The 144,179-nt window shown below is 43.1% G+C and overlaps 1 protein-coding gene across 1 annotated transcript; it reads right to left on the reverse strand.

Moving 5' to 3' along the window:
- Positions 1-5,418: 5,418 nt before the first annotated feature.
- On the reverse strand, positions 5,419-113,260 carry MBOAT2 (membrane bound O-acyltransferase domain containing 2). Its single transcript, XM_070379079.1, has 13 exons — positions 112,931-113,260; positions 65,147-65,292; positions 60,463-60,540; positions 33,343-33,438; positions 22,871-22,926; positions 22,161-22,215; positions 18,526-18,709; positions 15,024-15,216; positions 14,351-14,454; positions 13,355-13,419; positions 11,764-11,896; positions 10,031-10,182; positions 5,419-7,197 (listed from the first exon to the last, which is right to left on the reverse strand). Exons 1-13 carry the CDS (start codon positions 113,021-113,023, stop codon positions 6,972-6,974), a joined length of 1,581 nt encoding a protein of 526 aa, XP_070235180.1. The 5' UTR covers positions 113,024-113,260; the 3' UTR covers positions 5,419-6,971.
- Positions 113,261-144,179: the final 30,919 nt, after the last annotated feature.

The following is a 144,179-nucleotide window of genomic DNA, read 5'->3' on the forward strand; positions in this document are numbered from 1 at the left end:
GGACAAGCTGATGGAGGTACTGTGTTGGCGGGCAATTCCTAGTCATGGCTCAATTTCACGAACTTCCATGTGGGGTCATTCAAACCTGCCGTCACTGCCTTCCAACAAGAAAGGACTGAAACTGGACTTACTCATAGGTATTCATCTAGCATCTCTGTACAAAAGTACAATGTAATATGTTTTCCCCACAGCTGTCCAAGACCGCATCTGCAAGAACCGGAAGTGCACTCCAAAATTCCCTTAAGTTTGTAATCACGGTACAGAGACCGAGTGGCTGTCCCAACACTCTGCTTTACAAAAGCAAAAACCAGATCCAGATACAAGTGCAGTGGACATGCCAACAGCAGGACTGGGAAAGTCAACTCTTTTTCTTTGTAATTGAGGACAGGCAGCATCTTCCTCACTTTGCTGTTTGTTCTTTTAGAACATAAAGTCGCTGAGTCATGTCCAACTCTTGACTCCATGAACTGAAGCATGCCAGGCTCCTCTGTCCTCCGCTATCTCCTGGAATTTGCTCAAGATCATGTCCATTGAGTCAGTGATGCCATTGAACTATCTCATCCTCTGCTGCTATATACTACTAACCTAAGGTTGTTCTGTCTCCCCAAGTGTTTATAACTGACAATAGTTTCTTTTTAATCTTTTTTAAACCAGTTAAAAAGTCAATGACTCCTGGGAGTATTACCACCCAACTGAAGAATCCTTCAATGAAACAGACCATTACTTCTCATGACCATTACTTCTCGGATAGTCAGCTCTAGAGACTGAATTTAAAGGCTCTGCAATTAGCAAACACACACATATATATTTTAAACTACTGTTTAATCATTTTTAAAGACACACAAATTAGAAAAAAAAAAAACAATTAGATGTTCAGTTAAAAACATCTTTGAAACCCAGCAATAAGCTACCAGGGCAGCTCTTGGGACACAGACTAGAAACGTGTGGTTATGAAACATCACGTCACAGTGTAACGGACACAGTGGTAGTTTTCATTTACCAGACAACAGGAACTATTTCATGGATCTGTCAAAAAATAACACTTCTTTAAAAAAATATTTTGGAATCATAAAAACATAAAGCACAGAACACCACGATCTATTTGTTCTCCCCCAGGGACGGCAAGCGAAGGGCTTTGAATACCAGCTGCTGGAGCTCGGAGCCCCTCATGTTGGGGTGAAAATGTTCAACTACTCCTATGCAGACATCAAGATGCAACCTTTAAAGGAAGGCAGGAATGAAATCACACATTTCCACACTCTATGGAGGAGGGTTTCTCTTGTTTCGCCACAATTATTTTTATTTTCATTCCTATTGCTTTCCATCATGCTCCTGCAGGTCTGGGGAGACAGCTGTGTACAGGTGACTGGAGATGGAGCAAGTGTGTGCTAGACACTTGATTCCTCTGTCCTGTAATAAAAAGTCAGGAGCAAATGTACTTTGATGACAAACCTGTAGATACAGAACCAGAAATACTTAATATCATAAAAGAAGCATATCTGGAATTCTTTACATGTGTTTGCCCTTGAGTAAGAAAAAACAAAGAGGAATATTAACAGATCAAGTTCTCAAAGTAACTCCAGCACAGAGACTGGGCAGGATACAGTCATTTATGACTCCAGTAAAAGGCAGCCAGTCACTTTTTCCATTTCAAATGTGTTATGAAGAAAATGGTTAGTTATTCCACTGATGGTGCTCCCTAACTTTTGGTTTTCCATTATTATTTCCATTTCTTTTTATAGTAGCAAAATCTGATAAAATGTGACTGGGGGGATGGTTATGCATCACCGAGTAAGCTTTAGCTAGTCATTTTGCATGGATCTTTATACTCTCATTCATAGAACATAAAGCCTCAGGGTTTTTTATTTCTTTGCTTTATAAAAGATGTACTGAAAGAAGGCAGTTATAATGTTTTAAAGGCAAGACAAATTAGTTGGCATAAAAATGTGTCTTTAGGCTCCATTTCAGAAAGCCTTCTCAATCAATGACCTGTAGAGTCAGTTCTTTACTGGGGTTTGCATAATGTTAAAAACCTCTTAAAATAAATATTATTTGAAAATATATAAAAACATTATTAAGCAGCCCACCAAGTAAAATGTAATTGGCTGCACGCTCTGTACAAGAGCCTGAAAAAGCAGCTTAGTCATTGATTCTAAGAGCAGTCCTACAAAATGCCAATGTGGAAAATTTCATTTAAAATTTTCTTCTGTAATAAATTACTATAAATAGATTTGTCTACGTGGTGCTGAAGAAAAACACCATAGAGACCCTCTGCATCCTAGTCTTGCAAATCCACATTTCAGAGTGGCATCTCTTTAATGCCAATCTTCCTCTTCCCGATAAGGAGTGTGCCCTGTTACACTAGCACTTTTACAAGGAAGGGCTACAGAAAGCAGAACTTCAGCATCTAACTTAAGTGTATAAACAAGCAGGTGTTTGTTAAATGTACACCGGGTTAAGTGTAGCTTTATTAGGTCCTTGAGGGCAGTTAGGATTACATTTCACAGTGTTATTTAGAAATAATTCTGCACCTCCGTCAAATTTGGTATATTCAACTTCAGCCAGGATGGACTATTAGTGGCTGAATAAAACTCCACAAAATACTGGTTTATATCTAAAACTTGGGACAAATGCTTCGCTGACACAGTAATAAGAGGCACCATTCTGAAACAATTATTCTCTCAAGTAATTTTTTTCTTTCAACTAAAATGCAGAACTCTTCAAATCAATAAACTAGTAATTTAGGACAACTTAAAATAAGGAAACAAAAAAAGCAAAAATGGCCAGAGGTGGTCATGAATTTACAAATGAAATTTACAAGGTATACATTTTAAACAGGAAAGATTCTTGTCCTATATGTCATCTAGTCCTTGAATAAAAGTATACATTTTAGGATTATTTTAATGGCAACATTTTAAAGTAATTATTTTCTGTAGTTTAGAATAAGGTATAACTAAGTTTTCTTTAAATGAAATAATATTCGAGAAGTTGATAAACCCTGTCCAATAAAACTGTCAATTCATTAAAGTATTTTTTAGCACGTATCTTCTTCAATTGTACATAGCACAGACAGAAACCAAAAAAGCAGAGAAAGCAAAAAGAGAAAATACTTTCTTCAGTGGACATTATTTCATTATGAAAGCTTCATTTTAAGGGCTGTATTCAGTAGAAATGGAATGCTGCCATGCCTTCTGAGTTAATGGATTGTAAGGTTTTCCTCTGTTGCCTCAAAAACCTTTTGAAAAGTCAGGGCTTTGAGCTCAAGTTGTCAAAGTAAATGACCATGAAGATAATCCTGATGGTAACTCTTACAGATGCTGCAAATGGTTTCCAATCGTTACAAACACAACTGCTTATAAACTTTGGGAACTCACCCTCTGGGCTTCCTTCTTAAGGAAATTTCCTCTGGAGGGCAGGTCACATGTCCAAGTCACAAAGCTCCCTAATGACAGTGTCTCATGAATGCCCAGGTCTCCTCCCAGGACAATCAGTGCTTTGGTGTGGGTTACCTGCATTTTTGATTTATATATGTATATGTACATATATATATATATATATACACACACACACACACATATATATAAAAGTTTAACTTCTCTATTTTATTTTTGGCCATGCCACACAGCTGCAGGATCTTTAGTTCTCCAACCAGGGATCAGACCCGTGCCCCCTGCATTGGAAGCTTGGCATCCTAACCACTGGACCACCAGGGAAATCCCTTACCTTCATATTTAAAAACCATTCTTTAATACTGTGATTTTTTCCCCTCAAACCTGGTATCTGTGGAATTTCACATAGTGGGAATCAATTAACAAAAATACTTTTTTAACCAAAAGTATGGTGGAGGCATAAGTGGTGGCTGGACATTTTGGAAGCCAAATAAACCTTCTCTATTATACTGGGTATTTTAGAAGCTAAACAAATTTCTTCAATTACCCTGAGCTCCGATTAAAAATGTTTATTTTAAAAACTAAGAAAAAGCCATTTGTAAAATGGTGACAGGTGAGATACATCAAAATAAATTAACTGCCATGGTTTCAAAAACTAAAACTGTGGCAAAAAGAATTATTTTGTTCATTTTCTCCCTGAGTAGTAAAATAATAACCAAAAATATAACTGGAGTGGTTTCATGATAATTGAAGAATAAAGAAATAATATAAATATGAACTGAATCCTGTTGATTAAAAAAGCAATCATATATTACAATGAATCCCTTTAACACAGAGATATACCAGTTTTCAATTCTTCTACCATAATTAGAAGTAAAGTATTAACCCTTACAACACTTCAAGTAGATATATTCAATTTATAGAGCAGGAAAAGTCTCTTCTTGAGGAGGAAGGTCAAGCTGAGAATCAGAATTCTTTAGTTTGTCTTCTAGATTGCATACTTACAAATTCTCCAAAATTTTTGATTCTCCAAAAATCAAAAACCCATGTCATACAGAAACAAAAATCTAGATAATCCAGGGGGATGGAAATCAGTAGAACTGTATATATGTATATGATGTAGTATTTTCAAAGTAATTGGAAAATTCATCAACTGCCTTGCTTTCTAGATGGTAGTGCTATGATAACATTCACTGAGCAAAAAAATAGCTAAGAGTGATAATAGGTTTCAGTTCAGTTCAGTCGCTCAGTCGTGTCCGACTCTTTGCGACCCCATGAATCACAGCATACCAGGCCACCCTGTCCATCACCAAGGTTTACAGGCTGAGAAATTAAATATAATCAGATAATAGAACTAAATCATGATTATTTGTTAATGGCTAGGCAGGCTGAACAAAAAAAGCTTTTATTACACTTTCTTGTTTTCATTTATGACATGCCTGCTGCTGCTGCTAAGTTGCTTCAGTTGTGTCCAACTCTGTGCGACCCCATAGATGGCAGCCCACCAGGCTCCGCCGTCCCTGGGATTCTCCAGGCAAAAACATGCCTAGACCTGTCTTTTACTCTCTCTGTGTTTTTTAAATAGTGATCAGATTCTCTGCAGCATTAAATGGAGGAGGCATGGTATGGGGTTGGGGCGGGGGGAGCAGATACTTTCCATGATTACTCTTTTCTAGCCTCTCAAATTCCACAGCTCACTTAAATTCAAGTGTGTGGGAAAACAGAGAAATTTATTTAGCCATCCATCCTTTCCTAGGAGGTAACAGGGCATGGCTAACTAACCTCATCAGGTGTGGGGAAAAAATTACCTTTAGAAAAGTAAAAACATTTCATATCAACAAAGACAAGGTTATTGCTAAAGTTCTGGGAAGGTATTTTTGCTGATTAGACCTCAGAAATTCCAAGCACATTTCCTTTTCCTTTAGTCTTGAAATGAAATACTACACAGCTTAAGCCAAAGAGTTGTTTTGTCATTAACTTTCATTTGCAAATTTATTAATGACAAGGGAAGAAAAAAAAAAGACTCATCATAGATAGACAATTTGCATTTCATTTAAAAATTTAAGGCAAAAAAGAAAATAAATTCCACAAAAGAAGGGTCACAGAAAACTGAAGTCAGAAGACCCTGCCCATCCTTCTCCCTGTCGGCCCATCATTCATCACCCTGGGCCACCGGAACCCTGATACCAAGCTGGCACCACAACCCTCTCCTCTGCTTTCATTGCTGAAGCATCATAAGACTGTGGGATCAAAGGAGGAACCCAGCCACTGAAGGCAAAATGAATTATGGTGAAAATGGCCTGTAAGATAAAAAGCACATTTTCTGCTTTAAGAATCTGAAACTCGTTAACGAGAGTTAACGGTAAAACTTTCACGAGAGAAGTTAAACGAGTTTAGAAATTAATTTATATTGTTCTCTACAAAGGTGGCTCAGATCCAATGGCTTTGAAGTTTCTGTTTTCCTAAAACGTAACCAAATACGAATTCAACTGTTCAAGGGTTAAAAAAGTGATTCGCTAGACAGTAATTTCACTCAATGATGTCTCTTTCAAAGCCTTTAAGCAATCTCCCGCTATTACTTTCATTATCCTTTTATAATTCTATATAATTTATGTTTGATACATCTCTTAAAAATCCAACGTGATTATAAAGTTATTAAACTTTTATGTCTTACAGGATCACACAGAACTCAGGTAAATCGGGGTGAAGAGCACTTCCACTGAGCCTCGGACCCGTGCCATGTGCAGGCGTGTGTACAAACACAGGTGCCACGGGCCAGGTGCAGCGCTTCATTCACGCCTTCCTTCTTTCATTTGTCATCTTCTCTCTTTTTTGAAGAAGAAGAATAAGCTTAAAATATCACATCACCAACCTTTTATTATGTTTAAGGAATCCTTCCTTGAGGGTTCTCTCACTGACACAGGGTGATCAAATTCTCCAGGAAAATAAACTACCTACAATTTGGCATCCACCACTGCTTACAGTTCTGCTACATACTGTAGTCATCTGAGAAACTTTAGGAAAACCCTTCAAATACTGCGATGTTCATTGCATTTTAAAGTATCCACAATCTTAAGTAATTCTATTCAAATTCTTCTGGAATTCCTGTGCAGCACACAACAGCAAATAGTGAAAGAGCGTTCACACAATGCCACACTTGAAAAGACCATTTAGGAAACAACAGTTTAGGAAATAGAGGGTTTAAGGCAAGACATTCATTTGGAGAAGTTAATTTTTCTCAGTCATCCAGAGTGACACGATTATTTTTCCCTCTCTCAGTGCCTTGGGACACACAGCGTACATTCAGCAACAGGGCACACATACGACCCTACGGACATATGCTGAGGTCCTGAGTGCCCACTGAAATAATGGAAATATTTTTCGATAAGGCGTGGCCCACCAGACATGGCATGGGAGGGGTATTTCGCCCCATTTCCAAGCTGGTATACAGGGAATTGCCTACCTAAAACCGGCCGATTTCCCCCCATGTGATCCCTTCCCCAACAGACACAGACCCCTTGAAAGGTGCTAAGATTGGTTCCCCTTAACATACAGAAAATAGCCATCAGAGTGCTTTCCTCATCATTGCTTTAATGATGAATGTCTAGAAGTTATTTCTTGATTCTGATTGCAAATACTGTTTGTTGTGAAAAAACTATTCTGTCCCAAAGAATTGTCTTTTTCATCAAACTTTTTGGATCGTGACAGCTGAACGTTTTCATGTGTACTCTTTCCTTTCTGAGTTTTTTTCACCGGCAACAACAATAATACTAAGATACAAGCAAAGTGAAGGCTGTAATACCAGGAGCTAAAAGAAAAAAAGGAAAAGTTTACTTTATTAGATTCCGATAATTAACAAGACCTGATTTGACATCTGTCACAACTGTCCCAAGCCCCTTAGGATGTGTATATTTATTACATTATTCTAGAAGAACAATCCCCCTTGGATGAAACTCAAATCATGTATGCCTATGGGTATTTATAAAGCACTGTACAAACCTAGGCCAATTACAAGCATGATACTAGACATCATATTACATTCCTTTGTAAGGGTCCTAAGGCCAGAACTAAATAAAACAAAAATAAAAATTTACTTATTAATAGCTGCATAGATCTGAAAATATCTCTCAAATCTACAGAGTCAAATATTGAGTAAAGAATACAGGTGGTAAAGACACAGTAAAACCCTTGCTTACTACATACTGTCCCTAATTAAATAGTCACACATATTCCAGTGATGTCATGTTGTCGTTGTGAAAGTCGTCAGTCGTGTCAGGCTCTTTGTGACCCCATGACTATACAGTCCACGGAATTCTCCAGGCCAGAATACTGGAGTGGGTAGCCTTTCCTTCTCTAGGGGATCTTCCCAACCCAGGGATTGAACCCAGGTCTCCCGCATTGCAGGCGGAATCTTTACCAGCTGAGCCACAAGGGAAGCCCAAGAATACTGGAGTGGGTAGCCTTCTCCAGAGGATCTTCCCAACCCAGGAATCAAACCAGGGTCTCCTGCACTGCACGCAGATTCTTTACCAACTGAGCTATCACAGAAGCCCAGTGATGTAACAGATAAGCAATATAGCTTCTTGATGGTTACTGTCACAAAATAAAGATCACATTATTAAAAATACTATTAGAAGTATCATGCCTCAAATTAAATATAAACCAATGTGACCTACTGCTTCTATAGCTGTAAATCTCAATGTTCCTGAGACAGAATATCCAATCAATAGCTCAATCACATTTAAACATATGTAATAATTCTGTGAAAATGGAAATTTTTAGCAGGAGTTACTTATGTCTTCCCATATGACTCTTATCATATTCAATTCAATAATTCTGTGACCATATACTCTTGCTGTCATTCTAAATGCTAGGGTAATAGAGAATTTATGAAAGAATAAAGCTTTTGATCTCAGATCACTATCTAATACAGGGGAGGGGAATTTGGTGGGTGAGGGAGAGAAGACAAATAGGTAAAATATGGAATTCAAAATAATAATTTCTATCATGTAGAGATGACAATAATTCCTCTAGAGAAGGAAATGGCAACCCACTCCATTATTCTTGCCTGGGAAATCCCATGAACAGAGAAGTCTGATGGGCTACAGCCCATGGGATCACAGAGTCAGGCATGACTGACCGACTAACAACAACAAGAGCTGACAATGTACCAGTGAACCGTAAGAGTGAAAAGGGAACCACAGAGAAATTTAAGCAACTGATTATCTTTTGATTGAAGAAATTAAGAGAATTAATAATTTGTTATAAAGAACAAGCTATACTTTTTTATAGGTTTTCCTTTTCTTTTGAAGTTAGCAGTCTGATAGCCTAAACTCTTGGTCCATGGACTTTATTAATAGCTTCTGGTGACTATCAGAGGATATACTGCCTTGGCAAAAAAAGTCCATTTGAAAAACCTGAATGAACTTTTTGGCCAGCCTAGTATTTACTTCCGCCCCTAAAATATCTCCAGTGACTCATAAGCATCTGCTGTAACATACAAACAAACCCCCAAACCTTGGCTCTCGAGCAGGGGGCTCTCACCAGCCTTGGCTCTCGAGCAGGGGTGAGCAACCTCGGCCCGTGGGCCAAAGCTATCCTGGTGCCTCTCTCTCTGTCGCTGCTGATGCTAAGTGACTTCAGTCGTGTCCGACTCTGTGTGACCCCATAGATGGCAGCCCATTAGGCTCCCCCGTCCCTGGGATTCTCCAGGCAAGAACACTGGAGTGGGTTGCCATTTCCTTCTCCAATGCATGAAAGTGAAAATTGAAAGTGAAGTCGCTCAGTGGTATCCGACCCTCAGCGACCCCATGGACTGCAGCCTTCCAGGCTCCTCCGTCCATGGGATTTTCCAGGCAAGAGTACTGGAGTGGGGTGCCATTGCCTTCTCCACTCTCTCTCGGTTAAATTGAGAAACAACCGACAAGTAACACTATTAGCTTCAGGTGTGCAACACAGTGATTCGATCTGTTATATGTCATGAAATGATCGCCACAACCATGCAGTTCATGACCAGGTGTAGAAAGAAGAGCTCCACTTTCCAGTGACACTTTGAAGAGATCTGAAGCAGTGGGTACCCAGGTGATAGCCCTCTAAGTCTGAACGGTGTTAATCATTCCATAAATAAACTTAAGACTGCTAGGTTTAAGATGTAAAAGTAACTGACGATGCACTTAACTGAAGGAAATATGTTGGGTTCTATTTTTCTATTCTACCTAAAAGCAAGAAGCCTTCCTAAATTTCAAAATGTGATACAAATGAACTTATTGATATTTACAAAACAGGAATCAACTCACAAACACAGAAAGCAAACCTATGGTTGGTTACCTAAGGGAAAAGGGCACAGGGGAGAAATAAATTAGGAGGCTGGAATGAAAATATACCCACTGCTATGTATAAAACAGATAACTAATAGGGACCTCCTATACAGCACAGGGAACTATACTCAATATCTTGCAATAACCTATAATGGAAAACAATCTTAAAAAGTATATATATATGTATATATACATACACACAAATATATACATGAAAACCTTTGGTATACATCTGAAACTAACACAAATTGTAAATCAACTATATTTCAATAAAAATTTTTTTACAAATTTCCTATGCCACATTTGTTAAGAGTTAACACTTACCTGTAAAACATGAGTGAAGCTTTTACAGAAAGAAGTACAAATGGCACAACTGTGTAACTTATTGCTATCTGAGTTGCTATCCATGTTATAACATCATACAAAAATTTCAGCTGGGGAGGTTCGATGAAATAATGTCTAAAGTTATTTCTCACCTGAAATAAACAGAAATATTCATCTTTAACAATGCTTATGGAATCACACCGACTCCATCAACTGTTTCAAGGATGTGGAATACATGAAACTCTCATACACTGCTGCTGGGCATCCAAAATGGTACTGTTACTATGGGCAAAGCTGGTTCCAAGAAAACTAATACACCTATAAATAGGTATAAAAACTATGGAAAAAGCATGGTGACGCATGGGGGCAAAATGTGTGAATCTGGGTGAAGAGCACAGAGGAGCTTCTTTATAACTTTTCTGTGGACTTGAAATTGTATCAAAATTAAAAGCTTCTCCCCCAAAGTTAACAATTGCTTCAGTCAGTTCAGTTCAGTTCAATCGCTCAGTCGTGTCCGATTCTTTGCGACCCCATGAATCGCAGCACACCAGGCCTCCTTGTCCATCACCGACTCCCAGCGTTCACCCAAACTCATGTCCATCGAGTTGGTGATGCCAACCAGCCATCTCATCCTCTGTTGTCCCCTTCTCCTCCTGCCCCCAATCCCTCCCAACATCAGAGTCTTTTCCAATGAGTCAACTCTTCACATGAGGTGGCCGAAGTACTGGAGTTTCAGCTTCAGCATCAGTCCTTCCAAAGAACACCCAGGATTGATCTCCTTTAGGATGGACTGGTTGGATCTCTTTGCAGTCCAAGGGACTCTCAAGAGTCTTCTCCAACACCATGGTTCAAAAGCATCAATTCTTCGGTGCTTAGCCTTCTTCACAGTCCAACTCTCACATCCATACATGATCACTGGAAAAACCATAGCCTTGACTAGATGGCTCTTTGTTGGCCAAGTAATGTCTCTGCTTTTCAATATGCTATCTAGGTTGGTCATAACTTTCCTTCCAAGGAGTAAGTGTCTTTTAATTTCATGGCTGCAATCACCATCTGCAGTGATTTTGGAGCCCCAAAAATAAAGTATGACACTGTTTCCCCATCTATTTGCCATGAAGTGATGGGACCAGATGCCATGATCTTAGTTTTCTGAATGCTGAGCTTTAAGCCAACTTTTTCACTCTCCTCTTTCACTTTCATCAAGAGGCTCTTTAGTTCTTCTTCACTTTCTGCCATAAAGGTGCTGTCATCTGCATATCTGAGGTGATTGATATTTCTCCCGGCAATCTTGATTCCAGTTTGTGCTTCCTCCAGAGCAGCTTTTCTCATGATGTACTCTGCATATAAGTTAAATAAGCAGGGTGACAATATACAGCCTTGACATACTCCTTTTCCTGTTTGGAACCAGTCTGTTGTTCCATGTCCAGTTCTAACTGTTGCTTCCTGACCTGCATAAAGGTTTCTCAAGAGGCAGGTCAGGTGGTCTGGTATTCCCATCTCTTTCAGAACTGGCACACCTGGCTTTCCCGTGCTTCACTTTACTCTGCCTTCCTCTCAGATGAACCGAGTGTGGGTGGGGCCTGCCTGCCTCACTCAACACACGCACCAGGCATACCAATCGGAGCTCAGGGCTGGCCCAGTGAAAGCAGTGAGACTGCTCAGTGGGCAGGCAGCCTCCGCCCCCAGTCCATGTGACTGGCCCCGCAGGATGAGAAGGCGTCCCCCATACTCACAGCTCGCGCCACCAGCGTCATCAGCATTCCGGTGAGAAAGGTCAGGTAATAGCCCGGGTACACCCCGTGCCAGATGGCAGAGAGGAAGAAGGTCTGGGTGGTGGGACTCAAGGAGGCACGTTCATAACACACCCTGGAAACCACGACACACGTGAGTTGTAAGAAGCCTGTCACTCCCACAACCATCATTCTTTCAGTCCCAGTCAGGATTTAGGAAAACAACCACACCTTAGCTTGGCCATTAGCCTCAGGGAGGTTATGGCTCCTATGAGGTTTATAAAAAGATTTTTTACTTCTGTCTTCTTACTGGTATCACCAAAATGGTCATTTCTAGTATGTGGGGAGTCTGTACTATGTACAGAAAAACTTTAATAAATATAAAAGTTATTCTTATCTTACATTGTTTTATTATTTTCTTCACTAACATTTAGGACTTTCAATTGATCTAACTGTACTCTACTGGGAAGCAGGCTGTGCTTAAAAGTCTTCCTGTCATAGGTGGAGAACTTACATGAAAATGAGATTTTCCTAAGGTATGAAATTTAAAATATAACAACAAAAATAACATAACAATTAGCTCAGAAAATGTGCAGCCACTGGGGAGACTTCAAGGCACCATGAAGTGACGAGAATATATTTTGGGTGTTTCAAGAAGTAAAGGTCATTATTTGTCATAAATAAAGGGCATTACTGGGATGACCCAGAGGGATGATATGCGGAGGGAGGTGGGAGGGGGGTTCAGGATTGGGAACCCATCTACACCCATGGTGGATTCATGTTGATGTATGGCAAAACCAATACAATATTGTAAAGTAATTAGCCTCTAATTAAAATAAATTTAAATTTAAAAAAATAAATAAAGGGCATTACAGAGAATGGTGCTTAGAGTCCCCCTATCACAAGAGCAGTGTTTTATGAAATAAACTCAAAACCTGGCAGTATCCCATCGGGAACAAGGAGACAGGACCCCTGGGAGTTTCTGTGCACTGTCCTAAATTTGCCTCCTGTAATCAGTCCTCTGTCTTCCCCCTGTGCCCGTGACAACCTCCTCTTTATGATTCTTAACTCCAGTGCCTCTTCTTCCCCCACCCCCCGTGCCTGCACGCCTCCTGCCCTCTCATCATCATCATCCTTACTACAAGGATCAGCATATGGAGACTACTCTGCAAGACCTTGAATTCCAACTGCAGAGGTTCAGTCTTCAGATCCTGCACCCAACATATAAAGGTCTATTCTACTGGAATATTTTAACTATTGTGGAAAATCTAATGCATGCGTATGGTGGTTATGTAGCCACTTTTGTTTGGTCAAATCTCCCATGAATGAGGGACGTACTGGTGATTTCAGACCTTGGTGGGCACCTTTAAAGGCAAATGCAGAGGTCTGTGGTAGCTGCATTTAGGACTCAAGGCTAAACAGTTCTCAGGCTTGGTACCACCCTGCTTTGGAGGACAGTAAGTGTGTTTCCTGGTTAACACAAAGTCACAGCATTCATTTAATTTAATCTAATCAAGAATGTAAACCCAGTGAAGCTCAGTCTCAAGACCCAGAGGCCAAAGCATAGCTGAAGACGGTTCTGGAAGGAGCTTACCTTTTGAGCCAGAGAGCTGTCTGAATATTCCAATTATCGAGAAACATCTTGAAACTTGTTGACATCTGAAAAACAAAGGAACTTTTTTCTTTGGCAGACAAAATAATGAAGCTGTAAAGGTAAGCCACATTTTACTGGGCTGAGAGTATACACGTGACAGTGACAGTCAGGTGCGGTCTTTTCCCTAAACACTGCTTTCTAACAGAGTAACATCATTCTACAGAAGGGGTTTACTGTGGGGAACACCCGTAAGGCGTTATAAATGGACTTCTCGCTGTTTTCTCCAGTGCGTTAATAACACTTACAGGGGCCATCGTGGAATCATCCCAAGACGCTCCTGCAGAGCACGTGAATGAACAGCAGTGGCCAGTCACTGGGCACAGCCTGGATGCCCCGCTACTGGCACAGCCCCCCTGTGCCCTCACCTCCTTCAGCCCCTCCCCTACCCCACTTTGGGGAGTCTCAGGCCCTCTGGACCTGCTCCCCGGGAGGAGTGGTCTGCACATCTTCCTACCTTCCCAGCCCCTCACTCAAGCCTGTAAGACTGTGCTCAGCAGGGCCTCTATTCCTCCACCTTCACCTGTCAGTATCGCTAGGTAACAACAAGGACCACAACCCTGCCCCCCGCCTCGGGCTGCCACCCTCGACTGGAGCACCTGGCTGCCTCCTACTAAGAACTCAGCCTACAGCATCATTTCCTCCAGGACGCGTTCCCTGGGCCACTAGTCCAAGCTGGACCGCTCTGCCTCTCTGATCACAGCCAGTCTTTCTGTATCTCTGTAACCAGAATTGGATTCAAGCCCAGAAGGGCCTTATTTACCAGATCCCCACGGCCTGGGGCACACAGCTGATGACCGACAAATACTGGCTGAGTGAAAGAGTGAGATTATTACAAATCTTTCAGTACCATTCTTGGAACATCATGTTGTAATCTATGAAACCAAGTTATGCCACTTAAGAATCCTACGGTGACTGACTGCTTGATGATGCACTAACCTCTATTTGCTTGATCCTCAGATTGGAAATTAGGTCCCAACGGGCAGCTCCGTTTTTGTCATACCCTCTGAATCCAAAGCCTGCTGCATTGTTGATGGCGTCGGCTGCGGGACACAATGGAAAAGGAAGTGTTACGAACCTGTGTGACAAACTGCCATGCTGCCCCAGAAGACGTATGTTATCACAGACTATGCCCTTGAACTCTATTAAAGTGGATTTATTCTCATTTTATCTGATATTATACTAAAGTGGGCCTTGATCCAGCTTTTAGAATCTAACAGTTTTTAGGGCCTCCCTGGTGGCTCAGACAGTAAAGAATCTCCCGGCAATGCGGGAGACCTGGGTTCTGATCCTTGGGTTGGGAAGATCCCCTGGAGAAGGGAATAGCTACCCACTCCCGTATTCTTGCCTGGGAAATCTCATGGACAGAGAAGCCTGGTGGGGCTACAGTCCATGGGGTTGCCAAGAGTCAGACACAACTGAGTGACCAATACTTTTCAACAGTTTTCAGGATCAGTCCTTATACACAGGACATGAACTGTGAGATTTGTTTCTCCTGCACAGATGACCCTAGTTTTTCTCATCGGTCCTGAACTACACATCCTCAAGAGGGCACCCTCCTGGCTATTGACACGTCCAATGCTAATGCAAAGCCTATTCACATGTTACTTACCTAATGTCCATGCAAAATAGTACTTGGGTCTGGCGGCCAAAAGAGAGACGTAGAGATAGATCACCTTGGTCGGCCATGAAGCTGTGGCCTGAAAATGCTCATCAATGTTGTACTCCACAGGTAACATCTTAGAGATGATCAAGTGGAACAGTAAGGAAAGTCCACAGACTAAGAGTTTCTGAATAACTGCAACCTGAAAGCAAGACAAGTTGTCATAAACCTAATCCGTACTCCTTTTACTTCCTTCCAGGTATTATCACCAGATTCACTCTGAATATAGTTATTAAGCCTGTATAACTCGGTCAAAAGTCCTGAACTCTGTCATGCTCAGCATTTAAAGCCTTCACTGTCTCACAGTTTGAATATGCGAAGCCTTATGTCTACCTCTGGGTCATGGCTCAAATCACACCAGAAATCCCAATTTGTATTCGCAGGACTTTCAGTAATTAAAAAAATTATAATCTAAAAGAAAACACAGGTATATAGGATGACTATGTAAAAATGTTACCATTAATAAGTTTGGGTAGAGATTTTATATGATCACACTCACACACACGGTTTATTATTTTCCACTGTGCCTTTTCCCTGGTTTCCAAGTTCTAGGTACTTCATGGAAATTATTTTTACAATAAACAACTTTTAAATTTCTTTAAACCTATAAGTTCTTTTATGCAATTTTGTTCAAGATGATAGTACTAAAAAAGCAATACAAGCAAGAAAACAAAAGATCTATACAAAAGATTCTGATGGAAAGAAAAGGCAGACCTTTACTTTTTTCTGGTAAGGTTAAATTACCTCAAGAGAACCCAACTCATGGCGTTTTTGTGTTTTCAGGAGGCCAGAATATTTCAATCTGATTCTACATAAAGAAGATTCTATAGGCTATGGAGGGAAAAAAAGAAGTAGACAAAAGAAGAGGCTGGATCCAGATGAAAGAATGAAACAAAATACTTGGATTAGTGTCCCATACAGGAATCAAATAATATTCCAATTAACTGCAGTAATTTGCAGATAAACACTTATTTAACACTTTCTGTAATGGGGCCAAAAGCAAGGCTCAAAGGCAAGAGTGAGAGCACGTGCCAGATTCCTGCACTTTATTTCTGCACAAAAAAAGCTTTATTCATTCTTGGGCTGCTTGTCAGGAGACGCTGGACAGTAAAGGGCTCTTTGCTGCAACTGTTCTTATTCTCATTTTCCTGCTCATCTTTCAAAGCTTTCTCTAGGAAAGTAATGCTACCTTTCCTTCACCCTCCACCTCCAAAATACCTAAGCTACACATCTGAATAGAAAGAGATTTGCAGCAGGTAATTAGAGAAAAACTACAATTATAAATGAAGTGAGATGAACCAAATGACCTCACACATGAACCTAAATATTGGCTGTATCCTTTTAGTAACACAGTGAGAAATACCATGGCCCTTAAGTCTAAACTACACACAGTTTCTAGGTCTCAGTTTAAAACAGTTAACGTAACAGAAGCTGTTGCGTGCTCGTGCTCAGTCTTGTCTGACTCTTTGCGACCCCATGGACAGTAGCCCACTGGGCTCCTCTGTCCACGGGATTTTCCAGCAGGAGTACTGGAGTGGGTTGCCACTTCCTCCTTCAGGGGATCTTCCTGACCCAGGGATTGCACCCACGTCACCTGCACTGGCAGGCGCATTCTCTACCACTGAGCCACCTGGGAAACCCTAAAATAACATACCTGACTTCAAACACCAGCTGGCACACACACCCAGGACACCCCCTTAAACAGCTGAGCCAGTGTGGCATTAGGAACTTGGAAAGGCAGGGGGTGAGGGGGCCTAAAGCTGGGAAGGCAGATGTAACCCCCAGTTCCCACGGCCTCCCGCTGAGCAGATGGACAACCCCTCCCCGATGCTGGCAGGAGGTCAGAAGTTAACCCTCAGGGAAGCCTAACTAGAGAAGGACCAGGTTTAGGGATGCAGGTCTACACCAGGGCTGGAATGAATGTGGAGACATGGGTGATGTGTCCTGAAACGTGATACCCTTCAGCGCCCACCCCCCCCACCCCTGTTCACTCAGTGTCCAGCTCCGGGGACCAGCAGTCAAGTCTGGACACGCAGGGCAGAAGACAGGAGAAGTCTTCACTCAAGAACCCAAACAGCCCCAGAGAAAACTCCTACAGACATCACAGGAGAGATTGACAGGGGTTCCCTGGAGCCATCCTCTGCTTCTTACACAGTGAAGGATTTTCTGTTTGGACATGCTGAAGTCACATGTCATAGTCTTCTCTGCAGCTAAGTGTAGCTATGTGGTCACGAGTAACATGGTAACTTCTGTGGCGAGCATCTTAGACCATGGAGATGAGGGAAACACCCTACGGATGGCAAACCTGGGAGCATCTGGAGCTCCAGCCCATGGAGCTGCCCTGTTATCCATGGATAACCGCTGACACATGAGCTGTCGAGTGAGAGAAGAACACAACTCCCACCTTGTTTAAACCACGGTCATTTTGGTCCTTGGTTCAGCAGCCAAACCTGTACCTTAACGCAGCTGAAGACAACTGGGAGGCCCCCAGCGAACGGGCCACCAGGGTCCTGACTGACCTACCTGGCATTCAAGGAGTTTCCACACCCCACTCGTAACACAAAGAGTTTCTTACTGCCTTTGAGTGATCTGTAAATAACTCCTACTGTTTGACTGTGTGAACTATGTACATATGGAATTTAAATTTATCATTGCTGCTGCTGCTGCTAAGTCATTTCAGTCGTGTCCGACTCTGTGCAACCCCATAGACGGCAGCCTACCAGGCTCCCCCGTCCCTGGGATTCTCCAGGTAAGAACACTGGAGTGGGTTGCCATTTCCTTCTCCAATGCATGAAAGTGAAAAGTGAAAGTGAAGTCGCTCAGTCGTGCCCGGCTCTTAGCGACCCCATGGACTGCAGCCTACCAGCCTCCTCCATCCATGGGATTTTCCAGGCAAGAGTACTGGAGTGGGGTGCCATTGCCTTCTCCGAAATTTACTGTTAGACACATTTATTTGGTTTTGCTTCTTTGGCTGGACCCACGTGGCTTGCAGGACCTTAGTTCCCTGACCAGGGATTGAACCTGGGCCATTGGCAGCAAAAGTGAAGAGTCCCAACCACTGGCCCACCAGGGAATTCCCTTGGAATTTTAATTTCAAATATATTCAAACTGCGATATATGCTGTTGTCAACAACCTCTTATTTATGGTGTTCAGAACCTAAGGAGGAGAGTGACCTTTCATAAGGGTTTTCCTATAAAATACTCCATGACTATAGTGTATTTCCTCACTTCGTAGGTACCTTACTTTTGTTCTTTAATCATGGTTGTACTTCTACACGGCATCACCACTAGGTACTATGTGAAGAGTCATTTACCTTGAAAAATGTTTTTAAAGAAAAAGATGGGTATCTTTTTTTTTTTTAAAGAAAAAGATGACAACACTGGTCTCCTGAAATAAACAAGGCTAATCAATACATGCTAGAAATGCTGCAGACGAATCTCCAGGTCTTACATTTGGTGATGGCTCTGTCCTTTCGTACTGTATCTCTTCTTTCCCATCTTCACCTGACTGCGTCATATGGTACGATCTGCCTTCGATGAAAGTGATGTAGTCTTTGTAAGAGCAGAGCGGGCCTGCCAGGATACCCATGAAGTTACAGTTGTAACTTAAATACTCCAGAAGGCTGGGCATGCGCCTGCAACAAAGAGACACGCTATGTGTAAGACAGACGTTTGCTTTGTGAAAAAGCGACGGGAGTGATCAGCTCCAACCTCGACTCCTCCTACCATTTCCAAAATAAAGCAAGCTGTGATTTTCATCTGCCTCCAAACAATAAGAATCTAAAGTTTCAGGATGAAGGAATGCTCAGTGGTGTTTCTGGATAAAAGAGTTTCCACCCGGGTCTCTATGAGCCATGACAAAGGGTTTCTATCTGATTTCCTCATGATGAAACAAAGTCAAGGTGGACAAGATAGGGCAGAAGATTCATCTCTTACTAGTCACTCACTCACTCACTTTACAAATCTATGTGTGCCCATGCTCCTGGGTCTAGAGACACAGCAGTAAATACCGCAGGGGGATTCTGCATTCAGAGAACTTATACAACAGCTGCAGAAAATCAAGAATAAAAAACAGACAGCTAAGTGCTACAAGGGGGAGGGGGCATTTCATTAACAAGCCAGGAAGGCTTCTCTGATCATGAGACGAGTAAGGGAGTCATGTGAATGTCCAGGACCAGGACTCCAGGGACAGGGAGCAAAGAGCTGGGGCAGGTCCAGCCACAGGGAGGCCAATGCAGTTGGAGGGGCTGAGCTGGGGAGGCAGGTGGGAGGGGCGTCAGTATGCCAAGGTGGGGAACACAGGGCCTGCCTTATAAGCCATGGTGGAAGCTTCAGATTTTATTCAGAATGTGCTGAAAAACCACAGTGGTGGTGGTGGTGTAGGGGCTCAGTCATTTTGTGACTCTTCAGGGACTGTAGCCCACCAGGCTCCTCTGTCCATGGGATTTCTCAAGTAAGACTACTGGAGTGGGTTGCCATTCTTTTCTTTACTACAGTAGGGTTTTCAATACCTATGTTTTCAAAAGAACCCCTCGAGCCCCTGTGTGTGGATAGAGGAGGGTGGAGGAGGGACCACCAGGCAGGAGGATGTGGGATCCACGGGGAGGTGATGGGGCTGGATCCATGCAGGGGACAGCGTCTGAGTCCAGCCTGGCAGCACAGCCCTGGGGTCTGCTGATGGATTGGGGTGGGGAGTGAGGGAGAAAGGAGTCAAGGATGTCTCCCAGCATTTTTAATTCAGTTGCTCTCTGGTCTGTCCAAATGGCACATGGTATCTAAAGTTTACCAAGCATTCCACTTATCGATGCAGGAAACCTAGAGAAAACCAGTAACACAGGACACTATGAAAATGCATCAGAAGTGTGAATTTTTTATACCTTAAAACCACCTCTGGGACTTCCCTGGTGGTCAAGAGGTTAAGAATCTGCCTTGCAATGCAGGGGATGAGGGTTCAGTCCCTGGCCAGGGATTGAACTAAGATCCCACATGCCATGGAGCAACTAAGTCCCTGGACCACAACTAGAGATCCCACATGCTGCAATGAAGACCTGCCACACCCCCAAAAAAAATATATATATATATATATATATATATAAAACAGCTCCATCTGTCAAGTCTTCCATCCACTGACAACTATAAACCACCACAAATAAAAGAGCAGCTACAGCTGGGGATGATAAGGAGGCTCATAAACGTGTTATAGCCCCATCTGCCTCTCTAAGATGACACGTGATCTAAAAAAAAACATCCAAACGCTCTCTGTGGCCAAGAGGAGTCAACAGAACCTCCTCATAAGTATTTTTATAAACATAAAACCAAGAGAAAACAGTGCTCTGCTCCACCTGACACTCAGGTAGGTCACCACTTACTCAAAATGCCTTCTAAATTTTTCTACATTTTGTTGTTGTTGTTTAGTCGCTCAGTCATGTACAACTCTTTTGTGACCCGTGGACTATGCTCCAGGCTCCTCTGTCCATGGGATTTCCCAGGCAAGAACACTGGAGTGGGTTGCCACTTCCTTCTCTAAGGGATCTTCCCAATCCAGGTTATCGAACCCACATCTCTTGCTTGGCAGGCGGATTCTTTACCACTGAGCCACCTTTCTACATTTCAAAGTGCTTAGAACCTTAAGTACTTTTTCCTGAGGACTCAGAAATGATGGGAGCAAGGTGTTTCTGGCAGATTTTGCCTGGTAGTTCTTCCCATGTTGGGCTGAGATAGAGACTTTATCACCACCTCACACACAGCACAAGTGCCCGTCGTCACAAAGCTGCAAAGAGCCCGTTATGCTCCAGCAACGGAGCCTCATTTTCAACACTGCTTATTTCAACACCAGAACAACACCAGGTTATTTAAGCCGCAGCTCATCTTACCATATCCAACAATGTATCACAATTCGGAAGGATGGGAGATAATTCTGATCTATGAAACTTGCTGAAGTCATTTCTGGCTCAACTGTCATATCAAATGACAAGTCATGTTAGGAAAGAAGCCAGTAACTGTAATACATGCAATTAAAATTCGAACTGAGCATTAACTGTAATACTCTAATTATGGTATCAATGGAAGACTCATTCTTCATTCCATAAACATTGATATCAACTGTGCATGGAAATGCGAGAGAACTGTGGGCGACAATGAGCTCTGTGCTTTTACGTTTGGGTAGCAAATCTGAAAGGAGTCCTCTCTGCCTCCTTCCACTGTTCAGACAAGCAGAGCTGAATTTAACCAGCTCTGGGGTCTTGCCAGGAGGCCACCTGGGAGGAGTGTCTATTAACGAGCAGTTCCTGGGATGGACAAGGACTCACAAGGATCACAGAGCCCAGAACAAGCTAACCTCTCACCAAACAAATAAATTCAAGTGCATATTTACTGATCTATAAAGGTTGGCTGTAGTGAACATCAAAAGAGAGTCATTTTAAAGATGGGATCAAAGGTGAGCACTTCGGGCAGGGCCTCCTACTGCACAATCTCCTTCTTTTGACAGCCATGCATATATTAGTCCCAGATTTATAGCAAACAAGGTGCTTGCAGGATGCTTTTCAAGTAAAATGAGTACCTTATCTCTAATTACATTAGATTAAGGCAGGCCCTGCCAAGAAATTAAGCTAGTCCTTAGAAGAATCCATAGGGGACCACAATAAATGACATACCAGCCCACCGCAGAAGGAATTCCTCAAACAGCAAGGTGAATATCCTGCTGGTTCCTCATTACTTCAAAACACAGCATCTTTGTGCTATATTAACATATCGCAGCCCAGGACCTGCTATCAAGTCATTGATCTACAAACGGTAGCTGCAATTATTACTCATAATTACTACATGAAGACCATGCAGTCTCCCTGTCTTCCGGGAACTCAGAGCCCATTGGGAGTCAGGATATGTACACAGGAGGTACGATGATAGTACTCAGTGGGTGCCTATGAAGGCAGGCCTAGTCCAGCCAGACTTGCTGCAGACGGAGGGAGGTTTGGTTCTCATGAACTAAGAGCCTTGAGGAGGACAAGTCAGACTTGGCCTTGAGGACACGGGTGTCCTGGCAGAGACAGCAGGAACCTCAGTGGGAGACGATTTATAGGCACATACCTGACCGCTAATCCCCTCTGTGACGGAGTCAGCTCTTCATCCTTCCGAAACATCCCTGAGAAATAAAAACAATTTATCAGTTACGCTTTCTCCCAAGAAAAGAAGCGTACTTCTTCCCATTCACACTTGCATCACTTTCCTCATTTGAAATTCATGCCATAATCCCAATTTTGGTATAACTGGTCCCTTTCTTTCTCATTACAGCACAGACTCTGTCATTGAACTGAATGTAAAATTAAGAATACACAGTGAAGGAAAATGAACACACTTTAGAAACCTTAGTGTTAGTCACTCGGTCGTGTCCGACTCTTTGTGACCCCATGGACCCTATGGAAGGAAAATGAGCACATTTTAGAAACCTAGTGTTAGTCACTCAGTCGTGTCTGACTTTTTGTGACCCCATGGACTGTAGCCTACCAGGCTCCTCTGTCCATGGGATTCTCTAGGTAAAAGTACTGAGTGCGTAGTCATTCCCTTCTCGGTGGGATCTTCCCAACCCAGCAATCGAACCCACATCTCCTGCATTACAGGCAGATTCTTTACCATCTGAACCACCAGGGAAGCCAAAGCAGAATTCAGTATTTTTCCTATCTTCCCTTCCTCCGTTTCCTTCCTCTAACAAACAACAGAAAGTTATGGTAATCTCTCAAACAAAAGGTGGTTAGAATATGACTTTTTCAGTGATGAAAGATTAATTTCCAAAATCTTACCATCATGAATTTCATAAGCCAAACTAGTGATCTTCTGGGTAATTATCATCATTGGGCTGTGGGGGAAAAAAAAAAAACAAAAAATAGATATTTTAAAAGCAGAAATTTAAAATTATACTTATGATATATGAAAGAGTTTATTCTGCTTATATGACTACAAAATCCTGAAACTTTTTTAACATAAAAAAAGACCCCAAGGGATTCTAAAGAAAGAACTGCAGGGCTGCTGAGTCTGGGGAAGGGACCGAAGACAGGGAATATGGGCTTTCTGCTTTGCTTTAAGAAGAGGCTCGTCCTTTACAGGAGACCGTGAGGATAGGATTTCAACATATCTTTTAAGAGGGCATCATCTAACCCATAATGCTGAACCTGAAGCTCCAATACTTTGGCCACCTGATGCCAAGAGCCAGCTTATTGGAAAAGACCCTGATGCTGGGAAACACTGAGGGCAGGAGGAGCAGGGGACAACAGAGGATGAGATGGTCGGATGGTATCACCAACTCAATGGACATGAGTTTGAACAAGTTCCAGGAGATGCTGGAGGACAGAGGAGCGGCGGGGGGCATGCTGCAGCCCAAGGGGTCGCAAAGAGTCGGACACGACTTAGCAACTGAACCACCACTGGCACGAGATATACAGAGCTCGGCCCGAAGAACTTGCAGGTCAGTCCCCGTTACCTAACAGACAAGATCTCATAGAGACCCCGTCACATGACGACTGCTCTTAAACGCAAAGTACTAGCGAGAGAAACTTCTTCGGTTCCCTTCAAAGTCCATTCCGAGGTGAATACCACTCTCTCTCAGGAGATTATTCCTCAGCCAAATGCTCCCCCAGGTTGCCTTCAACAGCCAGCTGCCGTTTTAACCTTGGAAGATAGTTTACATGCCTTTGAGGATTACAAAAAATTCCTTGAAAGTTCGATTTCTCCAGGGGAAAAGGATCATTTTTCTCACCTGCCTAAATTCATTTCATAGTTTAGCTCAAAAAGGAATAAGAAAATACCCTTCGCTCTGGATTTTAATTCTCACATCACCTTAAAACATCATAAAAACAACCAATAAAATAATAAATTTATTTTTCAACTCAGTGACATACTAAATTGCTCAGTTCATGTGTATCGGATGTCCCCCAAAGGCAAATATTTATATGTGCTTTTTGAATGCATGGTCTCATTGTGCCCATTGTCACCTGGGAGACCCGGGCGTGCAGAGTGCAGGCTCTCATGAAAGTGAGCTGAGCTGGGGGACTGGGTGCTGCGAGGCTGTACTGCTGTGTCTAAGAACTATGCTCCCTCACGGGGGCGGAAAGAACGCAGGAGCAGGGTTTCCCCAGTTTGGCTCAGTGGTAAAGAATCTGCCTGCCGTGCAGGAGACACAGGTTTGATCCCTGGCCCGGGGAAGATCCCACCTGCCACAGGGCAATGAAGCCTGTGTGCCATGACTGCTAAGCCTGTGATCTGCAACTAGAGAAGTCCTCGCAATGAGAAGCTCGTGCTCCACAACGAGAGAGTAGGCTCTGCTTGACGCAACTAGAGAACAGCCCGCGAAGCAATGCAGACCCACCATGGCCAAACATACACAAATAAGTAAGTATTAAAAAAGGAGGAGAAGAAAAAGAAGGCGGAACACATACAAATACTCCATTCTCCCCAAATGCTGGCCTCCGCCCAGACCACACTCCCTGGAGCTGCTCTGCAAGGGCGACCTGTGTCCTGCTTCAAGTCTCAGCTTAACAGTCACTTTGCACAAGAGGCCTGTGGGCAGCTGTACCGCCCAGGAAGCCACCTCTGCCCAAATGGGACACACACCTTTCACTTCATCTTAGCTTCCTGTTTGCTTTCTTCAAAGAATTTCTCACACTCACGGATGCTTCATTTACCCAGTTATGGAGGGGCTTTAAAAGCTGTCTGCACTCTAGAAGGTTCATGCGACAGGGAACGAATGGTCTTTTTCACCACCGACCCTCCAGCGCCGAGCACAGTGCCTGGCCCAGGATATGTGCTGGGTGAATATTTCTAAACTGCCACGTAAACCCAACCTTCTGAGTGCCCACTCAAGACCCATCACTCCTTATGTAAGTTGATTAGACTCCCTCCCTCATGTCTGCTCTCCTCTGTGCTTGAAAACAGTCACCAGACTGTTCTGTAATTATTGGCTTATTTTTCGGTCACCACGAAACCCATGGACTACTTAACAGCAGGAACCCTGCCCTATTCACCTCTGCACCTTCGGTACCTGCTGTGTGTGTTTGTGTGTGCATGCATGCACACATTCAGTCACTGAGCTATGTCCGACTTCTGTGGACCACATGAACTGTAGCCCATCACGCTCCTCTGTCCATGGGACTCTCCAGGCAAGAATACTGGAGTGGGTTGCCATTTCCTTCTCCAGGGGATCTTCCTGACCCAGGGATCAAACTGATGTCTCCTGCACTGGCGGGGGGATTCTTTACCACTGTGCCACCTGGAAAGCTCTACCTGCCAAGTAACTGGGCTCAAGGTTCTGACTGGTTTGCAAAAACGTCTCACATCACCTACTGTTTCCTTAACAGATAATCATTAAGCCTGAACATTTCCTTTGGTTTTAAAGCGGTGGTCATTCCACAGCCTCTGGTCCAACTTGTCACGGGCTGGGGTCAGGGAGTGGTGAATGTGAGAATAAAATGACAGAAGACAAAATTATTGCGAAGTGACTCTGAAGGAGTATTTGATAAATGAAAGTAAAAAAAGTTTGGCACAGGATAAACAAACTCATGAGAGCTCAGGAGAGTCAAGCAGAGGGGAAGGTGGCCAGATGAGTCCAGCACAAGCACAGGACAGAGACCAGGAGACAGAGTGGACTGAAAGGAGAGGAGGACTGGCCTCACCCATCACACACAACCTCCTCTGCAGAGAAGATGGTTCTAAATGAAAACACTCTCACGGTTTACAAAGAGACCAACTGGGGTGGTTTTCCTAACAGTGCATTGTGCTCGAGAATACCTGAATGGGGACAATAGGAGTGACTCACAGTTTTCACTTAACACCTTTATTAACATTTTAACTACCTGTTTGCTTCGCATTCACTATTTAATCGCCTTCCAGGTCCTAAAAAGTTTGAGCCAGCCCTTTGTGAACCAGACTCTCCTGTTTCCCTGGGGTGGAGGCTGCAAGGCGGATGGGAGAGGGCAAGCAATTGGCTTCGGTGCCTTCACCCAGCAAAGGGGGGCCTGGATGGAGCCACCTGTACCTTCTGCAGAGCAACATCGCTAGACTGAGGTGGAGTTACAGACACTTTCTCCCCTGGCACTCTACTTGGAACTGGAAAAATATGGAATCTAGCTATTCAAAATAAATACTCAACTGATAAAACAGCTTCAGGTAATATAAAAAAATATATACCCATCAGACGTAAAGAACTAAAGAGACTCTAGACTTCTTATCATTTTTTAAAAAGATGCAAATTAACTTTCTTAGTCAACTAAAACCTTTACACACCATCTTTTTTCTCTACAATGAGAGTTACAGGATTTAGTTCTGCCACGCGGTCAAACTCAAACTCTAGGTAAACATCACTAGAGAATGAATGCTGAAAAAGAACAATCTCTTTCTGAATCGTTCTGTCATCTCCAGGAGACTGCTAAACTCTAAGGATACTGCTACAAAGCAACTACGAGCACCTACAAGCGGGGAAGGAAACGGCACCCCTCCAGGACTCTTGCCTGGAAAATCCCATGGATGGAGGAGCCTGGTGGGCTGCAGTCCATGGGGTCGCAAAGAGTCGGACACGACTGAGAGACTTCACTTTCTTTCTTTCTATAGTTACTTTTGGAGAAGGAAACGGCAACCCACTCCTGTGTTCTTGCCTGGAGAATGCCATGGATGGCGAGGCCTCATGGGCTGCCATCTATGGGGTTGCAAAGAGTTGGACACGACTGAGCAACAAGCACGCACACACACACACACACACACACGATACAAGGTCAGTATGCCACCAGGTTACAGGGGCCTGACAACAGAGCAAACTGACCTGTCCACTTTCAGGCATGTCTAAAGTACTCAGGGGCTCGTGTGCAAACAGCAAAACCCATTGAAACCAACAAACCCCTCGGACCTAAAGCCAAAAGAATGCATCTTGAGAGGGGAGGAAAAGGCTTCCGAGAGCCATCCATCCATCCATCCAGGCCCTTCACCCGCTCATTTTGAAAACAAGCGTCTCATGAGCGCCTACAAGGCACCAGGTGCTGGAGACACAGCTGTGAATGAGACAGGGTTCTCATTTGTGTACAGGGGAGGAATGGATAACAACCGAACTCAGAGGTAAATACACGGTGTGCCAGCTGCTGCTGTGTGCTGAGAAGAAGAACAAAACAGGGTGGGGAGAGGAGTGCCAGGAGGCCGGTGGGGACTGGCCTCACCCAGGGTGATGCTTCACAGAGAAGCTGAGTCAGGGACCAAGCCCTGCAGAGGTGGGCTCACCAGCACCCCTGCCCAGGTGAGGCTGACCTGGCCTGCTGGGAGGCTAGTGAGGACGGGGATGTGGCTGGAGCCGGTGAGTAAAGACAGGACAGATGCTGAAGACAGACGTGTCGGGACAGAGTTAGGAGGCTCCTGCAGGGACTGTGAGGACAGGGCTGAGACCCAAGAGAGACTGGGGACCGTGGAGGCCAACAGGCAGGGCACTCACTAGCTTTTAATAGGTATATTCTCCCCTGGGTAGAGAGGGCTGTGGGGTGCTGGGGGGTAAGAGGAGGAAAGGACAGCATCTCAGAGCAGGATGACAGCACAGACCCGGCGTAGTGCATCCCAGTCGTCTTCTGATGGCAAAGACAGCGGGACCTGACGACTGTTCGACAGTGGATCAGAATCAGGGCTTGAGACCTGAGGCCACCAAAGGTTCTGACCAGAGGAAAGAAAAAGGACGACAGAGCTGGCTGGGAAGAAATGCAGGAAGAACAGGACAGGGGCATTGGGAAGTCCGGGTCAGGCAAGTTCAGTGCGAGATGCTGACTGGACAACTGGGCAGAGAGGTGTGGACAGGCAGCTGGACACGTGAGCCAGAAAACGTCCTGACTCCACTACTCATCAACTGTGGACACGGGGGAGCTGTTTAACTCCCCAGCCTCCAAATTCTTATCTATAAAATGGGGATAATAAAGCCACTGTGTGGATTAAATAAAACAGCAACAGGACAAAGGCCATGAACAGTATCCGAGGCACAGCAGATATTTGATAAAACCCTCGTTCAATAGATACCGGAACCACTGCTCAGCAGAAGGTACTGGATGGCTGCAATAATTAACTGCTAAGCACTGCCCCTGAAGGAACCTGCTCACTGAAGTAGGAGCTCAACAGGTACACGAGTAGCTACATGAAAAGTGTTAAGGGCCAAGCATTTGAAGACACGTGCAAAGAAACTAAGCAAGTTTATGGGGAAACACCTGGAACAGGAGCCACTTCATCTGAGCCTCTAGGAGCCAGGAGGTTGGACACGCGGGCAGGTTGGGAAGGGTGTTTCAGGCAGGGAGAAGCCTATGGGCAGTAGAAGAAGCATGAGAACATGGAAGCAGTTATGCGGCTGCAGCATCAGACGAGGCAGGCAGAGAGGCGAGGCCTGGCACACACGGCGTGGACTTTGAGGGCCAGTGATCAGCTTTTTGAGATCCAACCAGTCCATCCTAAAGGAAATCAGTCCTGAATATTCACTGGAAGGACTGATGTTGAAGCTGAAACTCCAATACTGTGGTCACCTGATGCAAAGAGCTGACTCATTGGAAAAGACTCTGATGCTGGGAGGGGTTGGGGGCAGGAGGAGAAGGGGACGACAGATGAGATGGCTGGATGGCATCACCGACTCAATGGATGTGAGTTTGAGTAAACTCCGGGAGTTGGTGATGGACAGGGAGGCCTGGCGTGCTGCAGTGCATGGGGTCGCAAAGAGTCAGATACGACTGAGCAACTGAACTGATCAAATTTTTAGAGTCATAAGGGAACACTGCAGATCTCTCTGATAAATATCATTATACCACACTGCTTTGTGAACAAACATAAAGTCAGGGGAAAATGTTGATGTATGGCAGAAACCAACACAATACTGTAAAGGAATTATCCTTCAATTAAAAATAAATAAATTGGAAAAAACAATCAGGGGGAAAGGTTCAGGTAGGGAGGGGAACAGACCGAGCAAACCTCGTAAGAGACCGTGCCTGTTTTCTCCCAGGAACTTGAACTACATGAGTAGCAGCTGGGCGGAACGCACTCCCTAACCAAATGCAGGTCAAGGTGTCAGAAGACAGCCCCCCACCGGCTGAAACAGGATACGCAGAACACTATGGATGGTTTATCAGCTGAATAATTTATGCCAACACTATTTACAACATAGTTACTGGGCATGGCAGAGAGCACCAGGGGCCCTTCCAGGACTCAGCTCAATGAGCACAGAGAGCCAGAATGAAGCTTTTAGAACAAACAGTCCCTCCCTTCTTCTACTGACAGGACAGTCACCTACAGAGTACTCAGCCCCCAGCAAAACGTACCGCGCCGATGCAAAAAAATGGTAACTGCACGAACACACGGGGCAGCCAGTAATAAGATACCGACTGAGTATCTGATGCTCTGTGCTTAGCTCTAAAATGTATTCTTGATTTCAATGGAAAATATATATCTTTTATATATATTTATATGTATCTTTTAAAATAGATATCACATATACCTTTTTTTAGTGGATGCATTAACCAACACTTCAGCTCCACAAAGATCAACATATTCCAATCAGAATTCATTTCCTTCCTGTCACCCAAAATCTGTTCCTGCTTCCATCTACAAGAAGGCAAGCATTCACCTTTCTTTTTCTGAGTAACCGAGAGGGGTGCTCCTCATTGACGCATAGTCCCAGCATTGTCATTCTGTACATTTATATTCCAGATCCAGAGATCTGTTTCTCTACGCAGGCTTCTTGGATTTGGCTATTCCTATGTCAGTCCTACAATATTCAAATGATATCTGCTTGACAAGCAGTATATGTTTTTATACTGAATCTGCTCCTCTCAAACACTTCCAGGGAAACTTCTCAATTTGCCTAATTTCCCTCAAAACCTCCACCGCATTACAGGTTAACTAGAGAAAAAGGTCTGTTTTTACAACATTGAATGTTACTCTCTGAATAAACAAGATGCTTCGTCAGTCTTTTTTATGTCCTATAGTAAAGCTTCATAGTTTACTACCAAAAGGTCTACACAAAGGTTCCTCCATTTCTTTTTACATGTTATCTTAAACATTTCATTGTTTTTATTGCTTCTGAAACTCCGATCCTTTATCTATGACATTTTCTAACCAGTTATTGCTGATATAAAGGAAAGCTATTTAATTGTTTTATACTTCTCTTGTATCTATTTCCTGAGGCCAACATGTCAGCTGACAACCTAGCCTTTCAACCTTTCTGGAAAAAGAAGCTTTTATTAAGAGGCAAGTCCCTTTTATCTATTCAGCATTTTAAATGTATCTTGAGCCTATCTCTCTATCTACACACACACACACAATATCAGCATTCCACACCTTTGCAAGTTACACTGGCTGGTACAGAAGAGCTCCCACGTGATTCCTCAGCAAGAGCCTGGCTTCATTCCCTGTGTGTCTAACTTCAGGGCACTGGAGAGCTTAGCACAAAGAATGGGTCGGTAGATTCAGCTCTACCTTCCTCAGACTGCCAACACCACTTTGGATGGCTCCCGTATCTACCCTAATTAGGAGCAAGTCAGGATCTCTTGTGCTCATGTGTTGTAACACTCAAGGCTTACTAAATGCTTCTTTTCTCTTCTGTGCACATTAAAATAAAAGGGAGCACTCTAAATTAGTTCGGCCACAATGGTCTCCTTGAGCTGATTTATCTCTTTGTACCAGTTCACTGATGATGCTCAGATGTTTTCTCCTAGTGGATAAAAATTAAATATTAAACTGGGAGTTTTACATCAGGTTGTCCATCTGTAAAATGCTATGTTGTATTTCTTCAACATACTTAAATATTTTAAATTATATTTAAGTGAAAAATTTTTATTTTAGTGAAATACTTAAGATCCTATCACATGCATATTTTTAGTAATGTACACTATCCTCTAAATTGTGGAGTTATGTAACTAGTTTTTTCCAACAGAATGGGAGAGAAAGTGGAGGGCAGGCATGCTCTCTCTGGGCTCAGCTCACTACGGGATATGCCATTCCCTCGATTTAATCAAGAGGATTCTAGAGACCCTGAAGGACGTGGGGCCACAAGAAAGAAGCCTCGTTCCCTGAATGGTTGTGGGGAGCAGAGGCCCCCTTCTCAGTGGGCTGGGTGTGAATGAGAAATAAACTTGCTTTATGTAAAGTCAACGGAGTAATGTGCTTTGATAGTGGGTAGCCCACCCCTAGAGCTAGAGAGTGATGAAAGTTTAGAATAGCAGATAAGGGAAATAAAAAAGGTAATGACTAAGATAAAAATGAAGACGGGGTTATGAAGCTCCAGTGAACCTTGGATCACATGAATTTGTACTTCTACCAATTCTTATTAATAAACTGAAATCTGCTACGTTAAACTACTTAGTAAATGTGGCAGTTTAAAAATATACGTAGCTAGTTCCTATTTTCATTACACTAAGATAACAACACGTGACCTAGGCTACCTCTCCAAGTTCATCAAGATTCAAGGTGGCCCAACACACCTACTGATTCTGCTAATAGCTTTTTGCTTTAAGAATTCCTGAAGTTTATAAGTTGATAGTGAAAGTGAAGTCACTCAGACATGTCTGACTCTTTGTGACCCCATGAACTGTAGCCTACCAGGTTCCTCTGTCCATGGAATTTTCCAGGCAAGAATACCGGAATGGGTTGCCATTTCCTTCTCCAGGAGATCTTCCCGACCCAGGGATTGAACCCAGGTCCCCCGCATTGGAGGCAGACGCTTTACCATCTGAGCCACCAGGGAAGTCCTTTATAAGTTGATAGCCAACATCTATTCTTCTTCTTCTGTATGTCAGGTTATTTCTCAATTCTATTCAATATATTGCTAATTTGACTATCTAGTTTTTTAGTGTATTTAATAAATTTTGTTTTGTCTTGGTTTTATTTGTTCTTTGAGATATAGTCTTTTATCCAAGTCTGATTTTAAAATCTGTTTAACAAAAGTAAAATCCACTTTGATATCATTAAGGAGAAAAAGATAATTCATCTTCTGAAATTCTTCTGTTTTACAACACTGACTTTTCTTTAAGCTCACACAACGTTGGCTCTTTTCTAGTATTCAACAATTTATTCATAGATGCCATGATTTGTTTCATTTACTTTTTTCCACTTACTTATCCTTCCACTGAATTTACTGGTCATTATTTATCCTGTACAGATAACTCAAGGCCTACTTAAAAGCAGGTCTTACGTGTCTTTTTCAGCAGAGAAAACTGCCAGGCTTGATATATACACCGTAGAGTTCTATCTTCAACTTCCCCACCCAGTACGCAGATGTTAGCAGGTGTCCCTTTATAAAGACAGTGAACAAGTTCATTTTTAAGGACTTGGACTGCATTTATCTCATAAGAGACGTTCAATCAGTTCTGTTACAGGCAAAAGACCCTTCCAGAACCAAGGAAGGACTAAATTTCCTCTGAAGAAAAAAAAGCCTGAAGTTATTTCTACCACTCACTAGAATATTGAGTATGAGAATGTAAAACATTTCATAGATGTGAAATGCATGAAAGAAAAATACATGTTCAAGTGCATCCTCATGCAAATTCAGACTGACAAAGCTAGTCCAAGGACTTGCGTCCAGAGACAGTCCCACAGTGTGTTAAGAAGCACGAACAAGCAATCAGATGTTACAGAGCAGCTGGGGAAACACTGTACAAACGGGATTCCAAGAAGGGAGGGAGGGAGGGAGGCAGGGCGGGAGGGAGAAGAAGAAAAGAAGGGCAGCAAGGAAGCAGGCTCAAAGGGGCTGATTTTCAATAGTTATTAAGTGACTCCAAAAATTTCTAACAGAATTAGAACCAGTGAGGTTGCTCAGTCGTGTCTGACTCTTTGCGACCCCATGGACTGTAGCCTGCCAGGCTCCTCCATCCACGGGATTCTCCAGGCAAGAATACTAGAGTGGGTTGCCATTTCCTTCTCCAGGGGATCTTCCTGTCCCAGGGATCGAACCCAGGTTTTCTGCATTACAAGCAGACGCTTTACCATCTGATCTACCAGGGAAGCCCAGAATTAGAAAATGCTTTCAATATCGGCATATAATACAACAAATTTTATTCTCATATATTCAGAAATTTTACAAAAGTCAATTTAAAAAAAAGGTTATTTTTGTGACTTACACATCACTATAAAAGACCACTTTCCAAGAAGAAAAATGTTAAATTTACAAAAAGAATTTTAAACGAGTTTTTCATTTGAACTACTAAATGGAACTATATTTTGTCTTTCAACCAACATGTTCGGATTAGATAAACAGACTTCTGAATCAAAGTTTTCATCTTACCCTGAAAAATCAGCAGAATACTGTCCATAATCAAAGATATAGACTCTAGTGATTTGGCATACTGTGAGGTATCCCAAAGCAAACACGAAACAGTATCTGGAAAACAAAAACAAGCTAGATTAGCGAAATAAAAAGATTCATTTTGTTAAAGAATACATTTTAAACTAACATATCAACTATATGAGATGGTTCAAAAATTGTAAACATCATGAGATCTACGCCGCAAATGGCTTTCTTTGATAAATTGTAAAAACTCTTTACTAGTGTCTGCTTCAGTTTCCTTGAATTTTGTACCATTTTCAACGGCAAACACATTTAGTTCCTACTTTTATTCATTTTTTCCTTCTGAAAAACCTCCATATAACAGATTATGTATCTGAAAGTCATGCTCACAACATAAAACTGAATATGGTAAGTACTGGTATCTATTTTTCTTTCTTTTTAGAAAACAAAATCTAGTATGAAAATATTTGGCTGAAACACACATCAAACAAGTTCTTAAAAGTATTTTTAAAACTTGTCCTCGATCATCTAAAATCATAAACAGTGTGTGGTATTTACTCACATTTTATAAACATAAATGTTTAATAATTTTCAGTCTTAAGATGTATGGGAGAGCACTACAATACTTAAAAACATCAGGATTTCCCTGGTGGTCCAGTGGTTAAGAATCCGCCCATCAATGCAAGGGACACCACATCCTGCGGGGCAACTAAACCCACGTGTTGAAACTAGTGAACCCGCGCTCTAGAGCCTGGGCTCTGCAACGAGAGAGGCTGCCACACTGAGAAGCTCGGGACCACAACTAGAGAGTGGGCCCCCCACCCTCGCTGCAACTAGAGAAAGCCCGCGCATAACAACAAAGACCCAGCATGCCATGATTACTTATTTTTTTATTTTATTTTTAAACTTTACAATATTGTATTGGTTTTGCCAAATATTGAAATGAATCCACCACAGGTATACATGTGTTCCCCATCCTGAACCCTCCTCCCTCCTCCCGCCCCATACCATCCCTCTGGGTCGTCCCAGTGCACCAGCCCCAAGCATCCAGTATCGTGCATTGAACCTGGACTGGCGACTCGTTTCATACATGATATTATACATGTTTCAATGTCATTCTCCCAAATCTTCCCACCCTCTCCCTCTCCCTCTCCCAGAGTCCATAAGACTGTTCTATACATCATTGTCTCTTTTGCTGTCTCATATACAGGGTTATTGTTACCATCTTTCTAAATTCCATATATATGCATTAATATACTGTATTGGTGTTTTTCTTTCTGGCTTACTTCACTCTGTATAATAGGCTCCAGTTTCATCCACCTCATTAGAACTGATTCAAATGTATTCTTTTTAATGGCTGAGTAATACTCCATTGTGTACATAATTAATTATTTTTAAAAAAGAACTTAAAACATCATCTGGGGGAATAATTTACATATCAATAGAACAAAAATTCACAAACAGACTCTAGAATATATACTACTGTGTAAAATGAAGGCTGCAATGCATATTAGCAGGAATGAATGGATTATCGCCTAATGAGTTAAACAATTTGGGTGGGTGAATGGAGCTATACCTTCATTGAAACAATCCTAGATGGATAAAATAATTAAATATACAGTATAAAACTAAAACACATATAAGCTATGGATAAATATTCAAATGTCCTCAAATTAGTGAAGGACTTTCTAAACATATATAATATAGAAGAAATCAACAGAAAAACATAAAAACCCAATGTATTTTCAAATAGACCATTCAGGAGGTTTTAGGAAAGGGTCCTTTCAAACTTCAGACAAATAGGTAATTCTGATCTACCTGGATTATTCCTGAGCAAAGAAGTCTGCACTAGATAACTGAAAGAATGTTTAATAAGAGTTTAGCACACTAAAACTAATTGTAATTTAAAATAAGATACCTTGACCAAGCAGGGTTTATTGGATAAATGCAAAAATGATTCAATATAGGAAGCCAAATTTAGTGGTGTAAAAGTATTTACACTTTGAAAATTGGCAAACACTATAGATTATTCAATGAACATGAATCTGAGCAAACTCCAGGAGATACTGAAGGACAGGGAAGCCTCGAGTGCTGCCATCCATGGGGTCACAAAAGAGTCAGACAAGACTTACCGACTGAACAAACAGATTATTCAAACCAGAAATAATCAAACCAAAGCCTGTAGGATAAATCTCGCTCCCTGCTTTGCTTCTGTCCATCAAATTTTGTTTGATCACACTCATGGCCATTTACATGTATATTGTTTATGGCTGCTTTTGCCTCAGAACACCTGAGCTGAATAGTTGCAGCAGCATCTACAAGGCCCTCGAAGCCTAAAGTATTTACTATCTGGCTCTTTATGAAAGAAGTTTGCTGACCCGAATCAGAAGCAATGAAGAGAATGCTAATAATACAGGTTAAACTTTTAAAAGTATGTCATGACCTGCAGCTGTAACACTGTGACTACCCTCCATCCCCAACAAAACCCAGAAAATCTTATTCTTCTAGCATTCAAAAACTATTCCTCAATTCAGCAAAAAAGTTGCTCTTACTCACATTATGGACAAAAAGAGAGAAGTGTCAAGATACAGAAGTTTCTGTATCTTTAGTGTTTCACTTTCAACTTACTCATTAACATAAACAAAAATATCAATCAACATTCATTAACTGAACCACATTTGTTTGCCCATGATGTGAGCAACTTCTTCACTGAACCAGAAAAATCTGTGGTCTAATTCTGTCAACTCATGATTGAATTGCGATCATGGATTAGTTATGAGTTTGTCAAAAATCAATGAAAGCATTCTGTAGAATCAAAGAAAAAAGAGGGGATACAAGTAGCTGGTGTGGTGTGAATTCCTTCTGCCCAGAAAAAGGATCTGATGGCTGTAGCAGCAATCACCTTGCATTCCTGAAGTGGTGAGCTAACAGGCGAAGGACAGAACTGCAAAACAAGAAAGAAACCTGCCTCTTTAATAAACACTGTTGAGCAGCTACACTGGCTCTGAATAACCTAAGTCCAGAAAAAATCTGAGGTGCTGAGTTTTTTCCTATTATCCAGAACTGAAATGCATTCCTAAGCGATACCAAAGAGTACCACATTTTCACTGTTATCTTTTGAGTTAGGCTGCAGGGAAAGGTGACAGGGAAAGCCTCTGATCTGTCAAGTTCAGCATCAGCAGAAGAAAACAGGCATACAGGCCAATACATACATGCATGGTATTCTCATCAGTGCTGTGGTCAGGGCATATGTTTCACTGAATGTCTTCAAACAGAAAAACATACATGCACATAAAATCCAAGCAGACCTGACTGAGATTTAAATAATGGCCCCATCAACTTTTTACTCTTCCTATCTGTGTGATCTTGAGAAAGTGACATTACTTCTGAACCCTCATTCTCTCCCTTAGAAAAGGCAGATACACAGGGAGGGAGACTGACTGACTAACTCAGTCACTGTGGTCTCGTACTCCCTGCAACTGACAGTTTACAGGTGGGCATGAAACTTAAGTATAGTCAGTGAAACATGACACGGAGCTTTTGGAATGGCTTTCTCCTTAAATAGCAAGTAGGACACTTGCTGAGGAGGGCATGTCAACCCACTCCAGTATTCTTATCTGGAGAATCCCCTTGGACAAAGAAGCCTGGTGGGCTACAGTCCCTGGTGTTGCAAAGAGTCGGACACAGGTAAGCAACTAGGCAAAACACAACACGGGACCCTTGCTACTGTGATGTCGACCAAGCCCAGCTAGCCTACAGACAATCTGGTGAGATGGTGAAGCAGAAAAGCTAAATAAAACAAAATACAGGACTTTCTGATGCCCTCATAAAAACAGAGTTGCTGAGTTAATCAACAAGAACTGCCTCGCCTCATGACTTCTCACTGGAAAGGGGAATCTCTCTGCACCGGTTACCATTATACCACTATGAGCTGGGATTTCTGCTCTGTGCAGTTTTAAAAGCTTTCTGATATTATCATCCTTTATAACAAAATGAAATCAACAAGATTTGAAGAGTTCCAGAGAGAACATTTTATTATTCATTCAAATATAAGTGTTGAATTACAGCCCCATTTTAAAAAGAGAAACCACATCTAAAATACCCATTCTCTAGATATTAGATATGAAGTGGAAATTGTTCAGGGAAAAACAAAGTGCTCAGGGACTATGGGAATTAATGAGCTTGAAATGTCGAGAACTGAAAAAGAATTCTTCCCATATGAGGAAAACAGGCAACATCACCAAAAGGTTCAAAATCTTGATGGAGAGAAAGACAAAAACTTATAAGTGAGCCGTTGTTTTAATGTGCTGAAGTCAAATGAAACTCATCACTTTCAGGGTGCTCAAGTTCAGGGGGCTTTGGGTGCGGCCCCAATTCAGCAAAGGCCAACACATCTGAGGGCTAACTGTGGTGTGTGCTTAGTTGCTTGGTCGCGTCCAACTCTTGGGACCCCACGGTCGTAGCCCACCAGGCTCCTCTGTCCATGGGATTTCCACCTGGGAAGCCCTACTTACTATACAGTTCGATTTACATGAAATTCTAAAACAGACGAACTGATCAAAGGTGGTAAAAAGCAGACAGCGAGCAGGTTGCAGGGGGCTGGGCTGTATAGATTACAAAGGGAATGTGGGAACCTTGGGGGATGAATGAAGTGTCCTGTGTCTGGATTTGGGGGGTAGTTACACAGGTCTGGACATTTGTTAAAACTCACTGAACCGGTGGTCCTACTTTGTTTAAGGTAATTTTTACCTAAAGAAAGTTGATTTTAAAATTATTTGGAAACAAATTTTATAATCTCCTTTGCAGATTCCTTCTCAACCTGGGACTCCAGGGTTCAGTCCTCTTCTCCGTTTATACCCATCTCCAAAAGGATTTTATTCAATCCCATGCCTTTAAATACAAACACACAGTCATGTGCATACGAACACAACTATTAGGCATAACAGTTGGGACCTGCAGGTGAATGAAGTAAAACAAAAGATGAGTGTTCTATTTCTGGGTATATTTCAAAATAGGACCTTAAGTCTGATAAAGTCAGCAGGGACCTGGAAAGACTGACTGCTTATAAACTGTTCAAGTTTCCTATTTAAAAATTTATGATTAATCAAGTCTGTTCGTTTATAGTTAGTGGCTGTCATGCGCGCGGCAACCTGAAGAATTCATTTTCTACGGGGTGGCATACCTGAGAATGAGGCCATTATTCTAAAACCAGCAACCCAGAGTGAGTTTGGCCCTTCTTTCATCTCACTCTACTTTTACGAAAGTAACACAGGCATAGTTTCAAAGGGTCCAGCACGGATCGCCAGGACCAAGCCATCCGCAGCTGCACAGCCTGCACACAGGCTCTGCTCCCCAGACGCCACTTTCCACCCACCCTGGACCTGTCAGGAGAGACTGGCCCATCCTCGATAGCACCAGCTTTGCCAGCACTTAGGTTCCAGCTTCAGCCTCTTTGAGTTTCAGATCAACGTGTGTGTTGAATCTACTACAATTACTGGAAGCTTCAAAATTTAGTTTTATAACCATCATTAAAACATCAGTTTCTAAAATCTTTTTGATAGTACTTGCATCTTATTCTAAAAGTCCAGTTATCAATTTAATGGAATTTTAGTAAATGCAATCCTTAACATTTCTTGCTGTTTTTACTTTGTACACAATAACACATTCTAAGATACTTTGTTTCTGCTAAGGTATTAGGACCAAAGGTTAAGTTTATCCTCAGGTAACCAATCAGTGAGTATCAACTATCTAACTAGGTGATCTCTAAGCCAAGAAAAAGGTTCCTTCCACTACTGCTTTTAGCTGCCAAGTCATGTCTGACATTTGGGGACCGCTTGGACTACAGCCCGGGATTCCCTGGTGGCTCAGACAGCAAAGAGTCTGCTTGAAATGTGGGACACCCAGGTTCGACCCTTGGGTCGAGAAAATCCTCTGGAGAAGGAAATGGCAAGCCACCCCAGTATACCTGCCTGGAAAATCCCACTGACAGAGAAGCCTGGCAGGCCGCAGCCCATGGGGTCACCATAATTAATTATTTTTAAAAAGAACTTAAAACATCATCTGGGGGAATAATTTACATATCAATAGAACAGAAATTCACAAACAGACTCTAGAATATATACTACTGTGTAAAATGAAGGCTGCAATGCATATTAGCAGGAATGAATGGATTATCGCCTAATGAGTTAAACAATTTGGGTGGGTGAATGGAGCTATACCTTCATTGAAACAATCCTAGATGGATAAAATAATTAAATATACAGTATAAAACTAAAACACATATAAGCTATGGATAAATATTCAAATGTCCTCAAATTAGTGAAGGACTTTCTAAACATATATAATATAGAAGAAATCAACAGAAAAACATAAAAAACCAATGTATTTTCAAATAGACCATTCAGGAGGTTTTAGGAAAGGGTCCTTTCAAACTTCAGACAAATAGGTAATTCTGATCTACCTGGATTATTCCTGAGCAAAGAAGTCTGCACTAGATAACTGAAAGAATGTTTAATAAGAGTTTAGCACACTAAAACTAATTGTAATTTAAAATAAGATACCTTGACCAAGCAGGGTTTATTGGATAAATGCAAAAATGATTCAATATAGGAAGCCAAATTTAGTGGTGTAAAAGTATTTACACTTTGAAAATTGGCAAACACTATAGATTATTCAATGAACATGAATCTGAGCAAACTCCAGGAGATACTGAAGGACAGGGAAGCCTCGAGTGCTGCCATCCATGGGGTCACAAAAGAGTCAGACAAGACTTACCGACTGAACAAACAGATTATTCAAACCAGAAATAATCAAACCAAAGCCTGTAGGATAAATCTCGCTCCCTGCTTTGCTTCTGTCCATCAAATTTTGTTTGATCACACTCATGGCCATTTACATGTATATTGTTTATGGCTGCTTTTGCCTCAGAACACCTGAGCTGAATAGTTGCAGCAGCATCTACAAGGCCCTCAAGCCCTAAAGTATTTACTATCTGGCTCTTTATGAAAGAAGTTTGCTGACCAATCAGAAGCAATGAAGAGAATGCTAATAATACAGGTTAAACTTTTAAAAGTATGTCATGACCTGCAGCTGTAACACTGTGACTACCCTCCATCCCCAACAAAACCCAGAAAATCTTATTCTTCTAGCATTCAAAACTATTCCTCAATTCAGCAAAAAAGTTGCTCTTACTCACATTATGGACAAAAAGAGAGAAGTGTCAAGATACAGAAGTTTCTGTATCTTTAGTGTTTCACTTTCAACTTACTCATTAACATAAACAAAAATATCAATCAACATTCATTAACTGAACCACATTTGTTTGCCCATGATGTGAGCAACTTCTTCACTGAACCAGAAAAAATCTGTGGTCTAATTCTGTCAACTCATGATTGAATTGCGATCATGGATTAGTTATGAGTTTGTCAAAAAATCAATGAAAGCATTCTGTAGAATCAAAGAAAAAGAGGGGATACAAGTAGCTGGTGTGGTGTGAATTCCTTCTGCCCAGAAAAAGGATCTGATGGCTGTAGCAGCAATCACCTTGCATTCCTGAAGTGGTGAGCTAACAGGCGAAGGACAGAACTGCAAAACAAGAAAGAAACCTGCCTCTTTAATAAACACTGTTGAGCAGCTACACTGGCTCTGAATAACCTAAGTCCAGAAAAAATCTGAGGTGCTGAGTTTTTCCTATTATCCAGAACTGAAATGCATTCCTAAAAGCGATACCAAAGAGTACCACATTTTCACTGTTATCTTTTGAGTTAGGCTGCAGGGAAAGGTGACAGGGAAAGCCTCTGATCTGTCAAGTTCAGCATCAGCAGAAGAAAACAGGCATACAGGCCAATACATACATGCATGGTATTCTCATCAGTGCTGTGGTCAGGGCATATGTTTCACTGAATGTCTTCAAACAGAAAAACATACATGCACATAAAATCCAAGCAGACCTGACTGAGATTTAAATAATGGCCCCATCAACTTTTTACTCTTCCTATCTGTGTGATCTTGAGAAAGTGACATTACTTCTGAACCCTCATTCTCTCCCTTAGAAAAGGCAGATACACAGGGAGGGAGACTGACTGACTAACTCAGTCACTGTGGTCTCGTACTCCCTGCAACTGACAGTTTACAGGTGGGCATGAAACTTAAGTATAGTCAGTGAAACATGACACGGAGCTTTTGGAATGGCTTTCTCCTTAAATAGCAAGTAGGACACTTGCTGAGGAGGGCATGTCAACCCACTCCAGTATTCTTATCTGGAGAATCCCCTTGGACAAAGAAGCCTGGTGGGCTACAGTCCCTGGTGTTGCAAAGAGTCGGACACAGGTAAGCAACTAGGCAAAACACAACACGGGACCCTTGCTACTGTGATGTCGACCAAGCCCAGCTAGCCTACAGACAATCTGGTGAGATGGTGAAGCAGAAAAGCTAAATAAAACAAAATACAGGACTTTCTGATGCCCTCATAAAAACAGAGTTGCTGAGTTAATCAACAAGAACTGCCTCGCCTCATGACTTCTCACTGGAAAGGGGAATCTCTCTGCACCGGTTACCATTATACCACTATGAGCTGGGATTTCTGCTCTGTGCAGTTTTAAAAGCTTTCTGATATTATCATCCTTTATAACAAAATGAAATCAACAAGATTTGAAGAGTTCCAGAGAGAACATTTTATTATTCATTCAAATATAAGTGTTGAATTACAGCCCCATTTTAAAAAGAGAAACCACATCTAAAATACCCATTCTCTAGATATTAGATATGAAGTGGAAATTGTTCAGGGAAAAACAAAGTGCTCAGGGACTATGGGAATTAATGAGCTTGAAATGTCGAGAACTGAAAAAGAATTCTTCCCATATGAGGAAAACAGGCAACATCACCAAAAGGTTCAAAATCTTGATGGAGAGAAAGACAAAAACTTATAAGTGAGCCGTTGTTTTAATGTGCTGAAGTCAAATGAAACTCATCACTTTCAGGGTGCTCAAGTTCAGGGGGCTTTGGGTGCGGCCCCAATTCAGCAAAGGCCAACACATCTGAGGGCTAACTGTGGTGTGTGCTTAGTTGCTTGGTCGCGTCCAACTCTTGGGACCCCACGGTCGTAGCCCACCAGGCTCCTCTGTCCATGGGATTTCCACCTGGGAAGCCCTACTTACTATACAGTTCGATTTACATGAAATTCTAAAACAGACGAACTGATCAAAGGTGGTAAAAAGCAGACAGCGAGCAGGTTGCAGGGGCTGGGCTGTATAGATTACAAAGGGAATGTGGAACCTTGGGGATGAATGAAGTGTCCTGTGTCTGGATTTGGGGTAGTTACACAGGTCTGGACATTTGTTAAAACTCACTGAACCGTGGTCCTACTTTGTTTAAGGTAATTTTTACCTAAAGAAAGTTGATTTTAAAATTATTTGAAACAAATTTTATAATCTCCTTTGCAGATTCCTTCTCAACCTGGGACTCCAGGGTTCAGTCCTCTTCTCCGTTTATACCCATCTCCAAAAGGATTTTATTCAATCCCATGCCTTTAAATACAAACACACAGTCATGTGCATACGAACACAACTATTAGGCATAACAGTTGGGACCTGCAGGTGAATGAAGTAAAACAAAAGATGAGTGTTCTATTTCTGGGTATATTTCAAAATAGGACCTTAAGTCTGATAAAGTCAGCAGGGACCTGGAAAGACTGACTGCTTATAAACTGTTCAAGTTTCCTATTTAAAAATTTATGATTAATCAAGTCTGTTCGTTTATAGTTAGTGGCTGTCATGCGCTGCGGCAACCTGAAGAATTCATTTTCTACGGGTGGCATACCTGAGAATGAGGCCATTATTCTAAAACCAGCAACCCAGAGTGAGTTTGGCCCTTCTTTCATCTCACTCTACTTTTACGAAAGTAACACAGGCATAGTTTCAAAGGGTCCAGCACGGATCGCCAGGACCAAGCCATCCGCAGCTGCACAGCCTGCACACAGGCTCTGCTCCCCAGACGCCACTTTCCACCCACCCTGGACCTGTCAGGAGACTGGCCCATCCTCGATAGCACCAGCTTTGCCAGCACTTAGGTTCCAGCTTCAGCCTCTTTGAGTTTCAGATCAACGTGTGTGTTGAATCTACTACAATTACTGGAAGCTTCAAAATTTAGTTTTATAACCATCATTAAAACATCAGTTTCTAAAATCTTTTTGATAGTACTTGCATCTTATTCTAAAAGTCCAGTTATCAATTTAATGGAATTTTAGTAAATGCAATCCTTAACATTTCTTGCTGTTTTTACTTTGTACACAATAACACATTCTAAGATACTTTGTTTCTGCTAAGGTATTAGGACCAAAGGTTAAGTTTATCCTCAGGTAACCAATCAGTGAGTATCAACTATCTAACTAGGTGATCTCTTAAGCCAAGTTGAAAGGCTCCTTCCACTACTGCTTTTTAGCTGCCAAGTCATGTCTGACATTTGGGGACCGCTTGGACTACAGCCCGGGATTCCCTGGTGGCTCAGACAGCAAAGAGTCTGCTTGAAATGTGGGACACCCAGGTTCGACCCTTGGGTCGAGAAAATCCTCTGGAGAAGGAAATGGCAAGCCACCCCAGTATACCTGCCTGGAAAATCCCATGGACAGAGAAGCCTGGCAGGCCGCAGCCCATGGGGTCACAAAGACTCACATACAACTGAGCGACTTCACTTTCACCTGGACTACAGCCCACCAGGCTCCTCTGTCCATGGGATTTTCCCAGCAAGAACACTGGTGTGGGTTGCCATTTCCTGCTCCAGGGGATCTTCCCAACCTAGGAATCAAACCTGTGTCTCCTGCATTGGCAGGTGGATTCTTTACCACTGAGCCACAAAAGAAGCCCTCTCCATTATTATCACATTTATAAACACATTCTCATAAAGATATACAGTAGCCACTCTTTACATTTTGAAATCACATGCCTTATCTCTTCGGAGAGTTTTGTCTGTTACAGATCTCACTTTAACTCAACACACTTGCCTTTTATAGAAGGAACAAAAAGAACAGTGAGATACGACTTCTCCGTTGCAGGAACCTGACATCAAGCCAGGGAGCACAGCCGCAGCGTCTGACAGCCAATGGTGAGTGACAGTGCTGGGTTTTCCAGGATTAGCTATTGAGATGCCAGTCACCCCTGTCTCACCATGTCTATTTAGAGCATCTTTATCACATCTTGTGAAAACTGTTCTCTTAGATGTTGTACCCTTCCCTAGATGGCACTCCTTGAAGATTTCAGACGTCTGAGTCTATGAGAGCCCGGCACTGAGCTTGACAAAGAGAAGGCATTCCGTAAAGTGGCAGAGCAGAACGGAAGCAGTGTGAAAAGATGTTCATTGCAGGCCAGGGAAGTAACTGAGGGCTCCTCCCGGAACAACGCTGATGTGGATGTAGCCACAAATATTGAACAGGAGCGACACAGAGGAGATGATGCCTCCCTGTGAGGCTAAATGCCCAGACCCAGGAGTGGCCAGCCTGACATGTACCAGTGAAAACTGGGAGAAACTACAGGAAATAAGTTAGTGCATAAAATAGGGTTCAGGGTATTCGGAAGGGTCATGAGTGTCTTGAGTATTTCTGGCTATTCTCTTGCAGGCGTTCAAAGATTTTTGAGCAAAGAGTGATCTAGTGAAATAGTTTTTAGGCAAGTAACAGAGACTAACCCATTCACAGGATGGATGGTAAGAGATAAGGCTGGGAGTCAGAGGAGCAGTTATGTAGCAGGAAGAAACAAGTTCTGAGTTAAGATGGGGATGTGACAGCAAGTGCTGAGGGTTTCCAAGGAGAAACTAAAAAATACCTCATACTCTATCGGCTGCAGAAACTAAGGAGAAAAAGTCAGGTTTATAAATTAGAGCGTATTAAGAAACACAGAAGTCGACTCTGGAGTTCAAACTGGCTTGGGCTGGAAAGTTGGCTTGGTCTCTTCCTAGCTGGTGACTCCAGACCAGTTGGTAAATGAAGCCTCAGTCCTCTTCTCTTTTCCAGGCACATTTCTTTCTGAATATCATTGCATTGAAGGCTTGAAACCCTCTACCTTGACCACCACACTTGTCTGACTGCTGTTCCCACATGAATATTTAATGAAGCCTCTCAAATGTAACATGCAAAGAAAGCCCCCCCTACCCAGTAAGCTGCCTCTCCCCAGCCACCCCATTTCCTACATGACATAGTCCACCTGGCCGCTCAGGCCAGAAACCTAGTTCAGATCAACACTGACTTAATTCTAATAAAACAGCAAGCTTGTTCCAATACAGCTCCATTTTCTTCTGTGTCCTTTGCGCTACTATTACCATATGTAAAAGTTTGCTCAAATTCATGTTCATTGAGTCAGTGATGCCAACGACCCATCTCATCCTCTGTTGTCCCCTTTTCCTTTTGCCTTCAATCTTGCCCAGCATCAGAGTTTTTTCCAATGAGTCAGCTCTTCACATCAGGTGGCCAAATGGAGTTTCAGCTTCAGCATCAGTCCTTCCAGTGAATATTCAGGGTTGATTTCCTTTAGGATTGACTGGTTTGATTTCCTTGCAGTCCAAGGGACTCTGAAGAGCATTCTCCAGCACCACAATTTGAAAGCATCAATTCTTCGGTGCTCAGCTTTCTTCATGGTCCAATTCTCACATCTGTCCATGACTTCTGGAAAAACCATAGCTTTGACTAGATGGACCTTTGTTGGCAAAGTAATGTCTCTGCTTTTTAATATACTGTCTAGGTCTGTCATGGGCTTCCCTGGTGGCTCAGATGGTAAAGAATCTGCCTGCAATGAGGAGACCCAGGTTCAATTCCTGAGTCGGGAAAATCCCCTGGAGAAGGGAATGGCCACCCACTCCAGTATTCCTGCCTAGAGAATCCCATGGACAGAATAGCCTGGCAGGTTACAGTCCATGGGGACTGCCAAAATGGGACATGACTGAGCGATTAAGCACACAGTAGGTCTGTCACAGTTTTCCTTCCAAGGAGCAAGTGTCTTTTAATTTCATGGCTGCGGTCACTGTTTGCAGTGATTTTGGAGTGTGCTGTTTCTGTTGCATCTCTCTTACCCATGGTACACAGCGGCTGACATCTCCCCTCCGATTTTTAAATTCACGGTTTTATTTTTCAGCCTTACTCTACGAGTCTCCCCTGTGTCTGTAATCTCAGTGGTCAGTCAATGGCTAGTCAGGGCTTGTGCTTAAAAATCTGCTACCAGTAAGCCTTCTGCTGAGGGTTCCAGGTGTGGGTCTGAGAGCTCGTCCAACAGTCCATCAGGTTTCAAGCCCGCCCTGGCCGTCTCTGTCCTTCAGGCCCTCCAGAATCCCCTGACATGGAGGCAGTCTCCAGGCAGCCATGGTTGTATCGGTATCTTCTCTAGTTTCTCCATGGCTCTCTTGCTGCCAAGAATCTCTCTGCTAAACGTTAGACCAAATCCTCAGGAGGGGAGAGCTAGAGACATCCTCTGTGAGCCACTGCCCGGGTTTTCTGCCTTCCACCCCGAACCGAGTCAACCAAAGCTGTGGTCTTTGCGGCCGTCTCTGCCCCAGGAGAACTCTCTGCCAGGGAATGAGGGGTGGAGGGGAGCCCAGGCAGGAACACCACCGTTCCCACTGTTTTCACTCAAAGGTCAACAGTTTTCTTTTAAATAAAAGCTTCTCGAATTGCTGTTTGAGTAAATTTTCAGAGCCCAACAATGGTTTTGACCAGTTTTATTGCTACTTTGGGGTGAGAAAATTTGTGGATTTTAGTTAATTAAAGTAGGATTTGGTAGGCTTGTATGGAAATATGATTTCTGGGTGGGGGGGGGGGTGTAAATTCAAGTTCTAAAAATTGAAAATATATCCACACCTAGAAAAGCCCCCGGGGTGGAACAAGCCTGCCAGCCCTCACTCAGAGCATGAGCTGAGCTCTGTGGCTGGAAACCAGCTCTGTTAGTCTGTGACTTTAAGAGAAGAATTTTAAAACACTTTTACAAAACCAGCTGCTTTACCAGCAAAAACCAGCCACCACATCATCTTCATACAAGACTCAGAGGCCCCTGTTCTGTTCCCAGTCGCTACTGTGCCGCTGTCCTCTTGGGGTGAAGGGACCTTCTCCCCAAGGTCCCCACTTGGGCTTCTCCCTGGATGGAGAGACTCCAGATTCTCTCTTCCTGTCTTCCTAGAGACGTGCAGGTCATCTACATTCCCTGATAAAACTGCTGATCCTCGGAAGACAGGGCCTACCGGGTTCCCCGCCGAGGAGCCCTCTCACCTGGAACGACAAGGTCTCCACGAGCTACAAACACAATACAAGTCGTGAGGGGCTGTGTTTGTTCTTTTACAAAGCCTTATTCATGACACAAGAAAGGAGCTCAGCTGTATTCATTAGACCAGCCACAAACCGAGACACGGATACATGAGGGCACTGGGTCCTTTTCTTTCTCACTTTGTTTACAGATGACAGAAAGGACCCAAACCACGTGGTGACTAATCAGCTCTTTTATAAAATCTAACTCTGCTCCCACATCTGTCTCTGTAACATAACGAAGTCACTTACTGGTGTTTTATAAAGAAAATTTCCAAAGTTGACTCAAAGATAGAAATAAAATTGGGTATTGGCTCTTGGTATCAAGCACGATGATTTTATTGCTCAAAATGCAAAGACTTCTACAGAAATTCCCTGGTGGTCCAACGGTTAGGATTCGGTGCTTTTCCTGCCGAGGGAATGGGTTAAATCCCTGGTCAGAGAACTAAGATCCCACACGCTTTGCACTTGGCCAAAAGGAAAGAGAAAAGGGGAAAAAAAGGCATAGACTTCTATAGTTTACATCAAGATTTCAGACGTCTGGATTGTAGTTAAAAATATCATCTGATTAGATAGTCCTTAAATCAATAAATACACAGAAATGAAGTTTTAAAGGTTTTAAAAACATCAAAAACTGTTCTAGAAGTCAGTGTAATGACAGAATCTTAAATTGAGAAAGACAATTACCCACAAAAATGCATCCAAATTTCAGTCTATTCTAATTGCTACTAAAACCAGAACCGTGAAAACTAAAGTCTATAAAAGGCTTCATGTTTTCCTGTGCTGTGCTGCGCTTAGTCGATCAGTTGTGTCCGACTCTGTGTGACCCCAGGGACGACCACCCTCCAAGTCAGAGACCCGGTGCCCCTCCCAACGGGAAGACCAGGAACCTATCAGTCTTGGCTCTTCAGGGGCTGCTTGTTGTAAGAAAGGGTGCTGAGCTCCCTTCCCACCTGCACAGACAATCACTCACCTTTCTTCCATTACCCTTCGGGGTGAAAACCACATAGGTGGAAAAGCAGAAAAGGAAAAAGGTGATTCAGTTCATTCTGTGAAGATCTTCAAAGCAAGGGCAGCAAGGAAGACGATGTGTGCGGCGATCTAAGGAAGCTGGAGCTACAGAGCAACGGCGGGCTGGAGGGGTTGGAGGGGTCGGGAGGAGCACAAGGACAGCAGGGCATCCCCACCACCCACTGAGAGCTGACCGCGCCAGGGGCGGTCTCAAATGCCTTTCAGGTGTCCACGCCTCACACAACCCGAGAGGAGACTGATGAAGCAAGGTGCTGGCGAATGCAGGCGGCGGTGGGGCGGGGGGAGATGAAGGAAGAAGTGAGGATTTATCCCACTGGCTTCACTGCTCAGCTGCCAAGTCTGGATAAATTAACAAACTAACCCAAGAAGTACAACTAAAGAACGTTAGCTTCCCAATTCAGCTTTCAAACTAAGATTAATTTATATTACTTGCACACACACCAATTATCAATGAAGGAAAACAACCCTGAAATAAAATGGACAGGACACTGCCTGATTCCCATGGAAAATCCGCATGTTGTGAAGGTCAGTGGGGAGCTGAGTTTAGCAGCTGGCTGCATGGGGCTTTGGTGCTGAACAGACTGGGTTTCAAATTCTGAGCCTGCTGGGGACCAGCTGTATAAACCTGGGGAAAGCATCTAGGTCTCTGAATCTCTGTTTTCTTCAACAATAAAGCTGAGATACAGTATTACAGCACAGGTGGCTGTAAGGACTGCATGGGAAAGCACCTTAGCGTTTGTTTTTAATAAATATCACTGGCAGTTTAGCTATTAAGAGTAATTTACTTGTAATTAAAGTTGTCCATTGTCCTTTGGGGTTCCATCCTACTCATTTCTTAACTTTTATCATTTTCTTTGTTGGATTTTATTTTCAATAAAGTCTGTTCTCTGAACACTTTCTAAAGCTCTCGTGTCTAAGGAAAAAAGTTTATTCTATTATCTTGTACTATTATCTATTATCTTGTACTATGCTAAATAACAGCGCTCTAATAATTCATGTTTTTGAAATGAAGCTATGCTCCAACAAAATGAGTTCTATATGAGACTTCTTGAAACTTTGAAAGGCAAATCGTGCCAACCCCATCCTGAAACTGTTACCTTCTTCCCAAGGCAAGTCCTGCTAAGGCACATAGTCTATCATACCAACTAAGATTAATTTCCAGGCCAGGAAAAGATGAGCAATCCCATCTCTTCTCTGGGCTTCACTAAGTGTAAGCAAAAGCTCACACTTTTGAGAGAAATAGGTGCCCAGGCTCACCTGCCTATAACACCCTTTCAGCAAAATGCCCTACCGTTTTTCAGGTCATCAAATATTTTGCCCTTTTATCTTCTGATTCTCTCTCCATACCTACTCTAAATAAGAACTGTTTAATAAGCCAGCAGCAGCAAGCAGGATGGGATCACTGTCTTTTCCCTACACAAATTTATGTATCAGAAAGTACTTAAAAGTCTTTTCTTAGTCAAGTGACATTAAAGTAGCACTTTAAAGTCTATACTTATGTAATTAAGTAAGTATCAGCCTCAAGCATGGAACCTGCAAAAGACTGAACAATTTTAAATTAAGGTAGATTATTGAGAGAATAAAATCACTTTTATTCAAATATTTCTCTGGGAGGTAAAGCCTTTTAAAAAGACCCCAACACTGCGTTCTAATGATGACGAAGACAAACCCAGTCACTACGTCTCCAACACACTTGCTATTCTTTCAAAAAATAACCCAGGCTGTTTATGCTATCTGGTAAGAAGGTGAGAATCTCTTTTCCTCTAATTAAAAAGAAAACTTTAAAAGAATCTCCATAAATCAGCAATAACCACAGAAATTAATTTCACAAACGTCCAGGACTGATCATTAGTGGTTTTGCTACTGGTCTGAGTGACCTCACCTCTTGGAACTACGGTCTCCTTCTCTGTACAGTGAATAATGACCTGGTGTCTCAGACAGTAAAGAGTCTGTCTGCAATGCAGGAGACCTGGGTTTGATCCCTGGATGGGGAAGATACCCTAGAGAAGGGAATGGCAACCCACTCCAGTATTCTTACCTGGAGAATTCCATGGACAGAGGAGCCTGGTGGGCTACAGTCCATGGGGTCGCAGAGAGTCAGACATGCCTGAATGACTACCACCACCACGACTGTAGGGACAGTTAAGTGGAATATTTGTAGAGAGCACTCAACAAAGTGACTGAACACAGAAGTCATTCCACCATTCAAGTTCCAAAGTTCAAGTCCAAACACTCTATTACATCGTACTGTTTCTAACACAGAGAAGACAACCTGCCCATATCAAGCCTAGGTATTTACTATAACAATACACCACAGGCAGACTCAGCATTCAGCAAGCCCTAATTTACCCAAACAACTTTCTCATTTCTTACCTAAAAGTAAAGAAAAAGAAATACACCATTCATGCAACTCTTTTCTCTCACAAAATTTCACCGTGAACCACATATTTTATATAAATAGCATGGTGTTTGAAAGCATCAATTCTTCAGCGCTCAGCCTTCTTTATGGTACAGCCCCATTACCTGAGTCCACCTGTGCAAATTCCTTTTTATTCTAACACATTCACATGTAACAGCAAAACCCAAAGTAACAGCATTATTTTCCAAGGGATGTGTGTTTGTATTGTCTTCATCTCCACATTAATATATTCTTCCTACTTCAGACAGAAACCCTTGACCCAAGGGAAAGAAACCTCCCTTCCTTGCTCAAGGATGACTGGGTCCTTAACAGAGATTCAGCTTACAACTGGAAACACAACTTAGAATTCAAAATCTCCAAAAGGGATACTACAGTGACTAGACAGTATAATGGAATCTGAATCAGGTCCTTTCCCAAGCACAGGGTTTGAGGATATGATGTGTGTGCATTTGTGTTCAGTCGCTTAGTCATGTCTGATGCTTTGTGACCCCATGGACTGCAGCCTGCCAGGCTCCTCTGTCCATGGGATTTTCCAGGCAAGAATACTGGAGTGGGTTACCATGCCCTTCTCAAGGGGATCTTCCTGACCCAGGGATCGAAGCCAGGTCTCCTGCATTGCAGGTGGATTCTTTACCACTGAGCCACCAGGGATGCCCAAGAGGGTATGATGCTATGTTCTAAAGATTCTTCAGAATCCAACAAGGCCTGGACATCCTACTGCCTCTCACCAAGTAACAGGTTTTCCTTTCTATGAGAATTGAGAATATTTAAAAACCTCAGATCCTAAGCATAATATGCCTAAAGGCCATTGCATCTTTTTGGATAAAAACTATCTGTATCTTTGTGCTAAGGAGGAGCAACCAACACATACAAGTCCCTCACTGTGCTCAGGACCCTGCTGGCTCCAATTACCTCTCCTCGATCAATTCCGGGTACTTCTTTTTAACGACACATTCTCATATCATAAAGCTGAATGCTTAAGCAATAAAGTGCAGAAACAAAAAGCCTGGGCGCTGGGTGTGATCAGACACACCCAGTTCTCATCCCAGGTTCCCCTCTTACTAACCTGCTACTGGAGAAGCAGATCCCCTGGTGCGCCCACCTCCAGGGCTGCTGCTAGGGTTAGTGCAATCCAAGCACCCTGTGCAGCAATGGATACACAATGATTGCTGCAACAGTAACTGCTATCAGGATAAGATCATGTAAAAAAACATTTTAGAATCACTTATGGTTTTCTGGTTGAAATACAGCTTCTAGCTCAGGACAGCACAGCAACACCCAAAGGGCCTGCACCTTCACTCCAAGCCACTGAAAGGCTTTCAAGTACCGTCCACAGAGAGCGGAAAAGAAAAACTTTTATTAGAGTCCAGGTTCCTTCCTGCCACGTTTTATTCCCTCTCATGGGATCGCGGGTTGTCCTCAGGGACGTTAGTACTTTCCCCTGCAGAGTTTCCGCTGAGCCATTAACCACTGCTCATTACCTTCGTGAGGACAGATCTCCAGATCTCAAGTCACTGACTTGAGGCTTCTGCCTGCCAGATGGCATTTCCAAAATCCTCATTCCTCCCCAGTGGAGTCAAGAGTTCCTCATGATATCTCTATTAAGGAATCCACACTGCAGGAGTCCTGTGAGTACCTGCGGTGACAGGAGACGATGGACCCCGTCCCACCTGCTCCTCAGGGGCATGGAACACTGAGCTAAAAGCACATCAGCTAAAACTGCCTGGTCCTTCCCTGATCTCAGCCCCAGCCCCAGGGCCGCAGCTCCACAACCAGCCTCAGGGGCAGATAAGCAGGGAGGGAGGAAGGAAACACCAAAGACCGCTGGTCAACCCACCAAGCATGCCATTCAAGGCCCTCCGCACAGATGGATATCCTCTGCTCAGAAATACCCCACCAAAAAGAGATGCCAGGGATTTCCCTGGGGGTCCAGTGGCTGAGACTTCACCTTCCAATGCAGACGGTGTGGGTTTGATCCCTGGTCAGGCTTCCCTCATAGCTCAGTTGGTAAAGGATCTGCCTGCAATGCAGGAGAACCGGGTTCAATCCCTGGGTCGGGAAGATCCCCTGGAGAAGGAAATGGCAACCCACTCCAGTGTTCTTGCCTTGAGAATACCATGGACAGAGGAGCCTGGTGGGCTGCAGTCCATGGGGTTGCAAAGAGTCCGGCACAACTGAGCAACTAACACTTCACATGCTAAGTGAAGCTTAGCCTTGACCTCACATGCCTTGCAGATCAAAACAAACAAACAAACAAAAACATAAAGCAGAGCAATATTGTAACAAATTAATAAAGACTTTTAAAATGCTCCACATTAAAAAAAAACTTTAAAAAAAAGAGAGATGCAAAAAAAAAGCCCACAAACATGCCCTCAACAGAGCAGAGAATCTCTTCTTCTGAGCTTCTATCATCCATATGCTCAACACCGGGATTATAAAAAGTGGAAGGTACCCCCTACCCCCACAAGCAGTTCATAGTCTGGTAGGAGAAAAGGTGAATTAAAGCAAGTTCACGAACCCTAACAACAGCTCTGATGTGACATCAGTGGGAAGAGAAAAACCCAGCAAAGCACTTGGTGCCCAGGAATGACCTCAGAAAGCAGCTCTCCCAGCATGGGAACCCTCTTCTTGGGAGCGTAGCCCTGGATGCAGGGAAAAGCACACCTAGGCGCCCAGGTGAGTCAGCTGGTTTTAATGCAGTTTAGACTCAGAAAGGTAAAGGGGATGTGACTCAGGTCCCAGAGCTAATGAAATTTAGCAGACCCTGAATCAGACCCATAAACATCTGCCCCCAACCCAGTGCTTTTCCAATGAGTCATTACGGCCACCTGGGGAGAAGGTGGAGTTTAAACTTGATCGCTGCTCCCGTCCAAGGCCCGCTGCTCAATTTTATCATCACTTCAAGGGGATTCTGAGGAACACATGTTTTAGTATCTCCCAATATTTAAAAATATATTTCAGCATAAGTTCTACTTCACATCGAATATCTGTGCTCTGTTTTCAACTGTTTCATTCTGCTGAACACACAGTAAATGGCTGATGAAGATTTTTTTTTACTACTCTCCAAGCTGGTAGCTCCTTTTGCTCCCTTAGCCCTGAATGCACCCTCATCTGTAATAACAATTACCGTGTGATCACCAGTTTGACAGTTTAAGTGTCCTGCAGAGACTGAGCCCATCCTTTTATCCATCAGTGGGTCCCAGCATAATGTAACAAAAGCTTGCTGCATGGCTGACGCTGTGCAACACCTCCAACTCAAGGGTGCCTTTCAGAGGGTAAGGACCACATCTCCACTGTCTCTGGTTTGTACAAAGGGGTGGGTAGCTAAGCCCATGTGACTGTGGGTTGAAGATCACTTTCCTACAGCTTTTACGACGTAATCCCATACAAAGCTTGGCAAACCCATGAGGCAGGTGCAGTTTTACTGGATGTGTCTATATCTTTTATATGTTTCCTGTAGGTCATTTGCTCTGTTGAAAACTACCTGCCAAGTTATCAAGAAAAGACTTCAGTTTAATCTCCCAAGGCTAACAGGCTCTTCCCCGTGTTAACCATCTCACGGGGCTGCTGTTTACACACAAATAAGGGCAGGTTCTTTTCCATCCCCATGGAAAAGAAACGCAAAAAAGCAAAATGACTGTCTGGGGAGGCCTTACAAATAGCTGTGAAAAGAAGAGAAGCGAAAAGCAAAGGAGAAAAGGAAAGATAAGCATCTGAATGCAGAGTTCCAAAGAATAGCCAGGAGAGATAAGAAAACCTTCCTCAGGTGATCAATGCAAAGAAATAGAGGAAAACAACAGAATGGGAAAGACTAGAGATCTCTTCAAGAAAATTAGAGATACCAAGGGAACATTTCATGCAAAGACGGGCTCAATAAAGGACAGAGATGGTATGGACCTAACAGGAGCAGAAAATATTAAGAAGTGGCAAGAATACACAGAAGAACTGTACAACTTCACGACCAAGATAATCACAATGGTGTGATCACTGACCTAAAGCCAGACATCCTGGAATGTGAAGTCAAGTGGGCCTTAGAAAGCATCACTACGAACAAAGCTAGTGGAGGTAATGGAATTCCAGTTGAGTTATCTCAAATCCTGAAAGATGATGCTGTGAAAGTGCTGCACTCAATATGCCAGCAAATTTGGAAAACTCAGCAGTGGCCACAGGACTGGAAAAGGGCAGTTTTCATTCCAATCCCAAAGAAAGGCAATGCCAAAGAATGCTCAAACCACCGCACAATTGCACTCATCTCACACGCTAGTAAAGTCATGCTCAAAATTCTCCAAGCCAGGCTTCAGTAGTACGTGAACCGTGAACTTCCATATGTTCAAGCTGGTTTTAGAAAAGGCAGAGGAACCAGAGATCAAATTGCCAATATCCGCTGGATCATGGAAAAAGCAAGAGAGTTCCAGAAAAACATCTATTTCTGCTTTATTGACTATGTCAAAGCCTTTGTTGTGTGGATCACAATAAACTGTGGAAAGTTCTGAAAGAGATGGGAAATACCAGACCACCTGACCTGCCTCTTGAGAAACCTATATGCACATCAGGAAGCAACAGTTAAACTGGACATGGAACAACAGACTGGTTCCAAATAGGAAAAGGAGTACATCAAGGCTGTATATTGTCATCCTGCTTATTTAACTTATATACAGAGCACATCATGAGAAACGCTGGGCTGGAAGAAGCACAAGCTGGAATCAAGATTGCCAGGAGAAATATCAATCAACCTCAGATATGCAGATGACACCACCCTTATGGCAGAAAGTGAAGAGCAACTAAAAAGCCTCTTGATGAAAGTGAAAGAGGAGAGTGAAAAAGTTGGCTTACAGCTCAACATTCAGAAAACGAAGATCATGGCATCTGGTCCCATTACTTCATGGGAAATAGATGGGGAAACAGTGGAAACAGTGTCAGACTTTATTTTTTTGGGCTCCAAAATCACTGCAGATGGTGACTGCAGCCATGAAATCAAAAGATGCTTACTCCTTGGAAGGAAAGTTATGACCAACCTAGATAGCATATTCAAAGGCAGAGACATCACTTTGCCAACAAAGGTCCGTCTAGTCAAGGCTATGGTTTTCCCAGTGGTCATGTATGGATGTGAGTGTTGGACTGTAAAGAAAGCTGAGTGCTGAAGAATTGATGCTTTTGAACTGTGGTGTTGGAGAAGACTCTTGAGAGTCCCTTGGACTTCAAGGAGATCCAACCAGTCCATCCTAAAAGAGATCAGTCCTGGGTGTTCTTTGGAAGGACTGATGCTAAAGCTGAAACTCCAGTACTTTGACCACCTCATGCGAAGAGTTGACTCATTGGAAAAGACTCTGATGCTGGGAGGGATTGGGGGCAGGAGGAGAAGGGGACGACAGAGGATGAAACGGCTGGATGGCATCATCAACTCGATGGACGTGAGTTTGAGTGAACTCCGGGAGTTGGTGATGGACAGGGAGGCCTGGCATGCTGCAATTCATGGGGATGCAAAGAGTCGGACACGACTGAGCGACTGAACTGAACAGAACTGAAGGGCAGGTCCCTGTGCTGTGTTCCAAAATCTGAGGGTGTTCTTTGGAACTCAGAACAAGTCTTCCCATAGGAAAGTTAAAAAACACAAAACTAACATGAAGGGCACTTAGGTTCCCATGCCCGTCCACAAAAGCTTTTTGAGTCCATTGGTACACCACAGGCCCCAGCCACGCTGTGCTACCTTCTGCAGGGAAAAGGCCTCCCACTTCACAGCCGGTGGACCGAAAACACGGCTCTACCCTCCTGCCTCTTCTAACCAGCTTTTTTAGAAACCATCTGCTTCATCACAATAATTCACAGCAAATCAGTAATAAAGTTCATTATTCCATCATTTGTGCTATCACAAGTTTAAAATTACCATTTGGCAAGCTTCATTTTGGAAACCAAGAGGAAGAGCATGTGTCCGCTTGCCTCTGTCTTTTCATGTCCCTGGAGCAGGAGTGCATTGAGTACTTGGGGTTGGCCAAATACAGGCCACCTGCTTTTTGATTTTTTTTCTCTCATCCTTTTTATTGGCAAGAAGACACATTAAGTTCTGTGATGATAATGTAAACATTGCAAGCATCCTTTAACAACCAAAATTTAGTCATTTCCTTCGTAGTTTAGATAGTTGGGCAATTATCTCACAGTCATGTGAAAATGAGAATATTTCAATTACAGAAGCTAAATTCCCACTACAAGAGGGATCAACATTCAACATCTTTTGGCTGTAAGAAACACTACTTTTTGTGCCTATAGGAGTCCCTGGATCACAAATATTTATTTTAAAATACATTTTTTTTTTTTTTTTGGTAAATGAGGTCTGATGGACTCATGGTCAAGTTCATGTTCACATACTGTCCCGTGTACAACAAGAGGACTGAAAAAAGCTATGACAAGACTGTGTATCCTATACAGTCTAAAATATTTGCTCTCTGGCCCTTCACACAGTCTGCCAACCCCCGATCTTAGAAATGACGGGCAAACTTGTGAAAGTTAATTTCTCCCCAAACTAATTAAGGAGAATCAATATCCCAATATATAGGACCTTCTATTCCTAAATCCTCTTTCTTCTTTTTGCCTCTATCACTTAAGGTTTTTAAATTTTTCCTCAAAAATTTCAAAGCTTATATGAAAATGTAGACTAGAAAAAGCACTGAATTCTAGAATAAATTTTAAAGGTAAATTATCTCATTACAGATCAGAATAAAATAGCATACATGTAAGTGTTAAAGGAAGCTACAAAAATAAAGCTTATACTATATTAAAATATTTTAATTTACAAATGGACTTGTTACAGAGATTGCAAAAACTACACTATGAATAGCTTACAAAATGTACAAAAAAAAGAGATCCAAGAATTTTTAAACTGTTAAATACTCAGGGAGTCCAAATCCTTCACTTAAAAAAATTTAAACCCTCGATGTTCAAAGAAACATATTATACATATCATGTAAAACTAGAGTCAAAGAAATAAACAGAAGTGTATTATATTTACATAAACAATAACTTTAAACAACAGAGGAATGCTGTAAGTCCCACAGAGCATAATTGAATTAAATTCTTAAGTTGGAACTCATTGAACATTTAAAATTAATGTGAAAGTCTGAGTGAAAAAAAAGGGATTAAAAGAAAGAAAAAGAAGGAAAAAGGCAAAATCAAACAGAAAAACATATCAGTATAAAGTGAAATGGAAGGGGTTAAAAGAGATGAAAAGACACACTTTCTAAATTAATTATTTCCTCTTTATTGCCAACACTTGCAACTATTGTGGCAAACTCATTTACCCTCACCCGCTCCACTGATGGTGTCAAATTCTAAACACTGGCAGTACATGCGGGCACAGAACATACTGTAAAGAGTAACGAAACGAACGGTCTCCGCCTGCAGGTCCGCAGCCACAGCACCATGCAGAGCTTTCTACCACCATAGAAATGTTCTCTGTGTGCTGCTGAATACACAGGCCACTGGCCACCTGTGGGGGTCAAGCACGTGTCATGTGGCCAGTGTGGCTGAACAACTGGGCTTTAGACGTTGATTCACTTAAATCTACAGGCTGCACGTGGCTAAGGGCTCCAAACCAGACAGGGGGCTGAAGCGCTACAAGGCAGCTTAACCGATTGCCACTGCCTTTCAGAAAAATAAACCGCTTCCTTTGACTGAATATGAATTCACTAACCTTCCTACTTGGGGGCTTCTCAGGTGGCGCCAGGGGTAAAGAACCTACCTGCCAATGTAGGAGAGGTAAGAAATAAATCGCATGTTTGATTCCTGGAGTGGGAAAATCCCCTGGAGGAGGGCATGATAACCCACCCCAGTATTCCTGTCTGGAGAATTCTGTGGACAGAGGAGCCTGGTGGGCTATGGTCCAGAGTGTCACAAAGAGTCGGACACAACTAAGCAACTTAGTGCACACGCGCACACCACACACACGCACTCCCTACTTAGAAGCATGTTATGACTTCCGTTCACACAGGTATATACAGGTCCTCCGTTTTCAGTAACCCCATCAGATGTTCCTTCTTTTTCCAGATTTACAACATGAAGCTCCTTTTCTCAGATATTAAGTACAGTATCACTTTGAACCTGTCATCTGTGTGAGATTTCATAAGCAGAGTTGCGATGGTGTAAAAACTGCTTCACATGATACATAATCAAAATATTTTACCCCTCCTCTTAAAAAAATTAGAGTCAAAACACCAAGAACCTGGAGTGCTGGCACACAGCAGGGAGAAGGATCCAGGAAGACAGGGGGCACTGCTGGAAACTGAGGGAAGACATGGCATCAAAGCAGATGGGGCGACCCATGAATCACCGAAGATACAGAACAGAATGAGATTTGGGGGAAAAAAAAAAACTATTAAATTGGCTACAGGCCCATCATTCCTTGTATGAAAACTCCTGAAGCCACACATATGTCAGGACTCAGAGACTCAGTGCACCACAGGTAACACAGAACACTCCCAAGGATCTGCCACCACGGTCTGTGGGTACCTTGGCCCCTGGGTGTTCAACCACATCTATTTCCAGTGTCCAGTGTCCATCTCTGGCCCAGACCTCCACACCAGCTCCCAGCATCGATTAACTGTCTCACAGACACTCTATAAAGTCCACAGGCACCTATTCGGCAAATACTCAGAGTGTTTACTATGTACCAAGCCCTGTTTTAGGTGAATATCTTGCCTGGAGAATTCCATGGACGGAGGAACCTGGCAGGATGCAGTCCATGGGGTTGCAAAGAGTCGGACAAGACTGAGCGACTAACACCCACACACACACATTGTTTGAAATGCTTATCCCCTAGACATGCTCCCCACCCCCAGGCTTCCCTATGCTCAGAAATTCTGCTACCATTTACCTTACTGTTCACACCAGGAACCTGGCGTCACCCTGACACCTTTCTTTCCCATCAATCACCAAGTCCTTCCACACGTGCCTTTTAAATCTTTCTCTAATCTATTTGCTTACTCCATCTCTGCACTGCTGTCACCCAAGACTAAGCCAGTGGTCCTTACCCAGAAGTGATCTGGCCCCGCAAGAGACATGTGAAACTGTCTGGAAACAACCATGGTTGTCACAGCCTGGAGAGGAGAGGCTGCCAGCATCAAGTGGGCAGGAGCGATGGATGGTGCTTAGCATCTTATACGGCGTACAACAGTCCCGCCCACCAAAGAATGATCCAGTCTCAGCCATCAACAGCACTGAGGCTGAGAAGCCCTGCTCTGAGTACATGAAAGAGTGATGCATACCGAGGATTTTGCTTTTATATCAATTATAGCCTTGAAAAAATGATCATAATTCAGAATAATTTTTAACGTGGTAGAATTCTATTGGGCCCGATTCAATTATGTTGGAACCTGTTTTGTACGTGAATAAAGTGAGCACTTACTTGTGCATGTTCTCCACTCCTATTATGACCATGATACAGTAGGAAATTCCACTTTGTACAAGAAAATGTAAGGCATACCTGTAAAAAGTAAGAGCACTGTTAGAAGGGTTAGAAGGGCCTACACACAAACATCGAGTTGAAATGATTTAGGATAAAAAGGGCTTATGCATAACTCAGAACATTCCCAGAAAAAAAAACAAGGAAGCAAAACCTCCAAAGCCTAACACTCTGTGGATACCTTAGAGGAGTCTCATCTTACAAGCCCCACAAGGGCTGGAAAACTAAGAACTCCAGAAAGCCACACTTAGGGGCTGAGCATCCCACATTTCCCAGCTACACGAAAGCTCCATGGGGTCCCATTACCGCTTTTCCATTACTAAGGCGCAAGTATGAAAAGGAGCGAGAAACTGGGACTTCAGAATCGTCCTGACGGACGTCACTTTATTGTTTACCTGACTGACTGTGCCAATACAGCTGTGGATCTGTGGTAGTCTTTGCAAGTGTTACTTACAAAAGAGCCCAAAATACCAAATATTAGAATTCATTTAAAAGCGGGTTCACCCAAATTGATCTATTCTGAAAACACAATGGCTCGAGTCAAATAAGTGTCCTTATACAAATCTAGTCAATTCTTAATTTGCAGTAATCCATCTATGGAACACTCTCACGGAAATAATATAGTGTTTTCTAATGTTCTTATGTAGAATTGGAGAAGGCAATGGCACCCCACTCCAGTACTCTTGCCTGGAAAATCCCATGGACGAAGGAGCCTGGTAGGCTGCAGTCCATGGGGTCACTAAGAGTCAGACACGACCAAGCGACTTCACTTTCACTTTTCACTTTCATGCATTGGAGCAAGAACCCGCTCCAGTGTTCTTGCCTGGAGACTCCCAGGCTCGGGGGAGCCTGGTGGGCTGCCATCTATGGGGTCGCACAGAGTCGGACACGACTGACGTGACTTAGCAGCAGCAGCAGCAATGTAGAAATATACCATTAAATGAGAGAACTAATTTAGCCATCCATTTCACAAAAGTCAGGCAAAACATGATTTAGATCTCTGGTTTTAAAATCCATCCCGGGGACTCCCTGGGTGGTCCAGTGGTTAATACTCTGCCTTCTAATGCAGGGAATGTGGGTTCAGTCCCTGACTGAGGAACTAATATCCTTCATGCTACGCAGCTAGCTACTGAGCCTTCGTACCATGACTAAGATCCAAGCAGCCAAATAAATAAATACTTTAAAAAAAAAAAAAATCCCTCCAAACTATCCCTAAGATTGCGCACATGCACGCATGTGCAAGCACACACACACATGCAAAATTTCTATTTTCTTTCCCCTCTGACAGCATGAATAATGTATGAAAAAAATGTTGAAATCATTGTATACAATTTAAAGTATTAATAAAGATCTTAAACTATGATTAAAATTACTTTCTAACCTAAGCATCATAGAATAACAGGCACCTCCATTGTGAAAAGCTACTTAATTACTTTTAACTTTCCACAGAAATGTTACAAATAAGAAGTAGGCTCCAAGACAGGTACAGAAGAGACTTATCTTACCCATTATAGAGAGTTCATCTGCCTGTCTCTGCCTCTGCCTCTGCCTAACACACACACCCACACACAAAGAAACACACACACACGGAAACAATGTTGGCCTGGAATGCTACTATATAACCAGAAAGCCACCAATCAGAAAAACATGTGTGTCCATAAACTGAAACAAAAAGGAACTAGCTACTGTGCTAAGCTCCCTTCTGCCTATTATGTCTTTCAGACCTGACCACCATCACTGGTTCCATTTTACAGGAGAGAAAAGTGATGCTAACCAGGCTGAATAACGTGTCCAGTCACAGCGCTGCCAGGCTGAGGCACCCACCGTGGAATCCAGGTCTGTCTGGATTCAGTCTAAGCTCCAGTCCACTACCCTGCACTGCTGTCAAACAGCTAAACAAGTAATTAAAAGTATAAACTAATTCTCAGTTAAAAGAAATTTATAGATGATGGTTCAAAAAAAAAAAGCTGAGGCCAAATACAAGTAGGTAAGAGTCAATTATATTTAGGTAACCACTAACACAGTCTTCCAAAAGACAACTTGTCAAAATCAATAGGAGATAGGATTGCCTTTGAGGCTAACAAAACAAAGTGCTAAAATGCAATCCAGAAGGACACTCTACTTCCCCACTTATATCAAGTAGCAGAGAATTATCTTTTACCTGGTGCAGAGGCATAAACAATCTTTTCCCAAAGAAAGGAACATAAGAAGTTTCTCCTTCAAGGAAAGAATAGAGTACGCTTTTTTAAAATCCTAGTTATCACATATAAATTGACATACTTATGACCACTTGACCTCACGGTGAGCTCCTCGGGACACTGGGATAGAGTATCTGAGAAGATATCACAGCAAGAAAGCACCCTCCCCCATCAGTAAACACCTCTCCCTCCAGCAGGACTCCCAGTCACACGGGCCCAGGAAACACGGATGACATCTCGGTCTTCTCTGTGTCCACAGACCACAAAATGAAGGGTGTCTGGAGCTGGTCACTTTGGACAAGCCTTCCCCACCCCTTACAACATGCTGCTGAAAGTGGAAATGCAGACATAGAGAAAAGACTTTTGGACATAGTTGGGGAGAGAGAAGGTGGGATATTAGAGAGAATAGCATGTAACCATATACATTACCATGTATAAAAGGGACAGCCAGTGGAAATTTGCTATATGATTCAGGGAGCTCAAGTCAGGTGTTCTGTGACAACCTAGAGGGGAGGGATGGGGAGAAAGGAGGGAGGGAGGTTTAAGAGGGACAGGACATATGTATACCTGTGGCTGATTCATGTTGATGTATGGCAGAAAACAACACAATATTGTAATTATCCTCCAATTAAAAACAAAATAAAATAAATTTTTAATGAAAAAAAAATGCCGACAAAATACACGTTGAACACTGACGTATGTATGGGTAAAATGTGTAAAGTGGAATATGCTTGAAAATATTGCAGAAAAATAAGTTGAGGAAAGAATGAAATAGGAATGATGGAATTTTAACAATTGTTGAAGCTGGATAATGTGCCTTTGAGGGTTCATTCTATTATTTTCTGTTCTTTTTGCATTTGAAAAGCTCTGTGATACAAAGTTAAACACACACACATACACACCCATGGCATGATTTAAGATAAGTTTAAATAGAAATCCCCTGAGAAACTGAACAAAACTTTGATGTTATCAAGGAAGGGGAGAAACCATGCCTAGATCTGATTTAAGAAATCACACAGAAACCCAGGGACTCCACACACGCCTACCACTGGCAGGGCCTATCAGAGGACTGGTCACAGGGCAGCAAGGCCGAGAAGGAATAAATAATCCCTAATTGAATTTTCATGAGTTTCTAGGACACATGTACGGTTGCCAAAGGGAAAAACTAGATTAAGAAATACCAGTATATTTCAGCCCTGCTGCTGCTGCTAAGTCGCTTCAGTCGTGTCTGACTTTGTGCGACCGCATAGATGGCAGCCCACCAGGCTCCCCCGTCCCTGGGATTCTCCAGGCAAGAATACTGGAGTGGGTTGCCATTTCCTTCTCCAATGCATGAAAGTGAAAAGTGAAAGTGAAGCTGCTCAGTTGTGTCTGACTCTTCGCGACCCCATCGACTGCAGCCCATCAGGCTCCTCCATCCATGGGATTTTCCAGGCAAGAGTACTGGAGTGGGGTAAGAATCAAAAACAACCTCCCAGAACAAACACGGAGTCATCGTCAAAATCTACAAGTCTACAACCCCACAACAGGAACTACCCTAAACATCCATCAAGCAGCTGCACTGGCATTCTCTCAGGGAATCTACATCTCAAACAACAATCTGCCAAAGAGCAAACATAGCCAGTGAGCCAGCAGCATAAGCTCTCAGTTAAGAAGGAGATGGTGAAGGACAGGGAAGCCTGGCATGCTGCAGTCTGCAGGGTCACAAAGAGTCAGACACAACTGAGCAACTGAACAACAAGAAGAAGGAAAATTCAGGAGGAATCACCAAGAATCCTTCTACTGAGTATCTCTGCTGTTTAGCCAAGACACTGTGCTTTCCTCCTACAACCACCGTCATCTGAGACAAAGAGGAACTATGGTGTGTCTGTATTTATTACAAGAATAGTCCTGATAGTGAAGAAAGGAGCAAAGTGGAAGAAACACAGACACATGGAGCATCTGAAGGGCCATAAATAAAAGCTTTCCATTCATAAATAATTCTTCCCCACCAAAACCAACCCAACCAAAAACCTCATTCAGCTAATGGTAGAATATAAAAAATGATAACAGAGTTCTATTGATGGGCTTTACCAGCCTCTTACGCCACTTGCACAGAAAGGAACAAGTTATTTTAAATGGTTCATTTGTTCCTGGCATAAAAGATCTCAAAATAGGTAGAAGAGCTACTCATGACAGAATAAAATGTCTTAATGTCTTTTTTCTTCATCTGTCCTTTTTCATAAGTTATAAACAGTAAACTGTCCTCTGAGCCCAAATTGAAGAGAGAGAGCCCACTTTCCACTCTTTATCTTTTCTATTAAAAATAAAAAATGTAAAACGTTATAGGTAAATATAAGGGCAAAACTCTACATAGTGTATTTTTCTACACACTCAATTCACAAAGACATCCAAAATCTTCATTAAATATGATCAAAATAATTACTTACCATCCAAAGCAAAAAAGTGCAAGATAAAGGCCCAAAAGGGTAGCAACGACATGTCTTATAAAAGAGCTAGTTTTGCTTGAATGTAGGTAAGTTCGAAACCAAATGGCTGCTAGCAAGGCAAAGAGTTGGCACACTACAAAGTTGACCTGCAAAGAAAAATTAAAATTTTGTATTAGCAACACAGACTCGAATTTTTCATTTGATGTTACATTAAAATTCTCATGACAAAAACACCAAAGTTACTTAAAATTAAGATCTTCCAGTTTGCTAAAGAAACGAAAACAAAAACCAGGGCGTCTTTCCCAGGATGACAGCCTCAAGTTCAAAGGGAAGGGCTGATGCACACGTCAGTGCTACACGCAACAGGGACACTGGTGCCCAGCGTGGGAGAGGCTGCGAGGGGCCCGGGAAGAATCTGGAAGACACGGGGATGCAGACGCAGAAATGGAAAGCACAGAGTACCACATGGTTAGAGGGAAAGATAAACTTATTTTAATGACTTGGGCGACTCTGTAACTGGTCGACAAGAAGGGTTCTGAGCTTCTAAACTCCTCTGGGTTAAGATCCAGTCAAGATCCTTGAGAGTATGTGGGATGTACCCTCTGCCGTTAGGAGTTTGGTGGCATCCCTGCCAGAGGAGTCAAGGGGATGCTGCTGGTCTAAAGCCAGCGCTGAGAGGAACTACGTGTCTCAGCTCCAGGGGCCTCAGGGACTGGTCCAGGAGGTCAGCAGGTGAACAAGAGGAAGGAGCCCCCGGAAAGCCATGAGAGAAAGCGACCACCGCTGGGCCCATCAAGGCCAGTCCTTAAACATCCTCATAACAATAGGGACAACATCGCCCTCGATTTACAGGAATGATTTACAAGCTGGTTAACAGGACTGCAGCTCCTTTTTCTCCCTTCTTAACATTTCTTTTGCCCTCATAAAATGATTTTTTTTAAAAAGACTACAAACAAGCCTCTCCTGTGGTATTAAAGACTCGAGAAAAACCTCCTTTTCTGTCTCTTACGAGTAGGTTCTCCTAGAACACGAAGAAACATAGGTCTTAAAATCTACAAATAAAAGAAAAATCCATTTGACATTAGGAACCTGTAAGAAACACACAACAACAACAAAACCACTGTTTCAGAAAGCTAAATTAGGAATAAATCACCCGGCCGTACGTCAGTGCCGCCACAGATCCACAGAGATATCTCTGCCCAGAGACACAGAGAGCTATGTGCTTTTTCTTGCATTACAAGGAGAAAAACAGTTGGACATTGTTGTACATTGCCTGAGAGACAATTGTTCTTTGAAACAGTTAAACTCAGTACAACCAAAATGTCATTCCAACAGGTTCTAATAAGCACTTTTTTTTCTCCTAAAGGGTTCCAAGAACACTTTTTTAATTAAGCGAAAAGTAGATATACCAGAAAAATGAATACAGACATTAAGAATTATTCACATCTACAAAGCATCCTACAGTTTAAAAACTTTCTTTCAAATATGTTGTAACGAAACAAAAATGCATGGAGCATCTATTCTGGGCAGAGCATAGGAGTCATAAATTGCATAAGTCTCACTGCCCGCCCTGGATGGATTCAGAATCTAATGAAAAAAGGAAGCACGTACACATGGAAGGAACGTCAACTCAGTTATTAAAGGCTGGGCAGAAAGCACTTTGAGAACACCCTAAAGGAGCGCGCGTGAAGGAGTGGCTCACCGAGCAGGTGACATGAGCACAACGACAGCGGGGCGCAGGAGGCACCGAGGCCGCGCGCCCTCCCTCTCTTTTCGCACTTGTCTAACCTAAGACAAACCGTGAGTTACTATAGAAGCATTCCAGAACCACCGCACGCAGAATTCTGTTACCTCTATAACCATTCGTTTCAACACACTCATGTTACAGGTAAAGAGAATGAGATCAGACCTCACACTCCAGACACTGAACAGGTATCTTTGGGGACAGGCGCCAAAGTTGACAACTCAAAAAGAAGAACACAGGTCCCAGTCATCCTCCAGGGGTGAGAACCACGGTGGTGTCAGAAACAAAAACCAAAGAACCCAAGGTGAAGGAAGCACTGGGTGGTGCGGAGGGAGGAGGGAAGGGTGAGGGGTCAGAATGCGGGAGCTGGTGCGGGAGCTGGTGGAGGGGGCGGGGTTCAGGATGCGGGGACGGGGGAGGGGGGGAGGGAGTCAGGATGGGTGGGGGGCGGGGGGGGGAGGGGGTCCGGAATGCGGCAGGAGGCGGGGGGCTCTGTTCGGAGACGGTGAGGCTCTGCATGCCACGAGGAGGCACTCAGGGTTGAGGCCATGCATGATGCAGAAACACAGGTGATTTAATGAGTGAGTGATGGAACCCAAGCTCTGTGCCCGCCGACTGGAGACAGAGCGAGGGGTGCACGGAACAGGCTAGAGGCCGTGGCTGGTCCGGCCTCCTTGAGCCAGGAGGGCTGAGCGGGTTCAGAGAAGGCTCAGGCCGTTGGGGCACTGACCGGGGCCTGAGACGCCAAGAGAGGCTGCCAGTACCAGGGGATGGAGACATGAGCCCATGCGGGGCGCAAGGGTCCAGGGGAGAATGAACCCCCCTCGCCTGCGCTCAGTCCCAGAGCATGGGGCGGGAGTTGGGGCGGGGGAAGGCCAATGCATACACTTGGGGAGCATGTCTAGGCCCTCAGAGCAGATGGGCGTCTGAAAGTGATGCACGCAGCAGAAGAGATGGGGGACCCAGGGCAGAACCCCACAGCCTGCAAGCCATGGCCCGGCAAGGTCAGGGCTGCAAGGACAGCGTGCTGTGTGGAGCAGGGCAAGAGGAGGCTCATGAGGCACCGTCAGGCCACAGGGAGCAAGAGCTGAGACCAGCCGCCTGAGTTGGCAACTGCAGCTTCCCCAGGGAGCCTGGTGACAGCACGTCCAGGGCAGAAGGCCACAGATGAGCAAGCGAGGTCTCTGGATTTAGATAACCCGGCGGTGAATAATTCAGACCTGATCCACGAGGGGCCAGGACCACTGTGCAGGGGACAGACACCTAGATGCGTAAAGCGGGCTCCTGCTCCAAAAGCACAGAGAACTAGGGTTCAGCTCGAGTGCCCGGGAGTGAACCCCGGGAGCAGGTGCCGTCGATCACCCTGATGGGAGGAGCCCGAGGCACACCTGGTACCCAGGCCTTGGAGAGCCGGGCTGCAAAGGAGACGGATTCAGCCCATCAGATGATGGTGGGAGCTCCAGGAGGAGGGACTAGCACAATTGATATCAAGCAAAAAACCTCTAGGACAGGCAGGTGGGAATATCCAGACTGTTCCTTTATACAGAAGGAAAGGGTACACACCCAGATGTCCAAATAGCACTTGTGAATTGAAACCATGTCTTAGTCATTGTTTCATGTGTGGGGTAGGTCAGGGGAGGCAACGCATGCTGGAGAGGAGAGAGAACAAGAAGGAAGGGACCTACAAGGCCGGGATGGAGACCCAACGTGTGCGGGCACTCTCCCCTGCTTCTATCCTTTGATCCGTGAAACGTGGGGCTGCTTCCCCAGTTCACTCCACCAGCTCAAGGACACCTACAGTAACAGTGAGCACCCCAGGCTCCAACCCACGTCTGTGTCTAGACTGCTCCCCGGCTGCCTCTCTACTTCTACAGAACGTTCAAAGGTCCAACTTGATGGCTAAGGGCAGGACCACAGGAATCTGTGATCTGCAAAATACGTCCATTCTGGTTAACAAAATGCCAACACCTAATACACACAATAACACACACACAAGCCTGTGTACACTTGTTCCCGCTGTTATGGGTCAATCCTTCGCACAAGTTTTCTTCCAAATGGAAAGAAATTTAGACTGAAACAACTTTATGTTCCTTTTTTTCAACACCATTTTTCTGAAAATATACCTACACAAATGACCTGATGTGCCTTCAAAGAAACTGCCCCCAAGAAGTTTGGGAGTGAGGGGGGTGAGAGGGGAAGCAGGGCACAGGACAGAGAAAGAAGCAAGGGTGAAAACTCTAGCTCATTTAAGACTCCTCTGTAACACTTCCCATTTTATACAAAAGAAGCCTTTAGTGAAAAGTTGCACACAGAAGTACCTAATAAAACAGCTGTTGTAGGCACACTGGAAGATGCCTTCTAAGGAGCGTGCTTCACATGAGGGGGTGAGAGAAGAATTTTCTTTGACATGAAATGATATGGTTCAATCTCACAATTAAGGCAGTGTCCATGCACACAGGCTTAAAGCCTGCTCCTCGGTAAATTTATGCCACTCCAAAGAAATAGCAGGGCTTCCCTGGTGGTGCAATGGTAAAGAACCCGCCTGCCAATGCAGGAGATGAGGGTTGGATCCCTGGTCCAGGAAGATACCCTGGAGAAGAAAATGGCAACCCACACCAGTATCCTTGCCTGGAGAATCCCATGGACGAGGAGCCTGGTGGGCTGCAGTCCATGGGGTCAAAAAAGAGTCGGACACGACTGAATGACGGAACAACAACAAAAGAACTAACAGTAAGAGTCACTTATTTTTAAGGTTATTCGAAGAAATTATTAATAATGCTCTAAAATAAATTTATAAAAGCATTTAGGGAAGGAAGGGTCCAAGATAGTGACATCAGAGGAGGACCTCCTCCCACGGACACACCAAACCAACAGCTACACCTCGTATGAAAAAATGTGTAAACTGCCACCCATGCCATACAAGTTAATTAGCTCCACGTCAGAGCTCGGCATTCCATAATGAGCCAACAACTGACTTACATGAAGAAAAACCTTAAATTTCAAGGCAGCTCAACATGAAGGGCAACACTAGAAAGACAAGTACCACCTGATGTCACGTACATGTGGAATCTAAAATATGAAGCAAATGAATCTATCTACCAACAAAGGTCCATCTAGTTAAAGCTATTTTTCCCCAATAGTCAGGTGTGGATGTGAAAGTTGGACCATAAAGAAAGCTGAGCACCGAAGAATTGATGCTTTTGAACTGTGGTGTTGGAGAAGACTCTTCAGAGTCCCTTGGACTGCAAGGAGATCCAACCAGTCCATCCTAAAGGAGATCAACCATGAATACTCATTGGAAGGACTGATGCTGAAGCTGAAACACCAATACTCTGGCCACCTGATGTGAAGAACTGACTCACTGGAAAAGACTCTGATGCTGGGAAAGACTGAAGGTGGGAGGAGAAGGGTTTAACAGAGGATGAGATGATTGGATGGCATCACTAACTCGATGAACATGAGTTTGAGTAAACTCTGGGAGTTGGTGATGGACAGGGAAGCCTGGCGTGCTGCAGGTCGTGAAAAATCGGACACGACTGAACTGAACTGAAGTGACGAAACAGAAACAGGCTCACAGACATAGGGAGGGAACAGACTTGTGGCTGCTGAGGGGGAGGGTGTGGGGGAGGGAGGGATTGAGGGTTTGGGATAGGCAGATGCAAACTACTATATACAGAATGGATAAACAAAAAGGTCCTACTGTATAGCACAGGGAACTATACTCAGTATCTTGTGATAAATATGCATATATGTATAACTGAATCGCTGTGCTGTACAGAAATTCACACAACATGGTAAATCAACTCTACTTCAATAAAACTTTTTAAAACGATGTGCAATACTCAACAAATAACAGAAGTACCCCCCAAATCAGCTACTGCCTCTGTATCTCTATCAGTGGAAGACAAATTATATCTAACGGTACTTTTATATCAGTATAAAAGGCTTTTGGATAGCACACTTACATCCTCAGCCACTGGCTCACAAGGCAAACAGGCTGTCTTGGGGAGACCCTATAGGGGCAGAGCTGGGGAAACGAGGCACAGAGCCCGTGGACAAGGATCAGAGGGGTCCTCGAGGCCCCACAGACACAACCTGTAGCATCCTCAGCACTGTGCTTGTATCCAGGTAAGTGTAAGTCCAGCTGTTCAGTAACCAGCTACACCGCTGACTAGAACTAGATTCTTGAATACTTGCTCCAGAATTTTTATTCCCCTAGTCTGAAAGTGAAAGTGAAGTGAAGTCGCTCAGTCGTGTCTGACTCTTCGCAACCCGTGGACTGCAGCCTACCAGGCTCCTCTGTCCATGGGATTTTCCAGGCAAGAGTACTGGAGTGGGTTGCCATTGCCTTCTCCACAGCAAGTATATACTGAGGTTTTAACTATGTTCTGGCACCCTGTTCCAGAGCAGTGGTTCTCAAGAGTTTATTATAATAGGGTGGCATCACCTGGAGGGTTTCTTTAAAGACTCCTGGGCTTCCCAGGTGGTGTGAGTGATAAAGAACTTGCCTGCCAAATGCAGGAGACATAAGAGACGTGGGTTCCATACCTGTTGGTAAGATCCCCTGGAGGAGGAAATGGCAAAACACTCCAGTATTCTTATCTGGAGAACCATGGACAGAGGAGCCTGGTGGGCTATGGCCCATAGGGTCACAAAGAGTAGAAGATGGCTGACAAGACTAAGCACACACACAGCCCATCTGCCAGAGCTTCTGATTCAGCAGGGCTGGGATGGGACTCACAAATTTACATTTCCAACAAATGTCCAGGTGAAGCTGAAGTTGCTGATGGGTCACGTTCTGAGAACCACTAAGGAGCATGATCTGACAACTGTATGCTGCATGAAATTCAGACGACAATCCAACAATTACACAAGAAAAAACTACCAAGAGTGAAAAATGTTGCTCTGAGAGAAAAAAACATGGTGCCCAAACAGTGGAGAGCAGGGGTAGCGGGATATATGGGTAGACAGGGTCCTGCTTTCAGAGGAAGGCAGGTCTGAACTGGAAATAGACTAGGGGCTTGGCTGGGGCGGGGGAGTGGCCCTCCGCAGAGGGACACATAGCGGCCGAGAACGAGGAGACGCCACGCACCTTCAAATCAGTCAGCGTGGATAAGGGGATCAGGGCCAAGCCTTCAGGCAGGGGCGCGAGTGGTAGGGTGGGTAGAAGCATCGCCATGGCCCAACTAGGCTCCGCCCGGCGGCCGGATCACGTGGAGGCTCCAAGCGTTGGAAAGTCAGTTAACTTGGGCCGCTGGCCCCCAACCCAGGCCACCCCACGGTTCACGAGACGCCCCCAGCCCACATCCCACCAAGCCCGCACCTGGTCTGAAACAGAACTTCAAATTCATTTTTTTTTAATTCCCCAGGCAAAGCTGGTATGCTTTATGTTTCAGAAATGTGTCCTCATCAACCAACCTCAAAGTCAAGTAGATATGATGGAGCCCAAATGCAATGCAAAAACCATTCTTTAAATCTCTAGGAAATAATATAAATTAAATCCACATAAGATACCATTATATACCAGATTGCCAAATGTTTCGAAGTCTGACAATACAGGTGTGGAGTGATGGGGTCTCTCACACACGCTGACCCAAACACTTGAGGGCACAGCTAAGCGTCTTCTTACAGGACTATAGCTACTCACTCCCTGTGACTCAGCCAGGCCACTATGTAGGGCCTGGAGACATGATCAAGAATGTTCGGAACTGTGCTGTTCCTAATAGCCAAGTGCCAGAAAAAACCCAACGCCCATTACCACCAGCAAAATGGCTAAATATACTGTGGTACAGTCATACAATAGGTAACCACACAGACAATGAAAGTGAAAAATTACAGCTTCTTACAGCATAGGGACTAAACACATGCTCTATATGAAAGAAGCATACATCTCTTGAATTTAACTCAGAGGAACACATACAACACATAAACATATATTTATAAAACGTTCCCACAAACAAGCAATCAACCATATTGTGTGGGGATGCCCATGTGAGTGGTAAAACTACTTTTTTTTTTTGTTCAGCTGCTAAGTCGTGTCTGACTCTTTGCAACCCCACTGACTGTAGCCCACCAGGCTCCTCTGTCCATGGAATTTTCCAGGCAAGAATACTGGAGTATGCTGCCATTTCCGCTTCCAGGGGATCTTCCCGACCCAGTGATCAAACCCACACCTCCTGTGTTTCCTGCATCACCAGGTGGATTCTCTGCCACTAGTGCCACCTGGGAAGCCCACTGGCACTCAAACTGTAACAGCTCGTATTTCACCTTCTTTCTTAGAGACCTGACGCATTCTACTGAACATTCTGTAGACAATTACTGTTTAGGCAGAAGAAACAACACAGACAAGGCAGATTCCGCACTCAGAAAATGGAGAGGTGCCAAGAAGACACACACCAACGCGAACAATGATGGCCACGGAGGGGCTGGGAGAAAGGGGACTGGCATCAGGCAGGCCTCTGGGACTCCATCCTGGCTCCCAGATTATACAGCAACTGTCTGTCCTAATCCCACAAAAGCAAAACACACCGGGTTCAGCCAGCAAAGACCCACGACCACCAGGACAGGCCTGTCCCTTAAGTGTTCTCCTCTCATCCTCCCCAGACAACAGCATGGAGAGCTGCAAGGTGAAAGCCCAGACATCCCCTAGCCTCCTACTCCAAGCTAAATTCAACATCGTTAAAAACAGCCAGACTCCCGGGGGTTCATTAACTGACAGATTCTGAAGCGTATTCTCAGATCATCTGCAGAAACCAAAAAAGCAGTCAGCTTTTTCAAAGGCACCAAAAACAGAAGCAGAAAGCAAGGGATTTAATCAAGATGCCAGCAATGAAAAGGACCTATCTCCTACCTACCATGTTAACGAGAGCATATTTAATTTCAGTCTTGCCATCTATACAAGATTCCTATCATCTAAGAAGGAATTTGTTTCTGTCCACCTGTGAAATTAAAACGTATTCGATTAATTGCATCTACAGCTGCTAAATTATGAAGCTCAAGTAAAAGCAATCTGCAGAAACAAGCTGAATCCAGATAAAATAAACTTGCCATACACACATCCCAAAATATCACACACAGCACAGACACAAAGAGGCTGGTCTGCTTCCCATCAACAGGGCTTGTTGAGTGTCCTCTGACGAGTGACTGACTAGGAGCTCATCACTTAACAGGATAAAGAGGAATAAATATAAGAACAAGGAGGCATCTCCCCTTTTACTGGGAGTGTTTGGAGTGAGAAAGAGTGTGCTAGTGTGTGAAATGTTTATCTCTTAGGTGGTTATAAATAATATTAGCAAAGCAGAAGAACTACTGAAGGGAAAAAGGAAGAGGAATCTAAATTCACACTGACTGAATAAACAAATCATAGCACATTCACACAGAGGATATTACTTAGCAAGAAAAAGGAATGAACTATTGTGACACACACCACATAGATGAATCTCAGAATAATTTAAGTTTATAAAAGAATTTAGAACAAAAGAAGAGAATGATTCTATTTATATCAATTTCTAGAAAAGGCGAACTGATCCACAGTGACCAACAGCAGATCAGTCTCCACCTCAAGGCCAAAGGCTCCCCAACCCCCACCTGAAATGCACACAACGCAGACAGGACACTGCACCCTCCACATCAGAACTCAAACATCACATCTTCAAAAGCCCCCTACATCTTCCAAGCTAAAGCAGCATTCCCAATCTTTTTTTTTAATTTTTTACCACAGTATAGCTGATTTACAACACTGCACCAACCTCTGCTGTGCAGCAGTGACTGTTATACACGTATATATGTTCCTTTTTTTAAAGTTGTTTTTTTAGTGTGGACCATTTTTTAAAGTCCTGGCTTGCATCTGTATTATGTTTTGGTTTTTTGGCCATGAGGCATGTGGGATCTTAGCTCCCAGACCAGGGATCAAACCCATATCCTCTGGCACTGGAAGACAAAGTCTTAACCACTGGACCATGAGGGAAGTCCCACATATATTCCTTTTTTACATGCTTTTCCACTAGGTTTATCTCAGGATATTCAATATAGTTTCCTGTGCTACTCAATCGTTTTTTAACATATACTATGGATAAGGTAGCCTGGCAGGCTACAGTCCATGGGGACCTAAGTGCTACTGAGTAAAAAGTACCTATCCTAAAAAAAAAGTCAATTTCCATTATCCTATTAATTATAAAAGGCTTCAAATGATGCAAAAAACTCACTTTTCTCCCGGGCTGCCTCATTATCATCAGATTTCAGTTCAATACAATACCAACTTACAAATGTCTTGATTTTGAAATAATACTGCTTCCCATCAAAAACAGTATACTTTTCAATAACAATCATGTCAACATAAAAAGTACTAACATTTAATGCTTAGCTTTGGTTATGAACTCCTTCCCTTTAGAATTACTTAGCCATTAAGCACTTAAAGAATACATTAGTGAATGGGCCAATGTAAGCACTTTGAACTTTTTTTTTTTAGAATTTTTAAAGGTTTCAGATATTGCTACCCAGAAAATCATCAATCATTGTGCCTCATGCTGTCATGCACTGTGAATTACCCTAGAGTCACTCATTAAGATATCCCTAGAATGCACATTCATTAAAACAGGGATTTTTGTCTATTTTATTTCTCAGCATCTATTTCTGACATATGACCAGCACTTAGCACATGTGTGTTAAATACTTGCAAACTCGAGTTTTGTTATCTTATTCCAGTCACAATATTATTCCAAATTTATGTATCATCTCGTCCTTCTGTTGCTTGATGTCTTTTTATTTTAAGCCTGAGCTGAAAAGTAATTCCTGGATCCAAATCACAGTAAGTAATTGACCTCCAAACGCCACAGTGACAGGTGCTAAGTCAGCCGCAAGAGATGCACCTGCGTCCAGTCACGTGGGGGTCCTGGGAGGCCAGGCTCCACCAGTCCTGATGCAGAGACTCCATGAAAACCACTAACAAGTTCCTGCTCCCAGGCTCGAAAGGAAGCCACAGCTGGCAGACCATCTGCACATCCAGATTACCAAATATTTACACCAACTCTGAGGTGAATATTAAGCAGCACCACAGAGCCAACAAAGTCCCATAATTAAGTCATCGAAGGTGGTGTTTATGACTCACAAGAAAGCAGCTCTGTCTGGAGGTGCGTTGTGAGCACACATCCCCGATTAAAGTTAGAACAGTCCAAGTCTGTGAACCCCTGACTTTAACAGACGTTGTCCTCGAAGGATAAGCCAAGGGGCATGCAACCAGCTGGCTAGGAACCACACATGACAAAGAGCACAGAAGAGACTGGGCTGCGGGTCTAAATGAAGCAGCTTGTTACCACCTAACAGACCATCAACAGAAACCCCCACTCCAGCCCTGACTGGGTCACCTCTGGCATCCATCACTTTATACCACAGTATATCACATTTATATCACTTTATACAACAGTTTCTTAATATGAAAATAAGAGTAATCTCTGTCCACTCTTCTAGATCATGAAATATATTCCCTAAACCCAAACAAAACATGATGGACTCTTCTGATCCTTTACCTGACAGTCTGCCTACCTGGCTGGCTGGTTCAGACCCCCGGAGGGGAGCTCCATGATGCGGCCAAAAAGCTCCAAGAGCTTACACCAAGCATGTAAAACAATCAAACCCACAGAGAGTGAGTAAGTTCATGGTTACCGGGGGTTGGAGGAAGGAGGAAAAGAGAGTTGTTTAATGGGTGCACAGTTCCCATGTTACAAGATGAAAAAGTTCTGGAGATCTGTCATACAACAATGTGAATATCCTTAACCCTACTGAACCATACAGTTAAAAATGGTTAAGATGCTAAATTTTATATATGTACACGTTATCACAACTTTTTGATTTTTAAAATTACTTTTTAAAATAAATAATCAAGGATGTCTTCATTGGAAGACACCATAGGAAAATGGAAAATCAAGCTACAAACGGGGAGAAGATATTCTGCATTACATATAATGAAGAATCCAAAACAGAGAGAACCTCTAAAAACCAAGATGAAAAAGACAAAACTCCCCTGGTGGTCCAGTGGCCAACATTCTGTGCTCCCAGTGCAGGGCGCCCCGGTTTGATCCCTGGTCAGGAAACTAGATCTTGTTCGCTGTCCCTAAAAAGATCCTGCATGCCACAACAAAGATCAAAGACCCTGCATGCTGCAATAAGGCCCAGCACAGACAATAAATAAATACATAGTTTTAAAAATACAGGTATAACTAACACAGGATAAAAGTGTTAGTCGCCAGTTGTGTCCCACTCTCTGCAACCCCATGGACTGTAGCCTGCCAGGCTTCTCTGTCCATGGGATTCTCCAGGCAAGAATACTGGAGCGGGTTGCCATTCACTTCTCCCGGGATCTCCCCAAACCAGGGATCGAACCCATGTCTCCTGCCTTGCAGGAAGATTCTTTACCATCTGAGCCACCAGGAAGCTTTTAATACAGGATAGGATAGAATTACTAGAAATATTCTTTAAAAAAATTTTTTTTAAAGAAACAACTATCCAGTTTAAAAACAGGCAGAAGACAGGACTAAACACTTCACAGCAGAGGAAAGACAAATCGCCAGGAACTATATGAAAACACAGTAACCTCACTTGTTTAGGAGTAAGGAAAAGTAAAATCACAAAGTATTTTTTCACGCCCATGAGACTGGCCAAAATTTATCAATCTGGTAACAGTAGGAGCCAGGTGCTGGTATGGATGAGGAATGAAAGAAACTGAATTCCCGGCTGTGTATTCTGGTTATAACCACTTTGGAAAACAGCTTGGCATTATTTAGCCAAGTTAAAGATACATTTTCCATGACCATAACTTGACCCATAAGGAAATAAACTTAGAGAAACTCTCACAGGTTCTTGTTCATGTGACAAGAACCTGTGAACAAGAACGTCCATGGAAGCATTATTTATACAGTAAAACCCAGAAACCACGCAAACATCCTTGGACAGGAGGACACAAACAAGTGAGAGTGTATTCACACCAGACCAGGGTGGAAATGTAAGAACCGCAGCTACAGCCACCAACACAAATGCAGCCTGATGGAAGAAGTAAGACAGAGAAGAAAACATACAGTATGCATCATCTGCATAAAGGTCAAAAGTCAAAACTGGGCAAAACTAAACGTTATGTCGTGGTTAACACTATGAAGAAAAGCAAGGAGATGATAAACCCCAGATTCCAACAGTGACTCCTCTCTCCTGGATGAGCCCTAAGAGGGGCAAGAAGGGCACCCAGGGAGCTCAGGAAGGTTTTCCTGAAGCTGGGGGCAAGGGTGAGGATCCCTCATCCTCTAAGAGCACGCGGTACTGGTGTATCATCTCCTGCAAACCTGTTTCCTATAAACAACTCCCCAGAAAAGGTAAGATGCACCAGTACAAAAACGCTCTACAAACAAGCACAGAACTTTGGGGGAGAAAAATGAAAGAACCATGTGCTGTGCTGTGCTTAGTCGTTCAGTTGTGTCCGACTCTGCATCCCCATGGACTGTAGCCTGCCAGGCTCCTCTGTCCATGGGATTCTCCAGGCGAGAATACTGGAGTGGGTTGCCGGGCCCTCCTCCAGGGAATCCTCCTGACCCAGGGATCGAACCCATGTCTCCTGCATTGCAGTTGGATTCTTTTCTGCTGAGCCACCGGGGAAGCCCAAGTTCCACGAATGCAGCAGCTTATACCTAAGTCATCAGCACCACCAGTCGAGTGTTATGTAATCTGATGGACGACTGTCAAAGATCTTTAGAAAGTCCTATCACGGCCCCATATGATGCAAATCCTTCCACCTCCCTCTCTTCATCATCACCAGGAGAGAGATCAAGACAGGAAAGGTAGTCACCCCACGGGTCACAGGAGAGGGAGCAAGAGCAGAAGGAAGCCGGAAGGGGCCGGCATCCTGCCTGAGAGAAGACCAAGCCACAGGCGGCGGCCACATGGAAATCCAGCTGGATGGAGGCTCCGACCCCGACCCGGCTTCCCTCTGAAGAGGAGAAAACACAACTGGCTGTCTTTGCAGCCCCAAAATATATGTACACAGTTCCTCAGGGACAAAAACTAAAAATTTCCCATCTTTTCCCAAAAAGCTGTAAGATGTCCAAATCGAATTCTGAATCTTCCACCACTGGGCTGGCTCTAAAAGCTGGGACACAGAGCTGCTAATACTGACCAAAATCAGCATTTCTTTTTACACACAATGCTCTCAGAAAGGATGTTTGATTCTGAATTTTCCTCATCGTTCTGATCAAACTACCAGAGGCTCCTCTAGCAAAGCCAAAGTCTTGGTCTGAAAGCACAGTTGGAATTCTGGAAATCGAATCCTGAGCCCTAGCCCTCCACCCCGAACTCCAGACTCAAGGGCAATGGTCTCTTCATCATTCCTTCTTCCAGTCTGACCAGCTCCCTGAGTCTAACACGGCCAGAGGAGGCTCTCGGTCCTTCCCTCCGCATGCTCCAAAGCCACCTCCCCCTTGAGCCCCCACTGTGTGCCCAGCTGTTTAGGCCAAGCACACCAGATGGGCGTCCCCCACCAGCTCCTCTCCTCGTGTATCCAGGACATCATGGAGTCACAGCTGCTCCACCTTTCAGGAGCCCCTGGGCAAGCCTTCTGCTTTGTTGCCAACACACTCGGCTCCTCCTGGTCCTCCTCCAGTGCACCACACGCTAACAAGGTCTTCCGAAAAGGAAACCAGTCAAGCTCATTTCTCCATTCAGCTCCTCGGCGGGTCTGCCCTGCCAGTGCAGGCTGCTCAGCTGCCTTCTTCCAGATGACGGTGTGGAAAAAAGTCGGGGTAGAAGGGAGAAGCCTCCCTGGAGAGGCCTGGCAGCACCACCTCGGCCAGGAGACCAGGCCAATACCAGTGGCGATACGTCAGGTGGAAAGCACGTGCCCTGGACACAACATGACCGAAGTAACCGGCACCTCTGGGCTCCATCTCCCAGACACCCACCGGGCAGATCAGTCACGAGGAAAACCTCAGACAAACCCCCCTGAAGGGCTTTCTACACAATCCCTGATGACTCTCAAAGCTGGACACCTCATCCAAAACAAGGGACATCTGAGAAAAACTGCCACAGTCTGGAGGAACCCAACAAACATGACGCCTGAATTTAAGTGTGGACTATCCCACTCAGGGTCCTGGGTCACAAGAAGGACCTTGTTATGGACTGAATATTTGTGCCCACCCCCTTCCCCCCAATTCATACACTTGGCTTCCCTCACAGCTCAGTTGGTAAAGAATCCGCCTGCATTGCAGGAGACTCCGGTTCGATTCCTGGGTCGGGAAGATCCGCTGGAGAAGGGAGAGGCTATCCACTCCAGTATTCTTGGGCTTCCTTTGTGGTTCAGCTGGTAAAGCATCCGGTCACAATGTGGGAGACCTGGGTTCGATCCCTGGGTTGGGAAGATCCCCGGGAGAAGGGAAAGGCTACCCAGTCCAGTATTTTGGCCTGGAGAATTCCATACACCATATAGTCCATGGGGTCACAAAGAGTTGGACATGACTGAGCAACCATCACTTTTACTTTCAATTCACACACTGAAGCCCTAACTCCTGATGTGATGGAATCTGGAGATGGAACCCTTGGGATGTAATTAGGTCATGAGGGTGGGGCCCTTGTGATGGGATTGGTGCCCTTCTAAGAACAGATACCAGAGAGGGAGCTCCTGCCCTGTCTCTCCTCCCCTTCCTCCCTCCCACCCCCGCCCCCCAAAACACAGAGGAAAGACCATATGAACACAAGAGCAAAAAGGCAGCCATCTGCAAGCCAGGGAGAGAGGCCTCACCAGAACCTCACCACACTGGCACCAGATCTCACACTTCAGCCTCCAGAAACATGAGAAAGAAATGTTGTTGAGGTCATTCAGTCATTGTTATTTGTAATGACACCCCAAATTAACTCACACAGACCTTAAATAAAAACTAAGGAAATCCAACTAAAGCATGCAGTTTAGGTTAATAATAATGTATAATACTGGTTCACCCATTGTGTAAAGGAGCATTCTAATGTAACACATTAACAACAGGAAAAAGTGGATGCGTGTTATATAAGAACTTTCTATCTTCACAACTCTCTGTAAATTAAAACTGTTCTAACATTAAAAGTTCATTTTCAAAAATCCTATCACGTGTGCCCTGCTGTCTGGGTTCCGAGGACCAGCATTCTGAGACAGACAGAGAGCCACACACACCCACAGCAACAGAAGCTGTGGCCTTTCAGTGACCTAACCCCTCAACATCACACAGCATCACTTCCACTGTACTCCGTCAGCTGGAGCAGTCACAAACCTGGCCAGGATCAAGGAAATACATTCCACCTCTTGATAGGGAGTGACACGTGCCAGAAAGATCACTATGACTATTTTTTGAGAAATACAATCTATCAGAGGTTGACATATAAAGTTGAGGGAAATCTCCAGAAAACACAGGTAGCAAGAGATACAGAATTCATCCAAGATGTGAAAATCTTATAAATAAGAGGTCCAGAAAGAAAACAATGGCAACAAAGACAAAATAAGGGAGAGGTTATCTAATAAGTAATTCGAGAGGATTTCTCAGAGCTAAAGAACATGAGTCTTCGATCTGAACAAACTCACCAAGTATCAGTAATCAGACATAATGTGAAATTTAAGAACATCAAAAAACGGAAGATCCCACAACTCTTCAAGAAAGAAAATCAGGTCAGCTACATGTGAAGAGATTCTAGACTAGCTTCAGACTTATCAACAATACTGTACACTGAAAAACAATGGCACAGTGTCTTAAAAGTTAAAAGGGAAAGGTAGTGAAAAAGTGAAAGTGTTAGTCACTCAGTCACCTGCAACTCTCTGTGACCCCATAGACTATGGCCTTCCAGGCTCCTCCATCCATGGGATTCTCCAGGCAAGAATATTGGAGTGGGTTGCCATTTCCTCCCCCTGGGGATCTTTTTCACTGAGGGATTGAACCCAGGTCTCCTGCATTGCAGGCAGGTTCTTTTCAATCTAAAGCTGCATGAAGATAATTTCAAATACATAAAGACTCAGAAAACTTACTGTCCTTATACTCTTTCTTGGGTAGTTACTTGGAGATGGGCTTCAGTAAAAATAAAGGTCCAGAGCAAATAAGAAGGCAAGGATTCGAGAAAGAATTTGGCTCACAAATGCAGCAAAAGGAAGCTGCAGAATGCAGCCTGTGCAGAGGCCAGGGGAGCAGTGCACCCACACTGGAGACGGCAGGGGGAAGGCTCCAAGAGACCACGACCCATGGAGAGAAAGAGAAACTCTCAAAGTGCACATGCCATCCCTAAGGATGCAGAATTCAAATTCTAAGTTAGCAATATGCTTTCCAAATTTCTACCGTGGGCAAGTATTGTTAATTTTAACAGTAAAATTTTTTATATAAAGAAAAATTTAAATAATAAATTATGGGACACAATTTATTTATTTATTATTTTAAATTTGTATATTTAAATTTAATTTTAAAAAATTCTAAACAATAAATTACAGGACAAAATTTTTTGTCCCATAAAACAAAGTTTTAAAATTTGACTCCTTTTCTGTCTAAAACTAAGTCTTTGGAAGCTTTTTTCCTCCCCAAAGAGAAACAATGACCATTAAAATTTTATGCTCCCCAGTCCACAGAACAAAGGAAACAGTTTTCTTTCCTATCTAACTGCCAACAAAAATGATCAGTTTTTAAGGATTCTATTCTGTATCCTACTAGAAGTGACTTACCAAACAAACCCATAATTCTAAAAAAAGTTACCTTCTAAGTAGTAAATTCACACACCAAAAAAACCTTTCCATGATATACTTTTTAAAAAAAATTACTGAAGTACAGCTGATGTACAATGCCGTGTTAGTTTCAGGTGCATCACATAGAGATTTCACGTATACATACACATATATGTGTATTATTTTTCAGATTCCTTCTCCCTATAGCTTACTACAAAATATTGAGTATAGTTCCCTGCACTAGAGTAAGTCCTTGTTGGTTATCTATTCTATTTACAGTAGTGTGTTTCTGCTTACCCCCAACTTCTGATTTATCCCCCTTACCTCACTTCAGAAGTAACCGCCTATCAAAAGCACATATGGGCACGTGTGCCCATGGCAGGGGACAGTGCAAGGGTCGCCAGCTCCAGGTTCCAGTCTGAGCCCCGCTGCTCCCTGGGCAGCTGCGCCCTGGCTGGCTGGCTGCATCCAGAGCCTCGGGGCGCAGTCAGGAGGGGCAGTGAAATGAAGTGGACAGTGAGAAGGAACAGCAATGCCCAGCAGAGAGAAGCACCCACCACGTGGAGGTGACGTCACAACACCTGCCTGGGTTTCGAAATACCCTTTGTTGAGCCGTTAGAGCATCTGAGGCATCTTACATCCTCTAGTGAACGAATAATACTCTCAACAACTTGGAAAACAGTCACGACTCTCCCCATCTTAAAAACAGGTGTTCAGAAAAATTACTGTTTTCCCATATGCAGGTGCTAATTCTGGACTATGGGACTGCAAGTCCTTTCATGTCCCGTGCACAGGACGGACCCTACCAGGGCCACATGTTCCAGGGACCTTCCCTCCCCAGGAAGGGAGGGGACTTCCAGGCTAGCACGCACCCCACCCCACTGTGGCCACGGGGAGCCACACTCGCCCAGTTGTTGAGACCAAACCTGATCTTGAGAATCTGCCAGATGACATATTTTTTAAAAATTTATTTATTTTAATTGGAGGCTAATTACCATTGTAGTGGTTTGTGCCATACAATGACATGAATCAGCCATGGGTGTACATGTGTTCCCCATCCTGAACCCCCCTCCCACCTCCCTTCCCATCCCAGATGACATCTTAATCTGCATGTGAAATCATGAATGGAAAAGCCTAGGGAAGCCCCAGGGTAAAGAAGGAGAAAGGCTGAAAGGCTGTCCCTGTGAGAGTGAAAGCAGGTAACATTCACCCCAGTGAAAAGGGGCACTGACATCATTACAGCCTGCACCTTGCCACCGCGCCGTCGGGAGAGAGCGTGACAACGCTGGAAGGGATCCGAAACCGCTAAAACTAAAACAACGCTGAGGACCACAACGAGCCTGTATTCAAGGACAGGCTGATGGAGAAGGCAGGCTGCTGACTCCCTACTACCGATGATGCCACTCTCCTTAAACTCTGCGAATGTATCTACACCCTCCCATAAAGTATCACTTACTGTTCATCCTGAGACCTAACAAAAAAAGACCTTGCTGTACACTTCAATGATAATTTCTCCTACTGTGTCCTTAGGTTTTAATTAGAAATACATTCTAACATTTGAAAACTGACCACCTATGAATGGGAAGGAGAGAAACACAATGAAACCCAGATAAATTGAAACATTTCAGGTCTGTGTTATTTCATTTGGCTAATTTCTTCAATGAAGCAGAAATTGTTTCAACTATCATTAAAATTTTTAAATATACAGGTATTACTCCATTTCCTTTTCTTGGTATTTACTCTTTCATATCTCCTTTTTGCAATCAAAAGAATTTAAAGCAGATTCCTTTTTCTTGACTCCAAAACCCACGTTCTTTCCACTAAGCCATTCTTCTTCTCAAACAAACATTCTTTCATGGATGCTACAAGCCAACACTAGCTGGTCTAGCATTAGAGATTCAAGAGATAATGAAGAGTTCCTTCCCTCAAGGGCTTAAAATCTACCCTAGTGAATAGCTTTTTTAAAAAACTTATTAGAGTACAGTAGGATAACTGTTGTAAGTCATGATATGCACAGGTGTTATAACAGTAATGGCTAATAGTTATTCAGCACTTACTATGTTCCAAAATCTTTACAGAGAAAATATCTTACAAAAGCCCTCCCCACAATAGGTACTCCCTGCTTGGGGGGCAGCCTTCCGTTCCTGGGGCCAGAGGTGTCTTCCAGGGCAATGCTCCCACCCTCCCCATCCTCCCCATCAGGGAAAGAAAACCTTCCCTGAGCCTTCGGGCTTTCTTTAGATCTGCCAGCCTCAGCCTGCTTCACCGTGTGGGACACGGACGGAGGGAGCCGAGTTCCTTCTGGGGGAACCTGCAGGTGCCCAGCTCTGCCTGTGTTGTGTGAGTTAAACTAACTTGGAGGTTGTGGGGAAATGAACAAGAGGGCGCCAGTCAGGCTCTCTCACCCCACGTTCTGTAAACAATGACTGCACGGTCACGTGACTCCAGAGATGGCTGATGGTACTGTGCACGCGAGTCACGAGGTACTCGCTTGGTCTTGGGCGACTCTGTGCAGTTCGCCTGTATGAGCTTTGCCGTGAAAGCCCTGGCTGCTGGTGTACTGGGGCTGCAGTGGAGCGGCATCATGGCTATGTTATGTGAAGCTATGGTATGGCCGTGTTATGGCTACATTATGGTTACACTGTGGCTGCTGCTAGGCTGCTGCATTAGGCAGGAGACAGGCTGTGTTACGGCTGCCTTGCTGGTCAGGAGAGAGTAAACGTGTCTGCAGCTCCTACAGCTCCTCAAGTCTTCCTCCAGCCTCGGAGCTCAGGCCTTGCCTACCACGGGTTCGGTGAACCGTGCTGCACAGCGAGACACAGCAAGACAGGGGTAAACTGAAAAGGCTGGCCTAAAACTCAACATTCCAAAGTAGAAATCATGGCATCTGGTCCCATCACTCCATGCCAAGTATAAATGGGGAGAAAAGGGAAGCAGTGACAGATTTTATTTTCTTGGGCTCCAAAATCACTGTGGACAGTGACTGCAGCCACAAAATCAAAAGATGCTTGCTCCTTGGAAGAAAAGCTATAACCAACCTAGACAGTGTATTAAAAAGCAGAGACATCACTTTGCCAGCAAAGTCCATACAGTCAAAGCTATGGCTTTTTCAGTAGTTGTGTACAGATGTGAGAGTTGAATCATAAAGCTGAGCGCCAAAGCATTAATGCTTTCAAACTGCAGTGCTAGAAAAGACTCTTGAGCAAGTCCCTTGAACTGCAAGGAGATCAAACCAGTCCATCCTAAAGGAAATCAACCTTGAATATTCATTGGAAGGACTGATGCTGAAGCTGAAGTTCCTATACCTTGGCCACCTGATGAGAAGAACTGACTCTTTGGAAAAGACCTGGAAGCTAGGAAAGACTGAGGACAGAAGGAGGGGACAACAAAGGACGAGATGGTTGGATGGCATCTCCGACTCGATGGACGCGAGTTTGAGCAGGAGACAGTGAAGGACAGGAGAGCCTAGCGTGCTGCAGTCCACGGGGTCACAAAGAGTCGGATTCGACTTAGGGATGGAACAACAGCAGCAAAGGACTGGGAGCTCCCTGTGGCAGGACACCTAAGTCACACCCTCCAATCCAGCTTTTATCAGTAAGACTGACAATCTGATCCACATTTGACTCTCTTCTCTCTCCCTCAGCCAGGGCTGAATTTGGCAAGAAGGGTTATTGATTACAAGAACCTAAAAATGCCAACGTCATCATTCTATTTTACATACGAGGGAACGTAGACTTCTACAGCGTAGAGAGGGTAGTTTCCTTTCTCAAAAGCAGCAATATCACCATTTAAAACCACTGCCTCCCTAGAAAAGAAAGATAAATTCCCAAACTGATACCCCATTAAGCTTAACAGGAATTGCAAAAGGGAAATAGAAGTGCATGCTAAAATAGCTGGTTTGTCCTATCACTGCTGCTACAAATTATGTTGTTAGGTTTAAGAAATAAAATCTAAAGAACACACACAGTCATCATATCAACAGTTCTCTAACACAACAGACAAGTTTGCACTGAGCACTTGCTACGTGCCAAGCGCTGTTCCAGGCACCAGTCGGCAGAAAAAAAACAAAGTCCCTACTCTTGTGGACACTACATTTAGTGAGAGAAACAGACAATAAACAAATATATAATGTCAAAGTTTATAAAAGAATGGAAGGTTGCTATTTTAAGAAGACAAGACAGGGACTTCCCTGGTGGTCCAGCGGCTAAGACTCCCTGCTCCCAAAGCAGGGGACCCAGGTTCAATCCCACTGCTCAGGGGACTAAATCCCACATGCGGAAAGGAAGGTCTGCATATAGCAACTAAGACCTGGCACAGCCAAGAGAAAAATCCCCTACTACAACCTATAATCTCAACATACTTTCAATGTATAAAAAAGTATCTGCATTGCTAAAGGTTTTTTTTTTAAAGGCAAAATGATAGGAGGTTCTATGTGGGGATGGGGAGATCAGAGAAAGCCGCCTTTAGCAGGCCTTGAGCTGAAAGCTAGTGAGAGAGGGGGTGAGCCACAGAGACATCTGGAAGCAGAAGCATTGGGGCCAAGGCCCAGGGGGGAACACGGGCACAGCATGCAGGCAGCTGTGAGGGAGAGATATAGACAAAGTAGAGAAAAAATGGTCGGAAATAAGGTCAGAGAGGTCAGCAAGGCCACACCATGGGGGAGCCTGGGGGTCCATCCTAAGTGAGCAGGACTGTGACATGTGATCTGTGTATGTGTGGCTCAGTTGCTCAGTCCTGCCTGACTCTCTGTGACCCCATGGACTGTAGCCCGCCAGGCTCCTCTGTCTGTGGGATTCTCCAGGCAAGAACACTGGAGTGGGTTGCTATTTCCTCCTCCAGGGGATCTTCCCCTACCCAGGGCTCAAACCCAATCTCTGGCATCTCCTGCACTGGCAGGTGGGGTCCTTAGCCCTGCCCCACCTGGGGAGCCTGTCAGGATCTGCACTAAGTGCCTGACGTCGCTCCCTTCACAATACATCCCCTGAAGTTGGATGACCGCTTTTTGTTTCTTCTTCACCTACAAGTAGAGAAATCAAGGAAGAATGAAGTTTTCCTTCTTATTCTCAGGAACATAAGGCAGGGCTTCCCAAAGGAGGGAAGGAAGAACGGAGTGTCTACTCCATTAACTGTGACCCTCGCTGGCGGGGTCTCAGGACCTCTGAGCACGAGCCAGGCCGGGGACACCAGCCTCCCACATCCCTGACACTGCCAGCCGACCCACCCAAGTGTGGCTCCCCTTCATGGTGACTAACTCTGTCAACACGAAACCCAACTGGAATGGGAACACAACAGTGAAATTCTGCTGGTAGACTTCCAGGTGGTTTGGAGGCTTAAAATTCATTATCATGTTTCTGAAAATTAGAAATATAATCATCATAAACTTGTATGTGACGCATATAATATATCTGTACAGGGAGGCACTAGGGATGGAGAGACGGGAAGACTTGTCTATTGGGGAAAATAACCTAGTAATCTGACACCTACAGAAAGAGGGCAGAAAGACCCCTCACTCTGCCAGAGGCAAGGTGTAAAAAGAGGCCACGCCTCTGAGGTCCCTTCCTCAGTCCTCTCAGCACTTGGTAAAGGCAGTGGGGCAGGGAAGCCAGGCGTGCTGCAGTTCACGGGGTCGCAAAGAGTCAGACATGACTGAGCGACTAAACTGAACTGAAATGAACCATATATAAAACAGAGCTAGTGGGAAACCTCTGTATAGCACATTGAGCTCAGCTAGAGACGGGGGGGATATATGTAGACATACAGCTGATTCACTGTGTTGTACAGCAGAAACTAACACAACATTGTAAACCAATTATACTCCAATAAAAAATAAAATATTAAAGGAGAAAATAACTGTAATACAGATCAGTTCAGTCGTTCAGTCGTATCAGACCCTTTGCCACCCCATGGAATGCAGCAGGCAAGGCCTCCCTGTCCATTAGCAACTCCCAGAGCCTGCTCAAACTCATATCCATTGAGTCAGTGATGCCATCCAACCATCTTATCCTCTGTCACCCTCTCTCCTCTTTCTTTCAGTCTTTCCCAGCATCAAGATCTTTTCCAATGAGTCAGCTCTTCACATCAGGTGGCCAAAGTATTGGAGCTTCAGCTTCAGCATCAGTCCTTCCAATGAATATTCAGGACTGATTTCCTGTAGGATTGACTGGTTGGATCTCTTTGCAGTCCAAGGAACTCTCAAGAGTCTCCTCCAACACCACAGTTCAAAAGCACCGATTCTTCGGCCCTCAGCTTTCTTGATAGTACAACTCTGACATTCAGACATGACTAATGGAAACAGTAGTCATACCTTTGACTAGACGGATCTTTGTTGGCAAAGTAACGTCTCTGCTTTTTAATATGCTGTTTAGGTTTGTCATAGCTTTTCTTCCAAGGAACAGTTCAGTTCAGTCACTCAGTCATGTCTGACTCTTTGTGACCTCATGATTGCAGCACGCCAGGCCTCCCTGTCCATCACCAACTCCCGGAGTTCACTCAGACTCATGTCCATCGAGTCAGTGATGCCATCCAGCCATCTCATCCTCTGTCGTCCCCTTCTCTTCCTGCCCTCAATCCCTCCCAGCATCAGAGTCTTTTCCAATGAGTCAACTCTTTGCATGAGGTGGCCAAAATACTGGAGTCTCAGCTTTAGCATCATTTCTTCCAAAGAAATCCCAGGGCTGATCTTCTTCAGAATGGACTGGTTGGATCTCCTTGCAGTCCAAGGGACACTCAAGAGTCTTCTCCAATACCACAGTTCAAAAGCATCAATTCTTCGGTGCTCAGCCTTCTTCACAGTCCAACATTCACATCTATACATGACCATATGGAAAAACCACAGCCTTGACTAGACGAACCTTTGCTGGCAAAGCAATGTCTCTGCTTTGGAATATGCTATCTAGATTGGTCGTAACTTTCCTTCCAAGGAGTAAGCGTCTTTTAATTTCATGGCTGCAGTCACCATCTGCAGTGATTTTGGAGCCCAAAAAAATCTAGTCTGACACTGTTTCCACTGTTTCCCCATCTATTTCCCATGAAGTGATGGGACCGGATGCCATGATCTTCGTTTTTCTGAATGTTGAGCTGTAAGCCAACTTTTTCGCTCTCCTCTTTCACTTTCATCAAGAGGCTTTTTAGTTCCTCTTCACTTTCTGCCGTAAGGGTGGTGTCATCTGTATATCTGAGGTGATTGATACTTCTCCCGGCAATCTTGATTCCAGCTTGTGTTTCTTCCAGTCCAGCATTTCTCATGATGTACTCTGCATATAAGTTAAATAAGCAGGATGACAATATACAGCCTTGACGTACTCCCTTTCCTATTTGGAACCAGTCTGTTGCTCCATGTCCAGTTCTAACTGTTGCTTCCTGACTGCATACAGATTTCTCAAGAGGCAGGTCAGGTGGTCTGGTATTCCCATCTCTTTCAGAATTTCCCACAGTTTATTGTGATCCACACAGACAAAGGCTTTGGCATAGTCAATAAAGCAGAAATAGATGTTTTTCTGGAACTCTCTTGCTTTTTCCATGATCCAGCAGATGTTGGCAATTTGATCTCTGGTTCCTCTGCCTTTTCTAAAACCAGCTTGAACATCTGGAAGTTCATGGTTCACATATTGCTGAAGCCTGGCTTGGAGAATTTTGAGCATTACTTTACTAGCGTGTGAGATGAGTGCAATTGTGCAGTAGTTTGAGCATTCTTTGGCATTGCCTTTCTTTGGGATTGGAATGAAAACTGACCTTTTCCAGTCCTGTGGCCACTGCTGAGTTTTCCAAATTTGCTGGCATATTGAGTGCAGCACTTTCACAGCATCATCTTTCAGGGTTTGAAATAGCTCAACTGGAATTCCATCACCTCCACTAGCTTTGTTCGTAGTGATGCTTTCTAAGGCCCACTTGACTTCACATTCCAGGATGTCTGGCTCTAGGTCAGTGATCACACCATTGTGATTATCTGGGTCATGAAGATCTTTTTTGTACAGTTCTTCTGTGTATTCTTGCCACCTCTTCTCGATATCTTCTGCTTCTGTTAGGTCCATACCATTTCTGTCCTTTATCGAGCCCATCTTTGCATGAAATGTTCTTGAAGAGATCTCTAGTCTTTCCCATTCTGTTGTTTTCCTCTATTTCTTTTCACTGATTGCTGAGGAAGGCTTTCTTATTTCTTCTTGCTATTCTTTGGAACTCTGCATTCAGATGCCTATATCTTTCCTTTTCTCCTTTGCTTTTCCCTTCTCTTCTTTTCACAGCTATTTGTAAGGCCTCCCCAGACAGACATTTTGCTTTTTTGCATTTCTCTTTCATGGGGATGGTCTTGATCCCTGTCTCCTGTACAATGTCACGAACCTCATTCCATAGTTCATCAGGCACTCCATCTATCAGATCTAGGCCCTTAAATCTATTTCTCACTTCCACTGTATAATCATAAGGGATTTGATTTAGGTCATACCTGAATGATCTAGTGGTTTTCCCTACTTTCTTCAATTTAAGTTTGAATTTGGTAGTAAGGAGTTCATGATCTGAGCCACAGTCAGCTCCTGGTCTTGTTTTTGCTGACTGTATAGAGCTTCTCCATCTTTGGCTGCAAAGAATATAATCAATCTGATTTTGGTGTTGACCATCTGGTGATGTCCATGTGTAGAGTCTTCTCTTGTGTTGTTGGAAGAGGGTGTTTGCTATGACCAGTGCATTTTCTTGGCAAAACTCTATTAGTCTTTGCCCTGCTTCATTCCGTATTCCAAGGCCAAATTTGCCTGTTACTCCAGGTGTTTCTTGACTTCCTATTTTTGCATTACAGTCCCCTGTAATGAAAAGGACATCTTTTTTGGGTGTTAGTTCTAGAAGGTCTTGTAGGTCTTCATAGAACCGTTCAACTTCAGCTTCTTCAGCATTACTGGTTGGGGCATAGACTTGGATTACTGTGATACTGAATGGTTTGCCTTGGAAACGAACAGAGATCATTCTGTCGTTTTTGAGATTACATCCAAGTACTGCATTTTGGACTCTTTTGTTGACCATGATGGCCACTCCATTTCTTCTGAGGGATTCCTGCCCGCAGTAGTAGATATAATGGTCGTCTGAGTTAAATTCACCCATTCCAGTCCATTTCAGTTCGCTGATTCCTAGAATGTCGACATTCACTCTTGCCATCTCTTGTTTGACCACTTCCAATTTGCCTTGATTCATGGACCTGACATTCCAGGTTCCTACGCAATATTGCTCTTTACAGCATCGGACCTTGCTTCTATCACCAGTCACATCCACAGCTGGGTATTCTTTTTGCTTTGGCTCCATCCCTTCATTCTTTCTTGAGTTATTTCTCCACTGATCTCCAGTAGCATATTGGGCACCTACTGAGCTGGGGAGTTCCTCTTTCAGTATCCTATCATTTTGCCTTTTCATACTGCTCATGGGGTTCTCAAGCCAAGAATACTGAAGTGGTTTGCCATTCCCTTCTCCAGTGGACCACATTCTGTCAGACCTCTGCACCATGACCTGCCCATCTTGGGCTGCCCCACGGACATGGCTTAGTTTCATAGAGTTCGACAAGGCTGTGGTCCTAGTGTGATTAGATTGACTAGTTTTCTGTGAGTATGGTTTCAGTGTGTCTGCCCTCTGATGCCCTGTTGCAACTCCTACCGTCTTACTTGGGTTTCTTTTACCTTGGGCGTGGGGTATCTCTTCACAGCTGCTTCAGCAAAGCACAGCCGATGTTTCTTACCTTGGACAAGGAGTATCTCCTCGCCGCCGCCCTTCCTGACCTTCAGCGTGGGATAGCTCCTCTAGGCCCTCCTGTGCCCGCGCAGCCACCGCTCCTTGGACGTGGGGTTGCTCCTCCCGGCCATCACCCCTGGACTTGGGTGTGGGGTAACTCCTCCCCACCGCCCCCCCTTGACCTCGGACGTGGGGTAGCTCCTCCCGGCCGCCGCCCCTGACCTCGGACTTGGGTAGCTCCTCTCGGCTGCCGCCCCTGACCTCGGACGTGGGGTAGCTCCTCCCGGCCGCTGCCCCGACCTCGGATTTGGGTAGCTCCTCTCGGCCGTTTCTGCACCATCACAGCCTGGCACTCTCGGCCGCTGCCCCTGACCTCGGACGTGGGGTAACTCCTCCTGGCTGCCGCCCTTCAGGCATGGAGTCCTCCCGGCTTCTTCCCCTGACCTCGGACGTGCGGCAGCTCCTCTCGGCCGCGCTTTAGTGCACCGGTCGCAGCGAACAAGTGCCTTTTAATTTCATGCCTGCAGTCACCATCCGCAGTGATTTAGAGCCCCCCAAAATAAAGTCTCTCACTGTTTCCATTGTTTCCCTATCTATTTGCCATGGGACCGGAAGTGATGGGACTGGAAGTGATGGGACTGGATGCCATGACCTTAGTTTTCTGAATGTTGAGTTTTAAGCCAACTTTTTCACTCTCCTCTTTCACTTTCATCAAGAGGCTCTTTAGTTTCTCTCCACTTTCTGCCATAAGGGTGTCATCTGCATATCTGAGGTTATTGATATTTCTCCCGGCAACCTTAATTCCAGCTTGTGCTTCATCCAGCCCAGTATTCTGCATGATGTACTATGCATATAAGTTTAATAAGCAGGGTGACAATATACAGCCTTGACATATTCCTTTCCCAATTTGGAACCAGTCCGTTGTTCCATGTCTAGTTCTGTTTCTTCTTGACCTGCATACAGATTTCTCAGGAGGCAGGTCAGGTGGTCTGGTATTCCCATCTCTTGAAGAATTTTCCACAGTTGATTGTGATCCATACAGTCAAAGGCTTCAGTTCAGTTCAGTTGCTCAGTCATGTCCGACTCTTTGCAACCCCATGAACTGCAGCACCATAGGCCTCCCTGTCCATCACCAACTCCCAGCGTTTACTCAAACTCATATCCAGTGAGTCAGTGATGCCATCCAACCATCTTATCCTCTGTCATCCCGTTCTCCCAACTTCAATCTTTCCCAGCATCAAGGTCTTTTCAAATGAGTCAGTTCTTCACATCAGGTGCTAAAGTACTGGAGTTTCAGCTTCAGCATCAGTCCTTCCAATGAATATTGAGGACTGATTTCCTTTAGTATGGACTGGTTGGATCTCCTTGCAGTCCAAGGGACTCTCAAGAGTTTTCTCCAACATCACAATTCAAAAGCATCAATTCTTCAGTCCTCAGCTTTCTTTATAGTCCAGCTTTCGCATCCATATATGACTTTGGCATAGTCAATAAAGCAGAAGTAGATGTTTTTCTGGAACTCTCTTGCTTTTTCGATGATCCAACGGATGTTGACAATTTGATCTCTGGTTCCTCTGCCTTTTCTAAATCCAGCTTGAACATCTGGAAGTTCACATCATGCAGTATTTGGGTGCAATCTCAAAAATGACAGAATGATTTCTGTTCGTTTCCAAGGCAAACCATTCAATATCACAATAATCCAAGCCTATGCCTGAACCAGTAATGCTAAGAAGCTGAAGTTGAACAGTTCTACGAAGACCTACAAGAACAAACGCCCAAAAAATATGTCCTTTTCATCACAGGGAACTGGAATGTAAAAGTAGGAAGTCATGAAACACCTGGAGTAACAGGCAAATTTGGCCTTGGAGTACAAAATGAAGCAAGGAAAAGGCTAACAAGAGTTCTGCCAAGAGAATGCACTGGTCATAGCAAACACCCTCTTTGAACAACACAAGAGAAGACTCTACACACGGACATCACGAGATGGCCAATATTGAAATCATACTGATTATATTCTTTGCAGCCAAAGATGGAGAAGCTCTACACAGTCAGCAAAAACAAGACCAGGAGCTGACTATGGCTCAGATCATGAACTCCTTATTGCCAAATTCAGACTTAAATTGAAGAAAGTAGGGAAAACCACTAGACCATTAAGGTGTGACCTAAATCAAATCCCTTACAATTATACAGTGGAAGTGAGAAATAGATTCAAGGGATTCGATCTGATAGACAGAGTACCTGAAGAACTATGGATAGCAGTTAGTGACACTGATCACAGGAGGCAGTGATCAAGACCATTCCCAAGAAAAAGAAATGCAAGAAGGTAAAATGGTTGTCTGAGGAGGCCTTATAAATAGCTATGAAAAGAAGAGAAGTGAAAGGCAAAGAAGAAAAGGAAAGATATAGGCATCTGAATGCAGAGTTCCAAAGAATAGCAAGGAGAGACAGGAAAGCCTTCCTCAGTGATCAGCGCAAAGAAAGAGAGGAAAACAACAGAATGGGAAAGACTAGAGATCTCTTCAAGAACATTTCATGCAAAGATGGGCTCGATAAAGGACAGAAATGGTATGGCCCTAACAGAAGCAGAAGATATTAAGAACAGGTGGCAAGAATACACAGAATAACTATACAAAAAAGATCTTCATGACCCAGATAACCATGATGGTGTGATCACTCACCTAGAGCCAGACATCCTGGAATGCGAAGTCAAGTGGGCCTTAGGAAAAGTCTCATTATGAACAAAGCTAGTGGAGGTGATGGAATGCCAGTTGAGCTATTTCAAACCCTGAAAGATGATGCTGTGAAAGTGCTGCACTCAATATGCCAGCAAATCTGCAAAACTCAGAAGTGGCCACAGAACTGGAAAAGGTGTTTTCATTTCAATCCCAAAGAATGTTCAAACTATCGCACAATTGCACTCATCTCACATGCTAGCAAATTCTCCAAGCCAGGCTTCAACAGTATGTGAACCGTGAAACTATAATATGAGCAAAAGCAAAAGTTCTAATAATTGTTTCAAAACCAATGATTCTGCATGCTGCTTCAGACTGAAGAAGCTTCTTTTCCTAAGGAAATTAACCGCAAATATACACCAAATGTATACATAAAGAAGTCTGTCACAAAATCATGGTAGCAAAAAATTGTACATAACAGAAGAATAATTACATATGATTTAGCCAAATTATGGAATATTACATTGGTTTTGAAAATCAGTTTAATAAAATTGGAAGTGACTATCAAAGTGTTAAGCAAAAACAAGAGGTTACAAAAATCTTATATTTGGTATGCAACCAATTTTTTTTTAATACACACACTAAAAAAAAGTGGTTGCGAAAGTTGAAGAGCAATGAGTGATTTTTAAATTTTCATCTTATACCTTTCTGCACTTTATAAATGAACATATATTACTTTTAAAATCAGACAGAAAACATACAAACTATATTCAGTTCCCTATTCAGGTACATGACACATTAGTTGAAACACGTGAAACTGGAGATACACAAATATCAAACACATCCACTTGTTATAAATAGAGAAGAATCAGTTTCCAATGAGCAAAAAACAGACAAAAGGAAACTAATTTCACCCACTTTTCAATTTTCGTTATAGATGAACTAAAGTTTGGTTTCACTCTGACACTCAGCTCAAATCCTCTATTTTGCTTTGCTTTGACTCATGGCCTGTGAAAGGACAAAAAGGCCTAATGCCTTTTCCTGGTCACTTCCAGCATCCTGGCATTTGTCATTTATCTCAATTTTATCATTTGAGATAAACCCATCTACCATTTCTTTTTTTTAAATTGAAGTACAGTTGACATACAACATTATATTATGTTCAGGTGTACGATACAGTGATTCAGTATTTTTATAGATTGTACTCAATTTAAAGTTATAATATAGTGACTATATTCCCTATGCTGTATAATATACCCTTGTAGACTACTCATTTTATACCTAGCAGTTTGTATCTCTTCATCCTCTATCCCTATCTTGCTCCTCCCTGCTTCTCTCTCCAAACTGGTACCCACTAGTTTGTTTTCTAGATCTGTAAATTTATTTCTGTTTTGTTATATTCATTGCTTTTATTTTTCAGATTCCACATATAAGTGAAAACATACAGCATTTGTCTTTGTCTGTTTGACATGTTGTGGCAAATGGCAGAATTTCATTTTTCTTTACAATTAATATTCCATTATATATATGCAAGCGTATGTGTACCTGTGTATATATGTATATACGTGTACACTACACACACACATACATGTATCCTCTTGTTCATCCATTCATGTGTTGATGGACACTTAGGCTGCTTTCATATCTTTGTTATCGTAGATGATGCTGCTATGAATGCTAGGGTTCATGTATCTTTCCAAATTAGTGTTTTTACTTTCTTCAGACACCCACCCAGGAGTAAAACTGCTGGATCATATGGTAGCTCTATCTTCAGTTTTTGAGTAACCACATGTTGTTTCCCACAGGGGGTGCACCAATGTACATTCCCACCAACAGTGCAGGAAAGTTCCCTTTTCTCCACAGCCTCACCAACATTTGCTATCTGTGGTCTTTTTGATGGTGGCCTCTCTGACAGGTGTGAAGTGATAACACTGTGGTTTTGACTTGCATTTCTCTGATGATTAGCAATGTTGAACGTCTTTTCATGTGCCTGTTGGCCAACTCCATGTTATCTTTGGGAAAACGTCTATTCAGGTCTTCAGCTCATTTTTTAATTGGGTTGTTTGGTTTTTCAAAATACTGAGTTGTATGAGCTGTCTATATATTCTGGATATTCATCCCTTGTCGGTCATGTCATTTACAAGTATTTTCCCCCACTTAGTAGGTTATCTTTTCATTTTGTCAGTAGTTTCCTTTGCTGTGCAAAAGCTTTTAAATTTAATTAGGTCTCATTTGTTTATTTTTGCAGTTTTTTTCTTTATCTTCAGAGACAGATCCAAAAAGAGACTGACAATTTATGTCAAAGAGTGGTCTACCTATGCTTATTTCTAGGAGTTTTATGGTCTCCAGTCTTACATTTAGGTCTTTAACCTATTGTCATTTCTGGTCAGCAAAATAACACCAATAATATAAACAGTGCATGTCATTCATATTTATTGTTTATAAACGAAAATTAACTTTCAAATATACATATATATAGATAAGCATTCTACATTTCACTTGAAATTATCTTATGTTACTTTTATATTAATATTCTGTCCGTTAATATATAAATAGTTGCTTGTTATGACAGTAAAATGCTATTATAATTGATGAGTATAAAAATTATTAACAGGAAAGCAAATGAGTTAACGTGAGTGTTGAGAAAGGTTCATTTATATGACAACTTTAAGAACATTATATCCACTGAGGAAAATTTTATAAATGTTTTAAAAGTCAGGAAAAGATTATTTTATAATTCTCTTACTTGTAAAATTGTTTAGTGTACTATCATAAAATAAAAAAAACCTTTAAGAACCATATAGGATTTTTACTTATTTAGTTCCTTTTAAGTCATGAAAAAATGACCTTTTTAATGAAAAAGCTCTATTTGGGAACTCTACACTAATGAATTAAAAGCAGAATAATTAGCTCTGTCATCTCAATTTCACAAGGAGAAAGAACTCTAAACTCACATACCATGATATCCATAATGAATCATACATACATAATAAAAATATGTAAGAAATACGGACAAAACAAAAGTGTTAAAGTGAACTGGGGTTCCCAAAACATATTTCCTTCTCACTGATCAAACCTGAGACCAATGGTCTTCGTAAGAATGCTCTAAGAGACTTCCTATTGTTTTGAGTCCACAGACATGTTTGCAGAAATGATTACAGGGCATGTTGTGATTACAGAAGCTGAAGACAAAGAAATCTCTGAGATCTGTCTGGATACTTTCAGCTTTGACTCTCTATTGATTTTAACACTCAACCATCAGACATAGATTGTGATTTGACGGACCCTTATTTAGAGGCAACCTTAGATAATACATTTCCGATATTTCGTCCACGCTCTTCAGTTATGTTCTTTTTCTCATGCCTGAAAACAATCAGCCATGAGTACAATGAGTCCACTGAATCTAGAAAGGTGGTATTTGGGGCATGCCTAATGGTTTCTACAGTGTCTCAGCTATTACATTTCTCAAAGAACATGCTTATTACCAGGTCAGTAGCTTTATTTTTATTTTTAGTACATACTAAAATAATAGAGGTCTTCCCTGTAGCTCAAATGATAAAGAATCTGCCTGCAACACAGGAGATCAGGGTTCAATCCCTGGGTCAGGAAGATCCCCGGGAAAAGGGAACGTCAACCCACTCCAGTATTCCTGACTGGAGTATCCCATGGACAGAGGAGCCTAGTAGGCTACAGTCTGTGGGATTGCAAAGAGTCAAACACAACTGCAAATTATTAGAGGCAAAAAGCAACAAGTCTTCAAACAAGGATGCCAACATTGTAATGCTCTAAAGACGTCATCCTTGGAAACTGGACTTCCAGGTGCAGGAGAGCTAGAAACATTCACTCAGGAACCCACAAACTCCACAGTAGAAGGTTTAGGGGTATCGATACCTGATTTACTAACGTGCACCTGTTCATCAGCCAACCATGTGAAGACAGAATGGAGTGTCTCCCACAATCCAAAAGGTGATCATGAAGAAGTGGGCTTATTCAGACCACTTCTGGATTACACCAGAATGTCTGTAAGCACCAAGATGACAAACTCTCTAACCACGACAGCTATGCAGAAATGGACCTGGCTACCCCAGCGTAGACAACAAGCTCTCCATCACAGAACCCTTCATGTAGAAGCCAGACAACCATTCACCAGAGACTTCTGGGGGAAGATTTCATTTCACACTAGCAGTTCACACCAAAGGTGCGATGACCACAACTGCTGACGTTTACAGAGCGCTTACTACCCACGAGGGTCTGCAACGTAGATAAAGCAAGGCTCAGACCACTCACACAGAACCACAGCTTGAACCTGAGCTGACTCCTGAGTCCACAGCCTTAACCGCTAGACTCTTAACCCATGAAACCTGTTTGCTTTTTAACCAGCGGCATCACCAGACCCTGCCTGTCTCCCCTCTGGTTGCTGTAGCTCAAGGCCTCAAGTGGAGCTTGGACATCCATCCATACTCACTCAAGGGGTGAGCCTGCCCTGTGTGCCTCTGCAAACACTGTTTGCTTAACTACCAGCTGTACTTCTGCTCTGGGATCCCAGGAAAATTTATCCTTCAAGATTCTGGCTCAAATGTTACCTCGTCCCAACCAGTCCAATCCCGAGTTACAGATGTTTCTCTCCAGAAGGTCCCAGGGTGGTACAGCCAGCCCTGCTCTCTTTCCCTACCTGACCCCCACGCAGCCCCCTCCTGGGACCTATGGCCATGTGACAGAGCACTGGCAAAAGGAAATACAGTCCAAGTAACACGCTATGTGCCACTTCTGGCCCATAACTGGGACCCAGAGAGGTTCCTTTCCCCCTCCTTGTCTTCTTTCTCTTTCCTCTTCAGGTTCTCAAGGTCTGGTCGCCAGACCCACAGCAGTAGCATGACCTGGGAACCGTTCACACTTGCAAACCCAGACTCAACTAAATTAAAAACTCTGGTTGTAGCTTGGGCAATCTGTGTTTTAAACAGCGCTGCAGGGGATTCTCTGGAGAAGGAGATGGCAACCCACTCCACTATTCCTGCCTGGGAAATCCCACAGACAGAGGAGCCTGGCGCACTGCAGTCCATGGGGTCGCAAGAGTTGGACACGACTGAGCACCCAAACAGCAGCAGCAGGGGACTCTCACGAAACCTCGTGTGTGAGGACCTCTGCCCTCAGGTAACCAGCCTCAACCACAATCAGACTGATGAAGTAGCAGAACAAGGTGCTGGAAGAACACTGTTCTCTGTAGGACCAGGTGGAGCAATCTATCCACCAATCTGGACCATTTACATCAAAACTGACATGAGAAAAGTATAGTCTATTGTCTTTAAAGCCCCTTATCAGTGGGACTCTGTGCAGCAGCCTTGTCCAAACGAAGCCTGGCACCTCTCCCCTGAAACACCTCACATGCCGTACAGGTGCGTCCGTCTCTCCCCTCCCTCTAGACTAGAAGCTCAGGAGCCAGACTGGCTCACGCTATCTCTGCATCTCCCCAGGGCCTGAGAAAACCCCTGTCCTACACCACGCGCTGGATCAACAGTGCTACCTTCATTCTTTTACATCTTTACTGCCAAAACGGTAATCCCTAACATCTAAAATGATACCGATGACCCAGCAGCTTCCTTGTATAAAAACCTTCTAAAAGTAACAACACTCACTATAGACTAATACCTTCTCAGTTTCTCAGAATGGTGCCAACTTATCAAAGGTCTGTCTTTCACACTGCTCCTACATAGCTGACTTGGGCCCCTGTTTCAGAGAAGGCTCTTGATTTTGACCCCGACCATCTCCCCCAGTATATAACTTTTACTAACGCACATTAGGCTTTCCCTCGCTGCTCGCTGCTCACTGTCCAACAGAAAGATGACTAGTCTTCCTTGCAAACCTATGTTACCAGCCTGGCCAGGGTGCTGGCCTGTCACTGACAGCACTCCTTCATTTTACAAGAGCTAAAACTCCGATATTTGGTACATTTACCAAATCTGGAGTTAGGGGCAGAATGGGCAAAAGCAATTTAATATTTTCACTGTTTTCCAGAGGTTCCTGCTTTCAGTAAAATCAATACAAAAAAGGGGGAAACAATCCAAGACCAGCCTTCTGGCACTATTTCAGTCTATTTTGCCCTTGCTGAAATGATCCTAACATCCTTCTATCTTTAATATTCCATGCAGGATTTTTTTCTAAATTGACACGTGTTTCGTACCAAATGCCACATTCCTAACAGAGTTCCTTTATAAATTATTTCATAGTCCCATGTGCTAAAACTGAGCCTATGCCAAAAACCTTCTCAGAACAACATATTTATTTCTCCATTAATTTATACGTCCTAAAATTAAAAAAAAAAAAAGAAACCTAACTCTTTAGAAATGAATCCTCCCAATCCACATGGGAAAGAAGAAAAAACATACAGTTCAACAAGACCCCACAAACTCTATTCTTCAATTTTGACTAGTTTATCAGAATTTCCACTCAAATCTAATGGAAGGCTGAAGCTCAAAGCTGTGATGCCAAATATAACCAAGATTTTCCTTTACTGTGTGGCTTTTAAAATATTTTCCAAGAACAAAAGGAGAAGATATGACTTGTCTCATCCTACAGGAAAGGTATGGGGATCCCACAGCAGGATGATACTCTTAGACTGAGCACACGAAACCACCCCCGAAAGTACCAGCCAAGGGCACCCTACCCTGCCCTCCATCTCTACCCTCTCAGCTCTACACAGACACCAAAAGTCTTCGTCACGTCTATTCTTGGTAAGCAGCTAACAAGAACAGCTGTGTCCATCCCAGTATTAGAAAAGGCACACTAACACTCACAGGGAAACTCACTACAGATTAAACTTAAACCTCACAGTGAAACTCACTATAGATTAAACTCAAACTTCAAAGCCCAAACAGTTATCACAAGATAAAAGATGCTGACCAAAATTCAATGTACACTAAAAAAAAAAAAAAAACTTAAAAATTGGTAGGGGTTTATCTGGCAATCAAGATTGTTCCAAGTATGACTTTATTCTCTACTAGCCAGACATATTTTTCCTAATTTCACACCCCATAAAACAGCCTTGACCACTTAGGTCCATTAATAATTGAAATACTCCATCTGCAAAAAGAATAAAATGGTAGTTGTGGGAAATTCCAACCTTTCCACTTTAATGAGATTAGTGTTCAAGATTATTTCTGAGATGTGACCCTTTCCAAATGACAAGAACTAGTCAGACAAAACTTAATCTGAAATCCTGCTGGCCAGTTTAAAGGACAAAATTACTAAGTGATGAAACATGAGACTTACATCTTCAAGGATCACATGACGTGGTCCCCGAACTTTCTGCAGCCCTGACTGCCTGGTATGGTTATCATGGGGTCTGTCAAGTATCCTTGATGTCTCCAGAGAAGAGTGTCCTTCAGATTGGAATGACCACTATCGACTGTAACAGAAACAGCTACCTTCTTCCTAATGGCCAGTAAGCAAAATCTGACCTTAGCTAAATTGTTTGGGCTCAAAAAAAAAGAAGAAAACTTAAGAAAATGTTGGGCAAAATTTTAAAAATCACAAATTTTCACACAAAAAAATCCAGAAGTCCGGCTTCCCCTGAAAAACCAGCTCTGGTAACCATCAGTGAATGTGAATGTGGGCTTTCCTTTTGGGCTGGGCATAGGTGTTCCAGACAGTCAGGCTGTTTATACCTTCATTTACATCCATTCATGTTCCTTGCCTGGCCAGGACACAGTTTGGAACTGACGTTGATATTAACTACTTCATCTGATCCATGACCTTGTCAGGTCACAATATCTTACAATAAACAGAAACTCCTATGGTTTATAAAATTTAATGCTAGTCTCAGGCAAGTCTCCTTCTATATAATTAATTTCTAGTACTTCACTGCAAGTCTTCACATTTATCTTTGAAATTTCATATTGTTAAATCAGATACACTCAATTCAATCACTATTTATTTCACACCCAAAGGACCAGTGGTTTTGAAACTAGTGTTTTGCAAAAGGCAGCGCCTCTCTGCAGTTTTAACAAGGTAAGTATCACTTAAATGTCTTTCATACATTGTAGTTTTACCTATAACCTACCTTCAAACAGAAAACGAAAGGATTCAGAATTTTTTGTTTGTATAAACAGGGAGCTATTTATTTTAATATAACATGTAACTGAGTAACTTAAATATATCTAAATGTATATACTACCTATAGCTCTGACCTTCTATAGATAACCAGTTTGGCATAGAAAACCTCAAAAAATTAAAAAGCCTCTACAGGATTATGGATTAAAACAGAAAGCATGTGACATCTTTGTCTGATGCTGAGCTGGTAGGAGGCTGGGACTTTCGTGGAAGAGTGAGGTCCATCTGATTGGCAGCTGGGCTGGCCCCTGGCTTCATCTCTCCCCAGGGACACGGGCCACGCGGGGAGGAGCCCCTGGTGACACCTGCCACTAGCCTGGCTTTCCTGGGCTGGCTGGCTGGGGGACCTGGCTGAGGGGGTGGTATCTGAAAGGAGCCCTCTTGCAGGGCCCCCACCCACAAGAGAGAGGGTGGGGCACTCAATGCCCAGCTCTCTGTTCCTTCTAGATAAAGACAGGACAACTGTCTGTCCGTTTGTCTGTCTCCTCTCTGAGCTTCCTCCGCAACACCAGCCTCACGGCAGAAACACCCCAGAGGTTCAAGAAGCAGCTCCTCGATGAGGCTCCACCCAGGATGCACAGCCTCAGGCAGCAGCAGGCACTCACCTACTGTGTGCGCCTGCGTCACCTACTGTGTGCGCCTGCGTCAGACACACAGGAAGCCCAGAGGGAGCAGCAAGGGACTGGAAAGGATGGGATGGTGGTAGTGGTTTAGTCGCTAAGTCGTGTCCAACTCTTGTGACCCCATGGACTGTCGCCTGCCAGGCTCCTCTGTCCGTGGGATTTTTCAGTCTTTAAAATTCTTCGTCAAGGAGGCACAGGCTTTAGCTGAGTATTGCCAAGTACAGGTTTGCTGGCCCAAAGGAGTGCAGAGGGCATTTCAGGCAGAAGAAGTCTGATCAAAGGCATGGAGTTAAAAGATAGGAAGATGTACTGTGGGAACCTTAAGTAACTGGTTCATGCAGGTACCGTGGGCAGCAGACCAGGATCTAACCTCCAGCCTGACAACCTTTGGCAGTACTGGCAACTTCCAGCTCCTGCTGGGAGACAGCTAGGGGTGTGTGAAAGGAGACCAAAGTGAGGGTGGAGTCTGAATAACAGAAGGGGAGCTGGCCTCCACTGGCTCAGGGAGGCTCTAGGCCTCTCCTTCAGGCCTAGGGTTCCCAGAGGTGAGCAGGCATAGAATGCGGGGGGGACGGTGGAGGGGGCAGGGCCTCTCACAGAGCAGGCCTCACACTCCGGAAGATTCCAAAGTTAGACTCTTGACATGTTCTCCAATGAGGTCACACGTACAGTCACTACAGATACAATGACAGGACTACAAGGAGACGTGTACACCATTCGCTAAAAACTCAGGGTCACACTGCCCAGTGTGCACTATGGATTTTATCTTTCCCCAAAACTGTAACTATATTGTCAACCGCACAATTACACTGCATTACATTTTGGAGACTACAAGCTAATTAGTTAAATGCAAACAATTAAAAAATGTATCACATTACCTTTTAGTAATACGAAGAACCCTAAAAAATGTGGCCAGGTAGCCATGTAGCTCTGATGGTAGGAGAGGGGCTAAGAAGGAGCCTGGTTAAAAACGTAGGTTCCCTGGCCCTCATTCTGTAGCTCTGGGGAGGGCCTGGGAATATACATTTTTAAACGACTATCCCTCATGATTTTTGACACAAGTGGTCTTAGGAGGTCTTAGTGGTCACATTTTAAAAAGCACTGCAGGGACTTCCCTGGTGGTCCAGTGCTTAAGACTCCGAGCTCCCAATGCAGGGGGCCTGGGTTTGATCCCTGGTCAAGGAACTAGATCCCACATGTTGCAACGAAAGATCCCATGTGTGCAGCAACAATTGGAGATCTCATGTGATCTCATGTGCTGCAACTAAGACCCGGTGCAACCTAAGCAAAGAAAAGAGAAAAGAGAGAACGGCATTGCAAAGGGCAGCCTGGAAGCTGGGCAGAGTTGTAAGCACATAACCCATCAGTTTTACAAGGCGCAAAGCCTGCCACTGGGTGTGGCTATTAGCACTGGCGGCAGAAGCCTGACTATGATGGCTGGAAGTGAACAGAAGTGAGAAAAACGGAAGAGGCTCGACCCAACTGTCTTTCAAAACATGCGACTGCGAAGAAAGAGACAGGATGAAGACGCACATTAAGGGCTGACAAAAGGGCTTTTATCTGTATTCCTCATGTGGAGAGGTGAGTGACACGGTGGGGGGCGCGTCAGTGATGGTAGCGTCCTGCACAGGACTTCAGTGCCCTCGGGATCCACTCTCCACTGCACTCTATCCCCCCCCACCCCCCGCAGAAGCATCAACCTGCCGTCTGACCAAGTCACCAGCAGGAAAGAGAGGATGGAGGGACTGGGGTATTCATCCCCCCTCCCCTCTCCCTCAAGCCCACCGCAGGCTGGCTGGGTCCTCACGGGGGGCCACAGCTGCTCCTCCACCCCTGGGGGGGGGGGGCGGTCTCATTCCCGAGGACTCTCCCTTTCCCTCCTCTCGCTCCCCAGGCCCAGAGGAGTTGGCCCTGGAAGACTATCCAGTCCTTGCTGATTTCCCCAAACCTGCCCACCACTTAGCAAATGGTTCTTGGAGTCTCTGTGGTTACCTAGTTCAGCCTGTCTCCTACCAGAACCCTAACGGATACATACAACATTAAGCAGAACATAAACGCCAGAACAGCGCCAGATCCAAAATGCCTCTGTGGCTCAAACACGACAGCAGTCACATCAGATGGGACTCGGGAGAAGATTCATGGGCAAAGTGCACTGGATGCGGGCTTGAAAGAACAGCGAGGATTCTGATAAGCAAAGGAGGCGGCACGTGCCACCTGTTCAAATCCCCTGAAGCCCAGTTCTACCTTTTCACACTTCAGCTGTCCCTGCCCTGTTCCGCACCCTACATATTTACCAAAGCAGGACCCAGGTCATTCATAAAACCATTACATGATCGCTTCCAGGGGCCCCTGTTTGCAGCTTGTTTTATTTGAAGGAAATCTTGCCAAGTTCTATCATCGCAGAATCCCCCCTGCTAAACTGACTGCAGGCAAAAGCTGTATGTGAGCCGTTTTATTTCCCTGGAAAGTCAGCTCTGATGGGCCGCAGTAAACAGAGACTAAGGTTATCTGAGCCTACTTAGGCATTTTCAAACCAGAGGACAAAGAACTCTTGAACAGTGAGGAAGCAGAAAAACCACTTTTGACTCCAAATTCAAAATGAGATTTTAATCCCAGTTTAATCACCATGTGGGGGATAGGACTGAACCTGAGCCTGAAATTTCCCTTCCTAAAAAGGAAGTCCTAGAGACTTAAAATGGAATATATATGAACAGATGTCAGCTCCCCAAAAGAAAAATAGAAGACACATCCCAAATACTGCATACTTTGTAAAGGAGCCAGGTATTTTACATAGGTCATGTATTTTAACCATCACAATCATCTACAAATAGCTACTATTTATTTTTTATTTATTTTTAATTGGAGGATAATTGCTTTACAATTTTGTGTTGGGTTTCTACCATACAGAAACCATGGGTTTCTTATGAATCAGTCATAAGTACACATATATCCCCTCCCTCTTAAACTTCCCTGCCACCCCACCCATCCCACCCTTCTACGTGATCACAAAGCACTGGGCTGAGCTCCCTGTGTTATACATCTTCTCACTAGCTATCGATCTTACTGCTGCTGCTGCTGCTGCTGCTAAGTCACTTCAGTCGTGTCCGACTCTGTGCGACCCCATAGACGGCAGCCCACCAGGCTCCCCCGTCCCCGGGATTCTCCAGGCAAGAGTACTGGAGTGGGGTGCCATTTCCTTCTCCAATGCATGAAAGTGAAAAGTGAAAGTGAAGTCGCTCAGTCGTGTCCAACTCTTAGCGACCCCATGGACTGCAGCCTACCAGGCTCTTCCATCCATGGGATTTTCCAGGCAAGAGTACTGGAGTGGGGTGCCATTGCGGCGGTAAATATATGTCAATATTACTCTCAATTCATCTCACCCTCTGCTTCCCCCATTGGGTCCACAAGTCTGCTCTCCATGTCTGCATCTCTACTCCTGCCCTGCAAATAGCTTCATCAGTATCATCTTTCTTGAGTCCCTATATACGTGTTAATATACAGTATTTGTTTTTCACATTCTGACTTCCTTCACTCTGTGTAACAAGCTCTAGGTTCATCCACCTCACTAGAACTGACTCAAATTCACTCCTTCTTGTGGCTGAGTAACATTTCATTAGGTATATGTACCACAGCTTCTTCACCCATTTGTTGACGGACATCTAGGTTGCTTCCATGCCTCGGCATACAAATAGCTACTATTTATTATCTTTATTTTATAGATGAGGAAACTGGGTCTTCAGGAAATACACAGTAATTCGCCAACAAGCACAAGGCTGGCAGAGTCTTGTTCCAAACCAAGCATGCCATTTCTACTCCGCCACGGTACTACTACTTTCTATCAAGGAAGGGAAACTGACACGGAAACCAACACAAACTACAACCTAGGGCACCCGGTCCTTTGCGTTTGCCCTGGGACTAACCAGACGGGCAGTTTAAACTTACTGCTGAAAACATCAAAATTTATTAGTCCATTTTCCTCCCCGAGTTCATATTTATACTCCCTTCAACTCAGTCCAAAGAGAATTTGGGGCAGCTGGATGAAACAAACACAGAATCATGGAATTCTAAAACCAACTGCAACACACATTTTACACAGGGGGAAACTCATTTATGTAAAGTGACGTATTCAAAATTAGTTAACTGGCAGGGCCCAAAATACAGAGTCAAGATTCTCAGGCCCATATGTCTTCCTGATGAAAAGGAATCTTCCACAGCAGACTGCCTCAATACGGCAGGGTTCTCAGGATGAAGGCTGAGCCTCATTACGAGTGTAAAGGTAGACAGGAGGGACAAATGAGTTAAATATTTGTGTCCAAAACCTAAAGCAGTCAATGGCAATTTTAAAATAAAACAGACCTTTGATTTGCTTGTTTTGTTGCCAATCACCTTCTTTTCCTAAAAGTCATGATCTTAAAAAAGCTCAAAACTGAGAATGTCATCTGCTTCTTCACCTATAGAACACGGTTCATCACAGTACACAATTGTAGGAGAATTAAAGCGGTTAATGTTTTAAACTACTCTTTTCCCTAAGATAGTATTTCACTTTGTGGGTTGTTTACATGGCACTGAGTTGGGGAGAAGACATAGAAACCGTCAATCAACAAAATGACCCCAAAAAAGGATACAAGGATTCTCTCTTCTGCTCACACGGGGTTTTCCCCACCCCAATCATCTCCACCAGCACTTCAGCATTAGGAAAGGTCTTCCTCTCCACCTTGTCCTCCAAAAATACACTGGCAACCTGGATCTAAAACAATGATCTACCAAACAACTTGCCACATGTTAAAAAAATAAATTAAAACAGACCTTTTACTCAAATGCTTAATACCATATGTACATATATTGTTGTTTAATCGCTAAGTCGTGTCCACCTCTTTTGTGACCCAAGTGACTGTAGCCCTCCAGGTTCCTCTGTCCATGGGATTTTCCAGGCAAGAATACTGGAGTGGGTTACCATTTCCTCCTCCAGCTGCCCGAAATTTTGCTTCAGATTATTTCAAGTGGATTTGATCTAGAAGTGTTTGCACTTTACAGGGGATCCTGGGTCACTGTCCTTCTCTTGAACGTGTCGCTGTCATTGATGTCATCAGGGATTTCATTTCTAATACAGGATTCCTCTGTGTCCAGACTCCGTTTCATAGCAGCAAGAGAGGACATTATCCCATACTTACCGTTGTGACACCTGGTACTTCGTGCTTCAGTGTTGGAAAAGTAAAATAGAATATGTCCAATGAGTACAGACAAATTCTGTCTCTGTTCAGATCTGAATTCCTTACTTATATTTCAATCATAGCTGTTGGTTCTCCTCCATCCATGGGATTTTCCAGGCTTGAGTACTGGAGTGGGGTGCCATCGCCTTCTCCATCTTAGTAAATACTATCCCCCATACATCTTTTTTAAAAATTAAAAAAAAACTTTATTTTATATTGGAGCGTAGTTGACTTACAATGTTGTGTTAATATCAAGTATACAGCAAAATGATTTGGTTATACATATGCATATATCCGGAGAAGGCAATGGCAACCCACTCCAGTACTCTTGCCTGGAAAATCCCATGGACGGAGGGGCCTGGTAGGCTGCGGTCCATGGGGTCGCTAGGAGTCGGACACGACTGAGTGACTTAACTTTCACTTTTCACTTTCATGCACTGGAGAAGGAAATGGCAACCCACTCTAGTGTTCTTGCCTGGAGAATCCCAGGGACGGAGAGCCTGGTGGGCTGCCGTCTATGGGGTCGCACAGAGTCGGACACGACTGAAGCGACTTAGCAGCAGCATGCATATATCCAGTCTTTTTCAGATTCTTTTCCCATGTAGGTTATTACAGACTGTGGAGTAGAGCTCCCTGTGCTAAACAGTAAGTTCTTGTTGATTATGTTTTATATATAATAGTGTTTATAAGTTTCTCCCAAACTCCTAACCCCATACATCTTAAATGAAAGAATGTGAATCTGGCTAATAGATTCAGGTGCTAATAGTGAAATTCATCGCATGTTGTAAGAAAGTATTCTTCTCTGTTTATTAATAAACTGATCAGAACTCAGGGTTTTTTGTCTTCTCAGTCCTGTGGAGAATTCTCACTTTCCTGAAGTGGAGCACCGTGTATGCCTTTTAGTGTGTTACAACCCCCTTGGCTTAAGTAGGTTGCTCCTTTTCTTCGCCTGGCCTCAGTGCAACATATTTCCTCCTTTCTCGCCTACATGATCCTACAATGTGCATTCTTATATCCTATACATAATCTCTATCATTTCCGAAATTTCATACTCACTCTATCAAAAAAAGCTATTTTCTGGCTCTAAGGTCCTTCTCATCCTCTGATATCAGATAACTGCTTTTATAATTTCCTAATTTTTCAAAACACTGTTAATTAGCACATACCAAATTAACATACTAACAAGTTATATTTTTACACATTTCCTGATTTGTCTTTCTCCAGTTGAATCACACTATTTGATTACAACTAATTCTTAGGCTTTCTCTCAACTGGGACCTGATTATTTACATGTTACCAAATTTAATTTCTGTTTTGCTCAACTTCAAAATAGTGGCTCAATGACTACTTATCCAGTCTTACTAAAAGAGTTTTTAGTTATTCCAAGTGCTTTATCAGCAAAAAAAAAGTCAATTTTTCAGTGCTTCAAAAAAACAGTGTATTATCACCATAAAAAGTTAAGCCTTGTATTAAACCAATATTAAGATTTGCTAAGAGGAAGAACAACCCAAAATACAACTGGCTATGCAAATTCAGAGTAGTCTCAAGAGAATGAAGGTGTTCAAAGTACAAAATCAAAAGCTGTGGAGGACTCGCTGGTGGTGCAGTGGATAAGAATCCATCAGCCAATGCAGCGGGATGTGGGTTCGATCCCGACTGAAGGAAGATTCCACGTGCAGCGCAGCAACTAAGCCCGGGAGCCACAACTACTGACCCCGAGTGCCGCAACAAGAGGCCATGGAGTGAGAAGCTGGCGCACCACGGGGAAGAGCGGCCTGGACTGCTGCAACTAGAGAAAGGCCACGCGGAAGACCCAGTGCTCCCAAAAATAAATAAACAAAAAAAGAAAAAATACCTGTAAATAATAAAGGAGGAAAAGTCAAAATTTTAAGTCCTGTCACCATCCCTTGATTCTCCTGCTTTATGTCAGGACCAAAATGAACTTGCTCTTGATTGCTGAGATTTTTTTAAATTATTTCATTACATCAAATCACTTTTAAAGTTACAAGCATTATATAAACTAAAAGGCATTAACACAGCAGAGAAAATATGTCATGGATAGGGAGAGAAACAGAGAGAAAGAGGGAGGAAAAAGAGCACAATCCTGTTCCTAAATCAAGTGAAAAGCTATAGGCCTATCTCTCTTGCTTTCAATGGCAAAACATGTTTAAATAAAAACCAGATACCTACCCTGCATTTGCTGATATCCTAGCTGCAACCTACTTAAGCCAAGGGGGTTATAATACACTAAAAGGCATACACAGTGCTCCACTTCAGGAAAGTGAGAATTCTCCACAGGACTGAGAAGACAAAAAACCCTGAGTTCTGATCAGTTTATTAATAAACAGAAAAGACTACTTTCTTACAACATGCGATGAATTTCACTATTAGCACCTGAATCTATTAGCAAGATTCACATTCTAACTTTCATTTAAGATGTACCGGGTTAGGAGTTTGGGAGAAACTTATAAACACTATTATATATAAAACATAATCAACAAGAACCTACTGTACAGCACAGGGAGCTCTACTCCACAGTCTGTAATAACCTACATGGGAAAAGGATCTGAAAAAGAATGCATATATGCGTATGTATAACCAAATCATTTTGCTGTATACTTGATATTAACACAACATTGTAAGTCAACTATGCTCCAATATAAAATAAATTTTTTTTTAATTTTTAAAAAAGATGTATGGGGGATAGTATTTACTAAGACGGAGAAGGTGACGGCACCCCACTCCAGTACTCATGCCTGGAAAATCCCATGGATGGAGGAGAACCAACAGCTATGATTGAAATATAAGTAAGGAATTCAGATCTGAACAGAGAATTTTTCCATACTCATTGGACATATTCTATTTACTTTTCCAACACTGAAGCACGAAGTACCAAGTGTCACAACGTCAAGCACGGGATAATGTCCCCTCCTGCTGCTATGAAACGGAGTCTGGACACAGAGGAATCCTGTATTAGAAATGAAATCCCTGATGACATCAATGACAGCGACACGTTCAAGAGAAGGACAGTGACCCAGGATCCCCTGTAAAGTGCAAACACTTCTAGATCAAATCCACTTGAAATAATCTGAAGCAAAATTTTCAGCGAACTACCTCTAGCCTGGGGCCAAAGCAATGGTCTCTGAGCCCCCAACTGCTCTAAATATCACTCTTGACAACTCCCAAACTTTCTTTTCTGAATTAAAAAATGGCGCTGCTTTTCCCATCGCAAGACTGTTTCTTTCTCAATAACCCTTTAGGCCTTCCTTACAAACTCCCAAGTGAGGACTGAAATGTCAAATCTTCCCCTATATTGTGTCAAATGCTTTTTGGGAGCGGGGGAGGGTGTCCCCCGTCTACAACGTTGCCACTTTCTCCGCTGGGAACCCTGGTCATTAAACTCACTTCGACTTTTCTGCAGAACCTCTGCCTTCCCGCCCCCTCGCCAAACGGTTGCCTCCTTCTCGAATAAGCCGCACTTCAACGCCAATTGTCCCCAAGGGCCAGTGGCCAACCCCGAAGCTGGCCTCCTCCAGGCCACACCACGGCGCGTCCAATTGCGCCGTCCACCTAGGCACATCCATCCTTTTTCCACCCCTCCCGGCGGAGCGTCGGGTGCCACGCGCGCAGGGCACAGACACCCCAGGCTCCCGCAAAGCCCAGCCTTTCCACGCACTGTCTACACTCGTGCCCACCACGCACTGGAAGCCGCTCAGGGCTTCGATCGCCGACTGCCCGCCGGGGTCGGGCGCTGCCCAGGCGGAGAGCGAGGGCCAACCATGCACGCGCGCACGTCGGGCGCCCTGCGGGCGCCCCCCACCCCCGGGCTGCCCCGGAGAGGTGGGGGCAGGGTGGGCAGCTGGGCGGGGGCGGAAGGGGGCAGTCGGTGCCTGGCTACGCGAGGACAATAACAAGCAGATCCGCCCCTCCCTTCGGTGGGGCTCGCGCCCCAGCCCCAGCGCCCCGCGCCCATGGTCCCGCGCGGAGGGGGCGGCGCGGGACCAGCGGGGCCGCCTCGGATACCGACCTGGTCGATGGGCAGCCGCACGGCGTTGCTGAGGGGCTGCAGCAGGGTGGAGCCCGTGGTGCTGGTGGTGCTGGCGGTGCTGGTGGTGGCCATGGCCGGCCTGCCGCTCCGCCCGAGCCGCTCGTGCGCGCCCGAGAGGATGGGGATACAGCCGGCTCGCCCGCCCGCCCCGCTGGCCGCCCGCGGTCGGAGCGCGCGGGGCGGGGCCGGGGCGGGGCCGGGGGGCGGCCACCCGCTCGGCCCTCCTTCGGCGCCCCCTCCCGCCTGCCTGCGGCCGCGCCCTCGCGTCGTCCCCCCGACCCGCCCCGCGCCCCGCGGGGCCGCCCGCGCGCGTCCCGCCCCCTGACTTCCAGCAGCTTCCAGCCGCCCCCTCCCCACCTCGCGCGCCCTCGCGCCAGACAGCCCCGCGGCCCAATCGCGGCGCGGCTCCTCGACGCCCGCAGCCAATCAGGGGCCGCCGCCGGCGCGGCGCTCCGCCCCCATCCCGGGCCCCCCGGGGCCCCAGAGTCCGGCGGAGGGGGGACCAGGGGCTGTCAGGGTGCGGCTGGCCGACGGCTCGCGGCCGGCCTCCCGCCTCTAGTGGGGGCTTCTCCGCCTCCTCTCCCCGCCCTCCCCCCCCGCCCCCCACCGCTTATCCCTCCTTCCTCCTCCTCAAGCACGGCGGCCAGCCCACCCCTCTCCAGGAGCAGCGGTGGACAACAAAGGGGAGCCGGGCGGCTGCCGGACAAAGGCGAGCCGACGTGCGGGGCGCCGTCGAGTCAGTGCTGGGGGAAGTTGGGGACAAAGCCGAGGCGTGGGGCGGGGGGCTGGGAGGAGGAGGAGGGCCACAGACCCCCCAAAAAGGTGACCTAGATAAGAAGTGCCTTTGTCTTCAGGATTGCTGTTCAGTCGTGTCCAACTCTCTGCGACCCCATGGACTGCAGCACGCCAGGCCTCCCTGTCCATCGCCAGCATCACAGAATTGCTGTGGGGAAAAAAAAAAATCAAACTTGGGGCTAGTTTCCGGTTGAGTGTGCGTTTCGGTCACCCTGCAGCCCACCTGGGCCTGGAGGGGTGAGACTGGTCCCCTTCGACGCCGCGATGGCGCCCAGCCCCAGGGTGCCTGCGGCCTGTGTGTGTCCTTAACTGCCAGCATCCGCATCCCAGGACCGCCTTGCTCAGATGGAACGCTCTTTCTCAGCATTTCTTAATAACCCCTGAAGTGCCTGCTCCCCCAGACTCTTTTCTATTGTGCTGTTATGTTAACAGCGTTCGATGTGTGCTGGTGTGTGTGTAATGTGTATCTGTTCAGTGTGTCATAAACGTGAACCATTTCAGTTCTTCGAAAATGCAGGTATCGACTTTGTTTAGAAGGTTTCAAACGCTGAGGAATGTCAGGATAGAGCATGGGAGAGCTCAAAACTGGAAGATCTAAGCGTCTGAAATTTTTGATAGAAACAGTGGTTCATGAGACTTCAGCCGCACGCTTTCATAATGCTTTCATCTCTGTTTAAAGGTCTAGCTCACTTAATCCCCACACCAACCACGTGAGGGTGGTACTGTTAACTAAACGGTAGTTTAGTTTAGTTAGTTAACACCCTCAACTAAAGAAATGGAGCCACAGAGAAATAACTTGGCCAAGACAGCACTGTGAATAAATAGCCAAGGCTGGACTGGGATCCAAGAAATGGGCCTTGGGAGTTTTTCGTAATTTCTACACCCTCTTCTTCTTCGCTCTTAAACCCAGCCCAGAAATTCTCACCTGCTATCAAGCGTGCCATTTTCTTGATAGCTATTGTAGACTCTTGGGACAGTGAGACAGCACAGATTTGTATACACGGGCTTCAGTAAATCATCAACTCTCCTGGAACTTAGTTGTCTCTCTGAAAAGGAGGCGGTTGAACTAATTGATTCAATCCCTTCCTGCCTAACCTTCTTTGCTTGCTTAACTTAATCCTAACAACCAAACTGAACAAGAGATTCAGAGAAGAATGAAAAAGCTAGGGCCTTTCTTCTCCGTGGGGAGCTGTAATCAGTTAGAAACCAAGTCTGTTCAACGGGCTGTGCATTCAAACATATTATCCCAATAAACTGGAGCCCTCTGTTAATCTCAGAAAGTTTTCTGTTTTTCCCTTCCTCCACTTTGGGGAAGTATAGAAAAAATATACAGGTGGCTAAGCATACAGACTGAAGGAAAACTTGAAATACTGTTTTAAAAACTTAAAAAGTTGACGTTGGGAACATACTACAACCTAAAGTAGGATAAAGATACAATCGCAGGTCTAGAATAACTACTGTCTACAAAAAAGTTTCTTTAGACTGGATTTTTATTTTAGTAGGACATGAGAGAACACAGTTCACTATTTGAGGTGACTACAATTAATAACTGCAGTGGGGAAAGTATTATCCAACTGGTAACTTTAGCTGTGTCAATATCATGTTATAATTGTGTCAAAGCTATAGGTATAGTATAGTAGAGTATTAACAACTTCGGTTTGGGAGTCATACCCACCTAGGTTTTATCTGTCTCTGTGTTTTGTTAGCTGCAAGACCTTGGGCAAGTTACTTAACCTAAGGTTCAGTTTCTTCATATGTAAAAGCATAATAATGGCACCAGCTCTGAATTATAAAGTTATAAAAGCTTACCTAAGAACTCAGACTGTGCTTGGTATATAGTAAGACTTAAAAAATGTTCATCACCATCCAAGAGATGTGATGTGACTCTGAAAATAGAGACTATTTTTGTCATAGTAAAAGTACTGCATCCTCATGTTTCTAATGAAGGAAGTGAAGCCCATATTTCAAGCTAATAACTCAGTGATGATAGCATAAATTTGATGCAGGCCTTTTGACCAGTATCTGCTAATTAGACCTGAAGCTCTTATTAAACTGTGATGATGGGGGAAATAATTGAATTAATTATATATAATGCCTCACTGTCCTAACTCAGATAACATGCATCTTATAAAAGTCACGTACTTGATCTTAAAGAATGAAAAGATGCATCCAGGAGAAAAAAAAAACTTGGTTGAAAGTCAAAAGACCTGAACTTTAGGCCTGACATTTTTTTTTCATTGAAATATAGTTGAGTTACAATGTTGTGTCAGTTTCAGGTGTACAACAAGATGACTCAGTTATACATGTGTATATATAAATATATATTCCTTTTTTTCATTCTCTTCCATTATAGGTTATTACAAGATATTAGGTATAGTTCCTGTGCTATACAGTAGGTTCTTGTGCTAAGTCGCTTCAGCTGTGTCTGACTCTTTGTGACCCCGTGGACTGTAGCCCACCAGGCTCCTCTGTCCATTGGATTCTCCAGGCAAGAATACTGGAGTGGGTTGCCGTTTGCTTCTCCAACGGCAGATCCTTCTAGATTATCTATTGTATATATAATGTTAGTGCGTATATTTTAACCCCAAACACCTTATCCTGATTTTTGCACCAAACAGCTATGAACTTGAGAAATCCGTCTTAAATCTCTGTGCCTTAAATATGGATTGTTATGCCCACCAATGCAAGAGACACAGGTTTGATCCCTGAGAGTTGCCCTGACTTGCCACAACTAAAGAAAAGCCCGCACAGCAACGAAGTATCAGCATAAAATTAATAATAGGTTAATTACTTTTAAAGATATTTGTAATATTAGTATGAGAAATAATAATTAGCAGGAAAGAGCTTTCAATGTAGCAAGCACATTTTAACAAGAATTACTTAGACCAAATTGTGAGAGCATTAAGAGTTCATATATAATAAAATGATCATCTACCCGTGTTCTCATCTCATCATCTCTCTACCCTAGGTAGTGGGGCTACCTAGGTCTCCCCCACTAAATTGGCTATAGTAATTGAAGATTGCTAAAATGAAGGTTTCCCTTCCCAACTTATTTTAACTTTGAATAAACCACTCAGAAGAAATGAATAATTTGCCAAGCTGTTTTTGTTTCATAAAAATGGTATGTGTCATGAAATTTGAGTTCGCAAGGCAATTATTTTGCCTATTTTCTGCTCTTATATCTTGGGATAACTCTGATGAAGGGCATTGGACCATACACATAATAAAAGCCCCAGGTAACCAACTGGCATCTTTAAGCACTTATAAACTAACCGTTAATTGATGTTTTTGAACTGTGGTGCTGGAGAAGACTCTTGAGAGTCCCTTGAACAGCATGGAGATCAGCCAATTATAAAGGGAATTAACCCTGAATATTCACTGGAAGGACTGATGCTGAAGCTGAAGCTCCAATACTTGGGCCATCTGATGCAAAGAACTGACTCATTGGAAAAGACCCTGATGCTGGGAGAGATTGAGGTCAGGAGGAGAAGGGGGTGACAGAGGATGAGATGGTTGAATGGCATCACTGACTCAATGGACATGAATTTGAGCAAGCTCCAGGAGATAGTGAAAGACAGGGAAGCCTGGAGTGCCACAGTCCATGGGGTCACAAAGAGTCAGACTTAACGACTGAACAACAACAAGCTAACCCTAGCTTGAAACCAAAACATGATATTCAGAAAGTTGCCCTTTAAGACATACATGCTTCAGTTAGGACATCAAAAAATAAACTGAACCAGAGGTAACAAGCACAGAAAACAGTAGAGATAGGAGACTTGCTTGGAGCCATTGAAGTCCTGGAGCAGCTGTTTTCTGGCTCTAAGAATGACCTTTAACAACAAACAAACCTCTTCCATTTCACTGTCTATACATTAAGAGATTAAAAAACTAAATAATTTCAATGTCTCCTTCTTCTGAAATTATGACTCCCAAGAATTTCTAGAATTTTTTTCTGTCTCTCTGAGCCATTCAGTCTAGTTTTGTTTGACTAAGGGATACAAGCCAAACTCCTATTACCAATTGGAGAATTGCATTGCCCTCCAGTTGCTTCGCTGGTTTCATAACTACCTGTAAGTTACTACAAATCTAATCAACTTTTTTCTCAACAGTGTCTGTGATTCTCAAGGATCTGTGATGATTTCTGTGTTGTGTCTGTGGATCTTGGGGAAATATTTCCCTCATAGATTCATTTGGCTTTTCTACCATTACATCAATGAATCATCTCAATTAAAAGAGCACCCCCTTAGGGCTTATTTACTATAATGACACCATCTGAAACCCTCTGCTGCTTAGGCGTAGAAAAACAGAGTACAAACTCCCATGCTTCCCCATGTTTGCATAATAGCATTTGTGTCCAGATTATGAAATATCTTAAATGTAAGTCAAAATACCCACCACAGCTTTCATCATAATCACCATCACCACTAGCTGTACTATTGCCTCTACTTGGGGTAACACATAGGCTAAGAAGGACTTATTTTCTCAGTTCTGCCTAATAGTTCAGGTTATTTCAGCTTGTCTATAATTATAAGAAGAGTTCCCCTCCTTAAATATGTTGACGTCTCTAACCAGAGACACGTCAAATAGAGATGTTGACTGTTCTTCTAAATAGTCCGGTCTGGCTGCTAGAGCGGGAATTGCTTCCTCACCTCTTCTGTTGCTGGCTCTGGGACAAAGAGAAAGCTTTTGGTGAGTTTCCAGCCCACCAAAGAATTCTGTTGCCCCTCAGAAGCCTATCACTTTCAGCAAGTTTCCCTCTTCGTGAGTGTTGAAAAACATATGTTTTCTCCTTAGATCCTTCCTATATTATCGTCATTTTCCAGATGCTGGGCTTTGTCCATGGCTTACAATACCAATGCTAGAGCCCTAAGTGGTGAGGAATTAGGAATGCGATCATGTCCATGTGTAAACTCTGGTTACCACACCTAGCCCTGTCCCCTGGCCAAAGGACTTGCTCTCCTGAACAGGTGACTCCTCTGGTTAAACATGAGGTATACCTGCTAAGGAGGAGAATGAAATGGCAACCCACTCCAGGATTCTTGCCTGGAAAATGCCATGGACAGAGGAGCCTGGCAGGCTACAGTCCATGGGGTCGCAAGAGTCAGACACAGCTGAGTGACTTTTCACTTCACCTGCTAATTAACATCCTTATAAAAAGATTATGGCCTGGTTTCTATTTCATCAAATTATCTTTTCACTTATTTTCCATTTGAAAGCCAATAGTTATTCTCTCTTATTTAGGTTTTTGTATGTAAATTCTGACCTAGGCTTAAAATACTGTCTATCACATGATAGTTCTTATAAAAATCACAATACATTAAAACTAAGGGAAAAACTGTAATGAAAGATATACCAAATGGTCCCATGGTAGTTCAAATCAATTGTATTACTAAATTTATAAATAATGCGTTGCACATCCAAAACCAGAATGCAAATCAGGGGGAAATAACCACCAACGGAGGGAGAAGGGAATGGCACCCCACTCCAGTACTCTTGCCTGGAAAATCCCATGGACAGAGGAGCCTGGGGGGCTGCAGTCCATGGGGTCGCTAAGAGTCAGACACGACTGAGTGACTTCACTTTCACTTTTCACTTTCATGCATTAGAGAAGGAAATGGCAACCCACTCCAGTGTTCTTGCCTGGAGAATCCCAGGGACGGGGAGCCTGGTGGGCTGCCGTCTATGGGGTCACACAGAGTCGGACACGACTGAAGTGACTTAGCAGCAGCAGTAGCCACCACCAATAGAAGCCCCTTTTTCAGATTCTTCATTTGAAATACTACCCCTAACTTTTTTGAGGCATTAGAAAGGTAGGATTATAGAAAGTACCAGGTAAAGAAATTGGCCATGGAATCAGATTGCCTGAGTTTGAAGCCTGTTGTTGCTTGCCTGTTGTTGACAGGCAAATGACATTGTCTGTTGTTGAAGCCTGTTGTTCAGTGACTACGTCGTATCCAACTCTTTTCAACCTCATGGTTTGTAGCATGCCAAGCTCATCTGTCCTCCACTGTCTCCTGGAGTGTGCTCAAATGCATGTCCACTGAGTAAATGATGCTATCTAACCATCTCATCCTCTGTCACTCCCTTCTTATTTTGCCTTCAATCTTTCCCAGTATCAGGATCTTTTCCAATGAGTTGGCCTTTCACATAAGGCAACCTAAGTATTGGAGCTTCAGCTTCAGCAACAGTCCTTCCAATGAATATTCAGGGTTGATTTCCTTTAGGATTAACTTTTAATCTCCTTGCTGTCCAAGGGACTCTCAAGAGTCTTCTCCAATACCACAGTTCAAAAGCATCAATTCTTCAGCACTCAGCCTTCTTTATGGTTTAGCTTTCACATCCATATATGACTACTGGAAAAACCATAGTTTGACTGTACAGACCTTTGTCTACAAAGTGATGTCCTTATTTTTTAATATGTTGTCTAGGTTTGTCATAGCTTTCCTTTCAAGGAACAAGTGTCTCTTAATTTAACGGCTGCAGTCACTGTCCGCAGTGACTTTGGAGCCCAAGAAATAAAATCTGTCACTTTTCCCCCATCTATTTGCCATTAAGTGATAGCCAGATGCCATGATCTTAGTTTTTTAATGTTGAGTTTTAAGCCAGCTTTTTCATCCTCCTCTTTCACCCTCAAGAGGCTCTTTAGTTACTCTTCACTTTCTGCCTTTAGAGTGGTATCATCTGCATATCTGAGTTTGAAGCCTAGTTGTTACTTAATTTATACTGGGCAAGATTTTTTAACCTCCCTGGGCCTCAATCTTCTCATCTATAAAATGGGAATTATAGTGATTTATGCCATTCAAATAACTTTATGCACATAAAACACTTAATGCTTATAACATTGTAAGCTCTCAATAAATACTAACCATCATCACCTCCATCACCGTTATCATCCTCACCATTATTATTTTAGGAATAACTGACCTTACAGTATACGGTCACATTTACCATAGACACAATATACAACGTAGAGGTGGAGATTAGAAACAAAGGCTGGTTTAGCTTCTGCCTCCAAATAGGGGCTGGGAGGTGGGGAACACTAAGGGCTAAGATTTGGAGTGTAAAAAGGACATTAACTTAGATGATTTACAACAGTCCTGGCCTATCTCACCTGAAAGTATTAACAGAGCTTTATACTTACAAAAATAAATGACAGCTAGGTTTAAACTTTTTCATCTTCTTAGATACTGGAATATATTATGGTAAGTTATATTATTTTTTTCAACTGTCAGTGTCTATTCTGAGCCTTTACAACCTACACAGAGGAAAAGGATGAAAAAAAGACAAACAGTAATTTATGTAAGAATTTCATGGGTAAGAACTAAGCAAATGAATGTATAATTTATAATTTGCCATATTACATTGTGATGCATTTAAAAATGATTACTCTGATTGATGATTTTGAAAATTCCAGGTAGCATTAGACTTCATCCTTCTCTACAGTATTTCTTTAAATACTATCTCTGAATCCACAAATATTTATCTTTCTTTGGTTAGCATCCAACTGGTAACCAATGAAATGATCTTACATTATTCTAGGACAGGAGCCAGGAACTTGATCTTATTGCATAAAGCTACTCCATTCCTCTTCGTGTAAAATGTATTCAGCTACTGGTCCCTAGATATTTAGCTGAGAAAGCAGTTAAAATTGTTCCCTTTGGAATTCCTTGAGTGTCACTCAAATAAAAGAAAAATAAAATCAACTCTAGTATGTCTGACACAACTCAACAAGTGAGTGTGTCTCCATGGCTTCCACAGTACCACCTTAATCAGAATTACCTGTGACACTTGTTTAAAATCCAGATTCCTGGACCATACCAAACACATAAAGAATCAGAATTTTTTTTTAAAGGGAGAAAAATGAGAACAATAATTTTTAGGTCAAAGAACTGGAATCTGCATTTTAGCAATGTGTAATTCTCATGCATATACTGAAGTTTTGTAGGTCGCTCAGTACTGTCTGATTCTTTGCTTCCTATGAACTAAAGCCCAGTTGAAGCTGAAGCTCCAATACTTTGGCTACCTGTGGCTACCTGATGTGAAGAGCTGACCCATTGGAAAAGACCCTGATGCTGGGAAAGATTGAGGGCAGGAGGATAAGGGGATGACAGAGGATGAGATGGTTGGATGGCATCACCGACTCAATGGACATGAATTTGAGCAAACTCTAGGAGATAGTGAAGGACAGGGGAGCCTGGCTTGCTGCAGTCCATGGGGTCGCAAAGAGTCATACAGGACTTAGCAACTGAACAATAACAACAATAATGACATTTAAGTGTTTCTCTATTAACATACCTTTGAGCTTGTTCATTCTTTCTGATCAGTTTCCCCCAGTGCAGATTAACTGGGCAAATGTAAAAGAGCCTGGCGCTGAGGGTATGATGTACACTCGGGGCAAAGAACTGGATGACCTCAGCATCAAGGGACAGACTTTTTTTTTAAGTGATCTCACAGGTGGCAAGTGAAACTACCCCAACCAGGGATTGAACCCTTGCCACCTGGAGTGGAAACACAGAGTCTTAACGACTAAACCATCAGGAAAGTCCAAGGCACAGATATTTTTGATCACCAGTGTTTTCTATTGAAATACTTGCAGTGAAGAGGAGAAATGGTGGAAAAGTCTGTACATACCAAGGTGAAGTAAAACAGGTGTAAATTTAAAAATCAAATAGCACTGTATTTCATGAAAAAGTCAAGTCCCTAGTCCCACCTGCCCCCACTCCTGTTTTGCTTGCTGGAGTCAACTCTTATAACTGTCTCTGTTGGCATTGTCCTCTGCATTTTCTTAAAAACAAAAGTTTATATTACTATTTTTTTAAGGTTTTTTTGACCTGGACCTATTTTTTAAGTCTTTTTTGAATTTGCTACTATATTGCTTCTGTTTTATATTTTGGTTTATCTGCCATGAGGCATGTGGGATCTTAGTTCCCTGACCAGGGATTGAACCACCACCACCACCATCCCCACCACCACCCTGCATTGGAAGGCGAAGTCTAACTCACTGAACTGTCAGGGAAGTCTCTATATGCTATTTCAAGACCTCTTCATTTTAAATATTATACATCAACGACTTTACTATGCCTGAATACAGCTCTTTTCTCATTCTCCCTCCAACACTTGCCTCCCAATATAACTGTATCACTACTTTGGATTAAGTAAATATTCAGAATTTTCATTATTATGACCTCATAAATATCATTCAAAGATAAGTCACACTGTATACTATGATCATGTTTCCATTTTGCTACTACTTTATATTTTTCCTAGGGTTAACATTTGCCTTTTCATTTTCTTCATTCTGTTTTCTGTGTAACTATCACTAATTCATCTCTAAATCCTACCACATGACTCTAAAACTCTTATCACCATGATCATATGCATCATATAATCTCTCAGTTTTATGTTCCAGAACGCTATTTTCTCCTTATTCATTCTGGATTGACTGCTCTCTAAACTCTAAAGTGAGCCTTGAGCCTAGGATTCTTTTTTTTTTTTTTTTTGGTGTCATGGAAGGATTCCTTTCACTTCTATCCTGTGTTGGAACACATGGATGTTGCACAGCCAGGAACAACACTCAGTCACACCACTGGACTGTTCAAATAGTAACCACCATCCCACCCTACACACCACCATTCTGTACATCTACCTCCTGCTGTTTGATACTTAGGATTTTAGGAACCAGATGATATACTCATTCTCAACAGGGGCAGTATTGCCTCAACAGCAGGAAAAATTGTTTGGAGGAAGGGGGAGGCTAAGCAAACTTACTCTTTAAAACACAAAACACACATCTAGTACATAACTAGATATGTAGTCTATTTGTGGATTTAAATTAAGGGGGCAAGTCTAAAAAGGCTCTTCAGGAGATCAATAATAAGAGGAAAAAGATTGAGAAACACTGACCTAGTACAGCCTTGGTCACCGATGCCCCAGAATTTCAGGTACCCCATGTAGCCACCACCCCACACTTCTCCGCCATTCAGGTCTCTCGTGGGTGAGTGTGCATGATGAGTCCTTGGTAACATGCAGAACTGTTGCTGCAAGAGAGTCTGGAAAATACCATTTTAGCTTTCTTGGGTCTAAAGCATAGGGAGGCTGTCAAAAAGGGAGCGGGAGGGTGGGTGTTGACTGCACCAATCAAGATGAGCATGATATCTGCCAAAGTGAAACTGTGTGACTCAGTCTGGGACTTGAACCCACAGACTATGACTCACACCCAGCCAAAACCCAGGGTGAGATTTGAACCAATGGTCTTTTAACTGAGATCATACATCTGGTCTCAGAACTTACTGAAGCTCAGGTACTTTATGTCTCATTGCAGAAAGAATTCAGTGAAAGAGAAATTGACAGGTAAGAAGTGGACTTATTTAAACAGTAACATACTCCATGAAGGGGCTTGCATGACTCAATGAAGATGAGTCATGCCATGCAGGGCCACCCAAGGCCCATGGGTCATAGTGGAGAGTTCTGACAATCCATGGTCCACTGGAGGAGAGAATGGCAAATCAGTCCAGCATTTTTGCTGTGAAAATTCCATGAACAGTGTGAAAAGTCAAAAAGATGTGACACCAGAATATGAGCCCGCAGGTCGGAAGGTGTCCAATATGCTACTGGGCAAGAGCAGAGGGCAATTACTAATAGCTCCAGAAAGAATGAATCAGTTGGGCTGAAGTGGAAATGGTGTTCAACTGTGGATGTATCTGGTGGTGAATGTAAAGTCTGATACTGTAAAGAAAATATTGTATAGGAACCTGAAATGTTAGGTCCATGAAATAAGGTAAATTGGATGTGGTCAAGCAGGAGACGGCAAGAGTGAACATCAACATCCTAGGAATCAGTGAATTAAAATGGATGGGATGGACAAATTAAATTCAGATGACTGTTGTATCTAGTACTGTGGGCAAGAATCCCTTAGAACAAATGGAGTAGCCCCCTCATAGTCAACAAAAGAGTCTGAAATGCAGTACTTAGGTGCAATCTCAAAAATGACAAAATGATCTCAGTTCTTTTCCAAGGCAAAATATTCAAATAACAGTAATTCAAGTCTATGCCCCAACCACTAATGCCAAAGAAGCTGAAATTGAATGGTTGTATGAAGAGCTACAAGACCCTGTAGAACTAACACCAAAAAAAAAAAAAAATGTCCTTTTCATCATAGGCTGAAATGCAAAAGTAGGAAGTCAAGAGATACTGGAGTAACAGGCAAGTTTGGCCTTGGAATACAAAGTGAAGCAGGGCAAAGACCAACAGTTTTGTCAAGAGAATACATTGGTCATAGCAAACACCCTTTTCCAACAATACAGAAAATGACTCTAAACATAGTCATCACCAGATGGTCAATACTGAAATCAGATTGATTATATTCTTTGCAGCCAAAGATGGAGAATCTATATACAGCTAGCAAAAACAAGACATGAAGCTGACTGTGACGCAGATCATCAGCATCTTATTGCAAAATTCAGGCTTAAACTGAAGAAAGTAGGGAAAACTACTAGACCATTCAGGCATGACCTAAATCAAATCTCTCGGGATTATACAGTGGAGGTGATGAATAGATTCAAGGGATTAGATCTGGTAGACAAAATGCCTAAAGAACTATGCACAGAGGTTTGTAACACTGTACAAGAGGTGGTGACCAAAACCATCCCAAAGAAAATGAAATGCAAGAAGGCAAAGCAGTTGTCTGAGGATTCTTTATACATAGCTGAGGAAAGAAGAGAAGCTAAAAGCAATGGAGAAAGGGAAAGATACATGCAACTGAATGCAGAGTTCCAGGAAACAGCAAGGAGAAATAAGGCCTTCTTTAATGAAAAGTGCAACAAGTAGAAGAAAACAACAGAATGGGAAAGAGTAGAGATCGCTTCAAGAAAACTGGAGATGCTGAGGGAACATTTCATGCAAGGATGGGTGCAATAAAGGGCAGAAACAGTAAGGACCTAACAGAGGCAGAAGAGATTAAAAAGGTGGCAAGAATACACAGAAGAACTATACAAAAAAGGTCTTAATGACCCTGATAACCACAATGGTGTGGTCACTCACCCAGAACCAGGCGTCCAGGAGTCTGAAGTCAAGTGGACCTTAGGAAGCAATACTACAAAGAAAGCTACTGGAGGTGTCAGAATTCCAGCTGAGCTGTTTAAAATCCTAAAAGATGATGCTGTGGAAATGCTAAACTCAGTATGCCAGCGAATTTGGAAAACTCAGCAGTGGCCATAGGACTGGAAAAGATCAATTTTCATTCCAATCACAAATAAGAACAGTGCCAAAGAATGTACTAACTACTGTAAAATTGAACTTATTTCACATGCTAGTTAGGTTATGCTCAAAATCCTTCAAGCTAGGCTTCAGCAGTACATGAGCCAAGAACTTCCAGATGTAAAAGCTGGATTTAGAAAAGGCAGAGAAACCAGAGATCATATTACCAACATCTGCTGGATCAGAGAGAAAGCCAAGGGAATTCCAGAAAAACATGTACTTCTGCTTTATTGACTACACTAAAGCCTTTGTTTTGTGGACCACAACAAACTGTAGAAAATTCTTAAAGAAGTGGGAGTACCAGACCACCTTTCCTGCCTCCTGCGAAACCTGTATGAAGGTCAAGAAGTAACAGTTAGAACTTTACATGGAACAACGGACTGGATCAAAACTGGGAAAAGAATATGACAAGGTTGTATATTGTCACCCTATTTAACTTCTATGCAGAGTACATCATGTGAAATGAAGAGCTGGATGAAGCACGAGCTGAAATCAAGATGGCCAGGAGAAATATCAACAACCTCAGATATACAGATGATAGCATTCTAATGATGGAAAGTGAAGAGGAACTAAAGAACCTCTTGATGAGGGTGAAAGAGGAGAGTGAAAAAGCTGGCTTAAAACTCAACATTCAAAAAATGAAGATCATGGCATCTGGTCCCATCACTTCATGGCAAATAAATGGGAAAAAAGTAGCAGCAGTGACAGACTTAATTTTCTTGGGCTCCAAAATCATTGCAGTGACTGCAGCCATTAAACTAAGATGCTTGCTCCTTGGAAGGAAAACTATAACAAACCTGCTGCTGCTGCTAAGTCGCTTCAGTCGTGTCCGACTCTGTGCTACCCCATAGACGGCAGCCCACCAGGCCCTGGGACTCTCCAGGCAAGAACACTGGAGTGGGTTGCCATTTCCTTCTCCAATGCATGAAAGTGAAAAGTGAAAGTGAAGTCGCTCAGTCGTGTCCGACTCTTAGCGACCCCATGGACTGCAGCCTACCAGGCTCCTCCGTTCATGGGACTCTCCAGGCAAGAGTACTGGAGTGGGGTGCCATTGCCTTCTCCTAGATAGCATATTAAAAAGCAAAGACATCACTTCGCAGGTAAAGGTCTAGATAGTCAAAACTAGGCTTTTTCCAGCAGTCATGTATGGATGTGAGAGTTGGACCATAAAGAAGGTTGAGTGCTGAAAAACTGATGCCTTTGAATTGTGATGCTAGAGAAGACTCTTGAGAGTTCCTTGTACAGCAAGGAGATCAAGCCAGTCAATCCTGAAGGAAATCAACCCAGAATACTCAGTGCAGGTCTTTTCTATTCATTCTGGGGTACTTTGTGGATCCTTTCATTCCAGAAACACATGATCCTCAATTCAGAGAAATTTTCTTTTTTTTCTTTGGTATTTTTCTCCTCTTCATTATCTCTGCTGTCTTTATGAGATTCTTATTTGTAAAATACTGAACTTCTGGAGTGATCTTCAAATTTAATTTTTCCCTATTTCTAGCTCTTTGTCTTTTCTTGTATTGATATAAGACTGTCTCAACTTTATCTTCTATTTCCTAATTGATTTTTTCCTTTAAGTGTTTTTCATTAAATCATTCACAAAAATTATGTACATTTCCCTCACTGAAAATTCTTGTAATGAAGAACTGTAACAAAATGAGATAATAGTGACATACATTTCCTACATTAAAATAATTTCCTGTTAGAAGAAAGGGAATTTTAGGAATTCTCCTGCCATCCAATGGTTAGGACTCTGTGCTTTTACTACTGAGGGCCTGGGTTCCATGCCTGAGTTCGATCCCTGATTGGGAACTAAGATCCCACAAGCCACACAGCATAGCAGAAAAGAGAAGAAGAAGAAAGGGAATTTGCAACAAAAGAAAACAAGCACTCAGAACAAACCCAGATATATGTGCAAAGACATACCCATCAACTAGCTGACTGTGTTATATTTTTTGCATAATTATTAGATCCACCACTTATGAAATATAAGTAATAACATTAAGAAATATGAGACTTACCTCATGCTTCTGTTTCACAAAACCAGCACTAGACTCATAACATCTTTTTTTTTTTTAATTTTAATTGGAGGCTAATTACTCTACAATATTGTGGTGGTTTTTGCAATACATTCACATGAATCAGCCATGGGTGTACATGTGTTCCCTATCCTGACCCTCCCTCCCACTTCCCTCCCCATCCCATCCCTCAGGGTCATCCCAGTGCACCAGCCCTGAGCACCCTGTCTCATGCATCAAACCTGGACTAGAGATCTATTTCATATATGATAATATGCATGTTTCAATGCTATTCTCTCAAATCATCCCACCCTCGCCTTCTCCCACAGAGTCCAAAAGTCTGTTCTTTACATCTGTGTCTCTTTTGCTGTCTCGTATATAGGGTCATCGTTAAATGTTAACTGTTTCCAAAGTAAAAAAAGCAGACTTAAAAAAAGCCTGCTGTGCAGGTTTTGCTGAAATAGTGGATTTCAGTATACTTACAAGGAGAATCTGACTCAGCTTATAATAAAATAGCATGATCATCAAAAGAACATGAAATAAATATCACTAATATTTATTAAAGTATTGATTTTTACCATGTTCTGTTTGAACTGCATGCTCATTAAATCAGCCAAGTTTATACATCATAAGACATAACACTATATCAAAGAATTATGAATTCACCCAATGATAGTTTCTAAATACCGACCCCAAATTCATATTTGTATACTTGCTAAGAATTACAGTTTATATAGAAAAGAAAAACAAACCCACATGCATCTTTATAATTTAAAATATCTCATGCTACACGTAAGCAATATTCAGATTTGGTTCTGGACCATGTTAACTATTTACAAGGTCATATTTATATCATCAAGGCTTTCTTATAAAGATAATTATTACATGTATGAATTTTAAAAACTTATAGTAATATTTCTGATGCCAAAATTCCCCCTATTAGACATGAAAGTATAAATCTACCTGATTAAAGATATTTGTCAAGATTTGGGATCTAAACATTTTTCCAGGCAAACAATTTAGTGAAAAAAATTTGACCTTCAATTAAAATGCAGTCTCATAATAAGCCACTGAACTTCCCGGTTGAAATATATCTTGAATTTCTACAGAAGATACACACTTCATTTAAAAGGAAAATGGCGGGTTATAAACTCGCCAAGGTATTACAAATCCATTAGTTTCAGAAAAACCTGCTGAAGATGTAGGCAGTGGGTTATAACATGGATATAAACTTCACACATTATTACTTCTCCTTGATGGTATCGCTATAGAAGGTAAAATGCATCTTTGGCCTTGGGCAGTGGTCTCATTTAATGGTTTGTGTGATATATTTGATTCTGTATATACAAATCAAGAATTTACTCCCTAAGATATCATATTCACAAAGTCAAAAATTATGCTTTTATTTACGGAAGTAACAATGACAGGGTGATGCCATCCAACCATCTCATCCTCTGTCACCCTCTTCTCCTCTTGCCTTCAATATTTCCCAGCATCAGGTTCTTTTCCAGTGAGTCAGCTCTTTGCAATCAGGTGGCCAAAGTATTGAAGGTTCAGCTTCAACATCAGTCCTTTCAATGAATATTCAGGATTTACTGAATATTTAGGATTTACTGATTTGATCTCCTTGCTCTCCAACAGGCTCTCAAGAGTTTGCTGCTAACAAGATTGAAATTCTGAATAATATTTTCACTCGTGGCCATTTTGATGTCTGTAAGAGCGTATGGCATAAGATAAAATTCTCTTCAATCTTTAAAAAGTAGCAATGCAAACAACAACATCAGTCATGGAATGTTCTCCACTATCCCCAATGTAAGTTGAATTAACCAATATAAAGCACAAACACAGTGATGCAGTAGAGGAAAACTAGGACTCAAGGGTGACACCAATTATGCAAAAGAAGACTATTCCTTCTGAGGTCATAGCTGTTTTAACTGACTACACACTTTCCCATCTGGAGAATTAAGTAAATCTGATCCAATCTGAATGGATAAGCAAAATTAGCTTTAGTGATCCCAGTATAAAAATTTTAGAAACTCCACTTATGTCTTTAAAACATCCACAGATGACAAGATCCAGATGAATCCAGCTCACTTATAGAGTTTTTTGAGAACAGTTAAAAATTCATAAGTGCATCAAATTAACATTTCCTTAAGTATTAATTGTGCACGTGTGTGTTCAGTTACTAAGTCGTGTCCGACCCTTTGCCACCCCATGGACTGTAGCCTGCCAGGCTCCTCTGTCCATGGGATATTGCAGAATTTTGCATTTACCCAGAAAATATTTGTGTTTACTGAAGAGATTATAGAAATATACCTAACAGTCTCCGTGAACTGCAAACCTCCTTAACTATATGTTGAATCTCAGTGCACTCGCCACCTTTAGTTCTCATACACATTATAGGAGCTTTGACGATTGGAAAGTATGATGCTTAGTTAATAACTTTTTATTAGCTAAAATTTTGTTTGTAGATACAAATAAAACTTAGAGTATATTTTCTTATTATATCAATGGATCAGATTTTTTTGAAAAGGGCTGAGACTTTAAAAATTCTAATATGGGAAAGTCCCTGGTAGTTCAGTGGTGAGGACTTGGCACTTTCACAGCCCTGGGACCCGGCTGGGTTCAGTCCCTGGTTGGGGATCTAGGATCCCACAAGCCATGTGACATGGTCCAAAAAATTAAAAAATAAAATAATAATAAAATCCTAATATGTGGTATATTAGATGGATATGAAATAGACAAATGTCAAATTAAAAGAGAGCACATTTCAACCAATGAAATAGAGGCACTCCTTTTATGTCCATTATTTTAAACTTTCAGTAACAAAATAGTATTCAAATGAGCTTCAACCTGAAAACTGAGCAATTGTTAGCCCTGGGAGGAAGGGAGAAAGACTAAAACTCTTCTTCGGGGTTTTTGCTCAAAATCATCAGTAAATAATGAAGTCAGAAAGGAAGAATTAGTAAGTGAACATCAAACTGCCAAGGACCTCCGCCATGTTTAATCCCCACAGCCACGTATCTCACACACGTTTCATTAGCCACAGGTAGTGTGGGAAGAGTGTGGATAAATCACTGTAAAACCAATTCAACTGCTGAAAAAAGACAACTCAAGTGCATGGGGTGAGGAGGGTCAGCTTTCTCAGTCCACATTTATCCCAGTATTCGTGGTAAAGAGAAAACATTGCCAAAATGAGACAAAGAGAAGGATCTGTGTGTGGTTCAACAGATTTGCTCAAAATGTCACTTGTAAAATTTTTGGACTGCCAAAGCTGTTGAACTGTTTTTCATAGCTCCAGCCTGATATGCTATTAAGCATTTTTTTCTTCTCACTTTTCTCTTTATACCTGCTATGTGTTAGTTGCTCAGTCATGTCTGACTCTTTGCGACCCTGTGGACTGTAGCACACCAGGCTCCTCCGTCCATGGAATTCTCCAGGTAAGAATACTGGAGTGGGTTGCCATTCCATTCTCCATAAGCATTTTTTAATAGAGAAGCTCATATTCTAATTTCACCCCCTCTTTTTTATAAGATATTTCTAGAATATTAAATTGCTTCCAATGGCACCCCACTCCAGTACTCTTGCCTGGAAAATCCCATGGACAGAGGAGCCTGGAAGGCTGCAGTCCATGGGATCCGCGAAGAGTCAGACACGACTGAACGACTTCACTTTCACTTTTCACTTTCATGCTTTGGAGAAGGAAATGGCAACCCACTCCAGTGTTCTTGCCTGGAGAATCCCAGGGACAGGGGAGCCTGGCGGGCTGCTGTCTATGGGGTCGCACAGAGCTGGACACGACTGAAGTGACTTAGCAGTAGCAGCCAGATATTTAACCACTGTTTAGAACAGGAGAAGCCTCCTATAGCCCTCTAATTGAACAAATAGAGAAACTGAAGCACAGAGTCATGCATTCATTTGTCCAAGTTCACAGAGCAACTGAGTGGCAGAGCAAGGACTTCACCCCAAGTCTTCCCACCCAGGGCTCTTTCCAGACTCTGCAGAGCCTCCTGTGCGCCAGAATTAGATGGGGGCCATGAGAGAGTCACAAAGACCATACCAAGGACAGAACATGCAATTGAGAACATGGAGGGTCAGCCTTCCACACCCAAAACAACCTGAAATGACCAAATAACAAGTCTGCATGTGATAAATGAAAAACCAAAAACAGGAGTAAAGTGCTATACACATTCAGAGAAGGGAAAACGTATCGGTTGGAGGACTGAAAAATAGTTTCATGAACTATACCTTAGAACAGCAGAACTTTTTCTAACTTGTTATCTGAAAATAGTTTATCCTTAAAATAGTCACAAAAATAAAAATAGTTCAAGAAACCCTTTTATACCCTTCATCCAGATTCAGATCCACATACTGTTAACATTTACCGCATTTGCTTTATCATTTCCTCTATTTATTTATTCCTTCATGCATTCATTTATTCTTCACTCATTTAGAATCTAGAGAAGTTCTGAGCGAGATACACTGGAATGACTTTTTTAAGGGTTCCATCCCTGGGTCATGAAAATCCCCTGGACTAGGAAATGGCAATCCACTTCAGTATTCCTGCCTAGGAAATTTCATGGACTGAGGAGCCGGGCAGGCTACAGTCCATGGGGTTGCAAAGAGGTGGACAGGACCTAGCCACTGAGCACACACACACATTCATAAATAAAGTTTTGAAAATTGAAGGATGGGGGCAGATGGTGGGAGCTGTAGATGGGGATTTGATTATTCTTTTTTTTTATTTCTTTAAACATTGTTTCGCATTCTCATTAACGGCAGAACAACCAGCAACAATAAAGACAGATTAGCATTTCAACATAAAAAAACAAAATATTGATTAAAACAGCAAAGCACAAAAACATTTTTCCTAAAATTCATCTATTTATTTCAGTTCAGTTCAGTTCAGTCACTCAGTCATGTCTCTTTGAGACCCCATGGACTGCAGCATGCCAGGCCTCCCTGTCCATCACCAACTCCTGGAGTCCACCCAAACCCATGTCCATCGAGTCAGTGATGCCATTCAACCATCTCATCCTCTGTCATCCCCTTCTCCTCCTGCCCTCAACCTTTCCCAGCATCAGGGTCTTTTCCAATGAGTCAGCACTTTGCATCAGATGGCCAAATTGAATTGGCCAGATTGGAGTTTAGCTTCAACATCAGTCCTTTCAATGAACACCCAGGACTAATCTCCTTTAGGATGGACTGGTTGGATCTCCTTGAAGTCCAAGGGACTCTCAAGAGTCTTCTCCAACACCGCAGTTCAAAAGCATCAATCCTTCGGCACTCACCTTTCTTTATAGTACAACTCTCGCATCCATACATGACCACTGGAAAAACCATAGCCTTGACTAGATGGACCTTTGTTGGCAAAATAATGTCTCTGCTTTTGAATATGCTATCTAGGTTGGTCATAACTTTCCTTCCAAGGAGTAAGTGTCTTTTAATTTCATGGCTGCAATCACCATCTGCAGTGATTTTGGAGCCCCACAAAATAAAGTATGACACTGTTTCCCCATCTATTTGCCATGCAGTGATGGGACCAGATGCCATGATCTTCATTTTCTGAATGTTGAGCTTTAAGCCAACTTTTTCACTCTCCTCTTTCACTTTCATCAAGAGGCTTTTTACTTCCTCTTCACTTTCTGCCATAAGGGTGGTATCATTTGCATATCTGAGGTTATTGGTATTTCTTCCAGCAATCTTGATTCCAACGTGTGCTTCCTCCAGCCCAGCGTGTCTCATGATGTACTCTGCATGTAAGTTAAATAAGTAGGGTGACAATATACAGCTTTGACGTACTCCTTTTCCTATTTGGAACCAGTCTGTTGTTCCATGTCCAGTTCTAACTGTTGCTTCCTGACCTGTATACAAATTTCTCAAGAGGCAGGTCAGGTAGTCTGGTATGCCCATCTCTTTCAGAATTTTCCACAGTTTATTATGATCCACATAGTCAAAGTCTTTGGCATAGTCCATAAAGCAGAAATAGATGTTTTTCTGGGACTCTCTTGGTTTTTCCATGATCCAGCGGATGTTGGCAATTTGATCTCTGGTACCTCTGTCTTTTCTAAAACCAGCTTGAACATTGGAAGTTCACGATTCACGTATTGCTGAAGCCTGGATGGAGAATTTTGAGCATTACTCTACTAGCGTGTGAGATGAGTGCAATTGTGCGGTAGTTTGAGCGTTCTTTGGCATTGCCCTTCTTTGGGATTGGAATGAAAACTGACCTTTTCCAGTCCTGTGGCCACTGCTGAGTTTTCCAAATTTGCTGGCATATTGAGTGCAGCACTTTCACAGCATCATCTTTTAGGATTTGAAGTAGCTCAACTGGAATTCCATCACCTCCACTAGGTTTGTTCAAAGTGATTCTTTCTTTTTTTCTTTTTTTTTTCTTTCTTTTTTTTTCTTTCATAGAAAATTATTTAATTAGTATACATGTGTTCCCCATCCTGAACCCTCCTCCCTCCTCCCTCCCCACACCATCCCTCTGGGTCGTCCCAGTGCACCAGCCCCAAGCATCCAGCATCGTGCAAAGTGATTCTTTCTAAGGCCCACTTGACTTCACATTCCAGGATGTCTGGCTCTAGGTGAGTAATCACACCATCGTGATTATCTTGGTCATGAAAATCTTTTTTGTACAGTTCTTCTGTGTGTTCTTGCCACCTCTTCTTAATATCTTCTGCTTTTGTTAGGTCCCTACCATTTCTGTCCTTTATTGAGCCCATCTTTGCATGAAATGCTCCCTTGGTATCTCTAATTTTCTTGAAGAGATCTCTAGTCTTTCCCATTCTATTGTTTTCCTCTATTTCTTTGCATTGATCACTAAGGAAGGCTTTCTTATCTCTCCTTGCTATTCTTTGGAACTCTGCATTCAAATGGACATATTTCTCCTTTGCTTCCCTTCTTTCCACAACTCTTTGTAAGGCCTCAAATCCTGTGCTATAGACCAGGGACAGGAATCTGAAATAGAGATAGCTTCTGCCCTTTAGAAGGCTTCCCTGATAGCTCAGTTGATAAAGAACATGCCTGCAATGCAGGAGACCCCAGTTCGATTCCTAGGACGGGAAGATCTGCTGAAGAAAGGATAGGCTACCCACTCCAGTATTCTTGGGCTTCCCTGGTGGCTTTGCTGGTAAACAATCCGCTCGCAATGCGAGAGATCCGGGTTCGATCCCTGGGTTTGGAAGATCCCCTGGAGAAGGGAAAGGTTACCCACTCCAGTATTCTGGCCTAGAGAATTCCATGGACTATACATTCCATGGGGTTGCAAAGAGTTGGACTGGACTGAGCCACTTTCTCTTTCACTTTCACCTCCTGTTCTTTAGGAGCTCACAGTGGGAGAGACAGACAGGCTAACGGATCCTTATAATATGAAGCACAGTACACAGGCATGCCTGAGGTACCACCTGTTTAGCAGCATTGGGCTGCTATTCAGCAAAGCTACAGGAAGATAACTTTGAATAGAAACATTATAGACTCAGTGATCCTTTAAATGCTATAAAAATTTTTCTGGTAACAGAATATATATGTAGAGTCTATTATACATATTCTGTTTATCTTGGTTTTATTTTTATTTTTAACCTTTTTATCTTGGAGATTCTCAAACATACACAGAAGTAGAGAGAATAGTATAAGGAATACCCATCATTCAACTTCAGTAATTTTCAACATGAATCAAATCTTTCATTTATACATTCCACTCCTCTGCCCCCACATAGATAACTTAAAAGCAAATCCCAGACATTATTTAATTCATAAATACTTCAATTTGTAGCTCCAAAACATATAAGCCTAAAAATATTAAGAATAGAACCTTAATATTATCTAATATCAGCCAGTGTTCAAATTTCCTTGGCTGTCCTATGAAAGTCTTTTGGCCATTTTGTTTGTTTGAATCAAAAGATAGTCAGGTTCCTGTGTTACATTTCATTAGTATCTCTTAGATCTCTGTCTCTCCCCACTCCCACTTTTTTTAATTTGACTAGCCCGGTCTTAGTTGTGGCATACAGACTCTTCGTTGGGATCCAGTTCCCTGACCAGGGGTCAAACCTGGGCCCCTTGCATTGGGAGCAGGGAGTTTCAGCCACCATACCACCAGGGAATTCCCTCTTAGATCTCTCTTACTGGGTAAAGATGCTCCTCTCTTTTCTGATTTCTTTGTTATTACCATTCTTTTGTTGTTGTTGCTGAAGAAACCAGATCATCCATTCAGTATCTGAATTTGGCCAACTGTGTCCCTGTGGCGAGATTTAACACATTCCTTATCCTCAGGAGTTCCTTTCAGCTGGTTGTTTGATCTAGAGCCTTAATCAGATTCAGGTTTGATTCTTTGGGAAGGAATCTTTCGTAGGTGGCAATATGTAATTCCAAGTGCATTGCACAAGGAAACATAATATGTGGATGTTTATTTTTTGGTGATGTTGAAGTGGGTTCAGATGTTAACAGCCTGATCCTTCCTTTACAATGTTCTGTCGTCAGCCTTTGAATTAATAGTTTTATTTATTTGTTTTTTTAATTCGTTTATTTTTTGGCCATGCTCCAAGGCTTGTGGGATCTTAGTCCCCCAACCAGGGCTTGAACCTAGGACCTGGCAGTGAAAGCTCTGAGTCCTAACCACCAGACCACCAAGGAACTCCCAGGACTAATGGTTTTAATAGCTATGATTTATTTTCAATTCTTTGCTTTGATAATTTGGTGACATCATATCTTTCATATTCCCTAACTGGAAGCTAAATTTTGCCCAGAAATATTTACATATATGTGACATAGTATAGTAGCAAGAGTGGAGAACCTTTCTCTCGATTTATTTAGTATCCAGCTAACTAATCTGCAGTGGGGCTTCCCTGGTGGTTCAGACGGTAAAGAATCTACCTGGAATGAGAAAAGACCTGGATTGGATCCCTGGGTCAGGATGATCCCATGGAGAAGGGGATGGGAACACACTCCAATATTCTTGCCTGGAGAATCCTATGGACAGAGGAGCCTGGCAGGATACAGTCCATGGGATGGCAAAGAGTCAGACATGACTGAGTGACTGACACTTTCACTTTAAATCTCCAGTAAGTCACTCTTGGGTCTCACTTACCTCATCAGTAAAATGAGGAAGTTGCTACATGCTCTCTCACTTATCTCACTTATCTCTGAAATTGTGTGGCTATAATCATGGGAATGATACTGGCTATGTCATGGGAATGATACTGGCTCCAGAAACAACACTGGTCTTTGCCTGTATATACACAAGCTTCCCCTGCCTTCGCAGCTAAATAGCTTTCAAGGGTAAGAACCCTGGAGTGAAAAGTTTTATTGTTCCTATTGACCCATGAAGAAAATTTTGGTACTAAGCTGCTGAGGCTGCAGTAATTGTCCTGCAAGTTCTGAGAAGTAAAACCAGTACTACCACTCTTCAGCTCGCAGGTAGAACAGATCTTTCAGTTAATCAAGCTTTTTGGGTTTTGTTTGTTGTTGTTGTTGTTTAATGATATTTGACATTTAAGCCATTTAGGTATCTTAGAGATTTTAAAAGAAAACAGTCTTGAGGGTACTCAGTGAGGGAGAAATTTATTTCCTAATTCTGATTTTTGCATAACAGCAATTAAGGTGTTATTACCATCTTTAGGTGCCTAAACTTTTCTTTCTTTTTTTTTTTTTAATCTATCTTTTGATTGGAGGAAAATTGCCTTCCAATGTTGTGTTGGTTTCAACAGTGCAAATTAGCCATAATTATACATACATCACTTTCCTCTTGAGGCTGCCTCCCTTCCCATCTCCTCACCCCTCGAGGTCATCACAGAGCACCAGGCTGGGCTCCTTGTGTTATCTAACAACTTCTCACCAGCTATCTATTTCATACATGGTAGTATATATAAGTCAATGCTGCTTCCTCCATTCATCCCTCTCTCTCTTTCCCTTGCAGTGACCCCAAGTTCATTCTCTATATCTGCGTCTCCACTCCTTCCCTGCAAATAGATTCGTTAGAGCCATTTTTCTAGATTCCATATATATATATTTCATATATATGTGTTAATATATAATATTTGTCTTTCTCTTTATGACTTACTTCACTCTGTATAACAGGCTCTAGGTTCATCCACCTCACTAGAGCTAACTCAAATTTGTTCTCTTTTACAGCTCAGCAATATTCCACTGTATATTTGTATCACATCTTCTTTATCCATTCATCTATAAATGGACATCTAGGTTGCTTCCATGTCCTGGCTATTGTAAATAGTGCTGCAATGAACACTGGGGTGCACGTGTCCTTTAGATTTGTAAAAGTATAAATAAAGGATTTTACTTGTCTTATACGCATATGATTTGCAATGTACATATATTTACAGGCTTCGCTGGTGACTGAGATGGTAAACATATTGCCTACCATACGGGAGACCCAGGTTCAATCCCTGGAGAAGAGAATGGCAGCCTGGTCCAGTGTTCTTGCCTGGAGAATTCTATGGACAGAGGAGCCTGGGAAGCCACAGTCCATGGGGTTGCAAAAAGTTGGACATGACTAACACACACACACACACACACACACATATTTACAGTGTATATCAGATAATAGTACACTCAGGTGAGTAATTGAATATGCACACAGAAAAGAGAAAAAAATAAATCATGGTTTTCAGTTAAAAGGAAAAACAAGTAAATGTTGAAAAAGCCATAGGAAAGGGAGCCAGATTTCTCTGAAGGAATGCCCGTATTTTTTAAGTGAGCACAAAAATACTCATCTCTGTTGCATACGATTCATCTATGATAAACCAGATGAACAGCCTACTCATGTTTTATGAACCAGATTGCCCTCCATTGTGGAAAAAAGTGTCTCAGTGAGAGCCAGCAGCAAAATCCTGTTTCATTTTGCAATTCTAAATTCCCTGAAAAGATGTTAAGTTTAAAACTCTGAGGTGGAGACTTTTCTTTTTACTATTGAGAAGGCAGAAGATATTTCATATTATTTCATATAAATTCCGATCATCATAAGCAAAATGAGAAGCTTAAAGTAGAAGTATAAGGCGCAGGGGAGGAAAGATCTGGATTCGTTTGTGAATTTTGTCATACCTAAATATTTTTTGGAGAATGCTTTTTGCTATATTACATAAGTTATCCTTTTGAAATGTTTATAATTAACATATATTAAAGAAAGTAAAGCAGCACGGAGTTGAAATTTGTTGTTGTTCAGTTGCTAAGTCATGTCCGACTCTCTGTGACCCCCTGAACTGTAGCATGCCAGGCTTCCCTGTCCTTCACTGTTTCCTGGAGTTTGCTCAACATTCATATCCATTGAGTCAGTGATGCTATCCAACCATCTCACCCTCTGTCTCCCTCTTCTCCTCCTGCCCTCAATCTTTCCCAGTATCAGGGTCTTTTCCAATGAGTCGGCTCTTCACATCAGGTGGCCAAAGTATTGCAGAAATTTATCTTCCCCTTAATCTAGCAAAATATGCCTTCAGCCAACATACATGTTTTTTCCTCTGCTGTTTGCTCAGAAGGAAGAATATTTGCTGAAAACATCCTTGATGAAGGCTTTCAGTGTGAAAATGCTTTCAGTTGATGCTATGAAGAGAGACAAGAGAAATAGAACTTTTAAAACTGGGCTGCAAAACCCTTGTTTCCATTTTGAACGACAGAAGCTCTGGGGCAATCCCTGAAATGAGAAATGATGGAATGACACCTAACAAACTGCTCTGCTGGGGAGCTGTGTCCCACGGTGACATTGTGATATGGAGGGGACCTGCCGGCTGTTTGAAGCACCTTGGAAGAGAAGGTTCAGGACCACCTCTAAAACACTGACTGGACTCTTGGTGTTGAATCCAAAGTTTCAGAATAATATCTCTAAGTGAAATGGAAGTCATTCAGTCATGTTTGACTCTTTCCGGCCCCCTGGACTAACTATACAGTCCATGGAATTCTCCAGGCAAGAATACTGGAGTGGGTAGCCTTTACCTTCTCCTGGGGATCTTCCCAACCCAGGGATCGAACCGAGGTCTCCCACATTGCAGGCAGATTCTTTAGCAGCTGACCCACAAGGGAAGCCCAACAATACTGGAGTGGGCAGCCTATCCCTTCTCTAGCGAATCTTCCAGACCCAGGAATTGAATCGGGGTCTCCTGCATTGAAGGCGAATAATAACTCTAAGAAGGTATCCCATTTTTTTAGGGCACAAAGAAAGGAAAATGAATTCGTTTACATGAATTTATATTTAAATTCACCCATTCCAGCCCTTCTTAGTTCACTGATTTCTAGAATGTTGATGTTCACTCTTGTCATCTCCTGTTCGACCACTTCCAATTTGCCTTGATTCATGGACCTAACATTCCAGGTTCCTATGCAATATTGGTTTACAGATTCAGTTAAATCTGAATTTAACTCAGATGACCATTATATCTACTACTGTGGGCAGGAATCCCTTAGAAGAAATGGAGTAGCCATCATAGGCAACAAAAGAGTCCAAAATGCGGTACTTGAATGCAATCTCAAAAATGACAAAATGATCTCTGTTCATTTCCAAGGCAAATCCTTCAATATCACAATAATCCAAGTCTATGCCCCAACCAGTAACGCTGAAGAAGCTGAAGTTGAACAGTTCTATGAAGACCTACAAGACCTTCTAGAACTAACACCCCAAAAAGATGTCCTTTTCATTATAGAGGACTGGAATGCAAAAGTAAGAAGTCAAGAAACACCTGGAGTAACAGGCAAATTTGGCCTTGGAGTACAGAATGAAGCAGGGAAAAGGCTAATAGAGTTTCGCCAACAGAATGGTTCCACACTGGTCATAGCAAACACCCTCTTCCAACAACACAAGAGAAGACTCTACACGTGGACATCAACAGATGGTGGACATCACATGGACATCACATAGACATCACCAGATGGAGTGGGTAGCCTATCCCTTCTCCAGCAGATCTTCCCAACCTAGGAATCCAGCCGGGATCTCCTGCATTGCAGGCATATTCCTTACCAACTGAGCTATCAGGGAAGCCCTCTAAAGGGCAGAAGCTATCTCTATTTCAGATTCCTGTCCCTGGTCTATAGCACAGGATTTGAGGCCTTACAAATAGCTGTGAAAAGAAGGGAAGCAAAAAGCAAAGGAGAAAAGGAGAGATATACCCATTTGAATGCAGAGTTCCAAAGAATAGCAAGGAGAGATAAGAAAGCCTTCCTCAGTGATCAGTGCAAAGAATTAGAGGAAAACAATAGAATGGAAAAGACTAGAGATCTCTTCAAGAAAATTAGAGATACCAAGGGAACATTTCATGCAAAGATGGGCTCAATAAAGGACAGAATGGTAGGGACCTAGCAGAAGCAGAAGATATTAAGAAGAGGTGGCAAGAACACACAGAAGAACTGTACAAAAAAGATCTTCATGACCCAGATAATCACGATGGTGTGATCACTCACCTAGAGCCAGACATCCTGGAATGTGAAGTCAAGTGGGCCTTAGGAAGCCTCATTATGAACAAAGCTAGTGGAGGTGATGGAATGACAGTTGAGCTATTTCAAACCCTGGAAGATGATGCTTTGAAAGTGTTGCACTCAATATGCCAGCAAATTTGGAAAACTCAGCAGTGGACACAGGACTGGAAAGTGAAAGTTAAGTCGCTCAGTCATGTCTGACTCTTTGCGACCCATGGACTTTAGCCCACCAAGCTCCTCCGTCCATGGGATTCTCCAGGCAAGAATACTGGAGTAGGGTGCCATTGGACTGGAAAAGGTCTGGGCATACCAGATAAGTCGGTGATGCCATCCAGCTATCTCATCCTCTGTCGTCCCCTTCTCCTCCTGCCCCAAATCCCTCCCAGCATCAAAGTCTTTTCCAATGAGTCAACTCTTCGCATGAGGTGGCCAAAGTATTGGGGTTTCAGCTTTAGCATCAGTCCTTCCAAAGACCACCCAGGACTGATCTCTTTTAGGATGGACTGGTTGGATCTCCTTGAAGTCCAAGGGACTCTCAAGAGTCTTCTCAAACACCACAGTTCAAAAGCATGAATTCTTCTGCACTCAGCTTTCTTCACAGTCCAACTCTCACATCCATACATAACCACTGGAAAAACCATAGCCTTGACTAGACGAACCTTTGTTGGCAAAGTAATGTCTCTGCTTTTGAATATGCTATCTAGGTTGGTCATAACTTTCCTTCCAAGGAGTAAGCGTCTTTTAATTTCATGGCTGCAGTCACCATCTGCAGTGATTTTGGAGCCCCACAAAATAAAATCTGACACTGTTTGCACTGTTTCCCCATCTATTTCCCATGAAGTGATGGGACCAGATGCCATGATCTTAGTTTTCTGAATGCTGAGCTTTAAGCCAACTTTTTCACTCTCCTCTCTCACTTTCATCAAGAGGCTTTTTAGTTCCTCTTCACTTTCTGCCATAAGGGTGGTATCATCTGCATATCTGAGGTGATTGATATTTCTCCCAGCAATCCTGATTCCAGCTTATGCTTCTTCCAGGCCAGCGTTTTTCATGATGTACTCTGCATAGAAGTTAAATAAGCAGGGTGACAATATACAGCCTTGACGTACTCCTTTTTCTATTTGGAACCAGTCTGTTGTTCCATGTCCAGTTCTAACTGTTGCTTCCTCACCTGCATATAGGTTTCTCAAGAGGCAGGTCAGGTGGTCTGGTATTCCCATCTCTTTCAGAATTTCCCACAGTTTATTGTGATCTACACAGTCAAAGGCTTTAGCATAGTCAGTAAAGAGCTGGATATTAGTTAAAACAATAACATTTTATTCAAGACCACTGAAATAGAGAGAAAGAGACTTCAGTCCAGAAGGGTGCTTAAGTCTCAGTATACTACATAGGTAAGTAGGAATTCACAGTGAAGGAGCAGGGCAGGGGTCAGTGGGTGGAAAATTGCTGAGAGAAAACACCAGGATCAAGAGGGATTCTGGCTGAACTGATCTAGCAGGATTATTGCTGGAGGCAAGCCAGGGGGATCAGACACCTCAGGTGGGTAGTGGAGGATGAGAAACCTGATTATATAACTGTGGTGATCAGATATGGAGTATGGGGGTGCTTTCTAAACTGACCTAGCTGGATTCTTACTAAGATTGGGTAATTCAGACAGAAGTTTAAAAGCGGGGCTTGTCTGTAAGGTTCAGGGGAGCATGAATAGAGTTTGGTCAAGGAAAGAATCTTTGTCACCTTTTCCAAAATGGATCTGATGCAGAGTACCATAAAAATGATGACCCTGGCAATGCAGGGGTAGAGAATCTGCCTGCCAATGTGGTAGACACAGGTTCGATCCCTGGGTTGGGAAGATCCCCTGGAGCAGGAAATGGCAACCCACACCAGTATTTTTGCCTGGGAATTCCTATGGGCCAAGGAGCCTGGAGGGCTACAGGCTTAGCAACTAAACAACAATAACCAACCATATAAATAATGACTGTAATAAAAATCAGTTATGTAACAACAAAAATAAAGTGACCAAGAATTAGTGAGGAAAGTTAAGAAAAAAACTATAATAGATATCTTGGGCTGAGAATCTACTGCAAATAAGGACAAATCCAGCTCTGAGTTTCTTGGGGAAGAAAGCAGGGAGGGAAACACAGCGTGTTTTTATTGCCTGACAAAGTGAAACATTCCAATTCATCATGAAACAAGCATTTTCTGGCTCTCGTGTCTGAGCCAAACTTCTCCAGTTGGTAGACAGCATGAATCGCTCTGGACAATGTCCTCCCAGTAGGCTCACAAAGAGGGCACAGAAGTTCTACTTAGGGCTGTTTCTTGTATGGCCTTTTGATAAAAGCCAAGGCATAATGTAAAGTTTTATTCCATGACTTAGGTGCCAAGGGGATTCAAGCTGACTCCACGCTTTCTAGAGATTTGATCTGATATGGGGAGAAAATTTACCAAACCTTGAGGACCAAGGCCCTTCCAAGTACCATTTATCTCAGCTGGACTTTCAACAAGAACTTTGTGCAGATAGTTCCTTACTTGCGTATCCACTAAGTATCTGAAGGATGTACCAGTGTGGCACACAGAAAGGAGATCGAAATGGTGGAGTTACCAGATGTGAGGTGCCCTTTTCGTGAACAGTGAGGAATCTGCGTTGAAAAATTTTCAACGTGATGTATTTTAAAGAGATAACTGGTGATCAACAATGCTTTCTGCATAGTGGGAGTCACTCTGGCTTTGCCTTGTTCACATGACTTCTA

The sequence above is a fragment of the Bos mutus genome, chromosome 11, assembly GCF_027580195.1.
Source record: "Bos mutus isolate GX-2022 chromosome 11, NWIPB_WYAK_1.1, whole genome shotgun sequence".
Taxonomy (NCBI): domain Eukaryota; kingdom Metazoa; phylum Chordata; class Mammalia; order Artiodactyla; family Bovidae; genus Bos; species Bos mutus.

Bases quoted from the DNA above. Each gene is read 5' to 3' on its own strand.
- MBOAT2 (XM_070379079.1), bottom strand. From the start codon at position 113,023: ATGGCCACCACCAGCACCGCCAGCACCACCAGCACCACGGGCTCCACC. The intron at 65,293-112,930 runs GTCGGTATCCGA...TTTTCTTTGCAG, and splicing joins TGCGGCTGCCCATCGACCAG to GTCAACTTTGTAGTGTGCCA. The intron at 15,217-18,525 runs GTAAGACCTGGA...TCTTGCTTTCAG, and splicing joins GGACAGAGCCATCACCAAAT to GTTGCAGTTATTCAGAAACT.